The sequence below is a fragment of the Lagopus leucura genome, unplaced genomic scaffold (assembly GCF_019238085.1).
Source record: "Lagopus leucura isolate 7727_CA_CO unplaced genomic scaffold, USGS_WTPT01 Super-Scaffold_100018, whole genome shotgun sequence".
In the NCBI taxonomy this organism is placed as follows: domain Eukaryota; kingdom Metazoa; phylum Chordata; class Aves; order Galliformes; family Phasianidae; genus Lagopus; species Lagopus leucura.
This window is the reverse complement of record NW_024962272.1, coordinates 10,073,674-10,217,852: the sequence shown is the minus strand read 5'-3', so window position 1 is coordinate 10,217,852 and position 144,179 is coordinate 10,073,674. Positions and strand designations below refer to the sequence as shown.

The 144,179-nt window shown below is 38.0% G+C and overlaps 1 protein-coding gene across 2 annotated transcripts; it reads left to right on the top strand.

Annotated features, from left to right (window-relative positions):
* Window positions 1-23,646: 23,646 nt before the first annotated feature.
* On the top strand, window positions 23,647-136,112 carry LOC122183488 (guanine nucleotide-binding protein G(q) subunit alpha). 2 transcript variants are annotated; one of them, XM_042877469.1, is made up of 7 exons: window positions 23,647-24,027; window positions 69,698-69,882; window positions 109,569-109,723; window positions 116,300-116,428; window positions 117,403-117,532; window positions 129,873-130,026; window positions 131,343-136,112. In XM_042877469.1, the coding sequence occupies exons 1-7, from the start codon at window positions 23,892-23,894 to the stop codon at window positions 131,531-131,533; spliced, it is 1,080 nt and encodes a 359-aa protein (XP_042733403.1). In that variant the 5' UTR covers window positions 23,647-23,891; the 3' UTR covers window positions 131,534-136,112. The 2 variants fall into 2 exon arrangements, with proteins under 2 accessions (XP_042733403.1, XP_042733404.1); XM_042877470.1 differs by lacking the exon at window positions 23,647-24,027 and adding an exon at window positions 53,890-53,945.
* The last annotated feature ends 8,067 nt before the right edge of the window (window positions 136,113-144,179 follow it).

Genomic DNA, 144,179 nt, shown 5'->3' with positions numbered 1-144,179 from the left:
TTTTTTTTGTTCACTCCTTTTAGGTTTTTGAGCTGTTTTTTCTTTCAGTCAGAAATCTGATTTTGTGGAGGGTGGTGTCTACAAATCTTAACCCTACAAATCGAAGGTATGAGATGAATTATAACCCTATCTTACCACATATGAGTTGAATTTATAATCGTTTCCCCATTTTCTTTGGGAAATTAATCTAAAGTACTTAATCTATTATTTCAGTTGTAACTTGGAATCCTGTGCATTCTAAGCCATGGAAGATAGAAAGGATCTCTGAAGATTCCAGGGGAGTGCACTTGGTATCTAAAGATATTACCTGCCAGAAACACTTCAGCCTTACATTTTGTTGTCAATTCTGGTGTCAGTTATGCTTCAGTTGTAAAGACTGGAAGTTCAAAACAGAACTTGAATCATAGCATCCCTGTCGTTGCTATATGGATGAAGCAAGAAACGTGTCTGTATGCAACTGTTACACATACAGTGTCATGTGTTTGCATCAAGATTAAACCTGAAAAAATCAAGATGAGGAGTGATCGCACTGTTACCGAGCTCCTGCAATTTTCTATCATGTTCTGTCAAACAATTGCCCTAGATCTTGAAATCTGCAAGTTACTAAGGTCACAATCAAGTTATAATTAAAAGGGAATTTGTTAGTAAATAGACATATTCAGATTGGAAATTCAGAATATTGCAGAGAATCTGATGCAGGTTGCTTCTCACCAGACTTTGTTTCTTTTTTTCAAATCAGAGCTGAGTATCCATTTTGTCAACACTGATTTATTGGTGGTAGGTGGACAGCTGGGCTAGATGATCTCAAAGCTCTTTTCCCACCTCAATGATTCTGTGATTCTGTAATTCACTGGTTTTTCATTCTACTTGCTCCTTTAAAGTGTTTTTTTTTTTTTTTCTTATAATCAATTTTGGTTAATGTAGCACAGATCTGCCCAAGATCTTCCTCAGCTGCCTGGGTGCTGAGGAAGCATCAAAAATGTTCTGTGCATGTTCTGCACTGTGAAGACTTTCAGTGTGGGCTTTATGCCCTAGGCAGCAGCTATAAATATACATAACAATGAATCTGCCATTACTATCTCAGTTCCCATCACAGTTTTGCATCCATGGTGTTTCCACAGCATACAAACTGCAAGTGACTCAAGTAACCGTAAGTAACCGAAGTAATCCTATTTTATGACCACTATGTGCTTTGAAAATAGCATGAAGATTTGGATTTTTGGTAAGTTAGTAAAAGATTTAATAATGTAATGTCATTCAAGAACTGTTCTGGATGTCCAGGAAAATGAACACATGGGCAAGCTTTCACTGCTTCAGCCCTAACCACACAAAGATTTGACCTGAATATGTATTGTATTCTCTCTGGTTTTGCAAATAAAAAAAAAAATCCATATTATATTCCAGCCATTGAAAAGTATTCTGAAGTCTTTTGTTCTCACAGATTTCCAAGTAATTGTGCCAGCCTCCTGTATTTAATCTGGAAAGAACAAATAAAACATGAAAAATAAATGTATCAGAGCACCCAACTTTTCTGCAGAAAAAATTATCCAGGGTGTTAGAAAATAATTTTTGCATGTACTCTTAGTGGTTGACAATATTATTTTTTGTATTTTATTCCTGCATTCCTTGAGTTTGTTCATTGCTCTGTATTGCCCAACTCGGTCAGTATTGAAAAATCTCTGTTTTTATTAACGATACGCTTAATACTATGTTTTTAGATGTATAATAAGTACAAGATGTTTGTAAAAACATATATGCACCTAGGTCTTGGAGATCTAAGCCATTTTGCTGTATTGCTTTCATTCGTGTTCATTCATTGCCAGCTTAGCAATTCTGACAATATTCTGACAATGCTGTGGAAGCTATTTAGATATCTGGTTTCACGAGAGCATTAAAAAAAAATGAGACTTGGAATTTTTACTGTAGTGTTTTGTGTTTCCTCTGGCCAGATTTCTCATTTTTATGTAGAACATCCTGTATTTTCTAATTGTGAATATAACCCTTGCTTTTTCTAGGCAGAGACATTTCTGATTACTTTGGAAAGTTTTAGGTCTTCAGAAGTATGAAAAGGTTTGATGAGATACTGGGTATCTCTGCTATAGAAAACAGCTCCGAAACAGACCCATTCTATATTACCACTTTGGTAAATGATGCCTGCTGTATCAGCCATCATCTTGATGAATTTGTTAAACTAATTGATTTTTCTAACTGTTCTTTTGGTGGTTTATTTATTTTTTTTTTTGGGGGGGGGCGGTTGTTTGGTGTTTTTTTTCCTGTATTTTTCTAGGCTTCTTGTTTTGCTTTGTTTAGTTTTTATCATATACAAATTCTAATTTTTAATCAAATTTAACATTACAAGCAATTGTCAGTTTTACACTGGAGCTGATGTTAGTCTTTTTATTGACAACATGGAGGAAAAAAAATGTACAGTTAATCTTATCAGGTAACCTGTTTGTGTGGCAGATATTGTCATATTTTCTCTTGGCTTTATAAGGATATGTGGACTGAAAGTCAGCCTACTTGATGACTTAACATTTTTGGTTTTTTTGTTGTTTTTTTTTTTTTTTCAGTTTCTTTATCTTGCTCTCCTAAGTCTGCTTGTAAAACAAAATGATTAACAATTTTGCCATATTCTGCAGAAGACTATCTGGCGTTGAATTCTACTTAGCAAAACAACAAAAGCTTTGTTTCCTAAACAACGTGAAAAAGTTTTAAGAGCTGCTACTAGGACAGTTCTTTCGTCCAGAAGTGAGAGGGGAGCTTTGTTGCTAGGTGGCAGTGTTCCTCAAGAAAAGATGTATTGGTGGAACTTAAGAGTTTTGTTTTAAGCAAGCAGAAAATAATTAGAATCACAGAATGGTTTGGGACCTTAAAGTTCACCCAGTTCCAATCCCCTGCCTGGTTGTCTCCCACCAGCTCAGGCTGCCCAGGGCCCCATCCAGCCTGGCACCCTCAGCTTCTCTGGGCAGCTTTTACCAGTGCCTCACACCCTTGATGTAAAGAATTTCTTCCTGGTAGCTAACATGAGTTTCTCCTCTTTCATTTTAAAATCATTCCTCTGTTTTCCTATCACTATCAGGTCTTAAAAAAACTATGCCCTTCCTCCTGATTGTAGTTATTTAATTTGTGTCATCATTAGACAGCTTTATCATGTTATTCTTGGAACTTCATGATTGCATGAAGACAAATGCACAGTATTATTTATTATATGCATTATACCGTAGAAGGACATGGCACTTTAACACACAGGAAATATTTTAAAGAAAGCTCAAAATCTCAGTATTTCTCCCAGGACAGTCCAAAGGCATGCCAGTTAGAAAAAAAATGAACTACTGTTTGTGAATTTTCATAGTAAAGCACACTGAATGATTAAAAGAGTTTTGAAACTCTGTTTGAGTTAATTTACTACTAAGTAGTTGTACAAAAGGCCTAGAAACGTGGGGTAGACATGGCTGAAGCAGTGTTAAGGAAGTAACACTCGGGACAGCCTAAAGGGAAAAGAGAGAGAAAAAGCTGGGCGAGATGGAAATATAAAATATGTATAGACTGAGGAATAAAAAGAAATGCTGACACCTCAAGGGTGAATATTCTTTGTTTCAGAAAACGTTGAGATGGATATAGGTCATTTAAATTCAGTTCTTTTGTCTCTGCAAATAACACCCTATCTTATTTTTATGGATAAGCTTTCATTGTAGTAGAGTATAAGACCTGGCTGAGTGCAAAGGAGTTGTTTAGTAGAAATTTTTTCTTTTGTGTACCACTGGCTTCCTTTTCTGTTGTAAAAAGCTACGTCCTTGCAGTCTACAGTACAATCTTGTAACTTCTTTCCGTCTCACTGTCAGGAATGTACATAAAATCTTTTTTCAGCCATCTGGGAAGAAAATTCTTAGAAAATAGAGGGCTGGAGCACCTCTCCTACGATGACAGGCTGAGGGAGCTGGGCTTGTTCAACCTGAAGAAAAGAAGGCTGCGGGGTGACCTCTTTGCAGCCTTTCAATACCTAAAGGGAGCCTACAAACAGAAGAGGAATCAACTCTTTGAAAGAGTTGATAACTGCAGGACAAGGGGAAATGGTTTTAAGTTAAAGGAGGGAAGATTTAGGTTGGATATCAAGGGGAAGTTCTTTACAGAAGAGTGGTGAGGTGCTGGAACAGGCTGCCCAGAGAGGTTTTGGATGCCCCGTCCCTGGAAGTGTTCAAGGCCAGATTGGATGGGGCCCTGGGCAGCCTGGTCTGGTATTAGATATGGAAGTTGGCAGCACTGCCTGCAGTAGGGAGGTTGGGGCTTGATGGTCCTTGGGGATGCTTCCAACCCAAGCCATTCTGTGATTCTGTGATTGATTCTGAAAGTCGTGTGTATGAGAAGCCACAAGGAAAAATCACCCAAGAAATTAAATGCCCGAGAGTTAGGAAGTGACAAAATAATGAATGAAGAGGATGTAGAAGGACACTATGAACAAAAAAAGCTACATTCTGTATTCTATTTGCATATGTACAAAATACGTTATCCAAAATGTACTATATAGTACTTTATTGTGTATTATCTAAAACTTGCATCTGTGTAGTTACATGTGGCTATATTTATAAGGATATATATGTTAATTTTCTTTTTTTTTTTTCTTTCTGATATAGATAGTTATGTATGTAAAATTCATGGTATAAGGAACGTATAAGACAGTAATATACTTTTAGCTAACTCTTCTTATCCTTACATTTCCTCCTAGCTTAGGAATCATTTTCTAGACCTCATTGCATAGAATTAGTCATGGTTGTTTTGACTCAGTGCAGAGACCTGCCAGGCTGAACTACCACAGCGAGCTGTGGTAGCTGTACCATTAGTATGTCAATTTTGACATATACAGTAACTTTCTGCATTTCAGTACTGAAGGAGGGTGAAAAATAGTCTGTTTGCATTATGATAAGTTTCAGAAATGCTTTTTATCTGTTGGAGGAAGATAAAGATTACAAGACTCAATCACATAGAGTTAAATGCTTGAAAGGACAAATGGTTTCTATTCTCCGTCCAGCTTGGTAATGTTAATGTGTAAGATGATATTGCAGGGGGATCTCCAATGCCTGAGGAACACTGAATTTTCCATATTAAGCATAAGGGGCATAGACAGGAACTAAGCACTGTTATTCAGCACTGCTGCTAGACATCTAACTAGATGTTCCCTCACAATGCCCATGCATCTTAGCCTGAGGAACACCAAGCAGAGTTAGCTGGCAACACAGAGTGCAGCAGGCTGTAATTCTTGTACAGCTTTCATTACCAGAGCTGTACTTAGCTATACATGGTCAAAGAGCTAAATTTATTTTGAAATGAAATTTCAAATGAAATTGGATTAATTCATCAAATATTTATTACATAATTACAATAATACATTTATTTCTTCTGCTCAGCTTTTCATCATTACTAGTTTAATCATGTCTGACATTTTACTCAATGTGTAATGACATCTTAGTTTCTGTTAATAGCATGTCCTTCTGTGACATTGAATGAGGCTCGCTTAGACTCAAAGTTCTTGCATACTTTTGTAGGTCTTCCTGTCTCTTTAAGGAATTTTCTATTAGGGCAACCCAAAGAACATTTTATATTTCTTGATATTTGTATTTCCAGAAAAAGTTCCTTTCAAAAATGGAAAATTAAAGGACAGGCAGATACTTTTGGAACTAAATAAATGTTTGGTTTTTTATGATCTGAATAAAACTTGTTGAAATACAGAACTCTTATACATTTATTTTTGTAATATTTTCCCGCAAGTATGTCTTTTTACTAAAAATTCATGCTGAAGTACAGAAATTCAGAATTTCATTAGAAAATATTGTTTAGACTTCTGAGACTTCATGAAAACAGTTAGAAACATATTAATCATTTTCAAGTAGTAGCCACATATTTCTATAGCTAATTTATAATTTCCCAAGAATGCACTAACGTTTCATTTTCTTTTCTTTTCTTTTTTAGTTTTCTAGGTGTATGTAGTTGTCCATTAGATTTGCTTGTAAATTTTCAGAGGTGTACCTAGAACTTTAGATCAGTATCTTGGAAGAATTAAGCTCTTCAGAAACAAGTGCTGGTGTTACTGCTACTACAGATGCATTCTATGCAATCCAAATTCAAAAAGTAAATAAAAAAGGGAGTGATAGGGAGGTCTCTTCTCTTACCCTGATAAAACCCAATGACTCACTCAAGATTCTGCAGTAGCTCTTGAACTTTCTCACATAGGGAATTGGAAAATTGGGTCTGCAGCAATTTATTGCAGTGTGTACGTGGTTGATGGCATTTAGAAATACTAAGGGTAACACTGTGTTTGCTCAAAAAAGTATTTTTTTAGACTTGCAGTCAAGGATGAAATTATTCTCACAACTGTGATGTATAAAGACAAAGTAACATTTGCTGGGCTCTGTAAAGTAGTTTGGCAGCCATCCAGTCTTAGGTGTATTGTTAGCAAAATGCTAAAAGAACAAAATGCAGCATCACAGTCAGGCGTGTAGAAGTAAGAGTGCAGTGGGGTGGAATGAGGAAGTAGCAGTACAGAACTGTGAGTACAGGAGGAGTATAGACTGTAGAGTATAAAAGTATGTAAGTATGAGCATAGAATATGCTGTTCTAATTCTGACATATTTGTTTGATGATAGTTAAGAATTCAGTGTATGAATATTGTTGATCTACATGTAAATATTTTTTACCTGAATTTCACTGCCAGTAACATCTCAGTCTGAAAGTGGATTGTTCTTTTCTCATGTATTTTTCCAATCTTTTCCAGAGCATCATTTCATGTAACTTACCTCTATTTGCAGCATCAATGCCATGTTTGGATTTTCTCTTTAGAAGTCATAAAATAAATTATTGTGCTGGCAGAGAAAAGAACCTCTCAAGAATGGTACTTCCATGTATTCTCCAAAATACATTAACTGCTGAAATTAAATTTGGCATATGAATATAAATGTACACTTTAATGTATTTTACATTTCTTTATTAGTAGATCACAATGTTTACACTATTGAACACCAGCTAGGTAGTCTGCAGATCCTTGTCCACAAGGAACGCTGTAGATACAAACTATGCTTGCACTGTTTGTTATGCAGTTTGAAAAATGTATAGATGTAGTGATGCAGGAATTTTTAGCCTTTATTTTAATTATTTAATTACAAATAGTGTGTGCTCATTTTATATTATCACCTAAAAAGTCAAACAGGGATATAAGTTTCGCTAAAGCAGTTGGCCTAATGCACTGTGCTATACGTGGTAAGTTGACATCAGATGGCTGAGCAATGCCTGCCCAGCCAGTCTCTCATTCCCTCTCCTTCACGGGACAGGGGCAGAAAAAGTAAGAATGAAGAGCTTAAGGGTTGAGATAAGAATAGAGAAATGATTTACCAATTACCATCAAAGGCAAAATGGATTCAACCTGGGAATAATGAATTTACTGCCAATAAACAATAGAGTAGGGTGGTAAGAAACTAAGAAAAAAAATGACAAGCACTTTCCCCTCCACCCTGCTTTCTTCCCAGGGTCAACTTCAGTCCCTCATCCTCAATTCTTCTACCTCTTACATCTCTAATGTAGGAGTTAGTCCACAGGCCTCTGTAACAGCCTCTGCTTCTTCTTCCCAGTGTGAGGTCTCTCAACGGTGTCTGCGTAGGATACAGTCCTTTGCACCAGATGCAGCTCTTCAAGAACAGCTTTAGTCCTCTCCACAGGTTTGTCTATCAGGAACTAACTTCTCCAGTGTGGATCCCCCTCGGGCTGCAGTTCCTTCTGCCATATCGTCTCTCCACGGGTTGCAGCTTCCTTCAGGAGATACCTGCCACAGGGTAGAGTCCTTCAATGACTGCAGCGTGGACCACTGCTGTGGCACGGTCCTGTGTGGGCCGGCACCGTGGTTCATTGCTGTCCTATCCACAGGCGGCAGCCAAACTGCTGCTCAGTGCCTGGAGCTCATCCTGCCCTCCTGCTGCACTGACCTTGGGGGCTGCAGGGCCATTTCTCTCATGTTTTCTCTCTCCTATCTCCCAGCTGTTATACAGCATTTTTTACCCTTAATAAATGTTTCACAGAGGCACTACCAGTGCTGCTGACAGACTTGCACGTGTCCTGTGGTGAGTCAGTTGTGCAGTCACTGTGTCCAACACAGTCCTACACCTTGTCTCACAGAAGCCACTTGTGCAGGTACTCTTTTCTGCCAAAATTTTGATGTGGACTCCTGGTACACCAGAATGTATTTCCTGTATCAAGAAATTAGGTGGCAAACAGCAGGTAAAATTTATACACGCACTTTTCAGGGTAATGTGAGGCACACATCCTTCTGAGTCCTGAAAGGCTATTAGCATTTCTGAAAACAAATTAAGTGAAAATTCAAGAATATAAGTAACTTTTTTACTAGTCACAAATTCTTCAATATAATCATTATCTGAATAACAGTAGGCAAGTGGACACTTGCAGAAACGGTGTTCCCAAAGACAACATACAATAATTGGTAATAATGTAATTTTCTCTCAAAAGAACAAGCTACTGCCTGTTGTATTTCTAGCAAGGTGAAAATAGCAAAGCAATCCTAGAAATGCAATCAATGAACAAGATTTAAAGTAAGTAGAAGTAACAGTCTGATTTATGTATAAAATGTTCTTGACAACAAGGTACGTACAGCTGGCACCACAGTTGTAAGAGAATGCACTGCTAATGACTCAGTGAGTACTGTACTCAGGAAAGTACAAGATGACCAACTACTAAATAGAAGCTCAAAGTTTTTCTAGCAGTGGTTTCATTTAAAATAAAAGCAGAGCTGTAGAACATGTAGAGACAGCATGCTGTCCTGTGTGGAAAAGAGTAGTAATGGAGAAATGAATCAAATCTCCTAAAGCAATTCCAGCGAAATAGCTCTCTTCCTGACATGTAGCCCAATTGCAAAGAGAAGCCTGGCCTCATCCACTGTCACAGCAAGAATTCCTTTTGGAGACTACCTGTGATATTTGCTGATATCATGAGATGAGGTGCTCAATCCGGGTGTTTCCAAAACAGCTGTGGAAACCCATGAGCAGGCAAACCTATTTGGAGCCATGTTTGTGCAATGCAGTAATAGTCCTGGTTCATACTTCAGTATTTCTTTACCATTAAACTTGCTTTCTCACCTTACATTTTACTAATCAAGTTAATTTAATTAAGAGACTAACATTTAATTCTGTGGAAAATCAACAGCTTGTTTCTGCTTATTTGTACTGGGAGTTATCCTAAGGAAAGGAACTTATTTTCAGATTATTCTTGTCTGTCTGCTCTTTAAGGTATCCAGCGGACGTCTTCTACATGGAGACTTGTGTTTTCACATAATGGCTATCTTTGAGTTATCCTTGAGTGCCCACACCAGATGTCTGAATCTTCCATAATCCTGACATAAGATGAACGGTATTAAGACCATATTAACCGTATTATTAAGAATGCTATTCAAGCTCTTTTACTTCAGTGTTTGGCCTTGCAGCTATACTTAGCAAAACACTTGAGAACTCAATTCACCATTCATTCATGTGTGTAGCTCTATTGGAGCCAACAGCAATCTGCACCTGAGCACTCCGGGATTTCACGTCATATCTGATGCCTCTTACTTATCCATAGATGAGACATAAAACATTTGGAAAAAGATGAACAATAACAGCTTACTACAGTATCATATGCAGTAAAACATTTTGATACTTAATACAGGTACATGTATTAATATGTAAATACATATTAACTTTCAAAAATAAATGTAGATTATTATTCATTATTTATTGATACTTAGGGAGTAAAATGACTTCTAAACAGACATACTGATTAGAGTTTGCTCTTAAGAAGAGAAAAAAACCCACTCTCTTCACGGCCCATGTTAATGTAGATTATCAGTTAGAAGCTTTTTTCTAAGTAGAATCTGTTTTGAACATTCCTGAAACTCTGGAATATTAAACTGTTCATGCTTACCATTAGCTGTTTTCCCGGTCTTCAAAATAATGTTTTAATTGCAAATGTAACCCTTGATTTCAAAAGTTATCTCATGAAATGTAGTGCACACAAGTCTCTGTGAGGCTGCAGCCAGCAGGTATTTGAGCACACTTGAATACTCCTGGTAACTGCTGCATTTTACATCTGAGTATCACGCTGATGTCTCAAAGTTAAAAATTCACTTTGTGGCATGCACACAAAAATCTGTTTGTGACAGAAAGATCTTTCTGATCTTTACTATAATTCTTGAATAACAAATTTAAGTTAAGCATCTAGACTTTTCTTAAAAACTCCACTGCAGAGAACATGAGACAGACTGTGTCCAGCAAATACGTTCCTTCTAAGGAGAGAGCTTTTGGGAAGTTGTGAGGGTGGTAATTGCTAAAAAGAAATCCAAAATTGGACAGACAGAAAGAAAACAGATCCTAAACACTGATCAAGGGCACGATGTCCCAAATCAGACCACCAAACAAGTTGTATTGGCTTAGTAATACAGGAGTTGCTAACTGATGGTGTGATTTCACTAATAGTGATACATTTATTGAATGTATCACTGAATGTTCTTGTAACTGCTCAATGTTCTACTCTGCATCTTTGCAGAAGGGCTGAAGATTTCTCTGAATTCAGTTTGTGCTCACACTGGGTGATATACAGTATACCTGCAGAGAGGGCTTTGCCATGGTGAAAGAAGGAAATGTATCCACTGAGAAAACTAATTTCTCTGAAATACCTACATTATCATACAGAGCTTCTCCTGTGTACTTGTATTACAGCTGATTTCAATTAGGACTGCGATAATGCTCTCTGAACACTAAATTACAGAATTACAGAAAAAAGAAAAGCCACTGTTCAACTGTTGTTTGCTGTCTGCCTGCCTGCATTACAGTTCAGATCTGGAATAACTTACAAAAAGATGCAACAGATGAACAAAGCATCCAAATGAAGCAATGAAGGCAAAAACAGAGTGTTAAGAGAGATTAAGCAAATGGCAATAACTAGTATCTATGACTTACAAAAGAACTCAAATGACAAGCAGTACTTTCAGCTCACAGCTAAAACAGGCAGCTCCCAGCATGGCCAGCTGTGTAAGAACTGTATTAGATGCAATCCTCATATACAAGGACTTGATAAGGCCTGGTAGAGGCTGCAGAGCTGGATTTTTTTCCATTCATAGAAGGAAAAGAGATTGAAATGGTAAACGCATATAAAGAAAAGTATTAACTGGGTACTTGCAGTTTGATCCAGCAGGTGGCACAGGACTGGTCGTGAGAGTCGTGGCATCAGAAGGTTTAGAGTAATTGTGGGGTCTGTCGAAAAGGTCAGATCAATTGCAGGACCCGTTGCAGGGGTTGGATGAACCACAGGTTGGTCTGAGCACGGAGCACCTACTTTGGGAGGACTTTTTTTTCTCATTGCAATACTTGCAACAGCCTGTAGCAGGAGCAACTACAGGGCTCGTCGTGAGGGATGAGTCTTTTGCTTTATTATCAGACCTATAGGTATCTCTGTTCAGTTCAGACCCATAGGGATTCTCTTACCCTTGGGGATGCTGAATAATGTTGGACAGAGCTCAGTAGGCATGGGCCAGGCCCCTGCATGCTGCCATGATTTGTGCTTTCGTAGGATTGCCAAGGCAACAGGAGACCTTTTCCAAATATTCTCCCAGTTTTTAATAATTCTGCAGTAACGAAGAGGTGAAGTTCCAAACCACTCCCAGTTGTCTGGAACTTCAGTCCACTGCTCTACGCACCTGCCCATAGCATACAACACTCCCTGCCACTCAGAACTATCCCACCTCTGGGCAGATCTCTGCAGATCTCTGGATTATTTCCTTAAATAATTGTTTAATTTAAAACATAACTGGAAACACACTTGTGACACAGTAATAGCAGCACACTGGTTTGAACATGGATACTCAAAATTATCAAGCAGTGTTGTATAGTTCTAGAGTTCTAGGGAAAGAAGGAAAATTAGAAGGGAAGTTGAGTGTCTTCCCCTATCTCCTCCATAGCGAGGCTCCCTGAGAAGACAAGGGAAAGAGTTAATTACTAATAGTATCAACAATATGGCTTCCAAAACCCAAAGATGACTGTAATCACTAATATGCACAAAGCATTAGTTTCTTGGCAGCCAATTTTTTTATGATATAAGCCAGGGCCACACAGCATAGCAAAATAAAAACCTTAATCCAACCCCCAGAGATGATAAACAACGCAACAAGGAAAACAAGCAGTGAGTAAAATGCTACACAATATAGTTCCATGAGAAGACTCTCAAAGAGCTCCATACATAGGGAAAATATCAACATCATGAGCAGCAAATATCAAATTACCGCAACACCCTGCGTTAACATGCTCCACTCAGATCAGCTGTTAACTCAAGCCTTTGAGCCCCAGATTGGGTGCTAATGTTGTGGTTTAACCCACACAGTAATTCACTTACTCTTCCCTTCCCAGTGGGGTAATGGAGAGAATAGGAAAAAAAGAACTCATGGGTTGAGATTAAACTATTTGCTAAGACAGAGAAAAGGAAAAAGATAATAGTTATGACTAACAAGTGATGCAGAAGCAATAGCTCACTGCCCCACAACTGATGCCCAGCAGTACTCTTGAGCAGTGGAAGGGAGCCAGGTGCTCTCCCACCCCCTTCAAAATTCCTTCTGCTTGGTATGAAATATCCCTTTGGTGAATGAGGTTAGAAGCAATTCCTTTGTGGATCTTGAGCAGTATCTAATGAAGCCACAAAGTGGTAGCAAAACACAGCCTTTTGGTTTAGCAGTTTTATTTAATCAGTAAGCAGCACAATGGACAGAACATCCAACATCATCATTTTGGAAGAAATACTGGAAGATCATGTGTTGGGAGCCTTGCAGAAGACTGCATTCAGAAGCTGTTGATCTTGAATAGGACATGTCTTTTACACTGGGACCTGTGCTTAGGGCTTGAGAAGCCTGTATGTTATTAATACACTCTGTAACTTACATCTCTGGGGAAGGTAACCAGAGTGAGCAAGGGGTGAATATATTGATCCTGGCCATGTTGGTGACCATGCCCACACTGCAGTTAACCTGGGGCGATGCAGAACCAGCTGTGCTGTGCTGCATGTGCTGGCTGCCTTTGGGCCGCACTGTGCCATGCTGCCCACATTCCAGGCTGCAGGACAAACCCCACCTCTCACGGTACAGGAGCAGCCTTGCATTCTGCTCTCACTTGGCACCAGCAGTGGCCTCACCTGTGTGGCCCTACCTTTACTTAGCAGGGAGGTATGAATGGGTTCTCATGAATCTCCTTTGGGAATACAATTGTGTTCTTGTAAGGAACTTAAATGCTACCTCTTCATGGACAGAACCTACCCTGCAAAACCTGCTGTGGGAAAATCCATCAAGGCTCTATCCAGTGCTGCAGGCAGGTGGGCTGCTGAGCATCTGAAAGGACACAGGATTTAGTCACTGACTAAATTTGTCTTGCTAGTCTTTTAAAAGCAGTTGCTTCAGTAAGCCGTTTGCTGTTGGGCCTTTCTTACTGGGAGCCAGGAAGATCCTGCACTGGCTTGCTCTCACTCTATAACCGCTCCAGTGCAGAACAGATGGGATTTGGGGTTATGAGCCCAAATAAATAGAGGTTTGCTGAACTATTTTAAAGATGTCAGCATGACCAAAACAAACAAACAAACAAAAAAAAAAAAATAGGATGGTGATTTCACTGGGGAGCTCTGAACTGAACAGAGAAACTAAACCATAAGTGCCAATATATATGGGATACTGGAGAAATTTACCTTATTTTTGTGTGTACAACCCTACCACTTCCAGGTCACCTATGAAGAGTCTGTAAGAAACTTTGTGATGTTGGCTGCGATAACAATGCCTGATGCATCCAGCACATTAGTATTTTGGATCTCTCGAAGAAATGAAAATATGGCTCAGCATATATGTAAAGGTAGGCCGACGTGTCTGGCTTTTTTTCTCCTAGAAAAGTTAAGTCTTATTCAACAACAAACATGCTAATAAGCAGATGAAAATGGCTTTTGATTGTGGATGCTGATAGTGATCTTGAAGCCAGAAATTGCGGAATAAGCAAAACTGGCAATTATGGAATTAGAAAGATAAATTCTGTAAAATGTATTTGCAATGTGAACAAACATATGGATTAGGCTTTTAATTGTTACAGTACTTTTCATTTATTACTTATTGTGACAGTAAAGTAAATGACTTCCAAAACTAGATTTGATAATAGTCAATTTATTAAAAGATTACAGTCTGTGAGAGTTTCCCATCACTTGTTAAAAACAAAAAGCAGTAAGTCTTGATTTTTGAAAGCTGTCTGGAAAAGTAAATTCAATTTATTACCTGTGTGAATGCACCAGTATTTACTGATTTGTATGATGCACAAATTTCAGACAAATATTATCTTTTTTTCAGAGATCTGATTGCTGGGACTGATGGAAATTTGTTCTGAGGTAAATTAAAATGATTGAACCAAGTACTAAAAAAAACGCACACAATTAACTAGCAATTAGCATTTGTTGCCTCAGAAAAAGGGGAAAATCTTGCAGTGTTGTAAAAGATCTCCAATGGCATAGAAGGTTTTGTACCTCTGACTCCCTGATTGTTCAATTTAACTGCTACTTCACTGCTGAGTGAGATGTAAGGAACTGGTTATTCTGTAAATCTCTCCTAGCACATCACAAAAGCAGAATCAAACATTTTAAAGGGAAGTCTGTAAGTCATTTCTAGTCTTCCGGTCTTTATCTTTGCACCTTCCTGTACTATAACACAATAATAATGTTGTGTATCTCAGTGAACAATTTAATTATTTCTTCACCTCCAGAGCTGCCAGTAGTACTCAAATTGTCTCAGAAAGTATTTTCATTTCATTTAATGTTGTCTTGTGACAAATTCATATAATTAGAGCTCTGCTTATGAAAGTATCTTCTAGGGAGACAAATATTTCTAGTGTAATTTTTAGCTATATTTGGTCCTAATATTACAACATATTCCTAAAAAGTGTTACTGACAACACGTTTCAGCAGGAAACACAAAGCTGCCAGCTTAGGTCACGGCAATTAACGATTTAAAATATGTCGCTAGCATACTCACATTAAAACATTAAATTCCGCTTTTCTTATTCAATGACTACTGAAACTTATTCAAGCAAATCCAATACAAAAGACATTGTTTGTGCTCATGCATGTACCAGAACAGGTACTCATTTGTCTCTACAGCAGTTTTCAATATCAGCTACCATATATGAAGAGTATCATTCCTCTAAGTCCATGTTTGTTTCATTACAATTTAACTACATTTAGGGTCTGACCATTACATTCATTTACTTAAAGCTGTTCACACATGGAAAACAAAGTGCGATGTTTTTCAGAAAGATTTCCTGAGTCTGACAAAGAGCCTGGTATCAAGCCAAGTATATAGAATAATGGGGACAACTTTTGGCTTTAGCAGGATTTCTGTGAAATACACCAAACCTTTTTCAGAATGACCTCCATCTACTAAGTGTTGTACACTACTTGCTTAACACACTGCACAGCACTTTTTATTTACCAAATGAAAAAGAAACTAAGTGCCTAAATATTCAATTTTTTTTTAATTTGTTTTATTTATTTATTTTGTATTTCAGAAATAATTTCCAATGGCACCAGATGGTGCTTCAGATTTGAAAAGCTGCTCTAAACCTTGGTATTCCACTGCACCTTAGAACTGATGATTTTCTCAGAATTCGGTGTTGCTGGAAGAAAAGGTAAAAATTACATGACATACATGTACTATTTTCATTTAACCTGTGGATGGGCAAAATCTGCAGGAAGAGGTAGTATTTTCTGCTAGAACAACAGATGCACACATAATTGAAAAAAAAGGTAAGTTTTAGGCTTAGATTCTAAGTTTTGGCAGGTTGCAGATCGTACTGTTTTAAAGAAAATATGGGGTATAGCACATACCAGAATTATTTGTGGTTCGTTCAGTAGAGCAAGTACATACTGTTCTCTTCTTTACAAAAGCTTAAAGGTTAAAAAAAGGCTCAACTTCGCTGCTGCTTGCATTACTTCCTGTCTTACTCATAATTACACATTAGGACGTTCAATTAATAAAATGATAAGCAGTTACTAAGTTCATAAATAAAACAGAATTTTAAGTGTTTGTGTTTGAAATGAAGAATGCTATGTAGTGTCCTATATTCTCTCCCTTTTAAAGAACCAAAATTTAAGTTATCTTTGTATATTACTGAGGTAACATGTTACGTTCCTGTTTTCATGTTTCTCTGACCCGTTGTTTGGTTTACTTCTAAAAAAAAGAAAAACAACAACAAAACCCCACCCCAGAACTTAGTCATGACGCACAAAATCTCAAAATCGTAGGTGTGCATGCCAGAACACACTTAGGGTAATTTTTCCCCATGCTGAGGCCCTTTTTCCAAGTGCCAGCTCATTTGAGGTCATTAAAAATAGAATATTTGACTTGAGAACATCAGGAAGCAAGGGGGAGGACAACCACTTATAATTACCTGAAATAGGTTAATAGCGACATTGTCACTTCTGAACAAATAATGAAGTGTGGCATTTCTTACAGACATTGAATTCATTCTTATTGTAGGACCTGTGCTTTTCCAAAGCAAACTGCAAAACACAACACAAATGCTTTGCAATGAACTTTTCAACTAAGCTTTGAATGAGGAACATTAAAAGCCGCTTCTCTGATGTGTTTAGGTTTATGAGGGATATATTTTCCAAGGAAAAGCACTGCTTCTTCACACATTGTGCAAAAAAAAACCAATATGAGGTCTCAAATTCTGTTTTTCAGTATATTCACAGGGCTTCTCTTCTACCAGTTACAGCTTTTTACCTGAATGCCAGGTTAAAAATGAGCTGTAAGTGAGTGCTTGCAAGATTTAACCCTCACCAAACATCCAGGAAAAGAAAGTAAGGGTCTCTATGCAGGAAAACATGCAGATGTGTTCACATAGCATTTTGTACCTCTGGAAAATAAAAAGATGATCAAACAGGACATCCTGTCCTGTTCCCACCTAAAGCTTCTGGAGGATTAAAAAATCTTATCCAGCCCTAAAAACAAACCTTTCTTCTTAGTGGTTGTCTTTTTGCTCCCAACACATTTAGAAACAATAGTGTTACTGGTGTAAGGTTGTCAGCTTCCTTCTGAGATCTGTGCCCTTGTATTTGCTGCCACTTATACCTATCGGTCCTGAATTTTGAATGACTTTCTGCACAAACAGCAGCATGTCACTACACATTCTAGCATATATTACAAAGTGCAGTTTCTTCACAAGCAGAAAAGAGACATGTGGCTCACCAGCATTAAATCACTGCCTGGGTTTTTATTTCAACACTATGCTTGAATATAAGACTGAGTATGCAACTATTCTTATGTGAGATAGACTTCTACCTCTGCCCATGAAATCTTTCCACTGAGTGTTAAGAACTGGTATTCAGCTCTCTGTTTCATTATAAATTGACCAAACATGGAGAAGGAGGGAGAAGACGGACATGAGAGTAAGAGAGCCAGGAAACTTCTGCCATATTTTTAAGAAAGAACTGTAGCTACTAAAATGAAAATTTGAATTATGCCAGAAAATTAACAAGTCCCCAGAAGATGTCCTACCTACAGCCCTGTTTCAGGCTAGCGACAAACAAGGATCCATATAAAAATGTACATATTCATGCTAGTGCCTGTCTCTACTGAAGCACAAGCTACTTCTGAAAATCATATAATCATAATGTCACCAAGGTTGGCAAAGACCTCTAAGATCATCCAGTCCAACTGTCCACCCATCATCAATATCTCCCACTAAGCCACGTAGCTCAGTACATCTGCATGTTTCTTGAACACTTCCAGGGTCGGTGTCTCCACCACCTCCCTGTTCAGCCCACTCCAGTGCCTGACCACTCTCTCAGAGACAAAGTAGCTCCTGACCTCCAACCTCAATATCCCCTGTTGCAACTTGAGTCCAGGAAGAGGTCCCTAGTTAGTTACGCTCAGTGTAACCTGTATTCTCTCACATACCCAATTCAGTAGCAGCTTTTAGGTTTTTTTATCTTTGTGTCTTTTTGGCTCTTATCAGTGATAATTCCACAGAGCAAAAGGAAGTCATAACAAGATGCAACTTTTTCCTTTAACTTCTAGGAGCCTCATCCGAAACAAGTAGGAGTGAGTCCTGTGAGTCCACTAAGATGATCAGAGGGCTGGAGCACCTCTCCTATGAAGAAAGGCGGAGGGAGCTGGGCTTCTTTATTTTAGAGAAGTAGGGTAGCATGGTTAGGTTGTGGTAGGACTTGATGATCTTTAAGATCTTTTCCAACCTGAGCAATTCTATGATTTTATGATTTATCTTTGTGGACTCATCAGGACAATCCTGCTTTTCTGCCTAATTGTATATGATGCAACTGTGGCGAGGGGAGCACTATGCTTTTTCCACGTAAATCTCATAGATTAATGACTTGTTTCTCAGCACAAACAGATACGAACGGCAAAATGTTCCCAGCATAAATATAAGGGCTTTGAATATACAATGCAATCCAAAACATAGTTAGAATTTTCCGTGTATCCAACCTAAAGTTTAACCACAAATTCTGAAAAGGTCTCAAATTTTCATTGAGAAACAGGTGCATTAAACATCTTGGAGTAAAATAAAAAATCCCCTTCTGCAACACCTTTAAACATATCAGCACCAAAATAAAAGCAAGACGAAAAGTCTAAGAGTAACTTACTTGGGATTTCTCAAAAAATGTTAAGTTCATAAGAATAAAAGCATCAGATCAGAAGTTGCATGAAAAATATGATTGAATGAGAACATAATAAAAAAGCATAAGAGGTATCTTGGCAGAAACGGAAGTATTCCCATGTTGCCAAAATATAGGTTTCGTTTTAGGTGGCAGCAGTAGAGGAATTATATCGATTTCTCTCCATCCATTCTCCCACCAGAGAGAAATACGTTGTGAAAGATTTTGCTGAGATCTTAAGGTATGCAGTTAACAAATCCCACATCATACAAATACAGTAGCCTGATGCACAACTATCACCCATTTCTTGATAAAGACAGCTGATGAACGAGAGGACAGAAGCCATCACGTGGGTCACCGACGGTAACACCAAACACTTAACCACTTTTCTTTACTGAATTGCTTTGACAGCATGATATGGAATAATATTCTATCCATCTCACAAAGTTGTATTAAGTGTTATTCTTTCAACGCTGTTCCACCAGCAGTTGGCTGACGCATCCAGTCCAGGAGGTGACTGCCTCCTAAGGTGGTCCTTACCACTCTCAGCTATTTCCCAGCGCCAAAAGCCTCAATTAGCAAGGTAACTTGGAGAGATACGCAGTGTCATGCTGGGTTGAGGAGTTCAATCAGCTGGTGAGGACCGGAGCCTATAGAAGAGAGGACAAGGTGGGGTGGTGCAGGGGAGGGCAGGGCAGGGCAGGGGATCACAGGGTGATGGAGGGCATTGGTCTCACTCTGCTTCTTCTGCCCCACGCGCCCACAGAGTGAGCAGCAGACGCCCTACCCGCAGCAGCCATCTCGCTCCCGGTCCCGCACTGCGGACCCCTCAGCCCGCGGCCTCAGCGCCGAGCAGGGCGCTCTGCGTGGCGGCAGTTGCCATGGTTCCCTCCTGCTCTTCAGCCTCGGCTCGGCCTCTCCCGCCATGGAAGAATAAGCAGTGGAGACTGTAACCTGCCTGGAGCCCAGGCTCGCACAGACATCAAAGAGAAACACCAAGCCGTACGGTGTCATTTTATGGAGGATTTTCTCTCGACCCAAAAAGCGGTCTTCGGAGAGCGCCGGCGTGGCACGCCACGTCCAGGCGCGCTCCGTTTGGTGGCCGGGACAGGCACGGCGCTGTGAGCGCGGCCGACGGCGCGGGGAGCCGTTCCCGAGGCGGCTCCGCGGAGAAACGACCCCGTAGCGCTCGGGGCTGAAAGCGAAAGGCAGCGACGCCGGCAACACCGCGGCCCTCGAGTGAGGGACGGCGGGCAAAGCCCGCCACTTCCGCTGCGGCGCAGGAAGGTGCAGGAAGCGGGAGCGGCGCCCGGCCCCCGCGGACCCCTCGTTTCTCAGCGCCCCGTGCAGGGCGCTGCGCGGGAGGAGCCGGGGTGGCGGGGCGGCGCGCCTTGTTGCCGGCAGAGGGCGCCGCGGCTGCGCCGGACGAACTCCTGCTCCGGGGGTGTCGCCGGGGTAGCGGTGCCGAGGTGGGACGGGGCTGCAGAACGTGGAGACCTCGCCCTGTGAACGCCCGAAAGCAGCCGCGTGTACAGGCGACCTGTAGACGAGAACGATTGTCGGGTACTTTAGATTGCAAAGAGCGCTAAAAACGCTGAGCCCCGTGACCGCGTGCTGTGCGATGCTGCAACACGCGGGGTGCACACAGCAGCGTCCCACGGGCGGTGGTAGGCAAAGACGGCGTTTGGGGAACCATAAAAGGTTGCACAGCTTTTGCACTTCCATGGAACTAAGTCATCAGTAAGAACTTCTTAATGTGCATTTAAGTAAAAGGAAATATACTGCACAAATGTACTTCACGTAAATTAAATGAAGAAATGCTTTCTTAAGCCCTACTCTGGTCACCAGTCTGACCATCAGGACTTCGGCAGACACGTGTTACCTGTCAATGGGTATACACGGGGAAATGCCAGGAAGGTGGGCTGACAAACCAAGGCATACTGGAACGTTTCAGCTGAGTGTAATGGCAGATGCTGGACGTCACATGTAGAGAACCCACAGGTACTGTTTTTTCTTTTTCTTTTTCTTTTTCTTTTTTTTCTCTGTGAGTTTTTTTTTGTTTTTTTTTTTCTAAAAAACAAACAAGCAAGCAAGAAACTCACAGAGGCAACGGATCAGGAAGGTATTCTGGAAGGGCAATTTGACCTGTGCTTACGCTGATGGTCTCTAAATTAATGGCAAGTACTCAGAAACAAGGCTGGAATGTTCTTGTACGTGGCATTTTGAAAACATCCGGATGCTCTATGGCAACAAGAAGCACCTTCGAGGCACTCCATCGCTAAGGACAGGATGCTGCTGCAGATGATTTGCTGCAGGAGCTGTGGGCTCAGGTGCTGCTGGATTCTGTCAGAACATCACAGAGAGTATGTCTCATGCAGAGAGGACAGAGAGTGACAATAAAAATCCTTACACCTATGAAAGGAAGCGATTCAAGTCTGTGATATAGAGATGTAAGGAGAGATGCGGAGATGATGAAGTGGTTAGTGGTTCCCCAGCTTCTGTTGGCTTCCGAGCAAGAGTGCTGAGGGCTCAGTGTGCTTAATGATGTGCTCTACTCCCCCTGTCCGCCTCACTTTTAATTTCCTGTGGCAGCATGTAGCACTAAAATGTCTCACAGACAATGGGTTGCTATGAGCCATGAGCTGGAGATGGCTTGCATAGAGCGCTATGAAATTATTAATGTCATAGGGAAAGCTTATCGGGAAGTATCTCTGCAGGATTAGGTGGCTCTATAGATGGTGTCTATGGATCATAATTACCTGTACAGGTAATAATGGCATCTGTCATTTACTCATAATTCTTATTAAGATAAAATATTTATAAACGGTATTTCATGTTTCAAAACAAACGCTGACCATTATGAAGATGAGGGCTGGAGAGAAACTTCCTCATAGGTTTATTATCATGTAATTGTCCATAATAGGGGTTCTTCTGCTTTCCACTAAGTCAGAGAGCATGGGGCAGAGCAGCTCTCAGTGACTCTCTGCTGGTGCTGGAGCCAGGCAAGAAAGCACCTCCATTAGAAACCTGAAGATACTTATCCAGTAGAGATTAAAATTCAATGATGTCAGTGGGAACTGCACATACAAATTACATTTATGGCCTCCTGGGTGTCTTTTCTCATTAAAAATGCAGAATTAAATGACAGTTTTGTGTTTGAGGTACACAGAGCACTGTGCATAGAAGAGAGTTGGTTAAGAAAGTTGAGTCAGACTTCATCACCCAGGGATTGCCTGATGACTGCAGTGCCCTCAGGCCGATGGATGAACGGTTCACTTGTGGGTCACAAACTTATTGACCCATTCATTCGGATCCTTGGTGCAGCCCTGGTGCAGATGTTGCTAACCCAAACACTGTGTGCCACGTTCTATGCACAGTACTGCTGCACATACAGAAAGTCTCTTGCCACCTATTCTCAGACTGTAGGTCTGGTCTTTAGAGAAGGGCTCTGATACGATTAATATTACAAAGAATTTCTTCCCCTTTGGTCTCTTGTTAACATTATTTTTAAAAAAATGCAAGTTGTATCTAAAATTCAATCTCTAGAAATCTTCACTGCATTTAACATTAAGACATTAACCCAGGGATACTGGGTAGACAGACAAATACATTGCTATACTTATGTACACATAGGTTTTGTAATAGTATCATTTCTGATTAATAACTGAGACATGTTGATTTGCAGGGACAGAGAATCATAAAACCTTTTTGAGTTGCACTGACCATTCTTATACATCGGACATAAAACCCTACCTGAAGCTAGGTAGAAAACGTTCGTTTTCTAACGCAATGACAAACACGTTTTGGGCTCTCCAAATTAACTGACTGCATTATGGGGCTGATGATTGTGCTCTCCGCTACCATCTCCACCGTGTCCCGCACAATGCCTGCACTGCCAGTCCGTGTGCGAAGAGTTCGGAACGCGCCCGCGGACCCACAGCCGGCGGTGGGGGTGCAAAGGGCACGGCGCAGGGAGCGTGGGGGAAGGCCTCGCAGCCGCCCCGCAGCCGGCTCGGAGCGGGCACGGTGCTGCGGCGGACAGCGCGCGGTGCGTCCCGCCGGGAGGGCCGAGGGCCGACGGCGGGATTTTGGTGCGGGCAGTGCGCGGTGCCGCTGGTTTGCGGCTTTTCTATGCCGCAACACGACATCCATCCCCACGCTTGCGTTTCCCTGTGAAGAGGGACAGGCGGCTTCCCCCCTCCCTTTCCCTTCCCGGGAATTTCAGCGTTTCCCCTCTCCCGCGAGCCGCAGCCGAGGAGGACGGTGGAGGATCGCGGTGGAAATGTCCGTCAGCTCCCAGCACGAGGGCGGCGAGGCGCCCGAGAAACCGCGCGTCCCCACAGAACGGGCCGCAGCGGCCGCTGGCCGCCAGCAGTCGCCTTCCGCTCGCCCACTTGTCTTTCCCCTTTCCTCCTCTTCCTCCTCTTCCTCTGCCGCCGCCAACGCCGCGGGGGCGCCCGGGGGCAACGGGGGGCCACCAAGCGGCCCGGCGCTCCCGGCCGCTCGCCCCCCGCGTGCGGCGGCGCGGGGGGGGGGGGGAGTGCGTGGGAGCGGCGCTCCGCCATATTCCTGCCTCACCACGCCCGCGGAGCCGAACCATTGAAAAGCCGGGCGAGCCCGGCCCCTGCTGTCTCCTCTTCCTCTCCGCCGGCTGCTCTCTTCCCACCCCTTCTCCCGTCTTCCCTGTCAGGGCCGAGCCGAGCCGCGGTAGCTCAACGGCAGCGGCCGTCCCCGCCAGAGGGGCGGGCGAGGAAGCTCCCCCGCCGGGCGCGGCCGAGGTCGCTGAGCTCCGGCTCCAGCTCCAGGGCGAGGGCAGCGGCCGGGCGATGCCCGCGCGGAAGCTCGGCGGGCGCTAGCGCTCGGCTGCGGGCGGGGTGGGCGCAGCGAGCGGCGGGGGCGGCGGCCGCCGGGGAGTTCGGGGCTCGGCCGGGGAGTGCCGCTGCCGCCGCGGTGGAGGCGTCCGCGCTGTTCGGTGCACGATTGAGAGGAAAAGAGGTGTTGGGAGCGGTGGGGATCCGAGCCGCCCTGCCTCTTTCTTCGCCCGCGTGCGGCATCGAGGCGGTCTCCGCGTCTGCCCTGCGGTGCGCGGTGCGGGCTCCGGCCGGTGCGGGCGTGCGAGCGAGCGAGTGAGTGCGTGCGATTTTAGGGGGTGGGGGCTGTGGGTGAACCAGTTAGGAAGAATGACTCTGGAGTCCATCATGGCGTGCTGCTTGAGCGAGGAAGCCAAGGAAGCCCGGCGGATCAACGACGAGATCGAGCGGCAGCTGCGCCGCGACAAGCGGGACGCGCGCCGGGAGCTGAAGCTGCTGCTGCTGGGTGAGTGCGGCTTGGCGCCGGCAGGCCTGACCCGGCTCGGCGCGACGCGGGCCGTTCCCGGCTGCCTCCGGGGAGCGCATCGGGGTCCCCGCGGTCGGGCCTGGGGCGGCTCGCCCGGGCTCTCGCCTCCTCGGCCGCGGCCCTGCCAGAGAGCCGCCGGCCCTGCCCCCGTCGCCACGGGGCGTGGGTGCCTGCCGCGGTAGGCTCGGTGCGGGAGGGAAGCGGCCTCCAACATGGAGCTGAGAGCGAGGGACGGGAGGGGCGGGAGTCGGGGTAATGGGGAGCACGGGGGGAGCTGCCCTGTGCGGCGCCGGGAACAGGCGTTCGTTTCGCGGCCGCTGGCTCGCTTGGCGCATTTTTGTTTGTTGTGATTTGTATTTAATGAGGTAAACTGGGATAAGGGGTTGTGCTGGGGTTGTAGAGCAACGTTACAAACGGAAAAGAAACCACGAAGGCTAGCGTGCAGGCAAGGAGATGGGAGCAACCTGAGGCGTGCCGAGGATGACAGGATCCTGTAGTACTTTTGGAGCCCACCCACCCGTCAGGAAAGAAAATCCTTGGCGCTGTATGTCTCTCATTAGAACGGTAGCTGTTGTTTTGGAGCTCCAAGTATGCAGCTGCGATACTTATCTAGTAGGAATTTGGCTTCTGTTAAAATGAGCCTTTTAAATTAAAATGTGTTTATCCACATCCTGTGCTCTGGCTGTGCAGTCGCTGCCCGGGGCTCAAGATGTGCCCTCACCGGTGCCAGGAGTTCTGGGGAGGGCTGCTCTCATGACCTGTACGTGCGGCAGGGAGCGGGAGAGAGTTAGCCGGTGCTTCCCTGTGCAAGTGCCGTTCGCTGCTCTGTGAGATTCACTGTGTCCTCCGACACGGTGGAAGGTTTGGGGCTCCTCAAACTGGTACGGACAGTGGTGGAGGTGGATATGACTGGCACTCACAGTAATGGCGTTCTGTTTTCTTTCTGGCCTGGTTCTGCCTGGTGACTGTTGTGGCTGTTTGGGAATTCACAATAAGAATGAACCAGGCTAGATACCATCCATACAGTTGAACAAATGCAAGCTTAAGTATAATTACTGGGTGATGTACATTCACTACAGCAGAGACAGCTGGCATACCAGGCTTGTTAACTCAGGTCCAAACTTTTTAAGTTTTTCCATGCTTTTGTTGCAGTTTTTCTCCCAAGCTTTCAAAGCTGCAAAATGTACATTGAGTGACACCTATTATCTGCCCAGAGAGCCCACTTACCCAATGCCACAGGCTATTTACTGACACAGGGCAGACAGGGAGCTCCCTGGGCAATAGTGGCTCACTGGGCTGCTTGCAGGAATGCTTTCTGCTGGTGTAGGTATATTGTAGAACCACAGAATGTCTTAGGTTGGAAGGGACCTTAAATCCCATCCAGTTCCAACTCTCTGCTGTGGGCAGGGCTGCCACCCACCAGCTCAGGCTGCCCAGGCTCCATCCAGCCTAGCCTTGAATACCTCCAGGGATGTGGCAGTCACAGCCTCTCTGGGCAGCCACTGTCATTGCCTTGCCATGTCTAATCTAAATCTCCCCTTTTTTTAGTTTAAAGCTGTTCCCTTTTGTCCTGTCATTATCTGCCTGTGCAGAAAGTTGGCCTCCCTCCTGTTTATAAGCTCCCTTCAAGTACCGGAAGGCTGCAGTGATGTCTCTCTGAAGCATTCTCCAGGCTGAACAAGCCCAGCTCCCTCAGCCTTTCTTTGTAGAAGAGGTGGTGTAAGCCAGGTGTTCTGATGTGCCCGGAGAGATGTAAGCAAGAGGTGCCAGAGACCAGGAGGGGTGGGTTCGATGTTCTGCTGAGCAGCATCTCTGGCTGTCTTTGGGTAACAAAACTGGAACAGACATCATTACTGTGTGCACTTTTTTTTTTTTTTTGTGTGTGTGTGTGTGTGTGTGTGTCACGCTGTTGTGTTGGGCTGGAAGTGTGTGTGCCTCTGCAGCTGTGTGGATTAACACTTAATGATCTCATCTTGTGAAATGCAGATAGTGGTGAACCACTGTTGAAGTCGTGGCATTGGGTAGAGGTTCAAGCTTCAATTTGTAAACAAATTTTGGGGAGAAGTTTTCTGAATAGTGGTTTATTTTAGGTGCATGACTGGACTCTTTCTAGTCACTCTCACCGCTTCCCCAGCATCAGCAGTGCCTGGCTGGTGAGAATGTGGTCTCTGTGTGAGTTATTCATAGGAGAGTGAGAGAGATGGACATTTTATAAGTAGAAAATATTTATTAAAAGCTATGAGACCGGCAGCATGACAGATGTCTGAAATTAAAGTTCTGTAATGAGACAGTAGAGCTCTTGCTAATTTAAAAATAAAAGGTGTCTTTCCCCCTCAAAACCAAAAGGACTAGCATGCTAATACTGCTTAGTTTTGTTATATTTAAACATAAGCAAACTCTTATTTTTTCCAAAAGTTCCGACGTCTGGGTCCCTCTGTGTGGTGTGGGACTGAGAAGCCTAAGTGGGTTAAAGGCTTTTGAAAATGAGACTAAGGTGTATCCCCTGGCTCGAAGGAGAGAGCTAGCCCAGCTTACACTGAGCTGTGCTAATTGGCCACGCATGTTCTTCTTCACTTGCAACGAGCCTGTGCTAAAGCTATTAACCTAAAAGGCTTTAAGGCACAGATAAGCAAATCTGTGCTGGATTTTTACTTCCACGCTTGAAAGTCAGATGTATGCACAATGTGAGGGGGAAAAAAAGATAGCATTTTTGGATCAGAAGAGAAGTTCTGGGTTTTCTGGTGTTCTTCACACATTCTGCCCACTCACCCCTTCACCCCACTCCAGCTGTTGGCATTGCAGTGCTTCCCTGCAAAGTGAGTTAGTTTTTTCCTTTCTCTCCTGGTTGTGCAAGTTACCATTTCTGAGTGACATGCACATACTGTGCCAGGTGCGCCCTGTGTATGTATTAATACTGATATCTTTTTTTCTTTTTGTGGGGTCAGAGTTCAGTACGCTAAGTAATTTCTGGAACACTTTTACTGCATGCTAAGATTATTTTTAAGTGTTAGTTTAAAAATAAACCTCCTCTGCAATCAAACATTAAAATACGACATCTAGGTGCTTTACTGTACATCTTTGCTTCATTTCTGGGACAGGTGGGAACAGGAAAAAGTGTTGAGTTTCTTGTTAGTTTTTTACTGTTGTAATTCTAAAGAGACAGAACTTGAAACGTGCACTGAAGAATGTTACAACAGCATTATAGTAGTTCTGCTAACAGAACTTGGCTGTAATATTTAAGGCACTTTGGAACAAAATCAGTCTTCCACTGAATTTGGTTTTAATCCCATGTATTTTTCAGATTCTTCTGGATTTCATTACTGCTGAATGCTTTGTACAACTGTATGATTGTTCTCCAGAGCTTTAAGTTGTTAATATCCATCTATTGTTTGCTGCTAGCTGTAAAAACACTTACATTAGGTTTATAGGTGGGAAGAAATGGGGTGTTTTAATGTGTTACATTGGTATATGCCAGACAAGATGCAGAGCATTCTTCATGTTTGTGTTTTAAGTGTGCATTTACATACTTGAGCATACCTAAGCTCCATGTTTTCTTTGTATTGTTTTGACTGTCATCCATGGAAATTTTGCTGGGTCTCAGAAAGCAGCACCTGAGGCTAAATGATTGTAGCCTTAAGCCTTCAGTTCTGGACATCCCTGACTGTGTGCTGCATTTATTTACACTACATGCTGTTTTCTCAGAGCATTTTCTAAAATGTTTTTAAATGTCTAAAAAAGGTAATTCAGCACTACCATATTAGCTGGCTATCCAGAAACCTCGGCCAGGTAAAGTGTTGGAAGGGCTGACAGCATATCTACTGTTTAATGTCCTATTTGCTGGCAGTGTTATGTGCAAAACACATTTTTAAGAAGTGATTGTCCCTTCTGTCCGAGATAACAGAGGTGCAGTGCTGAGAGCTGACTGATATTCGTTGTCTGTGTGTTGGAAAGGAAGCAGGTAGAAGATAAGCCATGTGCCTTAGCATGGATAGCAGCTGGTCTGATTGGAAAGGAGCTTCTGGGCACCTGGTGAATATCCAGTAAGCATGCAGGATATATATGTATTTGCTTTCCTAGACCACTTTCAGCCGAATTAAAGAATCATGTGCGACTCAGTGAATTAGCAAGGGCTTCAACTTTCTTTAGATAACTCCAGGAGGAAGTGAGCCCATTAAGTCAACAATGAAGCACGCTGGTCTTATATAATCTTTTCCTCAGCTGGAGAAACAAGCAAGCTTCCTTATTTTTACTGTAGCTGAGCTGCTCTGTGTGGTTTAGTTAAGCAGGACAGGGTGGCAGTTTCTTAACAGATGTTGCAGTAAATCTCTGCTTGTGCGTATATACTCAGATGTGTGTTTAGAAGTATGTGAAAATGAGAATTCTGTGAAGCCACACATAAATGAATTTCCTGTTTACATTATGTACATCGACTAAATCTCAGAGGTCTGGTCACAGTGTTTGACATGTTCTTTTTCCCTTTTTTCCTGAACATTTGTTGCAGATACTAAGCTGCTCAGAAACAGATTTCTGCTATGTGAAAATATGACTAGCCAACTAGAGCAAGCAACATAATAGAAATGTGAATATTTAACAGACATACTTTGTATGGCTGTTGATGTAAACCTTCTTACCATTGAGCTTGAGGACATAAATCTCAGACAGTAGTTTTCCAATCACATTCATTCAAAATTCTTCGAAGAAAAAGGTGAGAGAATACACACAAGTGTAGTTTGAGGTGTTATTTTTATAAACCTCTGAAGTAATCAAAAACTTTTTGTTGTATCTGTTTCAGTGCTTTGCTCTTTAAAAGAGCATTGTACAGTAGAGAGGCTCAAGTACACCTTGAGTATGTCAAATTATGTCCTCCTGTGGTGAAGATATTAACTGTGTTTGAGAAAATGACACAAATGTACTCATTCTCTGTGTTTTTGGTAGGCTGTTTTGCAGCTGCTTATCTCAGTATCTTCAACAGCAAAACTGGAAAGACAGTGAACTGTGAGGTAGGTTCGCACATTTGCTATTAACCTAGAATGCTGAATGTTATTAAGAATCAGTCAGGCAATGAGCTGAGATCAGTTTCAGGAGTGCACTTGTGACCAAGCATTCTGGAGAACTTTGGAGTCTCTTTTACAGTCCTGTCTTGTGTTTGGCTTCATCTTCTTTCCCTTCTACGGTCTGGAATCCTTGTGCAGGTAGGCAGTATACCCTTCTTACAGATGGGAGTCAAGTGATAACACACATTTCATTTGTATTCTCAAAGGAAACAAGCACTGATATTGGGTAGTACATTCTGATTGACTACTTTCCATGCTCTGTTAAAGTATTAAAAAACAAAAAAAAAGCTAGAACTGTAACCTAATTTGGCTACCTTGTATGTACTGGTCCATCCTCCCACTTGCACTGCGCACTTTGAAATTAGTTTGGTTAGGTACCACAGTACACATTTACAATAGTAAGGTGAGCAAGTACTGTATGTACACATCCTGACATGTTGTAACTGAGTTGATAAGTATCTCTATTCAGTGTATCTTCTAATGTTATCCTGGATGCAAAACACCTTGATGTATTTTATGATATATAGTTGTGTATGCCTGTACATAAATATCATGTTTTATGTACAGATATACGTATAAATATATAAAAGACATAATCTATTTTTTATTTGTATCTATTGTAGAGAGATTTTGTTTGCAGTGCTTTAAAAAGGTTTTTTGTTGCTGCTTTGGCTTTATTTTAGAAGTGATCTACACCCACTGAAACACATAAGAACTAACGTAGGGTTTTGATCATCAGTGAATTTTATTCATAAGTCAGAGAGCCAAGAGACTCCAAATTTTTCTCTCACATTAAAGAACTATATGGAATTAGTGCAGGAGTGAAAAGCATGTGCTGAGAAGAGAATCTCTGAAGAAAGTACATTTGGGTGTATGCTGCAATGTTAAAAAGTTATAATTCTGCTTTTTAGCTTCTTAGCATTATTTTGCTGGTGTATAATGCCAATGCAGATTTTATAAGGGAAAATATTTCTTTTGAAATACTATGACAATCTGCAAAATTAATCCCAGGAAGGTGTAAAATAACTTGGTACAGTGGATGTGATTAATGATTATTAGCTTTGTTGCAGTAACAGAGAACTGTAAACACTGAACATTTTATTATCATTATTATTTTTTTTGTGTGTGCTGAATGGTGTAACACTCAGGAAAGATCTGTTTTTGCTATGTATGAACAGCTCTTACGGGTACAATTATGGAAGTATTTTAGCATTCGCTGCTTATTTGGTCTAATTACAAAATGTCTGACTGGCACGAACCACGAGCAGGAAAGCAGTATAAAACAGGGGGATCCTGAACATAGGAAACACTAGCAGGCCCTGTATGCAGTGTTTCTGGCATCAGAGTTGGAAGCATGAAGCAGGCTGTAAATATGGCTAAGCCCTTCTGAAGAAACTAGATGCATTAATGCCAGAATACACAAATCTAAGAGATACCACTGTTTTAGTAGTTTGAAAGTTACATAGGGAGTTCCAGGAAGATCCAAAATGTTTTTTGATCAAAATTGAAGATTAAATCTTGAGTGTTCTGCTTGCAAATTGTACCCCCAATAAGTAGTGTTAATATAGGGACTGAACTGAAGAGTTATTTTCTGAAGATGTTGTCTTTTGTGGGCTTGTGGAGGACAGATTGCATGGAATACTTAAACTGTTTAATTTGCGTGCTATGCTTAGTGTTCAGAGCTGGGTCTGGACTGCAGAGTTTTATCACAGAGCCCTTGTGTAGATGCAGTTGCCAGCAGAGAAGTGCTGTTATGCTGTTACTTTCTGCGTTTGAGAGGGTGGTGTGTGGCTGTGCCAGAGGAAGAAATGAAACACGTCAAACAAAGGTTCTGCCTTTCAGACAATCCGCAGTGGTGGTTTGCCTCATCCTTCCCTGAAGGGGACATGATGTGTAGTATGTATATAGCTTGAGTAAAGCAGCAGGACACCAGGAAGCTTCTGAAAAACTCACCCTCCTTGTGAGGAAGGTGAAAAAGATAGCAAAGCTTTTGTGCAGCTGATCTGTGGCCATGGTGTTTGTAAGATAGGTTGACCTGTCCTGCACTTGGGAGAAGTGGTTAGGAGTGGGTCTGAACAGTTTTGTATAGTGCCTGGGACTGGGCCTGATTTCATCTTAGAATAAACAGATGGGGTAAATGTTCACCCAAAGAACCATCCTCATTGATTATGTATGCCTGTTGTTTTATATTTTTGAAAATGAGGTGGTGGTTCTTGTCAAAATACTTCAGGATTCAATTCTAGCTATCAAAAACACATTGACAGGGGATTTATTTGTCTTTGAAGAAAATAGTGAAAAGAACAGTTAGCATTTGAAATATATTTTATTTACCTTTTTAATTCTGAAATCTTCTACAAGAAGCCAATTCAGTTAGATCCTTAACTTTTCTAAAGCTAACTGAAAGTAGAGCTCTGATGTTGGTAATTGTCATCAAATGTTCATCAGAAGGTGTTTTTTTCCTGAATGTGCTTACCTGTCTTCAGGTTAAGTATTCTGTAGGCATTTGGTATGGTTGGACATGATAGATACCCGACCAGTTTCAGATTATTTCAGTGAACAAGAGTCAAGAGCTTAGAATTTACTATTTTAGTTATGATACAGCCATGAAATCAAGAAAATCATAAAATCACAGGGTTGGAAAGGACCTACAAGATCATCCAGTCCAACTGTCCTCCCATCACCATTGCTACTACAAGCACTAAACCATATCTCGCAACTCCTCATCCAGACGCCTCTTGAACACTGCCAGGGACAGCGACTCCACCACCTCCCTGGGCAGCCATTCCAGTGCCTGACCTCTCCCTGGGAGAAAAAGTTTTTCTTTATTTCTAACCTAAACCTCCTCCGGTACAACTTGCAGCCCTCAGGTCCTGTTTGTTACCTGGGAGAAGAGGCCAAATCCCTCTTCACCACAGCCTCCCTTCAGGAAGTTGTAGAGTGCAATGCGGTCCCCCTGAGCCTCCTCTTCTCCAGACTGAACAATCCCAGCTCCCTCAGCCGCTCCTCATAGGACCTGTGCTCCAGACCCCTCACCAGTTTCGTTGCCCTTCTCTGCATACGTTCCAGGGCCTCAGTGTCTTGTAGTGAGGGGCATAAAGTCACTTTCTTACTTACAGATTAATGAACTGGTCTACCGTGTAATAAAAATGTCTTAGATATGTTTTGCCATTCTCCATTAGAATAAATATTTTGGACTTGATAGTACTTAAATTTATGGCACAGAAAACTCATTACTGCATTGTCTTATTCATATATTGTCTGTCCCACTACCCGATCTGGTTGCTCAGTGGCTGCTGGTATACTTCCTCATGGTTCTTCTCTAGTTCTATGCTTTACCAGCTCCAGATTCAAAACTAACAAGATAATCTTTGGTAAAAATCCTTATACCAGATGAGCACATTGATATAAGTTAAGGTAACTTGCTTTTCTTTCTTTGTTCTGTAAACCTGTCACTGGAGATTTTTTTAACTCTTAGTTTTTCTGTTAATGATAATGTTAATTATCTTGCTTAGCTCAGAGGATCTTCCAAAAGAAGGCCTAGGACTATTCTAGCCCATGCCTCTGGTTAAATGACAGTCATCTGGAAAGTCAAACAGTCTTTCTGTAGCAGCAATGGTTAACTTAGATGGAAGAAAAACTAAAATGTATATAAATAGGAAATGATGCCATAATTTCTGGTGATTTTAAGGAATTGATGGGCTTGAGAAACTTAGGATAAAATACGAATTTTTTTTATTATTGTGATATTGGATTTACTGAAATGAAGTGTACTACTTGTGTCTTAGCGAGACCATCCGTGTATGTGGCCAATTTGATTTTTCCTGTTTTGGTAAATGTCATTTAGATGGCACTGAAATCAGCATGTGGTTGATAGTGAAGACCTTTTGAAGGTGTTTAAAAAAAACAGGTTTCAGAAAAAAATTATTTTTTCAAAACCACTTTTGATGCAGGTGCAACTGGACTCTGTCTTTTAGGAGAGAAAAATAATGTGGATTTATACAGTACTTTTTACTTCTGCCTTTCTTGTTTTGTGTGTAAAAAAGGAAATAATAGTATCCTGGAAACTGAGATACTCTGTAGTTGTGCTGTTGAAAAAGACCCATAAGCAAAACAAATGGAGTCTTTAAATAGCTTTGCTTAAACTTTCTTTTTCTCCTTTTTTTTTTTTTTTTTTTTCATGCTTGTTTGTTAACAGATCGAGACACTTCAGAGAATTTTCAGACAGGCTGACAGTATTCTTGCTGTTTTGGGTCTCTTCTGTCCTGAGGCTGCTTTTTCTTTTTTTTTTTTTTTTTTTTTTTTTTGCACCTGGCCGTCATTAAGGAAGAAGAGATCTTCTAATGCAGGCCACCAGATAGCTATCAGACTGACTTCTTGAGCTTTGCAGACCTGGCCCATTGTTGAGAGAGATCAAAGTGTCTTTATCTCACTGCCTTTCTGTGTAACCTCCAAGTGGGACACTTACGTGAACTCTCGTGAAGTTTCCATATGGGAAAAACATTGGACATAATACCAAAAGAATTTCATGCAAATTTCCTATGACAGGCACTTTTGATATGTAAAATATGTGTTTTTTTTATTTTATAATCCTTCAGGATGGGGAAACATCTATGGCAGCCCCTAAAAACTCAGGTTGTATTTTAGGATGTTTTAGTAATAATGAATATCCTGAAATTGAACATTTTATACTACTTTAGCACCTGACTTCTGGATAGAATAGTAATTTTTTTCCCCTCTGAAACTGCACCTAAACATACTATTTTTCTTAGTGAGAATGTAGAAAAGAAACTGAGATTTTTGATTTTTGTGCTTTTTCCTTTTGCTTTATTTATCTCAACGTTGAAATGATAAACTGAGGGAGATAATAAACATTTATTCTAATCTTTGAAAAGATGCATTTCACTTAAATGACTGTTTCTCTTCACTTAGCTGATTTCATTAAAAGGCAGAGTGAGCAATGGAAGTAAATTTGTTTTTATCAAAATTTATGATAGAGTATTGCCAGAAAATTGGACTGAGATTCATTGGAATTACTGAATTTGTGTATTGACCTATAGTTAGGCATGTTTGATCTAGTTTTGATGTTAATATCAGTAACATTTTACTCTGAAAAATGTTTTGGCTTGTGATTGTCTTGATCTTGGCTGGTAATACAATCTCTGCTCATTGGAATCTAGAAACATGCTATGTCCAGAGTAATTTTTGTTCTCTTTGGGTTTATTTGCTTAACTCCATTTATTCTTGCTTCTTATCTATGAGACAAGATAATAATGAATTCTGAGTTTTGTTCTATACTGAGTTGTACTACAGGGTAACTCTATTATTAATTATTAAATTTAGCTAAGGTTAAGAACTAAACTTAGGACTATCTCTGAGGATTCTAGCCTTTGAACTGAAGCCACATAAACACTGTGTACAGAATTTGCTAATAGCTTAATTGCGGCTGTTCTCCCCATGACAAATGCAAACCTCTGACATTTAACAGGAGATTTAATACGTATGCCATAAAGTTGTTTCTCTTAAAGAAACTTCTGACACAAGCATTCCCTGGATGATGATGTACTTGGGCTTGTGGTTTGCTTAAAATACACTACTATGTTAGTTTTGCTAGTGCAATTTTCAGCTGGATATTCTTGCAAAAATAGGTGTGCTGAATCTTTTGATTTGTAGACTTCTTTGTGTACAGTTTCATGTAATAATGTCAGGAGTATAGTGATAAACTTTTATATGCAGTATTTTTTTTTTTTGTCTGGAGGGGGTTTCCATTCGTGTAAAGCCAGAAAAACAGAAGGAGACATGAGACATGAACTCTTTGTTGTTTAAAGAGGGAAAATATGGTGTTTTTTTTTCCCCCTCCACATGTACACAAATACAATATATGTGAGTTATCAAGCTGGTAGTCTGTATTCTTATGTTTGAATAGCCTAAGGAAGAGGGTGGGAACATCGTGGCTATATTTTTGTAATGCGTTTGTTTCCTACTTTGGTTGTTTCTATCTCCAAGGAATGATGATATTTTCTGGAATAATCCATAGCTGGAGAAATGGGTCATCACCTTTCATGCTTGTGTGTTTTATTTGTCTTGTTTGCATGATACCAAGCTACATGGAATGCACTAATACCTTCCTGTTCCTTTACAGGGTTTTTTGTATGTGCAAAGAGAGCCAGAACTCTGGGGAGTGGCTAGAAATACAGCTATAAGCAAGATGTTTGTTTTCATTAACTTAGTATAACTGGTTTCTGTTTTCTTAAACAGTGTTTTAACCTACCAATCTAGACTGTAGTTTACATAAAGTGTTGTATTTTATGTAGCTTTTGGGTTTGCCTATGTGCTTCTTTTTTCCTTTGAATGATTGGTTGACTTTGGGGATGTAGTGGTATTTTTTGTTTTACTTTTCGATCCAGAGTATAAATCTGTTCCACAAAACATTAGCAACAGTTAACCTATTTATTTATCATGGAATGTATTGTCCGACTGTAGGTAAAACATTAAAAAACAAAAAAAGCCACTAAACAAGTCATGGTATAAATTCTTAATTTTCATGGACCTTACACTTACTAACAACCTTAAGAACAAAAGGAAGATGTTTATTAAAAAAAACAAAAAAAAAAAAAAAAAAAAAAACCTGAAAAGATAAGCACACAAAAAAGCCTTGTTCTTAGCTTGGCCTGTATGGCTGCAGCTCTGGGATATTAACGCTTAATCTGAACTGTAATTGTAGATTGGGTTTCCTAGTTCTTTGGTCATTAAGATCTCTTTTGACTCCTCCTTAGCTCTTCACCATCAAGAATTGAACACTTGTGTGTGGTTGGTTGCTTTTTTACCTTTTTTTTTTTTCTTCTTCTTGTTAGTACAAATACAGAAATAATTTTTTTTTTTCTGCTAGTTGAGATACTGCTGCTGAGATGTGTCTGGAGAATTCAACGGCCTTCCTACCCATCGCATTAAAATAGTTGTTTTGGGGTGATAGTCTACCATAATAGAAAAATTGTTCAAAATAATTACTTTTCAGGGTTGATTCAGTTGACAACCTTGCATGTAACAGTATTCAATGTATTCAGTATTCAACAGTATTCAGTATTCTATGTCTTTGCCCCATTTACTGGTTAATTACATGTCTGCATCATAACCTTTCCTTAATTTACCAATCCCCTGCTGCTATGTCACATAGTTTTTGTTGATTTTATTCTATTTCACAGTTTAAAAATCTTTCTTATACTGATGTAGTATTGCTGAGATCTTCCTTGTAAGAGAACTATGAAAGAACTTTTGTGTGTGTAATTTAATACTTACTGTTTAAACAACTCTAATTCATTTAATGCATGCTGTGTTCGGTTGTTGTATGACACCAAGTTACTGAGCAGATACTTAGTTCCTCTACTTTGTACTCCAAACTATTGAAGCTCAGTATGCAGTCTCTCCTGACCCTCCTCTTCATTTATAATTTCTTTTTCTTTAGTGATATTTCAAAAATTACAAGGCAGGATGACTTCCTAGATACTTATGAGATATCTGAGGTATCTAGATCTGCTGAGTAACAATGTTCTAACATTACTGAGTCCTCTGCCTTATTTGTCTTCTGTGGGTACAGTGGAGATACTTTCACTGACATTGTAATGTTTCCCACAAGTGATTTTTCCCTAAAGCAGAAGCAAATATTTGCTAATGATGCATGGATTTTCCTCTGGTCATACTAAGTGTTGTATTATAATTTAGTGAGGAATCAGTGCTGTTTTAAGTGCTTTATGATATAGAAATATGGGGTCTCATGTGGAACATTAGAGTTCTTGATTTACTATTTCTCCTGGAAGTTTTTGAAATTTTCTAAGTTCTTGGCTTACTTATTCCAATTTTCTATTTTTACCTCCTCTCCTATCAAGACTGCTTTCATTATTTTTTTCTTGTTCTGTGGAATTTGGGTTGTCTGGCTATTCAATAAAATGTTCTGAGATGACTTTCAGTTGCATTTTATGTCTAAATCCAGCTTTCACTTGTAATTCAGTTGGTTTTCACTGAAGCAGCTCTTGTGAAAAAACATGCATGTCACGTACCAACACTACTGGTTTTGGATTTCTTTTGTTTACATAACATAATGGAATTGAGTAGTGATCATGAGCTCTAAGTGCTACTCTTAATTGTTGCTGATGCCACAGCTTCTGTTTTTTGACAAGTATTTCTGTGTGGTGCTTTTCTTTTCTAGGAAAGTGTAACTTCTAAATTAAATACCAAGGTTATTCTTTTTTAGTATGAAATGGAAAATGTTTAAGTTTGGTATCAGGGTATTAAATGTGGGTTTTTAGATGTTTACAGTTTGCAGGATACACATCAATTTGTTTCATGGCAAATGGGAAGTGTCATCAGTAGCTACTCAGTGGTGACTCAGCAGATGTTCAACTTCGGTGTCATCATCTGTGTTACATACAGCAGAGCATGTCCCTTGTACTATTCACACCCAAATAGTTATTTGTTGCAGATACCTTTGCCTACACATTGGGGTACCTGCAGGCTTCTCCTTTGTACTTTTGGCTTTGGCTCATACACCTCAATCACATTATAGGATTGAATGCCAGCTCCTTTGTGTAAGGGGCACCACTTGGTGAATGCTTGGCAACAGCTGCTTGGCATTATTGTAAAATTTGTGTACAGCTTCAGATTGCACCTTGAGACAGATTGACTGCAGAGCTCTGTTATAAAGATTCTGCATCTCCTGTAAAGGGATGGTGCCTCCTTCAGAACTGCATGATTGTTGTTATCCTTATGGCAGTATATGAATGTGCCAGGACTTAGCTGAAGTTGGAAAGCTGGTATGTGTATGGGATACCTTCTTTCACTTATCACCTTCAGCCTTTAATGGAGAAAACAATCTCACTGAGAAGAGAATTTGAGGCTGATGGGGCTAGTACTTGTGAGAGTAAGTTCTCTTGTGTGCCTGTGGAGGCCATCAGGTTTTGCAAAATTTTCAAACATAGGCTAACACAGCTGGAGCATGTTGGAGCTTGGCTCTTCTTCTCCAGTGCTGACTCATATGTAGCCTGAGTTCCTCTACCCCTGGAAAAAATGTTTTCTTCATCTAGTGAAAATCTTAGGCCTCTGCTCATTCTGCCAGGTGAATAGTGAGTTTAAGATTAGGCTTTCTGTTACAAGAGAAGCATGGGCATCTTGGTGAGAGTCCAGTAATGTTATGTAGATGATGAAAGGATTGGAATGTCTGTGCTTTGAGGAGGGGCTGAGAGAGCTGGGCTGCTCAGCCTGAAGAAGAGGAGGCTCAGAGGAGATTTCGTCAAGCCTGTAAATACCTGAAGGGAGGATGCAAATAAGACAGAGCCATTCTCTTTTCAGTAGTGCCCAGTGACAGGAAAAAGGCTATGAGCACAAACTGGAATGGAGGATTCTATCTGAACACCAGACAGCACTTCTTTACTGCCTGTGTGTTATGGAGCACTGGCACAAGTTACCTGGAGGCTGTATGGTTGGTCTCTTCCTTGGAGATTTTCAAATGCTGCCTGGGCACCTTGCTCTGGGTGGCCTTGCTACAGCAGTGATTGGGCAGAATGAGCTCTACAGACACTTGCCATCCTCAACCATTCTCTGATTCTGTGAAGTACAGTGAGTGTGCTGCAGATATATATCACCAGTTCATCTAGACCTTTAGTGTGGGGGGAATTCTGTAATATTCTCATCTCTTTGTGCTGCCTTTCACTTAACAGTTGCTCCTATGCTTATGAGCGTACAGGAATTATTTTGTAGATGCTTCTGAGCTGTTGTAACTGGCTACATGGAGGAAAAGTAGTGAAAACATTAGTTGTGCAACTTGAAGGTCTTCCAGTAACATGACAGTGTTTCTTGGGGAGTAGCAGGCCATGTTGCTTAAGCTTGTCTTCTAGGGTGGGCAACAGGGTAGTTTGTTACCCTGCAATCTGGACCTGTTTTTCAACAGGTCACTGAACATCTGCAGGACAGAGGCAGGTTGTAGCTTCAAGGAGTTGACTGTAAGCGAAGGGTGTACAGGCCTGATCCAGTGTCAGCATTGTTATGCAAGGTAGGACATTACAGTATAATGAATTATGAATCGTTGTAGTCACAGCAGGGTTGAATGTGCCTGCAATTCAGGCACATGCATTAGGCAGTGCCCTAACGTGACATGAGAGATTCTCATAAGGTGGTAGCTGGGCAAGTACAAAAACACCTTGATAAATAAACTTGAGTGTAGTCATAAGCTCAGTTGTTCTGCCCTGTGCACAGTTTCCCTGGTGGCAGGAAACTCCCATCTTATCCTCTTTCAGCACTCATCACTAACAGAAGTATGCTCAAGGTGAGATCAGGAGATGATTTTCAAAGACGAGGCTCAATTGTCTACACAAAATAGGTATGTGAGGGAAAGATGCAAAATGCATCTGTCTACTGAGACATCGTGTTTCAAACAGAAGCTGATTTTAAAATACATACAAATGCTTGTTAAATTGCTAGTTTGTCCAGGGGTTATCCTGAGGTTATGTGAGAGGGATGGGAAGTGAGGAGAAATTGATATGCCAGACTGCATTGGAATAGGAATCTCGGCCCATCTGCAAGCCTCTTTTAATGTAAAACTGCTACTCAGTGTTCTTGTGGTAAGTGAGTAGTGAAACTCTTGGCAAGAGGAGAGGATTAGATCTCAGCAGAGGGTAAACCTCCTTTATCTGTCGGGTAGTAATCTCAGTCAGCTATGTGCCATTTTTTTGTAAATGTGCAGGCTGTCTGTTCGCTTTTTTCTTAATAACCTGGTGTGTTTGTGGATTTTTATTTTTGTTTTATTTTTGTCTTCTGAGCCCCCAGCATCTAGGATTTTTTTGCATCTTGCCCTGAAAAAGCAAATGATGTTTCCCAAGTTTTCCTTAGCTGATTCAAATAATGGTAGTTATTAATGGAATCACTAATTTGAGGCTTTACTATTTTCCTGAATTTCTTAGTGAAGATTAATAAATGAAAAGAGGGACAAATCCATTTAAATGATGGGCTGTCTTTGCCCTTTCCCAGTAGTCTGCTTCAAATGTATTGTGTCTTAGAGCTTTTGCTATGTGCTCTTCCAGCAGGCAAGTATGATGATTTTGTTAGTTTTCTGGTATATGTTGCTCTGCGATGAGGTACACAAGAATATCCAGATTTCCTCCACAGAGAAGACCATAGTGAGGAATTCTAGAAAGGAATGTTTAAATTTAGTTTTGAAGCTGTAAATGAAAATTCTCCCCTTTTTCCCATTTTTCCCTTCCCACTTAAGACTTTAACCGTTCTGTTTGTGGACGGCATAGATCAGAGCCATTCTCTCTCTTTTCCAGTTCGGACAGTTAAAGAGACTAAGCCTATAGGAAGGCTACTCAAAACCAGAAAGGAAATGCTTAATTGTTATCTCTACCATTTCCTCTCAGGAATAGAAGGGGAAAATTATCTTCCCTTCAAGTCTTCTTGAAACAGAACACATCCTTGACCAATTAGTAGTGCAAATTCAGAAGTTTAATTCATTCACTATAATTTTGTTTTGGACTTCAGACAGCCTTTTAAGTTTGTCAGGAAGCAAGGCTGTTTGTTTTTGTAATTTCAATTCTGTATTTGACATAAATATTACTTTAGAATATTTCCTCTTAAGCTAACAGTCGCTCTGTGGTGGTAAGTGTCATAGGCTTTATTTTCTTCCCAGTAATCTCATTGTAATTATAGTTCTAAGAGTTATGTTTCAGCAAAGTGCTGGAAATGACACCAAGCTTTGTTCCTGGATCAGTTAATAATTCATACTCACCATCATTTCTCAAACAAAATGATGATTTGGGCTGATCTAGACTTTGACTTCTGGTTTTTGTTTGTTTCACCTGCTATGTAGTGCTTCAGATGCTGTAAATTATCAGGGAATGACTGCATCTCACCAACTGTGCTTTTGCAATCCACTTAATTATTACAGCTTGGATCCTGTGGGATGATTAGTTACAGTGAAGCTGGTGAGGCACTGGAACAGATTGCTCAGAGGGGTGGTGGATGCCCCACTGGAGACACTGAAGCTCAGGCTGGATGGGGCTCTGAGCACCCTGTTCTAGCTGTAGGTGTCCATGTTGATGGCAGGGATGGATGGCCTTTAAAGGTACCTTCCAACTCAATTCTATTACTCAATTTCTATGCACAAAGGAGATTGCCTTCAGTTGAAGACTTTGTGGGTCATTGTCTTCATACAAGATCTTTTCTGTTTGAAAGAGTGTCATACTGAATCTCAGTTTTCAAGTTGCAGTGGAAAGAGGCATGATACGTTACTCTGATAGATTATGCTGTTCCCCTTCTAACCCATCATCCAGTCTATTGGCTGAGAGAGCAAAGAGGCTGAGGTACCAAAGCTACCCAAGACACAGATTTTAGTAGTTGCTACACTGGAAATACTTGCCTAGGCACCGTAGGATTTTCAAATCTTACTCAAGAATCTGTTAAATGTCTGACTTAAATGTGAAGTTCAGTTATCTTGGGAACATCTTCTCATAATTCTGTAAAAAATCATTATTTATAGAAGTTCCTTTCCATTCTTTTCTACTGAGTACAGTGATGTACAAATATTTTTTTGGTGGCACCAGTAGTTGATTTGTTCTGAAAAACCTTAATGTGAGTTGTCTACAAAGGTGCTGTTACATTCTGTCTGGATTATGGCAGTGGTTCTGTTTATTCAGAAGTAATTTTGATTTGTATTTTTGAATGTGTATATGGGAAGTCCAGTCACTCCTTTCTCTAAATGTCTATTTAAAAGCAATGAAATCCAGTAATTTATTTTTGGTACGCTTGGCTTCTTTAACTATTGGCTCCTCATACCACAGTGATCAGCAAGCTTGCACACCTGACTACATCTGTTTACTCTCCTCATGCCACATCATGTAGATGAAGAATCTATTTCAAGTGATTGCAGGATTCCTGGAGAGAATTGCAAACACTTTGCCAGCAAACACTTCAGTGCCTAGCTTGTTTCCCCAGTGACCTGGTTTAGGGGCCCAGGCAGAATAAGATTAATAAGTATGCATGTGGATACTCAGAGCTATGAGACCATGGCAGAATTGACCTTGACTTTTTGATTGAGAGTGATAACATGATTTTTGTTCCTACTTATCTAATGGTGCTGTCTGGTTGCCCACATGTGGATAGTAGGTACACCACAGTGCATACTGATAGCTACTTTCTTGAAATGCTGAAGATGAAATTTTGACCTGAAGTGGTCAAAAAAGAGAAATTAAATCCTTTCTTCATCCTACAAGACTTTGCTGAAAAATGTGGTGTTTTTAAGGATTTCTTCTCTGTCTGCATTTTGAAGCACAGAATGTCTTCACACTTCATGCCTGACTTGCTCTGGCTGGCAAACTTGCCACAAGAACACCTCTCTGAAGAGATGTACTCTTTACACATGCTGATGACACTTCAGAATGAGAGACTAAGCCCTTTGTTTTTGCCAGCTGCTGAAGCTTTTCAGTAAGTGAGAAGCAAAATCCTAAGCAGCTGTGGAACCTAAATGTCAAAAAGTGAGCAAGTGTAGATTTTTCTCATTAGCATCTAGAGAAAGCAGCAAAACACAGATGTAAAATTCTCACAGTTGTGGAGTTTGGCCTAGATCCCAATTCATTCTTTATTTTCATGTTGATGCGAGTTGAAATCCAGAGAGTATCTTACAGCTACTGAACTGCAAAAGACAATCATTAAAATTCTCACAAACAGCAGTCAAGTTCTTGTCCGTGGCCCTAGTTAAAAGCTCTAATTTCCAAGTAGCAAGCGTGTTTGAGTCTCATACCTAATAGGTGAAGTTTTCTAGTAGCATGTGCATCTTTTGCCTTGGTTTCAGAGGCCTACAAATTTGGTTTTCAAATTCACAGTGGATCATTCCTGTACTGCCAAGTCTGTAAGGAACTCTTAGTAAAGAACTCTGGAAACTTGCATATATAGTCCTAAATAAATATTTTAAAGATATATAATAATCAAAGTGTCTGTCTCAGAAGAGAACATCCATAAATTCCATGCACTGTCAGCACTGAAACTAAGCAAAAGTGTGGGACGGAAACAAGCATACCAGCTGGTACTTCTGCTTGTGCTGTGTGTAGTAATTACATGGAGAATGATCCAGTTAATAATTTCGTGGTCTTTCTGGATTCTGGTTGATGAACACTAAGTGGCTTTTTTTTTTTTTTCAGATTTATAAAAGCTTTTACTATCTAAAAGAACAGCATCCTAAATAAAATGAATAAATATACTCTGAGTGAGCGTGTCAGATGACTGTCAATCTGTATGAAGTAAACCTGCTGCAATCAGTTGCTTGATCAAGTGGAGCAATGTTTAGCTGCATAGAAATGGAGACTTCCAAATTCTTGTTTCTATACTACTCTACTAGATACAAGAGCATTTGTAATAAGAGGAAGAGTTACACAGCACTTCCTATTTTCAAAGTGCTGTACACCCACTATCTGATCAATCTCACTGTCACCTCTGTGAGGGAGGAAGCAGTTAATTATTATTATCCTTGTGATTGTAGGTAGGAGAATGGAGACAGGCTGCATCTGTGTTAGCAAATCGTGTGAACTAAAGAGTGTGTCTGTAGGGCATATCACTAGGTGCTGAGAACCTGATGTCCATGTTTAAATTTCATTTTGTTTTGAACCAGATAAGATCTTATCCTAGGGGCTAAGTGTTTGGCTGCGGCTTGACGCAATAGGTGTGGTCCTGTAGTACTTCCATATCCTAGTTTGCTTTCATTGGTTTCATTCTAAAGAAAGATAGCTCCTTGCTGGGAGATGTTTTGATGATAGTGCAGGTGAGCACAGGGAACTTGAAAGATGAGGAGAACTCCTTCTGAAGTGTGCTCCTGTACCTAGTTTAAAGGCTAATGTGTGGGTACCCAAAGGGACAATCTGTCAGAGGCTTCAGGTGGGAGATTTGCCATTGCTATAGTGTAAGGAAGCCAAGTCTTCATTTTCAGCATTGCTAAGGCTGGAAGAAAGGCTGTTTGCAGACATCTCTAGGAAGTGTTTTATGTGGATGGAATAAAAACTTTGCCCTAGTGGTTGACTGCTGTGCTGCACGAAGTTGTGAAATTGACATTTCACCTTGAGGATTTTTCCCTCCCTGTTAGTGCTGAAGCTAATAAAATATTCATACTTCACATAAATTGGTTCAGGATTAGAAACATATTTTAAATCTAATTCTCATGAAGATTATTATCTATGTATTCTTCTGTGTGTCAGTGCCATCATCGACTTGTTGAATGAAAAAACTTTGAATATCTTTGCTTTTTTCTGTTTTTAATGTTGTATATTTTAAATAGCCTGAACTTTAACAGTACCTCATTTATCTTTTGCATTACTTTCGGTGTTGGACTGTTCAGGAAGCTTGAATGGTGACATCATTGATTAAGAAATGATCGCTATTTGATTAAGCAGTGTCAAAACTCTTCAGTTATTATTTGTAAGCATCTAAATTGCTTGTCTTTTTTTTTTTTATTTGATTTGACTTTTTCTTTCAGTTATTAGTTACAGGTACTGTCTTTTCACTGAGTTCTGCAGTGGAAGCTTCATCAAAGCAGGAGTTGATCACAGTAGAAGTTTCTGATCTTAAGAAGTCAAACTGGGAAAAATGCAAACAACCTTTTAGACTGTCTTTTTGTCAGGAACAAAGAAAGACAACTTCCATTCTGCACCTTTTTGCATGTGCAAGGATATTTATATGGCCTTTAAAGTAACTTAGACCAATGGAATATATGTAGCTGCACAACATTACTGTAAGAATGAGAGGTCTGAAGTCAGCTTTTTTCACACGTCAGTTCTAAGTCTTCCAATATTTTCTGTGCATTGGCTGAGCCAGATGGTCAGAACTTGATATAGAAGATCTTCTACACATCTTTTGGAAGGGACTTACGAAGGTTACTGGCCACAAATAAGAGTAGCTTTTAGAGGGCTAGTTGCTAAAAGTATACTTCATATTTGAGAGGTATGTCTCAGAAATACTCTGTGCTAATTCAGAGGAAAAAAATCTGTCAGCTGAGTTTGTAAGGGAGCAAACTATTGCACTGTAATGTTGGAGGAGTCGGATGCTGCTCAGATAGTGATCTTGTGTGTTGATGAAAAAGCTCCTGTCCTTACTTATGCTATAACTCACCACAGTAGATCTTGTACAAGTAGCAGGGAGAAAAATATTGACTACATAAGAGGAAGAAGACAAAGCAAAACTTCTAAAAACTCTGAAACGATTGGATTTGAAACTATAGAATTTGCTAACCGAATTCATAGGATATGGAAATACAAAACGTTCACTTCCTTGTCCAACTTAATGGGCAAAGGAAATCATGATTTCTTGTCACCTGGCCTTGAAGAAAATTAAAATATCTGAAATTTGATTAGAAATATATCATTTCAAATAAGCAAATCCTGGTGTGATGCATTACTTTCTAACTAAGGTTGCTGGCATGTAAGTAAATGAAATACAAAAAGATAAATCTGTTGATACAGCATTATTAGCAAACTTTCCTAGTGAAAGCCAATACAGCACTTTTGTTTGATAAACTTTTTTTTTTTTTTTTTTTTTTTTTTTTTTTTTTTTTTTTTTTTTTTTGTGACTGTACAGTCTAAAGTCAAGTCATTGGTGTGCCTGGTTGATGTTGCTCTTAGAATGTAAAGAAGCCTGCAGCAGGCATGAAGGACTTGTCTCTTTGGTATAGAAAGTCATTTTGGTGGTTCAGTATCTGTCAGTAACAGGACACTCTTTCTGAATGAAAATACCTGATGCTGTGGTGCTTAAGACAGTGTTCTGCTGGGTTGGTTAAGCCATTTACTCTTCTACAGAGTGTTTATTTATTTATTCATAGATTTCAAAGCACTTCACAAGATTATTTATTGTGCTATTCTAAAGGTAGAGAAACAGAAAGAAGGACTGGTTTGCCAAAAGCTACTTGCCAAGTAAAAACGGTGCCAGACATAGAACAGTCCAGTTCTTTTTCCAGTGAGCCATTGTGGTTCACAGTCAAAGAAAATAATTAATAGCTAGTTAACATACATAACTCCTTTGCTTGTGGACTAAGTAATGTACCTCTCACAGTAAAAAATGCCATGTAGATCCAAGTGTGAAGGGAAGGAGAAGCCCTGGAGCTTTGTTGCAGTCAAGCATTGTGTAACTTGGAGTGAGGACAGAGCATCAAGCCAGCAATCTGCTAACTAGCTATTACTTATTTTCTTTGATTGTGAATCACAATGGCTCACTGGAAAAAGAACTGGACTGTTCTATGTCTGGCACCTTTTTTACTTGGCAAGTAGCTTTTGGCAAACCAGTCCTTCTTTCTGTTTCTCTACCTTTAGAATAGCACAATAACGTACATATGTCCCTTTTACTTGCTTTAAAGTTAGTGGTTGATATTTTTACTTGTTTTGTGACATTTACCTGACATATGTGTGAGTTCCGGCCGTGGTGTGTTTTGGTCTCTGTTTGTCTGGAAAAGGCCTTTAGTGAAGGCCAGTGCCTCAAAGGAAGCTTGTAGCTCAAAATAAGCATGATGTAGGATTATTCAATGTATGCTGAGTATAATTTTGTCCTTTCTGAAGTGCAGAACTTCAATCCATTGGGATGTTTTAACATGGACTCCTGCATATGCAGGCCTGGAATAATCAGTGAGTCAGTTAATTGTCCTGAAAGTGATTTTTGCACATGAATGTTGTTACAGGACCCACTCATTAGTTCAGCGTGTTCAGAGTAAAAGTAGTACACGTTCTCTATTGACTATACACATGCTAAGTAAAGACAGTGTGTTCTGGGAGTGCCAGGTTTACTGCGTGCATGCCAAAAGCATGTTTGCATTGTGGTTGTGGAACAAGCACAATGACTTTATAAATGTATCAGTCATGTGGGCTGTATACAGCTCTGGTAAATAGCCTCTGGAAACTTCTCATTTGCTGCTTATTTGCTGCAGGTCCTTCCCTACCCTAGGGAATGGTCATGGCAGGCAACCATATACCACCCAGGTAGTAGATGGCCTTCTAACATCAAGTTTGTCTTCTGTTCCTGTGCGGGAGTAGGGATGGTTGCATTACAGTGCTGCCAATCTGGAGAACATCAGAAGAGTATCTCAGACTCTTATCTCAGGCTTTAGACCACTGTATTTACAGCTGTAAAAAGGCAGATCTTTTTTCAAATTCCATATACATTCCAGACTTAATCACATATTAGATTGCCTACAGTCATCTGTTTGAGACACGAAAGTGTGTAATTGGAAGCTGGTATACTGTACAGAGTCACTTTGTTGGAGGCTGTTGTCAGAGCATCTGTGTTTAATGGAAGATAGCTAACACACCTTCTGATGGAGGGGGTATGTCAAAAGGGAATTTGTACAGTTATGGAACTCCAACAAACAAAGCTTTAAAGAAATCCAGATGATTGTTGTGGTTTAATCTAGCAGGCAGCTCAGCATCACACAGTTGTTTGCTCATTCTCTCCTCTCCAATAGAGATGAGAGAGAGAATTGAGCGTAAAAAAGTTGAGGTAGAGAGTATTTACTAAGACTTAAAAGGAAGGGAGAAATAATGGCAATGGTCATTACATATTTGCACACATTTACAATACAAGTAAGTAATATCCCTTTGACCAGTTTGGGTCAGCTTTCCTGGTCCTCCCAGCCTCTCATGCATCCTGATCCCCTGTACTGACAGGACAGTCAGACAAGCTGAAACGCTCTTGGCTTGCTGCAGCAACTGCTCAGCAACAACTAAAACATCGATGTGTTGTCAGCATTGTTTTTCAATTAAATTCAAAACCAGACACTATGAAGAAAAGCAAGTCTGTCCCAGCTGAAACCAGAACAATGCATTGTGCAGAGAAGTTATTTGAATATGGAATAGCTTGTCTGCCCAGAGACTGCTCTCGGTATCTGTCTTCTGTTTTTAAAAATTTATGAAAGAACTCAGGAACAGTATAGGCAACATTTTATTAACTGTGATTTGAAACCCATAGCTCAGGAAACAGATGTGTGGAATTAAGGAAAAAAAAAAAATCAGTAAAATCTAGCATACAGACAGGATTGATAGAGGAATAAAAAGACTGACAACAAAAAAGCTGTCTTTAAATTGCTTCTAATTGGTGCTTATTAATAAAGTACAGCTACCTTGAAAAGTAACACAGGAAAATGTCACTGGTATTTGATGTTCTCCTTGCTTAGAAGTAAACACCTTCTGTAATGACAAATAACAAAAATAATATAAATGCTTCTATGAGCAGTATGAGAAGTGTTAAGTTGCATACAAGGAGTGTGGCAACACTGGCCTCGAATATGTTACTGTTTAGTTACATTTTACTTCTGTGTTGAGAAGGAGTGGGATCATGACCTGCGCATCTAGTTTTGTGCTGTAACAAGGTACCCTGCAAAGAATTGTTTCTCAAATAAAATGAAAAAAAAAGGCATTAGAACAGTTAATAATAAACTTGTAGCAGTACAACTGCATTAGACTGAATGTAGGGAAGTGGTGGGAAATAATGCATTCTGCTTCTGTCACTTCATCGTTTAATTTAATAAGACAGCAGTTACTAGAAAAGTATAGAAGCAACTTTTAAACTTGCCTTTATTTCTTAGCATGCTATAGCACAGCTAAGGTCACTTTTCAGGTCAGATTTTTGGAATGTTTAATATTCTTGTTAACCACTCCAGATTTACTAGAATAAAAGGGGACTAATAAATTAATTTGATTTTAAGAAATGACACACTATTGAGGTTGGCCATGCACAAAAACATTGGAGTAGCTGTTGTGTGATATCAACTCACACCATGGTAAGTTTGTTCTTCAGTTTCCCTCTCTCAGTGCCTAGTTAGCTTGATCACATATAGAAAATTTCTAAACGCACTTAATGCTTTTTATTCCCCATTTTTAAAAGTCATATTGGAATGTACTCTTTTTATTTCTACTCTCAATTTTCTATCCTCATGCATATTAATAAGGCTATGGTGTGCAGTAATCTATTGGGAGTATGTAAAGAGTGAGGATGGCAAAATAAAATACTTAAAGGGCTTATTTTTAACCTTTCCTGAGATCATTATCTCTTTTCCTGATTTCTTTTTTTCAAGCTGTTCAGTAATTTAATTTTTTTGAACTTACTGTTTTTTACTTTTTTCTTTACTATTGAAATCAGTGAAACTCACGTAAGAGCATGTCACAGTTAACAACAAAAAAAAAGTTTGGTTTTTTATTGCTTTTTTTTCTCTTGAAAATAGTCTAAACATACTGATTTGCTGCAGTACAGTGTACAATTTATTGTAGCTCTAATAATGTAATTCTATTTTTCTCTAAGCTGCGCAGTGTAATAATGCATGTTTTTATACAAACAGCGTTCTTTTTATGTAACTTGAATTATAGAAATAACCATACTTAACTCAGAAACCTATCTTTTCTAGAGTTTCCATATTTTGGAAGTTTTTAAAATCTAAGAAACATTTTTCACTCATTTTCTGACTTGACAAGTTGTTTTTTTTGGAAATGTAAGTACTTGGCAGGTTGAAGTCAAGCTATATGATACCCAGCATAAGTGCTAGTGTCTGCAACACTGCTGAGTTTTACAGAAGTCTTTAAAATTTATTTTTTGTTAGGAGGCAGGTGGAACTATGCAGTACAGGAAGCTATGAAGGTGATGCAATGAATCTTGATTGTCAGATACTAAGACTGATCTCTGATGGCTTGATACTTATCTAGGTAGAAACATTTCTTTTAGTTATTCAGGGAATAACAGGGCATCTGGGATTCATTTGTCTCTTTTAACATTTCCCCAGTTATACTTATTTACAGTTTTTATTGTTTGCTATAGTGAGAAATGAACTTAGAGCAACTTTGTTTTTTGTTTGTTTGTTTTTACTGGACTTGACTAGACTAGACATACCTCTTGCCCTTTATACTTAATAGATTTCTCAACAGCTACAAATTGAAGGCCATTCCTAAAAACACTTTATCTTTCATGGAATTTTTCCTGCAAGACAGGGATTAGAGGACCAGCCTCTGTCCTCTGACAGTAAATGTGGATAATCTTGCAATTTTTGTAGATCATGTTAAAAAGGTAGCATTAACTGCAGCTTCTTGACAAATGTTTTTTGAGGACGTAAGTGCTAATTAGCAAGAGGTGTTGCTTGCACTGAATGTGCATACATGAATCAGCAGCTGCTGTGTACTTATCTGGGAGGGTGCAGTGGTTAATTTTTTACTAATGGGCAAAGCTTTCGAGCGGTGTTTGAGTCTGTAGTGCTATAGCATGGGAGCAGCTGGGATTTTTCTTGCTTTTCTTCTGTGGCAGATGAAACAGCTGCATTCAGTTAAAAGTGTCCTTAAAGTTGGCAGCCACACAGAAGAATGAGCTCTTAGTTCTGTCTAGGTATTGTATTGGCTTGTGCTGCCATCCTTCTCGAAAGTGGCAGCGTTAGGAAACATTACGTGATGCTGGCCTCAGGTGCTTGTAAGTGTAACATCTTGAATCCGTTTTTCAGACGCTTTCTGCTCACCAGCCATAGCTTCACATTGATAGTGTTTGACTGTTTGAGAAGGAGCTTGAAGTTAGAAATAAATTCAGCTGTGAGCCTCATAGGGAGCTTCCTGGCTGCTGCTGCTTTGCCACGATAGGAGAATGGCCTCCTGCTATGTTTAACCCTTCCAGGTTTTATCCTGTGCATGTGCTTTGCAGAGTGTGCTGCTAAGGCCTTGGGCAGGCAGTTTGGGCTACTGTGCTCCATACAGCTTTCTTCTGCTGACTGACATGGTGAAAGGATGTGCAGTGGGCAGACTGGGCAGTTACTGGGGAGCAAGTAAGAGGGAATTGCATCTGAAGACTGGCTGTGGATGCAACACCTCCTTTGGTGATGGGGATCTCGAAGTTACTGATTCTGCAAAATATCACTGGCTGTATGGGACACCTGTTGACCAGAAATTGTGAATGCAGTGGAGGAAGTAGTGCTTACAATAATATTCTTCCTGCTCTTGAAAAATTCCAACATTTGGACTGTCTGTAAAATGAACTTCTACTATATGAAGACTGAAGACTTTTAGGGTATAGTTGTTTTGGGGTATTTTTTTTTTTTTTTTTTTAAATATATATATATATATATTTTAAATACATCTAAAGCGACTAAGCTGTTAAGCTATCATCTGTATATTCATAGTTCATTCCTTCTTTCCTTCCCTCTAGAGCAGGCTTGAGAATGATGAAAACATTCTAGCAGTTTCTGTTGTATTTCCTGAAGCTTTTCACGAAGTACTGTCAGACATTCCACTCCTTATAAATTGCTGTCCCTAAACACTCTTTACTGATGTCTGATGCAGAGGCTGCACTTCAATGAATAAAATTCTAAATTTTCAGTCTGAAAGAATTTCAGGCCAATTGTTTCTTCCACATACTCATGGATATTGGCTTCCTTGTTTCTCCTGTGGGAAGGACTTAGACGCCTAATGCAACTCCAAATAAGCCATCCTTCTCTTTTGTTACTGTGTTCTTTCATATGAAAGAGCAGTGAAAAGTAGAAGTAAATGTGGAAGTGTCAGATATAATCACTTTGTAGACTTTCACAATTGCTGAAAGTAAATCCTTGTTTAACTTTTGACAATTCATGGTTTGTATTGACAGCTGGATGCGTACTTGGTTATTTGACTGTTTTTTTTTTTTTTTTTTTTTTTTTTGTCTTAGCTGAACTGAAACTGTAATACATAATTATGTGAAGAATGTTGACTCGTGTGAATAACACTTTAATAGCCTAAAATATAAACTAAAAATTTGGACTGGAACACTTTTCATTTGACTATTGTGCAAAGGAATGACGTGTAAAATAAATGTTTACTTCCTGGAAGTAAAAGTTTCCTCTGGAAAGAAAAAAATGACAAACAGTAACCGGGACTCCTTCCCCCCACCCGCTCACCCCTGTGTGAGCTGTAGTTATATGAGGGCTCTCTACTTTGACAGTAACATCAGTTTGCATTTTGGTGTACAGCATCAGAATAGGGACTGACCGTCTACTTCAGCACGTCCTTAATTCTTGCTGCATAAGCAAGCAAGAAAAATGACTGGAAGTATATTTGAATCATCTCTGTGAAACATGGATAAAATGTAACTAGTAACAACAGAATTATGTGAATGTCTGTAGAACCGAAACTGAGCTCTGGAGAACTTAATTAGCCCCAGGCTTCAGTGAATTTAGAACTTTCTCTCAGATGCAGAGGTAATACAGGCTTGATAACGCCAGTAGCTTTGCTGCCAGTGGACAGCATGTAGGTTTTTGTTAGACAGGAAGCCACATGTCACTTTGAGAGGTTGCAACTATGTAGAGTTTGGGATAGAATGGAGGTGGCGTTTTATGAAGCATGTAGTCTCATCTATGCTGTACGTGTTAGTGGATAAAGTTGATGCTGTACGTGTGGAACAGTAGTTGTAACTCAGTGTGTGTGGTTTGTGGGTTTCCCAAAGAAGGCAGTTACTTACTAATTTAGCCCTTCTTGGTCAATATTATGTGTGTGTATACAAGTTGCAAATAATACAGATATTGCAAAAAAAATTCTAAAAGCTTTCTGAGGAGTTTCCAGTCTGGTACATAAGTGTTTATATATATATATATATATATATATATATAAAAATAAAAAAATAAAAAAAAATATAAATAAAAAAAAATAATAAATAAAATATATAATAAATAATAATAAAATAAAATAAAAAAAAAAATATGTATATATTTTGAGATGCAGCCAGAAATGGATCTCCTTCAGATGGCTGAGTTGAGCTCTGTGGAGGAACTCAGCTCCAGCCTGGCAGCCCAACCAGCATATCAAGTGCACACTGCCTGTGTGCTGCTCATGGCCTTGCTCCTTCTCTGCTACTGAGGTAGTGACATGTGGAAACATCAGTCTGCTTGGCCATGGGAAGCGGCCGGGCATGCCAATACTCCAGGCTGTTAATGAAAATGAAAAGTGACTGGATGCTTTGACCAATAAAATCTGCCCCTTTGTCCCTGGCATCTTCTAGTATCATATTCTTAATGAATCTTTTGGCCTTTCTTTCTCCAGAATCCTATTTTTTTTTCCAGTTTTTCAGTTATTTCTGTGAGCAGGTATTTAATCTGAGAAGAATTTTATGTTCCCATAATCATGTAGTAGTAGGCATGAAAATGCCCAGTGGTTGTAGAGGATATGGCTGGCAAGGATGTCCTCTCTGAACCTTGCTATTCAATTTACTTTCTATTTTTTTTCATAATAAAATGCAGGGATTTTTTTTTTTTTTTCATTTTGTGGAGAATCTAATTATAATTTTTTTAATTATAAACTTGTTCTTCGGTTCTGTTACCCTTGACCTGATTTCTTAAACTCAGAGAGTGCCAGTGATAAATTTGTGTCTGCAGAGCCTTCATTATTCTGTGTGTGCAAGCACACAAAGTGTGCACATCAGTGTATTAAAATATGCTAGGAGCCTAGTTAAAATATGGATTTGTGCTGCGGAGGGGCTGCCTCCTGTCACCAGAGATGCCTTGGGAGTTCTCTGCACATTATTCCATTGAGATGATGTCAAAATGCAAGGGACAGTGAAAAACAGTAATGCTGTCCAAGGGAAACTGCTGTTTATGAAAGTCCCCCAGCTTAATGACAGTCTGCCATAAGCAGCAGGAAGTGTGCTACAATATCTGGAACTATGCTTCCCACTGGGTGGATGTATAACGCTGCTGGCCTAGGAGCTGACATAGACTGCTGTCTGGCTGCATGTTTGGATGTACACATGTGCTGGTGCAGCTAGAAGCACATAGCTGTAAGTGACACGGGCCACTTGGGGAGAAGGAGAACCTAGATTTGGAGTATCTTGTCTATTGTGCATCAGAAAGTAAGTAGAGATATTTTTGTTGTATTACTGCAGTGTCAGAGCTCTTCACTCAGCTGTCAGCTATGGTGGGCTCTGCACATTTGCTGGGGGAGGAGTGAGGGAATACTATTAGTTTTAAGGGACAAGTCTTTCAAGGATAGGGCCATTTCTTGATATCCAATGAGGGACAGTTCAGTTGTGTGCACAGCCCAGGAAGTGATGGCTGCCATCCAAGAAGTTGTTCAGGAGGAGCCTTGCCACTTCCCTTAGAGGAAGGGACCTCCCAGTGACTTTTTGAGGCTGCCAGTTGGAAATTAAACCTGTTGTGAATCCCACCTGCCTCAGGTAACCTCTTCTCTGTTCTTCCTGCAGAGGTGTTGATGTTCTCTAGGTCAAGGTCTCAAGACCTGTGTGGCTCCCAAATGGAGTTTCCTGCCCTTACTTGTCTTGTAGTGCAGTGTTTCCTGTTCTATCCCTATGAAATGCCTAATTCCCACACAGTTCAATCATGTACTAATTGTAATGACATTGAGGTCTGAGAGAGCAGCCAGAATGCTTGTACAGGAAAGTGAGATGAATGCTCTTTGTAGAAGTGTATATGAGTGGACTTGGAACCAGGCAGATGTCTGTGTAGTTACCACTTGTGCAGCCTCCTGAAAGAATAAGGAGTGTCAGGGAGTTACCTTTGTGCTGGTATGAGGAAAAATGGTTAAATATGAGACAAGCATACTTTAGATTTCATGTTCAACATACACCGTGAAGACAGTATTGCATTTATGGTACACTCAACATAAGTTTTCTCTGGAAGCTAGGAAGTGTGCAATGTGTAAAATGTAAAATTATTTTTAAAAATCATGTGTTAACCAAAGAGATTCCTCACTGAATTCACTGCTTACAAGATCCTGGACTTTATTTGGACTCATTTGTGATTTGATTGATGTAAAAATTATTTTACCATTTTAGTACTGGTTGTGTATTTGAGGCTTGAAAGTATTCCTTTCTATCATGACTTACTGAGTGAATGGATATTATGAATCAGGAAGAAGAGTAAGAGTAAGAGATAACTGCATACTGACATTTGATATATTGTGTTGTTTTGTGTTTCTAAAATAACATTGGACAATAATACCAATAAGTTGACTCTTGTCAAATTATGCAATCAGAAACAGCTGTCACATTAGTGTTCAGTAGTGCAGTCAACAAAAAAGTACTAGCAGACGAGGCAGCAGAGAATAGCTTCAGTATCTTTCCCATGGGTACATAACAAAATACCGTGAGATTTCAAATAGCTTCACAGGAAAAAATGCTCTTAACTTCATCATCTGTTAGAAGAAGCATCATGATCTGCATCTGTCTGCATTTATTTTTCTTGTGTCTGAACTTCTGTCTAAATCTTTACGAAAAATTATTTCTGTCTGTGGCCCTCTTAGAGAGAATGCTCCATGGTATTTGGGGAAAAAAGCTTAGAATGCAAGTGAGTATCTTTTCTGAAACAATGATCAAACTTTTTTTGTTATTTTTAAGGAAAAAAAGAGCCAATAAAATGCTATGAAATACTCTTCATTCTCTGTCTTTATCTCTACTGTAGGACAGTCATACTCAGTGATACCAGAAGTGTTGCCTGCACTGCATGTTGCATTGGATGTTGCACTATAGTGGAAGTGTGACTATTCTTGTGACTTACGTTTTCAGTGAAGACACGCTTATACAGGTTTTGTTAGAGTGACACACTTAATTTGAAAAGAGTTTTCGCATTCTGAGAAACCATATGCTTTGCTGCCTCCTTTCAGCTTGTGTGGAGGTCTTCCGTTTGTGTGTAAGATCAAGTGTTTATGTTGGAGTCTGAAAACAGACCTCAGAAAGGTATAATAGGCTAAGTATTATTGTTAAGCAACAACAACAGTGAAAGAACCAACACCCTTCTTTCAAAAGTGATTGCATGCTCTTGCACCTTGATAGTTAACAGATTATTATGAAATCTGTTAATTTTTAACAATGTTTTTCTGATATATGCAGATAAGCATCAGTGTAAGTATAATCACCAGGTATTGCAGTGCATCTTTAAAACACAGCTTAGACCACAAGAAATGCTGCCTACACCTCATGAAAGTAGGGCATACAAAGTATAAGACTGTGTGAGTGGCATGTAGGACTTCGGTTTTGTAGATGTATTCGTGTATGTGATAGTTAGGTTTGGTAATTGAATATACTAAAGAGATTCAGATTCTACATTTCCAGTCATAATGGCTGAAATTTCAGTTGGAGAGAAGAGCATAAGCCCACAGAGGGAAAACTGAAAAACACTGTTGCTGTATCTTGGGCAACCACATCTTTTTATAAGAGGTTTTTTTGTTTTGTTTTGTTTTTTGTAAGGAGTAAAAAGATTTATTGGCTAATATGCTAAAAATAAAGATAAAATATTGGATGATATTGGATATTAACAGTATTTGTCCTTGTTTTTGTTTAAGTGAAGTGGTTTATGCTCTCAGCAATAGCATATCTCAGAAGTTGGTAGGAATAGAAATTCTGTCCATAATCCCCTTGAATAACAGAAGATGCAAGAGACTTGAAAGGAACTTAAACAATGAACTTTCCCATAAGAATGCAGACTTCTGAAACATAAACTTGAAAAGTAGATGCTATTATTTCATTTTACAAGTCCAATCTGTACTTGCATATTTTAACACATTTATAATGTCTAAATTATGTATTAACACGTCATCTTGATACTTTTGATAGTGTTTTAGTGTAATGATCTTGGCGATTTTTTCCCTCCCCTGATTTAAAAACAAAACAAACAAACAAAAAAAAAAAAAAAGCAAGAAAATAGAAACAACTAAAAACAAAAAATGGATATTTGCAATACTTGGTTTATATTGACCAACTTATAAACTTTTTAAAAAATGTGATTCTGCTTTTTTCCCAACTTCATTCTAAATCCTTGTACTAGATATAAATATCCTTCATTAGTGCCTTTTTCCTGTACTTCTGTCTTCCTTAATGGTTTAACAAAGTTTTGAGCTGTCTCAAGCTGTTAATACCTGCTGTGTGGGAAACTGACTAAAGTGACTAAAGTCTCCATGAAATTCAGCTCCTAGAGGTCTATAGGAAGTAATGTTTGTGTTTTCAACAACAGATTCAGAGAGTGGCTGAGGCTAGCAGGGTTCTCTGGGTCCACCTGGTCTGACTCCTGCTCTAGCAAGGCCCCAAAGTGAGGTGCCCAGGCCCATGTCCAGGTGGCTTCTTGCAGTCTTAAAGGGGAAGACTCAGCCGCCTCTGGGCAGCCTGTGCCAGTGCTCTGTCATCCGCACAGCACTGAAATGCCTCCTGACGTTTAGGTGGAACCTCCATGTTTTATTTTTTTTGTCTGTTGCCTTTTGTCCTGATGCTGGAAACAGCCAGGCTTTTTATTCTTTACACCCTTTCTTCAGGTATTTTGTGAATCATTCTTATTAATATGTGCAGGTAAATGACCAAAAGTGAATTCTGAAAGGTATTTAGGATGTTTAACCTCCTTCTAGTCATCATTCAAATAGTAGATAAATCAGTTTGCTGAGAAAATCAACACCAGAAATGTTTTGGTATTTTAGTAATGATAATAATTGGGTTACAAAAAACATAGTTGGATGCATACGATCTCCTCCCAAGTATATGGCAATCTAAAAAACTAGTAAGGAAAAATAAAAGGTTGTGTGAAGAAAGTGTCAGCTCACCTACCTGGATTTGTATTCTGGGTTTCCTCCTCCTGTGAAAACACAGTGGTTTTCTGTTGATCAGCTCTGATACTTTTGTGTCTTAAAGGATGCTTAAGGGACTCTGCTGTCCAAGGCTGTGTTCTAACCCCAGTTGTGGATGTCAAAACACACTAGAAAGTGATTAGACGTGAATTTGTAGAGGCAGGTTTTGCTCTTCATTTGGCAAGGTTAATAAAAACATGTATCATACCTGTTCTTCCACTGGTGCTTGTCTTTGCTTCTGGTTTTGTTTGTACTTTTTCCGAGGAATAGCAGCATTAAACAGACTGGTTTTCAGCCCTGCTGTCAGGTAGTGCAGTGAGAAAGATAAGGAAAATATTTTGTTTCTGGCACTTTTCTTTGTGAAGGAAAGGTGTGGGCAAATTTTGTTGAAGCTTCCTATGGTTATCTGTTTTCTTCAGAATGCATAAGCATAGTGTAGAGAGTTGTTTCACTTCAGGTTTTTCAGAAGGATCCTTTCAAAAGCCAGGGAGAAGAAAGTCATGCAGGGTGGAGTTCTGTCCTTATTTGAACCCTTTTACAAAGCTGTGTAAAATCTTCAGGAGTTGCTTTTCCTCTGAGAAGGCAGCCAATTCTTTTCTCACTTCGTTGCGTATAAATTGTATGAAAGCCACAAGAAGATAGCTCTAGAATTTATAGCTTGAAAAGATAAGAGGTTCTGAGGAGTTCTTTTGGATGACTTTTTCTTTTCTTTTCTTTTTTTTTTTTAAATGTGTGTTCTTTTTTTTTTTTCTTTTTTTCTTTTTTTTTTTTTTCCCCTTTTTCAGAATCAAAAGTAGAGGGAGGAAGACACAGACTTACTGTAATGGGTTGTGCCTGGTTGCATGATGTGGTTTTGATTATCTGGCACAAAGCTAAATTTGATCAACTAGATTTCTTCTTAAGGGAGTTTGAGAGGTTCTGTTTCAGTAAAAACCTTGAGTTAGTATTCATTTAAGAAGCTAAAGAACATAAGCTGAATTTTAAATTTTAATTCTATCTTCACAGTTGTTGGAAGTTCACTGTCTTGTTCAGCCTTTATTGTAGTAGTTACTTGGACTGTTGAATGGTGTCACTGGTACAATAAGGATGGGTATTAGTTCTATTTCTTTGTGTTTGGTGGCTATACTTGAATGATAAGCAAAGTTTATTATCTGCTCAAGCATAGCCAGATTAAATTTTTTAAGAGGATTTCTCTGCTATAGAGAAATGCTTTAGCATTGGGGCTGTCTACATAGTGGAAAGTTTTTTTTTAACCTTTCTTAAGGAAGAGAATTAAGCTCTTGCTTTGCTCTATAGAAATTCATTAGTACAGTATATCTGTCATAGAATCATAGAATGGGCCTGGGTTGAAAAGGACCACAGTGACCATGTAGTTTCAACCCTCCTGCTGTGTGCAGGATTGCCAACCAGTAGATGAGCTGCCAGAGCCACATCCAGCCTGGCCTTGAATGCCTCCAGGGATGGGGCATCCAGAATCTCCTTGGGCAACCTGTTCCAGTGTGTCACCACCCCCTGTGTGAAAAAACTTCCTCCTAATATCTAACCTAAACCTCCCCTGTTTCAGTTTAAAACCATTCCCCCTTGTCCTATCACTATCAACCCAAGTAAATGGTCATTTACCCTCCTGTTTGTATGTTCCTTTCAACTACTGAAAGACCAAAATGTGGTCTCCACAGAGCCTTTTCCAAGCTAAAAAAGCCCTATTCCCTCAACCTTTCTTCATAGGAGAGGTGCTTCAGCTCTCTGATCATCTTAGTGGCCCTCCTCTGGACTTGTTCCAAGAACTCTGCATCTTTCTTCTTGGGCTGGGCCCCCAAGCCTGGACACAGTACTCCAGATGGGGCCTCACAAGAGCTGAGTAGAGTAGGGAGAGCCTCCCTCTCCCTGCCGGGCAACCCTTTTTCAATGCAGTACAGAATACTGCTAGTCTTCCAGGCTGCAAGCGCACACTGCTGGCTCATGTCCACCTTCTCGTCCACCAGGACCCTCAGGTCCTTCTCTGCTGGGCTGCTCTCAAGGAGATCTTACCCCAGTTTGTATAAATACCTGGGATTGCCCCGACCCAAGTGCAGCACTCTGCTCATTAGGTTTTTGTCTGTCATTTACCAGTGAGGTAATTATGTATAAGATAGCTGATACATATACAATTTTTATAATGTGTGGTAATTTTACTGATCTTCTGTAATGGGTAACATTTGTGTATTTTTTTTTTTTTTGTTTTGTAAGCATTTAAGATATTCAGGACTATTTTTGAACCAATTCACTGTGGATTGATGTTGATGTTTGACATGGTTATTCAGTATGATTCTTCACATTCTAAGCTGTGTTCTTAAAATTCTGTCAGTTGTTTCTTTGGAAAGAGTCTTTACTTATCTTGCCAGCCTTTTTTGTTGTTGGTACATGAGTCATTCATAAAATAATATTTTGTTTTCTTTCAGAGAACATGGGTAGTCATCTTTACTGTGTGTTTCTAAATTACTAAGATGATACAAAGTGGGTAATTTAGTGAGCAGCCAAATGATGATGTGCTTTCTTTTTTGAAACCAGATGGAGTATGCAAATGGTGGATTGTGATCAAACTAATAGAAGGATGAGTACATACCAGGTTTTTGTCAGTATCAGTAGAGCAATATGACAGCTCTCCCAGCTTTTTTATTAATGGGTTTTAGTTTAAACTTGTAGTGTATCAAATTACAAAATTCACTCAAGTTTCTCTTCTGGCTTAGCCCTTTGTAGTCAATTGTACTCTTTTTATCATAAAAACCCTTGTTCTACTGTTGCAGGAAGATACATCAGGAGAACTTAGCTTGTCTTTGGTTTTGTATTCTTGCCTTGAAACTACTTTCTTGCCTTAGCCTGTTTCTTTTTTGTATCTGAAACATAACTGAAATTGCTTCCTAAGATCAAGTGTCTCTAGTGAGATGTAATCCATTGAATCAGTCAATGAGTTTGGTAGCCACAGAAGAAAGATACTGTGGTCCTACTGTTCATTTTGTAGAAAATAGAAATATTTTTTATATTCAGGAATCTTAATATTTTTCTCATAGCAATTTTATTTTTTTCTCTGGACAGCTTTTCATTTTAATTATTTCAGGTTTTATATCCGTTTTGTAACTAGGATGGAAATGGTCAGTTCTCAAAATTAATTTATAAATATATAAAATTGTTGAAGGCATAGAGTGATGCTTTATTATCTTTTAAGAGTACTGGTATGAAGGAGATGCAGTGTGTTGTAGAGTGATTTTTTTTTTTCTAGCAATGGACAAAAGGGCCAAACTCAGCTGGACAGGAGTGCTAGAAGACAGCTGCATTGTCTTCAGTCACAGTCTCATTTGACATTGGAGTCTGTGCAGTCACAGAAGTATGCATCTGTTAGTAGAGCTTCAGCACAAGGAACCTGTGACACTTCACAGTCAGCTGGGCACAGCCTTCTGTTTGCTCAGCACCCTCTTCCTTCAGCAGCTGAGAAGAGTGGCTGTGGCTCAGTTCCAGGGCTTGCAGGCTAGGAGGGTGCTTCACAGAGCTCAGCTGCAACCCGACAGCCTGGTCCTGGCAATGGGATGGGTTCAGCTGCCCTGCGGAGCTCCAGGGGTGACCTCTTGCAGTCTGTCTTAAGTTTTGTGATATTTTGGCACCTAGAGAGCCAGGCCCACTCAGAGCCTGGATTCTGCATGGTTTTTGTGTTTTCATGTAGGACGTTACTTGGTTTCAGCAGAAATGTGATCCTTTTGCATTCCACCACTGGAACAGAAACAAAAGAAGTAATATTTGTTTTTTTTCTCTTCGGCTGAATTAGTAGTAGCAGAGAGGACATAAAGCTCCCTTCCAAGTGAAATACAACTTTACAGTTGAAGTCAAACATTTTTCTTCTTGAATTTCACACATCTCTGTTATTGTTTTAGTTCTTACTCCACAAAGGAGTTAAAGAAATGAATTTACTTAAGCAGTAAGTATGCTAATTTACTAGTTAATATCTGATGAGTTTGATTTTTATACTTCTCTTTGTATTTGGAAGACAGCTTGCTACAGTTTGTTTTCTTCTGAGTAAATATGATGAGACTGTGTAGTTATAGTAGTACCTCAAGTTGAAAACTAGTCAGCAGATAGAAGTGCCATGGTGGGTCCAGACTGCTTGGGATGGTGGTTCCATTCCCACCTGAGAATCTGCACTTCCCAAGTTCCTCTGGGCTCATTTTTGTCATGGAGTCCTAAGGTAAAAGACAGTCTTCTGTGAGTGTTTGTGTTGTGAATTCAGTGACACTTTAGTAGTACAAGTTAGTAAACGTTTCATGGTGACTAGTAAGGTGGCAGGTTTCAATGACTTTTTACTTTATTACATATTAAGAATCTCTTTTCTCCCCTCTAGACCTATCTAATTTTTATATAACATTTCAACCAATAAAATGTTGGTTTTTTTTTTCCCTACTAAAGCTCAAATTTAGGAATAAACTGGATCAGTTTTTGGTTAGCAGCATTTGTTCACTTAATAGGTGCCAGGATACCAGGGTGGATTTTGCTTTGAGAATGGCATCGTTGTGGTTTTAGTTTAATAACAGGCTTGTATATGATCCCACAAAATATTGTACTTCAGATTTATGTAACTTACAATGCAGAGAAATGGGAAAACAAGTATACATGTATATTTTGTGTACCCATATGTAAGAAAAGTTTGCCTGCCTACCCTTGTAGTTTGAGTTATTTTTAAATTATTCTCCTGATTCCTCCTTGGCAGCCACCACGTAAATTTTAAAGCCATTCTGCTGGGAGATGCATTGCCGCTTATTAAAAATTGAATGTGCTGTATGTTTTTTCAGGAAGTCTAGCAGGGTAAAGAACACTGTTTTTCAACATTTTGTCGTTTAGTGTGCATTAGGAAAAACAGCAGTCATGTAGTAACTTGTGCACAGTGTGTGTGTAAGGGGTTACTGCTGCATTTAAGTGACTTGACTTCCTTCCTGGTTTTGCTTTTGGATAAAATACTGCTGAGAGTCTGGTAGATCTCTGGTTTTAAGAATCCGTGATGATTCAGTAGTACTTGTTGCTATTATTGTTCAAAGAAAAAAGCTTCTGGGAGGTGTTTAGAGATTTGCCAGGCTGTAACATGCTAAACTTTCACAGTTCCTAAGTTTTGATAATCCTCTCTGCTGTGTTTGAGTGGGTATTGATAACTGTTTAAGATACTTACTCTGTTTTGGTTGTTTTGTTTTTTTTTTTTTTTCCATAGATTTCTCTGCAAAGTGCCACATAGGAGTTATATTAAGTCATGTTTTGGGAGGAGAGTTATCCTTTTTAAGGGATGCAGGTTTTTTTTTTTTTTTTTTTTTTTTTTTTTCTTTAAGATTTCTTACTTACTCATTTTGAAGTTTCATATATGTTGTGTGGCTTTCAGCTGTTTTTAAGACTAGCTTCAGAGAATTGATCCAAGCCTTGATTAGTTTAAATGTGCAATAGCATCAGCAGGAAATTGACCTCAGTGTAGTTTTTCCACTTTGTGCTATTCTGGTGTTCTTCTTTGTTGCCATTTATCTTTTGTCTCCTTATTTCATCTAGAACTGTATCAGCTCAGGTGACGGTAGACAGCAGAAGCAGTAAAGCACATTATCTAGGCATATGTGTCTTTTTTGAAACCACTTTTAAGTTTTCTGTTTTTCACCAAGCAAAACAGACCAACTAAAGAGACTTTGTTTTATGGTACAGAGCTGCAGTGTATCATGGAGATGATTAGCCTATTATCTGTGTTGTTTTGTATAGCAAAAAGTAAGATTTTAGGCATGTGCTCTCAATTTTCTCTGTAGTAGATGAAGCTGTAGAAAACACAGTTCATGTGTAATCAGACACTTCTTTGATCTTCTCGTTGTATAGATAATGAGATTTTAAAAGACTAAAAATATATTAAAAAATTAAAATCTAGATTTGACTATAGTGCTGTAACAGTGATACCCTCTCTTCACAAGGAATAATGCTGTAGTGATTGCAGTTTTTGCTTAACTAACTCTGGTAATTCATTAATCCCGATTTTTCTCTGTTTCCCTGGTGGTTGTCTTGCTTGTTTTTTTCCCCAGTTATTTTGGCTTGAGTGAAATGTCTGAGCAAATCTCTGTAGACATAAAAGTAAATGATGTTTTATCACTATTAAGCAGTTTTCTTATATATAGGACTGCTTTACAGAGAGACTTGACTCAATTCTTTTTTAAAAGAAAGCTGTGCCTGACATTTCTTTGTGTGCTTTTCTTGTCAACGACAATCTTAAAAGAATAAAAGACAACTTTCTTTTCCTTGATTGTGACCATGTGAAAGAAACTATCAAGTTTTGTCAGTTCGTGTGTATTGAAAATGAATGTCTTCACTTTTGAGAAATTCCTGAAATTTTTATTGTTTTCTATCATTTATGCTTTAATCCTATTTCAATGTATTCTCGGCAAGAAATTTTCCATGATTTCCTATTTCAGCAGGGCTCCTTTCCACCTGTTGCCCCTGCGTATGCAACATGCTGTGCAGTTGAGCACTAGAAATGTTCTCATTGTTACTTAATCAAAAGATTAGTTTGTTGGAGGTCACAGGACAATTTGAGCACTGACCTGAAGAAGGACAAAGTTGAAGGTATTTTTTTCAACTATCCTCAAAAAAACAGATTTTTATTTTCATATGGATAGTGGTTTGCCTATTTATTTATTGAAAAAGAATTCACACTTGTGAATGTGTTTATATATTGATATAGGTAGAAGATATAAACCAGAGCAAGTCTGTTTTGTGGCTGTGTGTGTTTATACACTACACATAATAAATATTTTTCTCATACATATACATGTATAAAATATATAAAATATATACACACCGATGAATCTTTAGGTCTCCAAGGGTAGTGTATTTCTGGTGTTCAGCTGACAAACCTAGTACAATACCACACAACTGAACAACCACGTAAAAGGATAGGTTGCATCTGACCTAGGTTTTTTGGTAGATGTTTTAAGTTGTGCATAATCTGAAATACTGTCTTCCACAATGTGCTGCGGATGGCTTTACCAACATTTTTTCTTCCTGTTTGCATGTGATACTGCACTCCTGATAAATAATTATAAGAATAAGATACTTTGTCTCTTAAGGCAGTAGTAATGGAAGCATTTTCTTCCTATCTCAATGCTGAATTTGCATTTGAGGATTTGAAAGGAATCTGGGTGCTCCTACAGGGAAGTGTCTGGACCAAAAATGACAGCTGCCTTTGTATTCTGTTGATTCAGAAATGCTTGATGCAAGTAGTTTTCTTATCCATTAGGGCAGAATTTGTGTAAGAGTTCATTATGGTGGAAGGGCATATCACTCACAGTTCTGTGCTTTATAGGTTTAAGTCAAACAGACTTTTATATTAAAAGTATGACGTTTCTCAGAAAAGCTAGAAGGTTGTACCAAAATATTTTAAAATGTGTGATATGGCATTTTATGTCACTTATGAAACAGAGTCATGTTCCTATGTATATGTGTCAGAAGAATAGAAAAAGTAATGTCTTCAGAGTGTAGCCTGTGCATTCTGTTGGATGAGAAGGTTGATGTAAGCTGGCAGCGTCCACTTGCAATCTGGAAAGTGAAGGTGTATCCTGGGCTGCACCGACACAGAAGTGGCCAGCAAAACAAGGGACTGGAATGTCCTGCTGTCCTGCTCTGCTATGCTTCTGTGACGTCTCATCTGAAATACTACTATGTCCAGGCCAGGGTCTCCCAGCACAAGAAAGATGTGGAGCTGTTGGAGCAGGATCACAGTGAGGCCACAGATGTGATCACAGGGTTGGAGCACCTCTTCTACGAAGAAAGGTTGAGGGAATTGGGCTTGTTGGACTAGGTGATCTTGTAGGTTCTTTCCAACCTTGTGATTCTATGATTGATTCAGCCTGGAAAAGAGAATGCTTTAGGGAGACATTATTGCAGCTTCCCAGTACTTAAATGGAGTTTATATTCAGGAGGGAGACCAACTTAGGAGAATGATAAGATTGCTTCTCCCAGGATTAACAGGTCCAGCTCTCTCAGCTTCTCTTCATAAGAGGGGTTCTCTGGTCTCTTTGTCTTCCTGGTTGCCCTAGGTTAGACCCCTTCCAGTATGTCACATGTCTCTGACTGGGGAGCCCAGAGCCGAATGTAGTACTCCAGTTGTGGCCTCACATGCTGAAAAGAGGAAAAGGATCACATCCTCCAACCTGCTGCTGTTATCCTGAGTAATACAGTCAAGAATACTCATAGCTTCTTTATGGACAAGGGTACAGTGTTTGCTTGTTTTCAAACTGGCTCCCCATAGTCTTTTCTACAAAGCTGCTTTCCAGCTGGGTGGCTTCAGCATGTTTGTGTGTCTGGGCTTGCTCCTGTCTGCATGCTTCATGACTTCACATGCTTTTCCTCATTGAACTTTGTGGAGCTCCTGTCAGCCCATTTCTCTGGCTTTTTGAGGTCCCTTAGGATGACCCTCTGACTTCTCATTCCTCTCAGTTTTCAGTCATCTATAATTTACCAGCTTGCATGGGGAGAGTTCTGCCAGGGCTATGCGGTCCCCTGAAGATGGTCAAAGCCTTTGTTGCTGGACTCTTAGAATTACTAAGGTTGGATAAGACCTCTGAGATCCTGAGGTCTGACTTTGCTACTATGCCTGCTAAACCATGTGCCTGTGTGCCACATCTACAAATTTTTTTTAGACACCTCCAAGGATTAAATCACCTCCAAGGTGATTTAATCACCTCCCTGTGCAGTCTGGTTCAGTACCTCACCACTCTTTCTGAAATTTTTCCTAATACCCAGTCTGAACCTCCCTTCATGCAACTTGAGGCTATTCCCTCACGTCCTATCTCTAGTTACTTCAGAGAAGAGACTGAACCACCCGTCCCCCCCACCTCACCACAGCTTCCTTTCAGGTATTTGTAGAGAGCAATCAGGTATCTCCTGAGCCTCCTTCATACTACACAATCCAAGTTTCCTCAGCTGCTCCTCGTAAGATTTGTTCTCCAGACCCTCGCTGGCTTTTTTTGCCCTTCTTTGGATGTACTCTGGGCCCTCAGTGTCTTCTTGTAGTGAGGGGCCAAAAACTGAACACAGAACTTGAGGTGCGGCCTCACCAGTGCAAGTGATGATACAGAGGGACAGTCAGTCACGTCCTTAGTCCTGCTAACTGCACTATTTCTTACACAAGCCAGAATGCCATTGGCCTTTTGGTGACTCACATTCAGCTGGCAGTTGACTAATATCCCCAGATCTTTTTCCTTACTGCAGCTTTTCAGCTGCTCTGCCCTAGGCTTGTAGTATTGCTTGGGTTTGTGACCAAAGTACAGTACTCAGCACTTGGTCTTGTTGAACTTCATCCCACTGGCCTCAGCCCAGCTATCCAGCCTGTCAGATCCCTCAGGCAGATCAACAGTTTCTACTGACTTGGTGTCATCTGCAAACTTACTGAGGGTGCACTCAATGCCCTCATCCAGGTCATCAGTGAAGTATTGAAGAGGACAGTAATGATCCCTGGGGAACACCACTCATGACTGATCACGAACTGCATTTAATTCCATTCACCACCACTCACTGCCTGGCCATGCAGCCAGTTTTTTCACTGTAAAGCAAAATGTACCAGCAAAATGTGTACTTTTCCAAGGAATGGACTGCCAGCTCCTCCAGGAGAATACTGGAGTAGAGAGTGTCAGAGGCTTTGCTGAAGTCTAGGTAAACTACATCCCCAGCCTTTCCCTCATCCTCAGGTGGATCATCTGGTCATAGAAGGAGATGAGGTTGGTCAAGCAGTAGCTGCCTTGCATGAGCCCATGCTGGTTAGGCCTCATCCCGTTATCCTGTACGTGCCATGTGATCTTCCTCTGGATGATCTGCTCCATAACTTTGCTCAATACCGAAGTCAGGCTGACAGATCTCCAGATCTTCTTTCCAACCCTTCTTGTAAACGATTGTCACATTAGCAAATCTTCAGTTGTCTGGAACTTCCCCAGTTCACCAGGACTGCTGATAAATGGTGGAAAATAGCTTAACAATCACCCCCACCAGCTTGCTCAATACCTTTGGGTGGATTCCATCCAGCCTCATGGACTTCTGGCAGTCCAGGAAAAACAACAGGTTGCTGTTTCCTTCTGAATTATGGAGGGTTTATTCTGCTTCCCATGCTGGTCTTCCAGCTCGGGGGGTAGAGTATCCTGAAGAAAACTTATGTGACTATTAAAGACAGATGTAAAAAAGGCATTGAGTATGTCCATCTCACCTTCAGAGGCAAGGTTCCCTACCACATCCAATGAAGAATGGAGATTATCCTTGGTCCTTCTCTTACTCTGTATGTGTTTGTAAAAACAGTTTTGATGTCTTTTATAAGATAAAGTTACACAAAGTCTGGTGATGATATGAACTTCTTGCTGGGCAACCTTTCTAATTTTCTCTCTGCTTATCCTAGCAACATCCTTATACATTCCAGTGTTATAAGCTCTCTTATTTTTTCTTGGAGTCTGAGCAAAAGCTCCCCCCTCAGCCAGGCCATTCTTCCCAACTGACTTTTCTTACTGCATATGGAGATGGCCTGTTTCCATGCCTTTAAAATTTCCTCTTGAGCAGTATCTAACCCTGCTGGACTCCTTGCCCTTCAAGACTGTCTCCCAAGGACTCTCCCAGTTGTCCTAAACTGTATTGACCACAGTGTTATCTGAGTGCTAGTAAAGGCTGTGTGTATTAGCAGGCTTGATCTCACTTTTCAATTTCGGAGCGTGTGCTTTTTCTTTACAGTGACAGTCACTTGTCTCCGCGGTGGGTGTAAAATAGGTCAGGATATAGCACTCTGCTTGCAGCTTGGGAATGTGTGTATAAGGAACACTTGGGGTGGAGGTTTGTTCTGTGGTTAAGAGTAGTGGTGCTGAAGGTTTCACAATAATGCATGTGTTTAGAGCTTTGAAGTCATGCAGTGTGCATGCATGCTTAAGGGTTGCCAGTGCAGCATCATGTTTAGTTGTGCGTTACACTGCCGTGAAACACAGTTCTCTGGTAAGACACTTAAAATATCATGTAATGTATCAGATTGCCTTTGTCATGGGATGCGAATATTGTAGTATGAGACACAAAACCTTTAGAGAAATGATTAAAATGAAACCCAAGCTGGAAGGCTGAAAAGCAATGCAGCCTGGTGAATGTGTTGGGTTTCTGAGTATCTGGGCTGGCTATCTCAGTGAATGTAAGGTTCACATGGCTGTGCAACTGTTAATTTTAAATTTCAACTCCTCCTTTTAAGCAAACATAATTTAGATAAGCTCTTCTAATCACGGAGGATGAGCTCATTGAAAGGGGAAAAAAAGAGTGCGATATCCTGCATGAAATTTCCAACAAAGAGATCTTAACTTCAAATAGACAAATACTAAGGAATGTTCACTTGTGCTTTGTCTGAAATTAAACAAACAAACAAAAAAAAAAACAACAACAAAAAAACAAAAAAACAGAAAGAAATCTGAGAAATTTATGAATTTCTCTGTATGAATATGAGCCAAATTTTAATTAAGGTCGATTTCATATATTTCTGAGTTTGAAGTTTGCAGGACAGTGCTTACTGTAGTACATTATTGTTATTATTATTATTTTAAAATTAACTTATCTGTTGCTTTTACACTGCTGTTTATCGTAGTGTCCTGCAAGTTGGCTAAACACGATAATTTTTTTTGTAACTTTGTGAATTTTTGTGATAACAAATCTCATAGTAATTCTCTGAAGTTAGTTATTTTTTAAACTATTTCTTGAAAAGCTGAAACTCATATGTTTTTAAATAATAGATCAGTATATTTATATGAAGTTTTGTTTTAGTTACCAGTTTAGTTGTTAAGTCACCCTATTTTATCATATCTTCCAAATTCAAGTTTTAGTATAGTTTCCTCGTTTCTGATACTGCTGTTTGGTATTCAGCTGGTCTTTGTAGATACTGTAGAAGCAGCGCTTCACCCTGTTCACCCTGTGCTGAATAAGGTGTCAGCTTTGTGCTGAAAAGTCATGTTAGAGTCCTGTAACTAAAGTATATCCTTCTTACTTCTCTTACAGGTACAGGAGAGAGTGGCAAAAGCACGTTTATCAAGCAGATGAGAATCATTCATGGATCAGGTTATTCTGATGAAGACAAAAGAGGCTTTACAAAACTGGTGTACCAGAATATATTTACAGCAATGCAGGCCATGATCAGAGCCATGGATACTCTCAAAATTCCATACAAGTATGAACATAATAAGGTGAGATTTTTGTTTATTTCCATAGCTCAAGTTTTTCCTCTTTTTATTTCTGTGAATATAGTGAAAGTCTTCAAAAACTGCGTGTCACATACAAATTATACTCAAAGCTATGAAAAAGGGGTCATCCTTCAGTCTTATCTTTAGTTGTCCATTCTGTGTGCTGTTCTGACAACACAGAGTTGCTGCTGGCTCCATGAGAGCCACTCTTAAAAAGATGTTTTGGGGGGTTCACTACAGGAAGAGTTTCAGTGGTGTTTCTTTAGAGTTTATCACTTCTTTTCTTTCCAGTGCATGCTGTGGCCAGAGCACAGTTAATTTCTCTGGTCCGCACCAGCACTGCCTAATTAATATGACTAATATGACTAATTAACTGCCATTAATATGACACGTGGAAAAATAGATGGAGATAACTGGCTTTGGGCATGTTTTCAAAAAATTTTTACACGAGATCTTAAAACAGATTCTTCTGATACTGATGATACTATTGAAATTTAAAAGGACAAACTGCATTTGAAATGTTGTAAGGTTTATCTTTGACTAGCCTGACTTCTTTTTAATCTTTTTTTTTTTTTTAAATTTAATATTTGCATTTTAAAAGAAAGATACATAAAATATCTAAAGCATTCCATGAAGGAGAGTTAAATGTTTAATATTTACTTGAATACATGGATTACACTGCTTCATATCCAGCTGCTGTTGAACAGGGAATACATGATGAAATATAAATATATTTGTGTTAATACAAAAATCTTTTGTCTATGTATATGAAGTTTAATTATTATAATTTAACTGCTCTATACGTATCAAGGCAGCAAGTTTAGAAATAGAACACTTAAAACTCATTATCAGGTAAAAAAAAAAAAAGCTTAGTTTCTCCATTTGCATCTGCCAGTCGTGTCTGGTTATCCTTTTTATTGGTGACAGAATGTTGAATTAACCCCAGAATGTTGAAGGGGTGTGGAGTTATGCAGTGGAAAACTAGAAGAATCCAGTTTGCCAAAATCCATATTGTTAACTGTCTTTAATAGGAGTTAGTGTTTTGAGCACATTGTAGAAAATTGTCCAAAATAGTGAAACAGACTGTTGAACTTCCTAGTTTGACTGTGTGCTGCAGCTGTCTGGCTTTCCCTCATCTTTCAGAAACCAAAATCAATTGAGTAACTAGTATTAAAAAGAAAACTGCATTTTAGTGCGAATTATAACTTGAGTGCATGCTTTTGCTGTATGCAGTATGCCTACTTTCCTAGTATTCTGACTTGAAAAGTTTGTTCATTGTGAACACAGGTATTTTTTTTCTTTAAAAAACTGATATTGGTTGTCACTTTGCTGTGTGTCTGGTAGTCCTAATCATAGGTTAGTAGAAAATAAGGAAAAACAAAAGACTTCGGAGTACGTGTTCTATACTTAATGTTCCAATTTAGAGTGTTCAGTTTATATAGAGTGTTCTGTATGGTTGGAGTGAGTATTTCCGTAGCTGTACGTGTTCTACATGTGTCCAAATCTGTCTAATTAAAATTGTTCACTTTCTGCATATAAATGACTTCCCCTTAAGTGAAAATCCATCTTTGTGCTTAGCTCCTTCACAAGCATTTCTATCAGTTTTGAATAGGTCTAGATGTAAAGTAAAAGTCACCAAATGACATGGTCTTGAGGAGTTTCTTTAAAAATTCCTTCTGGAAATACAAGAGAAATGAAACTTGCTACTATGTGACGCTAGGCTAGAGAAGATGATGCACATATACTTTGTACACTGTGTTACTATAAAGTAGTGACCACCAATCAGTTAGGTAATCTGTTCCTTTTTTTCTTTTTTTTTTTCCTTTTTTTTTTTTTTAAAGTCCACTGAAAACAAACCCGTTAGTCTAGCAGTCTAGAAAACACAGGAAGAGTACTTCCTATTAATTTGAATATCATATCAGGAAATCCTATCTCTGGAGAGAATATCTCAAAGCTTGAGTAACAGCATATTTTTAGCACTTTAGTTCTTGTTTAGTATAGGAAACTACAGCTTGTTGATACTGATGCAGCTGGTCCTAAAGAAATGAAGGTAAAGTGCCTCTTATATCCAATTTCTCACATTCTGGGAAGCTACTGTAGATTGGGGCTACAGTAGAAATGCTCTCCTCTTAGTGTAAGAATTCTGTTTCCTCTAACTAAGAATTGCTGAAGTTGAGTTGTTTTGAATGTCTGCTTGTGGAATTTTGAAGTCTTTAAATCTATCTTAATACTAAAAAAAGGACAGCTAAGTAAGCACTTGGGATTATTTTAATTTAGTGTAGAAAGAAACAAGTTTTAAGTCTAGCAGTTTAATTCTTAGAAAGTGCTGTTGGCTTTATCATGTCAGATACAGCTAGAGAGACTGAAATGTGTTGTCCCTCACTGTAGTAATCTGGACTCTTTGAATGATTTGTTAGCAGAAAAGGTGAAGGCAGTTGTAAAATGTAACTAATGGTATTAGAAGTGAAGTGTCCTGTCACAGAACAGATGTTAGTCTGCAATATATGGGATCTGCGGAGTTTAAAGATCATAGGTGATGGTGATCTCTCCTGTTAGGAGTTTGTTAGGAAATGGTGTCTTATAGATTGTTTTCTGTTTAGGTAAATGTTACTGTGTTTCTGTTGTTTCTTATTTTAACTACAAGTTGTGAAGTTATCTTCTGCCTCTTCAATTTCAGAGTAGTTTACGAAAAATAGAAAAGCATTAGTTTTTAATGAAAGTATTCATAAGCAAATTTCAAAATTGCCTGTCTTTGCAGAACTGAGTGTACTGTATTAAGTCATGTGCAGTTACAAACATTTAAGTACACATTTCTTGACATTAAAATGTACACTGATTTTTTTAATAATGTTTTGACAGTAAACTGAAGCGTATATCTATGCTTCTATCATATGTCTCAAATAATGAAGTAAGAAAATTAGCAATTTTAATCTTTTAAATTCTCAGATTTCTTAACAGTGTCTCAGAAGACTTTGTTTCAGATAGCATAGTCTCAATTTCTTCATTTCTAGCTTAAAATAAGCAATACAACAAAACATGTCTGATATTCCTAAAGGTGGAAGGGCGTATGTGGATGGCTTTCAATTTTTTCTTTGCTGTTGTTACAGAAGTTGCACAAAATAAATACTGCAGGAAAAAAAAAAAAAAACAAAAAAACAAAAAAACCCACAACCAAACAAACAAAAGACCAGCACAAACTGCCTACTGTATTGAAAACTTAATACCACTGCTACACCTTTCAATGTACCTACCAAAAGATTAGTTGCTTTTTTGTTCAGCAGACTTTTTCAGGAAAATGTCACTCGGTAGTGATTAACAGGCAGGAAATCTGGCTTGAATCCCATGTCCATAAGTTCCCGTGAAACTTCTTAAATAGTCATAACAACATAAGTGGTATGAGGAACAGTAACAAAACACACTACAAAAAAGGTTGTTCAACAGACTGAAAATATAACAGTAATTTTTATTATAGATCTGGACAATTGCTGTTATGTTTCCTACAAGTGAGTCTGCTGCTGGAGTTGTTTCAGTATTTATGGCTTTTGGATTTGGAGAATGCTTTACAGTGAAAATATGCAGGTATAGGAAATGTGTTTCAAGTGACATCATCACAGACATCATCTTCAAGCCGTGTTTATCTTGCTAACTTCTTTCTTCTGGGACAGACAGATCTACTGGAGCAAACATACAAAAGTGGGGACAAGAATAGATTTGGAGTCAGATTTCATACATTCTAATATTGCGTAAACACATGGGGATGTTAAATGCACTAGACCTCTTCAGTGAAAATGATATTTTATCAAAAAATAGGTTACAGAAAGTGGCCTCCCTCATGTGCTCTGCCTGATATATGAATAATGTGAAAGATTCAATCCTAAGCAGAATGAGAAGTTTGAGGTATATTGGCCCTCAGATGAGGCATGTGTGCTTTTTGTGATTTCTGGCCTTTGGCCAGTGGTTTGGAATTGTTTAAGAAAAGCAGAAATTATGTTTTTGCTATATTGAAATGAAGTGCTTATTGTATTGGAACACAAGTAACAAGGTGGTTCTTCAGGCAGGAGGAGACACCAGGAATGTACTATTGGCACAAACTGTTATTTTACATCTCCAACCTAAAACAGAGGCCTTCAAGCAGGTTACCAGAAAAAAAAGAATCATAGAATCGTAGAATGGTTTGATTTGGAGAAGACTTCTAAGATTGTCTAGTTCCAACCCCCGTTGCTATAGACAGGGACACCTCCCACTAGACCAGCTTGCTTAGAGCCCTATGCAGCCTGGCTTTGAACATCTCCAGGGTGGGGGCATTTACATTCTCTCTGTTGCAGTCTGTTCCAGTGTCTCACAACGCCCACAGTAAAGAGTTTCTTCCTATTATCTAGTCTAAATCTGTCCTCTTGCTGACGGCATACTTGATCCCACTGTCCATGTCACCTACAAAGATGTTAAATAACACGGGTCCCAGCACCAATCTCTGAGAAGCAACCATCATCACTGATCTCCACTTGGACATTGAGCAGTTGACTACATCTCTGGGTGTGACCATTCAACCAGTTTCTTGTCCAGTGAATGGTCCATCCATCAATTCCATTTTTCTCCAATTTGGTGACCAAGATGTTGTGCAGTACGCTGTTCTTTGCATAAGTCCTGACACTGTAACTTCTTCATGAAAGGCCACCAAGTTAGTTAGTCATGACTTGCCCTTGGTGAAACCATGTTGATTTCAATCAGTCACCTCATCTTTGTTTTCCATGTGCCTTAGTATGGCCTTCAGGAGAATCTGCTCTATGAGCTTGCCAGGCACAGAGGCGACACTGACTGGCCTGTAGTTCTCTGGATCTTCTCTTCTTTTCACAAAAGCATGGTGTGGTGTGTGATGTCCATGTCTTATCCTTCCAGGTTCACCTTTTTGCTCTTTCTGCTACTGTGGAGAACAAGCGTTAGTAATGCTTACAGATTCCTCTCTAACTTTTTGAAAATGTATCCTTCCTCTAATCAACTTTTCTGGAGAACTGTGACTCATTCAGTTGTTTTCTGTTTATATTATGTAGAAATAATAAAAATCCTTGAAATTTATTGCCTTCATTGTTCATTTCAAGGTTGCTTGAAATAGGATTTACAATAATGAACTGAGGAATCTTCAGAAAAATGCCTCCCCCCCTCCTTTTTTTTTTTTTTTTTTTTTTTTTTTTTTTTGTAGATTTTGGCAGTCTTTCAATTTTTTATGTATTACAAATGATGATGTCCAAGATAAAAGAAAGTTTTATCTTATAGTAAAATTCAGCTTTGGCTGAGGGTTGAGCTAGTGTTAACAAGAGATTTAAGAAAACACTTTTTTAAAAATTTCATTTATTTTGAATTTTGAGATTTTGTGTTTGTATTCCTTTTTCTGGAAGTTCATCTGCACTTTTTTCTCCCTGATTGAAATAGGTATGAAGTCTGCACACTTTGTTACCTCAGTTGCGTGTCTACCTGTTCTCAACACACGGTCCCACACTGTTTGGCTCCTAGACTTTGTATTCACTGCAGGTGATTACATAAATGTGAGTCATGAGGCAGGAGTCCGTTGACTTTTTTTCTTCTGGAAAACGAGGCTGCCAAAAGAAAACCGAAGCATGGCGTTATCTGTATCTTCTTTTATTTTGATTTTTTTTCAGTTTTCAGAAACAAAACTCAGAGCTACTGTTTAATAATTTCAGCTTCTGTAAAAATGTGTACAGATCATGACTGTAGGTTGCTTAACAGTATGGTGGACTTAAGATTTTCGATAAGTAGGAAAATCATTTTGTGTGAGCAAGCCACTTTTGTGAACAGCTTTTAATCCTTGTTGAGCTTTTATGTGGCTTTCAGTTTCTTTAGTCTCTATCATGCAGGAGAGCGATGGAGTGTGTGCCCTGGCTGTAACAAGCGATACTATGGAAAAAACTGTTTTCACAGAGGGTTTTTATGCTAATTAAGGTTGTTTCAGAATGTTTCATTTTAATTTGTGTGACTTATGGGCAGAGTTAGCATTTGGCTTGTTGTTTAATTAACCTTTCTAAACCATTTTCAAGATACAGTAATAATTGTATGTATATATTTTGCTGATTTGAAGCATTATTTTATACTTTTCAAATTGTAGGTTCTTTCCTGAGTAGTCTGTTTGAAGATGCCCTCTTCTATTTTTTTTTATCTAGCTGTAGCTGCTAGTTTGAGAGCTTATGCTCTATTGCTGGCCATACGAGAACATAAATGAGTGTGCTTGATAAATGAAGACATTCTTTGCATCTCGTTTTCAGACTTTGTCCCGCTATTAACCCTAAACCGAATGTTGCCAGTTTTACAGGCTGGATGAAAAAAAGTTTGTCACTTTAGCATGAAAAAGGTTTTGGCTTCCTTTCTGGACTCCCTACAGCCATATGCTGGGTGGAGGAGCAGTAGGGATGATGCACTGCAGAGTAAAAAGTGTTGACATAATGCTTGTGTAAGCCTCATAAATCCTATTGTGGCATTTGGGGTTAGTAGTTCTACTTCTTGGCTATATATATATATATATATATATTTTATTTTTTTTTCAATTTACCCAAAAATGATAAAAAACACTGGGTTGGCATTTAACATTTAGTCAAGTTTTTCTCATCTAATCTGTATCTGTTGAGATTATACTAGATATGTTGTAGAAGAAAAGTATCAGCTTGACCTTGGAAAATCTGAATGCAGACTTGTTCTTCAAACTGTACCATTTTTAAGGACATACTGTGTCACTGTATTTGAGAATTGCTTTAGAATGAGGTAAAAATTAGATTTTTATGTTCACCTTTTTATTACTGCTTGTTTTTTCAATTATGACTATTTTTGAAGTAGCCCAATAGTTTATTTTTTACTGCTTGTTCTAGGTACTTGAAATTGGAGAAACATGGTACCACCAGTTACTCAGGGCTCTTTCAAGGATCATTTAAGGCAGAAATCTGCTGAGTACTGAAGAGGTAATCAGTAGCATTTATACCTGCAGTATAAACTGAGTAATCTCTCAGACAATTCTGGCAATTTGAGCAGAAGCAGTATTTGTGCCTTATGTAAGAATTTTTAGGGGTGTTCTCATACTGCAGTATTGCTTCTAAACTGAGTATCAATGCAAGGGTAGTACCAGCTAGCAGTCCACTTTCTCAGGTACAGAAAAAAAAAAGAGTTTGTATGGGAGAGTTGTTTTTTTTATTTTAGTGCTTTATTGAATGTGTGAATTAAAATGAAAAATTGCATTCCTGTGACTTGAACCATAGCAGCATATATTGAAATACCATTTGAGAATAAAACTCATGCCAAAATAATTCATTATACCAATGTCTGAAAGCTATGTTTATTCCTTAGAGCGCATGTTCCAATCAAATAGGAAGTATATTGTGCAATTCTAAGTTCTTGGAGTGTTGCCTGTTGCCTTTTCTTCCTTTTCTTGAACAAGTTAAAGCTGCTTTCACTCAAAATTTATTTCCACTCTATTAAAGATGAAGTGGTTTGCTCTGAAGCTTTAATTACTTAATTCCCATAAAATTAAACTTTCTGGATTTCCTTTAGTTATTTCCTCCTTTCCTTTCTTTTACTTTCTTAGTCATTCTGGGGCTTTTCAGTACTGCCTTGACCTTTTAACAATTAGAGACATAAAAATAAAGGATTGAAACTAAAGCCACTTGAAACAGTGCAAAAACATACTAGGTATTATACATTTTCTTTCCGTCAGTCACCTGCAAATAAAAAGAAGAGCATAGAATAGTAGGAGGCGTGGTGACTTTAAAAAAATATTTCGTGGGTTTTTAAAATTTAGATATTTGCTAACAATCTGAGTGAGAAAATAACTTCAATATTTATTCTCTTTTGTGAAAAAGCAGGAGTTTTTTCAACCGCTTGTTACTGTATAATCCTATGGAAAAAAGATTCCTCTGAATAAAAGAAGTTAAGTGATGCTTTGATGCTAACAGTGGTGCTGTCAGTGTTAGACTGAGATATCACTAAAAGACATGTAGAGTGTTTGACCAGCACATGTGTATACTGTGACATGCAGAATTATAAAATGGATGTTATAAAGAAAATTGTAGTTGCTTACCCGACTCAAGCCTGGTCAAGGGGGATGTGGGATATTTAGGAGAAGGCTGAGGAAATTGTGAATGGACAGATGTTCTCAGAGGTTGCAAAGGAGACTACACAGTGACAGCAGTGAGGGGATTTCCCTGGAGGAGAACACTGACTATGCAGGTAGTTTCTCAGTTGCCGACAAGAAGTTTCTTGGGGCTGTCTGTGATTCAGAGGGAGCAGGTCTATATGTGTAGGCCCATTAGTTCACAGAACGCTGTTCTTTCAGAATCTGTGTAATCGTACCTGTTTGCTTATAGTTCTTTTGCTGCTTGTGACCCAAGTCAGCTCTTGGAAAGGAATCTAAGCATCTGTTGGCATTTTTCTTAACTGAGACTTGGGATTTTTTGGATTTAATCAATAGTAGTGCCACTGACCAGGAAAAACTGTGCAACTTTGTTATAAGGTTCATTCTGAACAGCCTCATTTCAAGCAAGAAGTTCTTCAGCAGGACAATACTTATAAATAAAATTGTCCTAATCAGAGAGGGGCATGGCAGTGCAGCCTTGTAGCTCATGTCATTCTTGTATGATAAACAATGACTTGCACTGGCTGCCCTTGCTGTGGCAGGGTAGTCACTCACTGCATCGCAAAATATTTTATACAGCAACTCTCTCCTGTGAAAAATTTAATAATTTTTTCACTATTTTGGGAAATATGTTGTAAATTTATGTTTTGGGGTTCTAATTTTAATCAGAGAAGCTGTAGCTCAAAAGCTGTCTTTCTCTGTTGTTTCCTGATTCCAGTGCATACTTACTTCTTACAGTTATGCTTCTGACTATCTGTCCCTTTTCGATGCCTGTCATCTTTTGTGGTCTTCCTGTAGAGCTTCCTGTGTACTGCTGTCTGATGAGACCATATGAATCAGCAGTGTGGGTGGTGTTTTTACCCTTCTGGCAAATGAGAAAAATGCAACAATATTTTTAATTTTTCATCTTTTAAATTAGTCTTATTCAAATAATTACTTTTTAATACACATGAGGATGTATCTCAGTAGGTTTCATTGTATTTTTTTAATTTGTCATCTACTAACCATGGTATGTAGTAGAAAAGAACCTTTTATGAATGCATCCCAGCTCGATGATATAAACCTCTGTGTGCATCAAAACAGACACTGTCTACAGAATCTTTGTCAACATAAAATGCAGTCAAATTGTGTCTATTCAACACATGTTTTAATGCAGATTGTTTTTCTGTGCTGCTTTAGTGGTTGAAACTACATGAGAACGAGATTGTATAATTTCTTTTATCTTGGGAAAGAAATGACAATTAGATTTCTCATATGGAACTGTCACAATGAGAAGAAATTTAAATAAATATGTCTTGGAGAGGGCTTGTTAGAACCACATACGTTGTTATGATGGGAGAAATACAGTTGAGATATAGGCTGAATTGACAAGAACCTACTTATAATGGTTAATTCCTGAATATAGATTTGCTTAGTAACTTCAGTGTTCAGTTAGTGTCATTAAATCTTTATTCTTTGAACATGATATAGTTATTTCTCGGCAAGGTACCAAATAAGCTCTTTTTTCCCCCTCAATATATTTTTTTTTTTTGCAATTTGGTAGACCACTTTCATCATGTCAAGGCTTTTTTTTTATTATTTTTTTCACCTTTGGTATTCTACTTATCAGATATTGAGCAACTGTATTTTGCTGAAGAGTGTAAGAGAAGGATAATATGTAAGAACTGCAATGCTTCTTTTACCTGGTTGCCATATTTCCTTTAAACTTTCAGTCTTTCATAAACTTGAGATGTTTCTCAGGATAGTCTTAATTTTCTTCAGCAGTGCAAATTGTGGAGGTAATCAAGTGGGGTCATTATTTGGCGTAAGTTCATTTTATCCAGTTTTGTGAAGCTGAGATGGCATTTGAATACAGACTTCCTGATTTGGTGGCATTTCCAAACATCCTGACTTTGTGGAGTCAGGGTTATCGCAGCTGCAGAGTTCTGGAGGTGTTAATAGAAGGCTTGCTGAAAATAAATATTGAAAATGGCTGTGGAAGCAAGCAATGCCATATTACCAGATCTGCAGTTGATGGTGTTGACCAAAGTACAAAATATCTCATTTTTTAAATAACTGTAAGGAAGGGGCAGTAACTATCCCTTTATGATGAGCAAAAATGTAATGCATGCTTTTACTGTGGAGTAATTTTGTCTTAGAGACTGGAGTTCACTGACACTCTGAAAGCTGGTTAAAAATGTGCGTAAGCAGAAACCTATTGCACCCAAAATACAGAAATATCCGTTCATCTCCCATCTCCTCATCATGCGTGAGCAGCTGAATGTAATGAGAGAAACGAGGGTAAATCTTGACTGTTATGATATCTTATGGGTTCCAGCATAGTTACAGTTTATAAATAAAATCAGTAACTCAGAGAAGCGTTTTCCTCTGCACTTCATAGTTTTTTTTTTTTTTCTCTTCACAGCTAATAACAGAATAAGGGAGAGGCTCAGACCCTTTAAAAAGTTCTTTTTTTTTCTGTTTTGATGCAAGATTGTTTGCTGTTTTGTGTGTGTCTGTTATTTCATTTTCTTTATGCAACATCTTGCTAAGCAGATGCCGGTGCTGAAGACCAGTAAGTAGAAAAGGTGAAGTTATTTCTCTCTTCTTTCCAGCATTCTGTACTGCGGCTCCGTTGTGGAGCCCAATCCACTGCATCTCTTGCACCACTTGCAGCAGAACTCTCACAATAAGCTGTTTCAGAATAACCCCATATGTGAATTATAGTGCAGAGTCATGAATGGAAAGTGATAATATTATGCCTAGTGCATGCCACCCTGGATGATTATGAACTGTAAAATCTTCCCCTGCCTCTGTATGTCAGCTGTCTGTAGGGATCCTGGCTTTGATCCCTGTCTCTTTCACTTGTGTGGCTACAAGAATATCAATCCTATCAGAAGTGAATATCGGAAATATGCTTGTTAAATTTGGATCATTTCATCTAAATGTTCTATAGCAGTGCATTAATTCATTTTATTTGCTTACTGAATTTAGTTTCAGTAACATAGCTGCCAATAAGTGAAATTGAGCTGCATACCTACACAGGCATCTTGAACTGGATTCCTCTGCAGTTAAATTAATATTAATGTTATTTGTCAATATATTAAAAAAAAAAAAACCTATCTAAAATCGAGTGAATGAATTTGAATAAGGCTATTGTCTCTTTTCTCTTTTTTTCTCTGTATAAGAGAAAACCATTTCTTCTCTTTGTAACATCATTGTATCAAAGTGTTAATCATACTGGTATTAGCTTTCTTCAGAACATATATGGCCGCGGAAGTCAATACTGAACTAATGTATTTGTGACACAGAGACCCACTGCCACCACACAAGCAAGCAGAGGTACCTGCTCTGCAAATACAAGAACTGGTTTAGATAATGAGTTCCAATTTTTGGCTATATGTAGCCTACTGCCAACCTGTGGATCTCAGCAGTTACCTCCAGTCTCATGCATTATTCACATTAACATGCATGGAGATGTGAGCTTTGATGAAGAAGAAAAAGTGGAGTAGTATCTACCAGACCCATTAGCAGCTGGTAAGTTTGGCCAGCCCTGAGGATGTTCTGTCTTAACTTGGAGAAGTGCCTGAAGCTAAAAGCTTTAACAGTCAGAAGGGCATAAAGATGATATATTTCTACCTTATGCTCAACTCTCTTTTTTTCTTTTTTTCTTTTTTTTCCCCTTCCTTTTTCTGTCTTGCTTTTGGTATGTTGTTGAATATAGATCACTTCTCTGGATTTCTTGCTTGGCCTCATACCTCATATGCAACAATAATATATTCTAGAAAATGTCAGTTAATCAATATCTTCCCATTATCTGGGGTTATTTTTAATGTACATTATTCAGTAGTTTCTCAGATATTACAGGTAGTTAAATATGCTTTCCACTTGTTAAAAGAACAAACTATTTCTCTGGGCTAAATCAGAAAGCTAAAGTAACAACTCAGTTTTTGCTGCCAGGTCTCATTTCTTTCATAACTGATTTAAGACTTCCTTTTTTTCCTTCTGTTTTATAGAGGTCAACACTATTAATTTATCTCCAAAACCAGAATAGAAAAATAATTGTTTTTTTCCTGGTAAAAGATGACATACACTTATATCCTCATTTTGAAAGGATTGAAAGTATAAATTTTTGCCTGTCCAGTAATTTATAATGTTCTCTATACTCTGAATTGGAATTTCACACACTGTCAAGGGTTTTAATTTTTTTCTTTTTTTATTTTGGCAAAGAGATTTTGGTTTAATCACTTTAATGAAATTTCAAATTTTGGTTATGAAACAGCAGTGATTTAACTACAGTTCAACTTGTAAGGAAGGGAATTTCTAAAGAACTTTGCATATAAAATACTTCTAATATTGACTATGTAAATGCCAGTTTTTAAGAGATGTATGGCTTCTCTGAAGAATCAAGTCAACTGCCGTAACGTTTCTTTAATCTGATGAAATAAATGTTGCCTCTTCTGGTATCAGTTCTTTTAAATATTTAGAAGGAAAATTTCAATTCTCTGACAAAGCAGGTCTAATGGCATTTTAAAGCTTTTTTTTTTTTTTTTTTTTTTTTAATGGATTGCTAATTGTACTGTTTCTGGGCTCAGGGACAGTCCTTTGATGTCTTTATTTTTAATTCCTAAGTCTATATTCAGGAAGAGGACACCTAACTGAACTGCTAATTCCACTTTCAGTAACTTCTTTAGAGTCCTAATTTTGGAAATTGTAAGGTTGTGAATAGTTGTAAGTAAGTACTAATGCTTTTGCTCATCATATTCCTATTTTTTTCTTCCTTACCTTCTCTTTCTAATGCACTTGGTTTTTAACCTCCTACTGTCACTATTTCAATTCTCTAAAAAAATAAGAATTCATTTTCGCAATGGAATAGATGTCAGTCAGTCTTTATTATACAAGCAGCACTTCTTTCCCTTGTTTCTGACTTTTCTAATTGCGGGCTGCTAATCTGAAGTATATTTGTGCATAGTTGATGGGCAGTAAAAGTGTAGTGACTCTTGAAACAATGCATCTTAATTGCATGACCTACCTTGCTTAAGTGGAAAGGGACTGACTCAGTTGAGCAGTATTTTCCTCCATCTCCTCTGTCTTGACAGCGTCAGTATGTGATGTGTATTGTTAAGGAATATGACTTCTGTATGGTTAGTGCAATCACAGAAGCATCATTACAACTCCATAATGCAGTTAATTTGGATGTACTGACAGGGTGAGGTGTACAGGGCAGTTGCTTCTGGTAGGAAGAAAGCCTGGCTAGAGAAACACCCATTTTTTATGTCTCAAATCTGCAGTACTTACTCATTGTTTGTGGGTATTTTTAAGCAACAGCAGCCCAGACCAGTGATTTGGTTAACTGCATAGTGAAGTGGAATGAATAGTTCACCCCAGAGTTCTTTTTCCTGCGTAATATCTCTGATTATCGTTGGTAGTAGTTACTTTTTGAAGTTAAGTAAGTGAATCATCCAGGAGCCTACCCATTTACCTCAAGAAAAGAATAAAAATGAAAGATGTGGTTGAAAATGTAACCAAAAAATGAGTGCTCTTTTTGTTTCTTCATTTTGCAAGCATACTCTTGACATTTTGCATCCATCGAAGCATGCCTCATGAGTCTAGTGGTACAGGAAAGCTTTTTCATAAAACTACGTCAAATGAATATTGGAAGAAATCTTTAAATTTTGTAATATAAAGTGAACCATATTTGGCACATCATTGTTTTTATTTCTTCCTCATAGGTACTTATGACTCAGCATTAATTATGCTGAGTCCAGTGGTTGTCCTTTTAATCATGTTGAGGAGCTCTTATACAAACTAATACTAGATTAATCAAATAAGAATTCATGAACATGAATACATAATCAGGCACAGTTTATTTGAAATGCCTGAAAGATATCTTATTGATCATCGTCCTCTTTCAAATTGTGGAACTCACTAGAGGCCCCCATAGACGTGTATTTTGTTTTTTTAAGCTTGTGTTGAGGCTAAGTCTCAACATGCTGAGTGCTGTCACTAACAAAATCTTATTTGAAGAGCTCTGTTCAATTCAAGAAACTCTTCTGTAGTATATGCTCATTATATACAACAATCAGTAAAATTTGAGCTTCTGTGCTTTAGACAGACCTCAGATAAACTGTATAAACAAAAGTCTTGAAAAGTATGAGGAAAAAATATCTAGAGAAAGATTGCCAGTAGCAAGTAATTGGAATTCATTGTGTTTCACTTAATATGTTCAATACCTTTTTACTTTAATCATTCAAATCCATGTTAGAGTCCTTAAATTTGTGCTGTCTTATTCCCTATTTTCCCTCGTTGTTGCTATGTTTTAGGGCACCAAAAACAGCATCCCGAACTGTGATACCATGATTAATTTTAGTCTTCTTTCAAGGACATAACAGCTGAAATACTGTTTCCTTTTCCATTAAAATACAAAAGTATTTTGTATTTGACAGGGTATGTATTTGACAGGGTTTTTGTTTGATTGGTTTGTTTGTTTGTTTTTGTTTTTAAGTAAAAGGTGTTTTTAGTCTGCACAAACATAATCTTTTTGTAGACATCCTTCCCCAGAAATAACAATAATTTGTTTCAATGTTACTTAATGCATAGTTATGTTGATCCTGTCTAGTTGATGGAGTTCTTTTCATCAGTTCCTTTCATTACTCTTGCATCTTCTAACTGTGAGATGAAAGTTTATTGTATACCTTGATGGAATGAAATCAACTAATGTTGATGAGTAAACTGCATAATTTCAGCACTTTGACATCTTTTGTTTTTTAGTTTCTCTTATTGTTCCTAAGGCTTAAATCTATGTAGCTAGCAGATGAAGTTTGAGGGATTTTCTGGTTATCTGGCAGTCATGCACTTCATCTTCGTTGAGTTAATTTCCATGTCAGTCGTTGACACTGCAATCAATTCTGACTCATTTTTGTTAGTTCTTCATATGTATTCCACCTAGCAGGAAGGCTGAAACTGACATAAAAGAATCAAACAAGATAATCTAAAAACACACCAACCTGCAAAGGGCAATGCTTGATAAAATCTCTGCAGCACCCACTGAAGAGCTGGGAGATGGAAGGATGTCTTTCTTTTACTTGTTTGTGATACAACCTAATGGTGTTAGACTGGAATTTCTGGAAGTCAACTTTATATTAACCTCTGACTATAAGGTGATGTTCAGAAGACCTGTTCGGTATTGCTTACTGTAAGAGGAGAAGGAACCTTTGTAGTTGTAAGCCCATATGTGTCCCTTGATGACTCGTTTAGGTTTTCCTTCTCCTCAAGAATGCTACTTTAGAAAAACAGCAGCTCTGCATTCCATAACTTCCCTTAACATTAGCAACATAATACAATTAACATAGTTTTTCAATTGGGTAGCTACTACTGGAAAAAAAAAAAAAAAAACAAAAACGAAAAAACAAACAAACAAAAAACAGTGGTAAGGCTAGTTGTAAATTTGTTGATTCCTTCTTTGGTGCTTGTCAGAGCTTCATACAGTAGCACAAGCATTAACTCAGGAAGAGAACTCTGTTTTAATGTGTGAGTGATGATTGTTATCTTTGTAAATACAAAAGGAGGAGGCAAGCAAAGTAATAGTACTTCATTTAGAGCTCAAGTTATTCATGAAATAGCCTTGAAAACTGAACCAGCACGAACACTTTAAGGGACTTACAGAAGTAGTTGGTGCTTGTTACAAGCCAGCTGGGTTTTTGCCATGATAAATGGACACAATTATCTAAATTGTGAGATAATATCAAGCAGGAACTTTACTTCTTGAGGGTAAAGGGCCTTTCCAAAGTTCTCTGTTCAATTCCTTTTATAGCAGAGCAAATCAGTGCTTTGTTGTCTGTGTAATGTAGTGCTACTGTCAGTGTCATCTTCTCTTCCTGACTGCTTTCCACTCACTGTAAATGCAACAGACAGAGGATGCTTTGTCAGAAAGACTTAGCTCCTTAATTCACAAACTCTGCCTTTGCGTGAACTCTGCTTGCACCTTGCATTAGATTCAGATGAGCCCGTTAGCTCCAGGCTCTCAAGATTCCAATTTCAAGTGGAGAATGAAAGTCAAAGCGTTGTTTTGCCTCTGGTCCCTGAAACATAAAGGGCAGAAATATGAAGAACAAAGCAGACTACGTGAACATTGTGTGATACCACATTGATGGGATTCATCGCAGTGATTTGTAATTTTTCATTTCTTAGCAAGACAACAACAAAGCAGTAAGTTACTGCAAACAGGTGGAGGTCAGAAAGCCCTCCGTACAGCTGACTAAGCCATCACTAGGCTATTATGACATAGCTGTTTTTTGTGGGTGAGGTGGATTAAAATGTTAAAATGGGTATATCTCAGTCTGCCATTCATACTGCTCCTTGATAATCCTGTTTTGCCAACACTGGAAAAGAGACTTGGAAAAACACTTTTGTATTTTTTGTCTTGGTTAGCATTACTAATCATGTGCATTTTTAAAGAAGAGTATTATCATACTGTGTTTGCATTTCTTTCTTTAAAAGTTAAAACCTCTTTTGAAAATCTTTATCAGTTACAGCATATCTACTGACAAACGATTTTCTAAGAATCATTGTTCTTTCCCATGCTGTTTAAAATATTTTGTGGTTAAAGTAATTGTTAACTTGTTTCTAAATGTGTCACTACTGCAGTAGATGAATTAACATCTCAGATGATACCAGAAAAAAAAAAAAAAAAAACACTGAGAAAGCTAGTATGCCATATGAGGAAAACAACAATGAAAATAAAACCAGGATCCAATTCAGGTAAAATAAAATAAAATGATACTGGTCTGCACAGTACCTTTGCATAAAAAAATCTTCATAATGCAGTCAGGCACTAAACCTACTCATCCTGCTCAGAACTTTGCAAAAACAAGCACAGAATAAACATTGTATTTTTCAAAGTGCTAGCTAAAAGGATGAAAAAGGAGGTGAAGAATGTAGTTTGAAGCCACATGGGAGATTGTGGGATTATACTGTACAGTAGTGAAGCTTACATAGCTGAATCACTAGAAGTCCTTCCTGCAGTGGAGCAGGAGGACCCACGATAATAAGTTCTTTACATCCTTTTGCTGATTGTCACATTGTTGTTCAGTGTGAGCATGCATTAAACTTATCCTCATGTTGATTTGCAGTCAAATAGGAAAGTTTTTCTGCTTACAAATAGAAGCTTATTTGACTCTTTTTAAAGCTAGAAATAAAAGTTAACTTCTTCAGAGGTTAGAAAGCACAGAGTAAAATTTTTACAAACAGCCACCAGTTTTTATTCAAGTTGTATGTTACAAACTGATCCAAACTAAGTTTGCAGATCAAAGAAAAGTTACAGCTTGACAAGACTTTATCTAATGTTTCCATTTAACTTCATGTTGGTCTTACAGTGTTTTATCATACAGAGGCACTCTTTACATAGTTTGTGTGCAGGAAGTAGCCAGCGGGGGATGATCTTTGAAAAAGTTGCAGCAGGTGTTTTCTTTGTTCTGTTTCGCTAAATCTTAAAAAAATGAACTGAAAAATGAAATCCATCAGCTGCTCTGTCCTACTCAGGAGTGTCCCCTTGGGAACCAGGATCTCTGCTGGCATCTCCTCTGCCAAGATTCTGGGCTCCTTTGGATGGGTTAAAGGTCTGCTGCTCTAAATGGAAAGGAAGTGTGTTATTTCCTATACCTTGATCTTACAGTGGTACAAAACATGCATACGTATGCAGCAAATTTAAAATGTAGACATCTTGAACTATGTTTCATTATTTTCCACTCCATTGAGAATTACCCTCTGTCAACTTTAGATTTAGTAACTGTAAAAAGGTAGATATCCATTAAAACTCAAATTTAAAGTCTGCATGCCTAAACAGGATCTTACTGAATGTATAAACTGTCTTAATAAACTATCTTGAAACAAAATGGCATAGACCCAAATATATAGGTATTTTCTGTTGTTGATTCTCAATGTTCTACCTAAAATTGGAATATGGTTGATTTAGTAGATATATCTAGTAAGCATCTGTTTTCGTATCTTTCAGAGGCAATGTAGAAGCATAGAACTTTTTTACAATATTATTAACTTGTATTGGACACAGCACTGGAAGTCTCTTATTTGTGAGGTTCAAGTATGTGAGCAGTTGGAAAATGTACTGTAGACAACAATCATCAACACAGATGTAGATAATTTCCTTTTGCTTCTCAATTGTTTCCTTCAAGTTGAGAGATGGATCAAAGGTAGGTTTTTGTAGTAAGTAAACTGTTATAATAGTGTACCACGGCAGGCTCATGTCAGTTACAGGTGCCTTAACTGTTCTGACTGTCTCCCTGGGAAACTTGATGTGACCTAACCTAGGTGTTCCTACTCTGGCAGGGGGATTGAACTAGATGATCTTTCAAGGTTCCATCCAATCCCTGACATTCTGTGATTCTTTTTACATGTGGTGTGTCAACTCTGCTGACCTTTTCTTTGCTTACATCTAAAACTTTGAGTTCAGCTGATTCATAATCACTGCAGCCAAGACTGCAACAGTATTTGTGCCAGTGAATCCTGTCACATTTCGATTACTTCTGTTCTTGTGTCTGTTCTACTTTATTTAACTTCGTTTTAAGTACCTAAAGGAAAAGTTGTAGGGAGACATGTTGTGTTTTATCGTTACATTCTTACTAAGGAAAACTATTTTCCAATATTTTACATAGTGGACTTCCTTTTTTCCTTTAATTTATGGAAGTCTACATCACTAGGACACTTTCATCTGTAGCCTGCTTTTCCTGCAAGTAAGCTAATTCCATAGGAGCCCCTGTAGCACTACTGAAACAATTGAGGCATTATTAATTCTACATCTGTATTCTTAAGATTTGCATTGGATAGGTATGGATTCCAGTGTTTGCACTGAATGAACAATACCTTTACTTGTACAACTTTGTAGGACTGAGGAAAGGAGCCTGTCAGCTTTTTTGACAACTGTTCTGTGGAAACATATTCTTCCTTTCCTGGTTGAGTGGTCTACTTGGAGTAATATACTGTAAGATAAGATTACTTTGATGTAACATTACTGTGTTATAGACCATTAACTAACATAATTTTGCTCATATCATTTGTCTAATTTCAGAGTCCTGATGGAGGAAAAAAAAAAAGCTTTGTGTTTGCTGCCTTTACTTGGAGTAGTCTTACTATTGTATCGTGTTTCATTGTCACTGATTATTTCTGAATCATATTTTTATGCCTCTTTTAGACTAATGTGTTCTTAATAAGTAAAAGAATATATTTGAATTCCAAAGTTTGGTAGTATACAGGGAGAAAAGCACTTGTATTCTAAAGATAATTTGCAGATATTGGAAAAAAATCAGAATTTTACAAAGCTTTACAGGAATCTGTTATTCTCTTTATTTTTTTGATCATAACACCAGTTGTGAACTCTCATCTGGTAATTACAGAACAACCTCACTCACCTTCCTGTCCCTTTCAATGTCATCTTCATTCTCTTTCCTCCTGAAAGTGTTTCACATTCCTTGGTTACGCTTTGCTTTGCTTTGTATTTTTCAATCTATTTTAGTTTTTATAATTTTCACGTGGTTGCAATTTGTCCATTAGAGTCTTCCCACTGAGAAGGTTCTCTGTGAGTCTGGTCAGTCAGTATAATTTCAGCAGTAGGACCCATACACAGCTGAGAAAGAGCTGTATGAGAATCATCACTTACATTGAAATGCTTTCTTTGGAAAAATGCACGTTGCCTTTCCAATCTTATCTAATGTTTTGAGTTGTATGCCTGAAATTTCATGGGGTTTCCATTCCTGAAGGTGCTCTAACTTTTAGACAAGGAAAAGTTGATAGTGTTGAAATGGTTTTGCTGTTCTTAATGGGCAGAAACAAGAATGTGACCCATGGGAAAAATTTGCTTATTTCTTTTCCTGTTTTTCACAAGTTTTATGTTCTGGTTGTATGATTCAATTACTGATGAGCAAGAATGAAAGAGATTACATTTCAGTTTTATTAACTGCTCACTGAATGTTTGCAAGCAAGATTTTGATAAAGTGAGATTATGTCTTCTGAAAGTTTAGGAATCTCCTTGAGAATCATTGGTCAGATTACAATTTAAAAAATAAAAAAATAAAAATAAAAAGAAGATTTTGTGCAACTTTTCATGTGTTCTGATAGAGGCAAAGTTTTGTTTCAGACTTGATTAAAACTTTGTATCTTTCTGGCATTCCTTGACTAGGCTAGCAAATTTATTTTGTGTTATTTGCAAATAAGTGGGAGGGTGGATGCAGGGGACAGTTAAAATGGAAATACACCTAATGTGTACATATTGCAGTAACAGAAATTGGCACCTTTTTGCACTTTGTACCCCCTCTATTCTGTCTTTCTTTCTTCCTTTGCTTTTGCTTTCCTTCTGATTAACCTTCTTTTGAACCTGTTGTGCCCTCATTTTTAAAATGTTATTTACGTAAAGGCCAGGCTTGGCATGCGTGCATGAACATCCACAGTCAGGAGCCTGAATGCGACCTGTTCTCTGAAAACTGTTCTTCTCTTCTAATAGTCTATCTGATTTACCAGGTTAGGAAGCAGAAGAGCAGAGCACTTTTTGTACTGAGAAAAAATGCAGACCTTCTTCATATTGCTTTCTAGGATAGCAAAAGCTACTTTGATTTGTTTACATTTCTCATTTTAGTTGCACCTCCTCTGTAAGAGAAGCACAAAACTATTAGTGGAATAAACTGAGAAATATGTAAAGAGTTATATAAGGAAATCCAAATTGATATTATTTCCTTAACTTCCCTCTGAGAATATTTATGCTTACTTACCACATATGAGGGAGTTGTGGTAGTATAGAAACATGGCTATGTATAATTTTCTTTATGCATTTGCAGTTCTGTCATCTGAAGTACTGAAGTGCCTTCAGATTTTTTTTTTTTTCAGTCCATTTAATTTATCCAAATGCACTGGGTAAGCAATATTATAATGCCTTACTATTCTACTAGTAGTATCATAATTCCAAGTTGCTTCAATAGAAAATTTTCTCTTGTTTCAACAGAAAATTACTGATAGCTCAGGTAATTGTTAGGTTTTGGTCATCTGCCTTTATAGAGGGGAAAAATATGTAATTGAAAAAGACCAGAATGAAGAAAACTCCCCACACATGCTGTTTACTATTGTTCTCATAGTGAAATAATTTAAAATACATAGAAAAAAAGAATGGATGACTTAATTCAATGTTTAAATTAAAATTCAGTAGTTAATGATATTGAAAACTGAAGTTGGATATGATTTTCTTAGAGCACTGTGTATGTCCTCTGCTGATGATTTTAAATTCCATATGATTTTCAGAGTTATAACATTTCTTTAAAAATGCAGTCTGGAAAATTTTGAACTTTGAACTTTGTCTGTGATTCTGTGATATTTATTCGTTTGCTGTTTGTAAGCTCACTGACTACAAGAATTCATTCTTTTTGTGTTTTTCATTGTTTCCTTTTCTTGGTGTACTAGCAAGAACAATACTAAACATTTGCTTTCCTGTTTAACTTTGTATCTTACCCTGAATTAATTACTTTATAAAGTTGTCCAGAATCCACTCTTCTTAGTAGGAATTAATTTCCTGTATATTTCATTATATATCTTTTGATCATCTAACATAAGATCAGACTTAAAATGAAATATTAACCAGGTTGAAGACCGATTGGTATATTTTTCAATGTGGGATTTAGATCAATAGCAGTCTAGATGGCTTCAAAAAGAAACAATTTATATATAATCACTTTTCTTTATCTTTTTGTTTCAAATGTCCAGATTTTCATTTTAAAGTGCTAATTAGCATTTCCATTTCCTTTTCTGAATATATTTCACACGCAGAGTGTTTCCAGCTAACTGCTACTGTAGTACATATAAAATAGTATAGCACTTCCTTTTCCTGCCAAATTAAACAGCAGTGACTGAACTGTCTCATGGACTTGGTAATGCAAGGAAACATATCACAATCTCCAGCAGAGTCTGGTTTTCTATCACTATAGTTCCAAGACCATTTTCAGTTCTGTTTTGCAGTTTTATTATCTGGCTAGTTGTTAAGTAATAAATGCTATTAAATAAATGCTAAATAAATAAATAAATAATGCATAAATAATGCCGTAAAGTCAAACTTAGAAATGTGGCAACTCTACCCATAGCAGGAGAATTTGAACTTGTTGATGGTTAAGGTTCCTTTCAACCTAAACCGTTCTATGATTATGTGATTTAGTCAGGGCTTACGAAATAGGCTGATTTGTGAGGTTAGTGTAGAGAATGCTCAACTCATCCAGCTGTGCCTTTGTTATGGAGATGTTTTTCAGCTGTATTTTATTAGATTTGACAGATCTGAATACTACCAAACGATTGCCACATGTCACTTGATGTGCTTCTTTTGTTGTTGTATGACATTCCATGAAAAATGTTGGTAGCATATATAGGGGAAGGATCTGTTTCAGTTGCAGGATTTCCTGAGAGATCCTAGTAAATACTAAGAGCACTTTGACTTCATTTCCTTTGATAAAGAAGAGTAGGAAAATGGACGTAGAGTTCTTAGGACATGCACTGAATAGCAGATTTAAATTATGCTGTAATCTTTTAATGCAACAAACATAATAAATCTCTATTTAAATTTTTAAGTTTCCAGATCTAAATACTTACATTTTTGAAGTTTAAAAAGTACATAACTTCTGTTCATTTGGAGAGGAAGTAGCAGTAATGACATAACAATAAGTCTTATTAAAAAGCTGCAAGCACGGTAACTGAAAGATTGATTTATGGAGTAAGTCTTTGGCATACATCAACTTTAGAGAGAGAGTTTTCATTATGATTACAAAAAAGGAAGTGTAGTCAGTCTCAATTCAAAAATTATTTTTGTTTAGATATTAGAAATTGGTAAACCTATGAAATTCAGATAAGGATTGCACATTTTAAATACAATTTCAGATTCTATGATTCTTTCAACTCAGCAGGTATGTCCCGAGAAAGACAAAACTCAGTGGGAGGTGTAGACACCACAGAAATTTGTTGGAGTTTGACTCATTGATGTTCCACACAGTTATTTTTGCATCTTTCTTTTTTTCTTGTCACTGGATTGGCAAGAGCTGTTGCAGAGGACGTGGCAGCATGGGCGTACAGTACACCAAACATTCCTAGTTGCCCACTCTTTCCATTATTTTCCACAACAAAACAAGTTTAAGATGCCTGGAGCTATTGGCCAGGTCTACTGGCATACAGTCTACCTCCAGCCTCCCCTCTGGATGATTACCTTTGCAGTGAAATTAACTCAAGAGTATGTGTAGTCCAGTGTGTGTTAACTTAATGACCTAATTTAGTTACAAACTCGGGAACGTTTATTCTAATGTGCTTCAGAAGTAAATCTCTTACCTTGAAAATTGCAGTAGTTCACCCTGTTCCCTAGAGGACATAAATTGCCCAAATGGCTTTTCCAGTCTTTTATTCCTGGAACATGGAATTGTAAAATATGGTAACTAACAATCTCATTAAACACTTGTCATCTGTTAAAATCTCAAATGCTTCACTGTCAGGGCTCAAACTAGGGCAGAGCTGGAAAATTAACACTGGAATGGGGTAGGGAGATACAAGCTGAGTCTAGATTTGAATACATTTTGTTTGTCTTTGTTTATTTACTTAACCTGTCAGAGAAAACATAGTTTCCAAAATGAATTTGGATGATCTGGGTGAAAGACTGTTTACTGAATGAGCATGCCTACACTTACGTTAATTGTAAGCTCTCTGTTTTACGAGTTTACATATGAAGAAGCCATTGGTTTTGATAGTGAATGGCATCTAAAATGTGGTGTAATTTAGATTATTTAATAGTTCAAGAAAAATACAGGAGCCACTTCATTTATTCTTAAGGTAAAACTATACTCTGGTAATATACTTCTCATTGTTGATAAAAAATGTGTACAAGTACAAAAGATGATGCCAAAATAATAGTGATTAAAATCCATGAACAGTATTGTAAAGCTATATCATTTGTGTTGGGTACCAAGATACTTATAGCATCTTTCAGAGGGATACAGGTGTGTAGTTCAGGAATGCCTTTGTTTGTTACAGACACTACTATGAGCTGTTAGAGACACTGAAACCCTCAGGGTTTCGAAATTATTCTGTGAGTATAATTGCAGCAAATGTAGCAATTAACTGATTTTTTAGTTCTTATATAAAACACTGTGGACAGTATGCCACAGGGAAGCTCAGAGCACTTATTCCTAGCCCTGTTCCTCAAGAAATATACGATAAATACATGCAGGTTTAAAATCCAACAAAGCCAGTGAGTCAGTAAAATCTCTTGTATTGCCAAAGAATGATCTCAGTTTGGATCTTTGTTTTTTATGCCCAGAAAAGAAAGTAGTTGCGCCAAATAAGCTTTGTTGTTTTTTTTCTTTCGTCGTCCTTTTTTTTTTTTTTTTTAATGTGATAAACAGAATAATATGATAAACAGAAAATCTAGCTGCTAGATGTCTTCCAGGCTTTCTAAAAGAACTCAGAGCAGTTTAGTGTCTGAAAGGGAAATCAAGACTTACATGTCTGACTCTTGGACTGTGTTTCAATAGAAGGTGAAATAGGTTGGTCTTGCAGTGCAGCAACAAGCGAAGTCTTTGTGAAGGGAGTTGTCAAATTTATCAACTCATGCACAAGGCCTCCAGCAAATAAGAAAGTTAAAAATATCTGGATAAGTATAAAGTGCTTAATGTGAGATAACAATAAAGAAAGCAGTGGTGGCTAACATAAGGTTGTCATGAGCACAAAAATAATGGAGCGTGATATGTGTGAAAAATACAAATGATACTGATAGTAAAGATTCAGTGTTGAAATATACATGAATGGATTCATGGATTGTTTTTTGTTCTTTGTTGTTTTGGGGTTTTTTTTTGTATGTGTTTTTTTGGGTGTGTTTTGTTTTTGTTTTTGTATGAATTTTATTGTTTGTTCTCTCTGCAGCTTTTGAGTTTGGTTTTGTCTATTTAACAATTCTACGAACCTCCACAAATTTTTGTCTGGCTCCAAAGTAGCTGAAAGATTGTCATTCTCCATTAGCCTATCATTACATTAACACAATCCCATGTGTTTTCTTGATAATTTTTTGTGGCTAGCTCTTTTTTTTTTTTTTTTTTTTTTTTTTTTTTTTTTTTGCTGAGTAGTAGTAATGATAGCTTAAATACTAATCTCAGTGTTAACTGTGATATAGACAAGGTGATCTGTTCTAACAGCATTAGTTCAGATGTTTAAAGGGAAGACTTTTTTTATGTTAATCAGAATTGTGAAATTGTAGATTCTACTTCTAAGTAGAATGTCGGTCGTTTCACCAGTATTGCATGATACCAAGGAAAACATTTTTTGTCAGGAAGGTTTTTGCTTGGCTCTTTTTCCTCTTTCATTTTTTTCCTAATCTTACTTTTCAGACTAAAAGTGTGCGTGTTTCTTGTGATTCAGGAAGTACAATTTATTTTAAGACCTACTTAAAGTCACTGGAGCTTATTTTGTTGTGGCCTTTTGAAAGTTGTGTAGTGCACATTCTGATACATGACATAGTCCATTGTGTTCAGTATTTGCTGTTTTCTAATATAGTTCCAAGTTTGTACTTGTACTGGGAGTTTTGAAGTATTTCCAATTACACCATTTAAAGCAGTGAAGCATATGTGCTCTACTTGGCATTTATTCTATGAACTCATGCTTTTTTCCTTCTGTTTATGTCCATTCTCTTCCTCTATTTTTACAACTTCCTGAACTCATGTTTTCTCTTCCAGTGTCACTGCTATCATATTGACCTTGGTGATGATAAAGATTGCACCAAAAAAAGTCTCCTTCAGATAAATATGGTCTGGGAAATATGGTTTCGTGATGTGTAACTCCTGAAAATTAAGATTTGTATGAACCCAAAATGACCCATTTGCTTTAAGTATGCAGAACAATCTGTAATATATAGTAGTAAAATAAATATAGTTGTAAAATACTGTAGTTGGAACACAAAGGGTGAGTTTTGATTCACTGTAGCATATCTGACATGTGGAGAATGGTTAGAATGTATGTAATCTGAATTACCTTTTAGTAAAGCACATTCCTATAATGTATTTTAAAACTTTTCTGAAATACTTTCAAGACATATTGTGTTGTTTCCCTCTCGTTTAGTCATATTTTGGGGTATGACTTTAGCGTGTGACTATGTAACCAAATTGATAGTGTTTATGTCTTGAGGATCAGCCAAATGAAATGTTCATAAACTTTTTTTGGCAAGCAGCTTTGTATTTTTTATTTAAGTAAACCCTAAGTACAAAAAGTTAAGATTTAAGAGGTACAGTTAGGGTTTAAGATGGAAACTGTAACAGTGATGTTTTTGTATCAGTGTTAGTCTCAGCCTTTCTTTCCCCAGTTTAAAGGAAAACTGCTTAGAACATCAGTCTAATGAGCAAGACAATGCAAGACAATGAATGCAAGAATGAGAAAAAGAGATTTTCTCTCATTCATAAGTCAGCTTTTTATACGTCAGACTGCTTTCTGGTTTCTTTTCCAGTTCTAAACTTACCAGGTTCTTCAGATGCAGCTTTTCATTTGAGGCCTGACTCGCATGACATACTTCAGTGATTGCCAAAGGTAGTCTACAGTCAACATGCCCTTTAAGCATCTCTTACATTGTTAAACAGCTTATGATGGGCAGATGTCTTCTACATTGTTTGATGCCATTCTAGTACCGCTCACAAGTTCGTGGCAAGCTGCAACTGTGACACTTGGATGAGTAATATGCTTTCTCCCAGACTGTTTTTTTCTGCCTGTTGCTTTTCTAACATCTTTATTCACTCATGTTGGAAGGAAGAATCAGCATTTATGCAGGCAAAGCTGCTAGATAAAGAGAGAAGGGCAACTTAAAACATCTTTCTTCAGTTCTTCGCAGAAATAGGAACCCTTATCAGCCGTAAGGCTCAGTGCTTCAGTTTCTGTGTTGATGATGGTGCTATTGGTACATCTTTTGAACGTGTAGTCCTAGAAGTGGACTTAACTGTAAAGTGCTGTGTTTTTCAGTTATTTTTATTATTCTTTATTTCACCCTTTGAGTCTATGGATAATAGTAAGTTGACTAGGATAGCCACATCAGCTCTAATGTACTTCTAAAGTACTGGCTTAGGAATATTTTTGATAATTCCTTTGCTTCAAGGGAACAGCCTGCCCAGGGCAGTGGGCTCGACCCCATGCTGTTGAAGTTCAAGGAGCATTTGGACAGTACTCCCATACGTAGGGCTTGATTTTTTTGTTCTGTGTCATGCCAGGGATTGGATTTGGTGATCCTTTGTGCATCTCTTCCAACTCCGGATATTCTCTAATTCTGTGATTCATGGTCTGAATGTTTGATTCAGAGGATGTTTAAGGACAGCAGCAGTAGCATACCTAAATAGAGGGACTGTCAGGTGCTGAGCAACAGGACATCCAGTCCTTACAGCAGCCATCATTTATTAGAGTTGCTGTGTTTTTTGCAGAAACTATAGAGATCAACTTAAAAAAAAAAAAAAAATTATTTTGGTTGGCAGCATTTTAATTCCTTCCTTCCAGCTCTTCTCTGTTTAGCTTGAAAATCATGTCCTAGCCTACCTACAAACATGTATCAGAAACACTGAAACAGTGTTTTTTTTTTTTTAATGAGTTCAATTTCATGAAAGCAAAGTAGTATAATGATTGAATGAGGATAAATATTATTCACTGTTAGAAGAATTTGTGATTAATTTTAGGCCTGAATTAAATCATGTAGTTACTTTGTCCAAAAAAAGGCACTACAGACTTTTTTTGTATTTAGAGGGAGATTCATGCTCACTGAGGGAAATAGAAATTATGATAATAAGATTGGCTGGTATTGGATCAGAGCACTAGTGCTGTGCTGACTTTTTCAACATCATCCTTTCTTGTTTTTTAAGGGAAATTAATGCTATCTTCAGTTTTACAGACTAATTGCAGACCAGTTCTGTTAACTGTCAGGTTCAGTATTACTATAGTAATTTGCATTAATAGTGTAATTCCAGTTCAAAAGTAATTGCGTGGGGCAACGGTGTCCTAATTTCTTAAGTAGTTGTCTATGTCTGATAGGACATGTGAATACAGTAGATAACGCCTTTGAATGCTTTTTTTTTTTTTCTTCCCTGGGTAGCAAGATGTAGCACAGTCTATCTGCTAATACCAATAGCTTTGCTAATTAGCTCAATAAATTTGTCTTGAAGATTTCCTGGGAATCTGCTTTCTGAAAGAATTACAAAGGTGCTACATCTGAAGTATTTATGGCTACATAGAACTTTTTGTCTCCAGGGGGTTTGATGTGTTATGTCAGTATGTGACTTTTGACTTTGTTGCCTCTTAGCTGCCCTTCTTACTCAGTTACCAAAGCCTCTTTCAGGTACAATTTCATCAAATTGTAGAAAAAAACCCTAGGTTTTGCTTTCCTTTACATATGTTTAACTCTAACAGAAAACATGGGCTTCCATAAGCCATTTAGGTTACTAAAAACCAAACCAACGATAGACCAAAAAAACCTGTTTTTCTCAAATTTAACGATTATTTGTACAGTTATAAGGACCGTGTTCTGTTTTTGGCCAACCTCTTGGGAGGAGAATCCATTTATGCTTTGGCAGATATAAGCTGTCCCAAATGACTGCTGAAAGAACTTTGTGACCTTGTTCTGTAAATATTGATTATATAGTAAACAGAATTAATCATTTTGAAATACATATTAATTATGTTAATTCAGAGTGTCAATTTTATACACACCAGATAATAATAATTAAAAAAAGCTTTTCAAGCTCTTATTTGTTCAAAATTCATTTCTGTGATTTCTCTGATGGAGTGTTGTGTTTTTATAGGCTTTTTGTCATCCTTCCTAATGGTTGAAGTTGGCACTATGTTTCAGGAGATTGATATTTTGCCTTGAAAGAGGAGTCAGGAGTGCTTTGCTGTCCTTCCTTAAATAAACTCTTCTTGGCATCTGATTAGAGCCAGTAGAAATATGGTGTGTTTCTAGGAACAAAAAGATCATACCTACTTTATAAAGAAGCTGTCACTTTTTTAGGTCACACATGGCACAAAACCTCTTTTTTTTTTTTTTTTTTTTTTTTTTTTTTTTTTCTTTCTTCCCATTTTATTCTCCCTGACGGCATGTTTCAAATAGTTACTCATCACAAGGTTATATGTCTGTGGTTCCTCTTGAGAAAATGATGTTGGGTTGCTATCTTTTACAGCTTGGGGCAAAATTCATTCTTGTGTGACCCTATTCAAAAGAACAGCTTTTCATCTGAGATTAAATGTTGCCCCTTTCTGCAGTTTTGCCAGTTCATTACTCTAGGTATCAAGAGGTTAATGAAAGCCTCCAAAAGAAGTAAGTGATACTGCATAATGTAGCTTTGTGCCCAGAATAAGACTGAAACTCATTTCTAAAAATTTTGTGTCCAAGAAATTAGATAGTTGTTTAGAAAGACAGTCTTCCTAGCTGAAGAACACACAGTTGCAACCACTTAAGTTTGTTGCAATTTTTTGCAGAGGAAAATTTCTGCTGAAGTTCTTCATTATTTTAAAAGGGACCTCCAAGTCTTCTGATACTTCTAGAAATGCTTTTGAAATTATAGTGTTCTTTGTTTTGTATTAGTCAGCAGAGGGCACTCTTTTCCTTTAAGAATAAAAGATAGTATGACCTGTTTTTCTTTTCAGTGTCACTTTATAAAAAATTAGAGATTGTATGTGTGAAACTGAAAACTGATACAGTGTAATTCTGTAAAAGATGACTTTTAATGCAAATACTTTAATATGTTACTCTTCTGAGTTGAAACGCAAGGATGAGGACTTGATTTAAAAAAATAAAAATAAAAATCTACCTTTCCCCTAAATATCAGACGGTGGAACTTTATGCAGTTCCTTCATGTAAACAATTGAATGAGATCAAAGAATTTCTAAACTGTCTGAAAAAAGTAACTGTTACCTCTATTACTTTTTTTAGTTCTAGCTACCCAAATCTGTGAAGTCAAGCAAAGTTGTTATTCTTCTGATCCTTAAGTCTCTGTGTTGTACAAGGTTCATTTAGGCTTTGCACAGGAATGAGGCTCAAGCAATAGTTCTGTGCATGTGTATATTCTTAAGTAAAGTTCACTTAGATTAGCATTGTCATTTTTTTATGTTCTTAATCTTGCATTGCAGTGTTTGACAGAAGTAGTGAATTGTTACAGAGTTGTGAAATACAGCCAGTTATTTTCCTTGAAAATTAAATGAAAATTTTAACACATTCATCTTTGTAAAACTTATTCTATCATAGGTACTGCTACATCGTATGGAAAAATATTACTGAAGAAAAGTTTGATATTTCTTGTGGTATTATTATCGACCACCACTCTTCAAAAACATGTAGAAGGTCATGAAGACTTCTATCAAGCTCTCGTAGGGAAAGCATTAGTTAAAAATTGCAGTTATTTATCCTAGATTCTTGTGAAGTCATTTCAGAGAGACTGGCAGTTGAATTCACTAACCTGTCGTGCATGATTTTTGTATCCATTAATATTTTTATCTTTGGGCAAAGTATGTAGGAGATGCTCCTCAGGAAGGGCTGTGAGTAAGCAGTTTTGGTTTGTTTATTACCATGTGGTCCAATTCTTCAAACTATTGTTTCGTGATTAATATCATGTCAGATGCGTGTTGTTGAACTGTGTGTGTTAACAAGCTTTGGTGGACCAGAAAATACATCCCTGATTCTGGGATTGGCGCTGATCTCTGTTCAGTGTTGCTGAAAGCTATTTTATGCCTGTCCCAGTTTGTACCAGCTAAATATAACGGAACACATTACTTGAGTTTTTTAGCTTCAAGTGTAACTGCCTTCTGCCTCTGTCACCTTATTTACTCATGTAGGCTTTATGCAGTAGTTTTACTAACATTTACCTGGAATGTTAGCTGCTGTAACACTGAAAAGCAATCCATTAGTTCCCATTTATGTTGTACATATAGGAACTGGTGTAGCTAGTTCAAGAAAAGATTGTATATTTGCTAACATGTTTTTATCATAAATATTTGTGAAGTTAATGCATGATATGGATGTACAGAACTCAAAAATATTCTTCAGAAAGGTAAAGCCTATACATGGAATTTTTTTCTGAAAACATGACTGTATGAGCATTGTTAGGTGTTTGTGAAAACAGCTGTTGGTAGTGCTATCTTTACATATAACAGAAATCTGGTTAATTTGTGTAAGCTAAAACTGTGGTTGAGGGGAAAGATCTTGTTGCAAGTTCTTGCTTAGATTGATTTAGATCTGAAATGTTTTTAATTTAATTTCTGTCACTGCAGATCTGAGTTAATTAGAAAATAGGTGTTACTAGTAGAAAAAAAATATACACACTTGGATGCACCAATTGTTAATTATGAGGGCTTCAGTAGGATGCAAATAGCTGCTGGTAGCTGCATCCAGGAAAAGAAGTCTGGATTTAGTTTTATGTTCAGATGAACAATGTCAAAACTGATATGGCTGCAATTCAGTTTTTTTCTAAACTTCAGTAAGGGATTCTTGACCAATATTTCCATTATTTCCTTGGGAAACTTATTGCTTATTTGAATTGGGAGATTAAAGAGATTGTCAGTACAAGCTGGGGTAAAAAAGAATTGCATAGCCCTGCAAAGAAGAATTTGGAGATGTGGATGGAAAGCTGGACATGTGCCAGCAGTGTGCCCTTGCAGCCCAAAATGCCAACTGTATCCTGGGCTGCATCCTGCCCCTCTGCTCTGATTAGACCTCGCCTGGAGTATTGTGTCCAGATGTGGAATCCTCAGTGCAGGAGAGTCACAGATCTGCTGGAGCACATCCACTGATAATGCAAGGGGTGGAACGCCACCTGTATGAGTACAGGCTGAAAGAGCTGGGGCTGTTCAGCCTGGAGAAGAGAAGGCATTGGGAACACCTGATAGCCACCCTTCAGTATGTAAATAGGGGCTATAAGAAAGTAGGGGATACTCTTTCACTGATATGGCATGTGTTTTACTTGCTACTCTTTTTTTTTTTTTTTTTTTTTTCAAAGTAAAAATCCTAAACTTGCTGAATTAATGTAATAACATGGCAGTTGACTCGATAGAGGTTTCTGAAAGTATTTGTAAGTCACTAGGGGTTTTATTCAGGGTGTAAAGCAGTTTGTTTTTCTGGAGTCCCCACACAAGAAGATGAAATCTTCAATTCATATATTAGAAAAACAGTGGTTAGCTGTGCAATTTCAGGTCAAATGTATAATAATTTAAGCTGGTGTGGTAGGTGATTATAAAGCCTAGTTTACAGGTTATCCCACTTAGGCAGAGAGATTCCTGGATTGCTAGAATGTGTTAGGTCAATCATACTGTGTGTTCTAGTACAGTGACACTAAATTGTTACATGTTGTTATGGACTAGAATTCTGCTTCTGTGCCAGTCTTTTGGTTATTTGTGGTGAAATAGCTTTCTGTAAATTAATCTCAGGTCCTAATGAGTTTCATTTCACCAATTTCAGACTTCACTTATACTTTGAAAGAAGAATACGCTTTTGTTATCGATACATTTATGTTGGTTTTATTCACTAGAAAAAGCTTAACAGTGAAAGCCAGGTAACCACATGTTTATGCGTGGAATATGAGAGCTGGACAGTAAGTGGAAAAATGATTATGCCCTTTTGTTGTCCCATAACGTCGTTTGTGTTAGCAGTAGTCTCTGAGTTCTCTGGATCTTTAGACGTCGTTGCTTTTACACAGTGCAGTGTGCTTCTGTAAGTTGTATCCTCCTGTGCCTTTCCTTCCCCTAAAGAATACATTCTGCCTTATTGGAGAGCATCTCATTTTTCATAAAGGAAAACAACATAGAAGGAAATAGCCTTAGGTTGTGCGACGGGTGGTTCAGGTTGGATGTTAGGAAAAATTTCACCAAAAGAGTGGCCAGGCTCTGAAATGGGCTGCCCAGAGAGGTGATAGGAGTCACTGGCACAGGAGGCGTTCAAGAAATGTTTAGCTGTTGTTCTGAGGAACATCATGTAGTGGGAAATGCTGTTAGTAAGGGGGCAGTTGGACTGGATGACATTGGAGGTCTTTTCCAACGTTGGTGATTCTTTGAGTCTGTTTACTTGATTTTCTAACTCGTATTTCTGATAGAGTTATTCACACAGGATAAGCTAGTTTTCAGGGAGTAACACAGCATTTTACTCTTCGGCATAATGACATCAGAAAAAAAAATGGTTTTGTTGCTTATGAAGGCTTTTGTTTATAGAGAGAGGATCCGAAGTTTTAGGAGAGACTAGTAGGATAGTATCTCTCTCAGACACTTCCAGGAGAACCTTCTAGAAGGACACAAAGCTCTGTGAAACATTTCTTTCAAGGTTTGTAACAATAATATGACTTTCAAAATAAAGTTTCCAAAGGCTTAGCAATACTGTGTATGTAGAAATTCTGATACAAATCTAGATAAAATCTCACTCAAATTTTCTGTTTGAAGCCCTATAGCAGTGGCATGTTTGTCTTCCAACTCTGATGCAGCTTATCTAAAGTAAGTTAAAAAAATCAAGAAAAATCAGGGCCCTGATGGCAGTGTACAAATGAAGTTCTAATTTATTATGCTTCTTCCAAAGGCCTCTCTAAGTCTTAGCAAAAACAAATAAATATCCTCATGTCTGTGCATATGACTTTCTTTCATTATTGCAGTCTTTTAATATTTAAAATTATTACAGCTAGAGTTTAATGATGCATTTTGAATGGATTTATTTTGCAACTTAAGTCGTAAGATATTTTATTTAAATTCTATTTTTTGTAGTGAGTCAGGATACATTATCTTAAGCTTTTTACAGAAAATGACCAGTGACAGAAAAATTTTCCTGGGCCAAACTGAATTTTTCAGATTCTGTTTAGTGTCCAGGGAATTCTTTTTCAACATGCTAATGCTATTTTTAATTTTCTAAGATCAGAATGTGAAACATGAAAAGATACAACTTCTTACTTAAGTAGTTTGATACCCTATTAATCTGTTTCAATACTTGAAGGATAGTTAAGGATGTACTAAGCCTTCTAGAGCACTTCATAGCACACTGTACTAATTTATATACAATTCTTTAGTATTAGCACATCATGAAACTTCTTCTCTGTTTAGCCTAGTTCTGTGCTCCAGAGTTGCTCAAAGGAAGCAGTGTTCTCTTTACAGTCCTCTTCCAAATTGTTTTTGTTAACGCTATGTAAACACGCTTTCCTACCCGGAAATGATTATTATTCCTGTTTTCTGGCATGGTAAGGAACATATCCCACAGGCATTTAGTTTTCAAGAGAGTGAAATAGAATAGTAGTATTATGCTTATTGAATGTTATATCTCTTTGAAATATCTAAAGGTTTACAGGATACTCTCCAGTACGGCATGCCTTGCTATACAGTCCTGTAAGAGAAGAGAGGGTATTTGTGTTAGCCACACTTGTAGATGACAAGTCATCAGATTCATAAGTCATAACTTACAATTCCTGTTAAACTAGTATAAGTGATCATTTCTGCTTTTAAGCTGCATTATCAATAGTTGTTTTGTTTGGCAAATATGTGATCATGGTTGCAGCTTTGTAACAAGTTTGATTCAGCTTCTAGACTTCTTGGATCTGGTCACAAGCCATTGCACTCAATGTAAACTTTAGCATTCAAATCTAACTTCTCTATGACTCATCCCTTAGTTATTGACCACCAAACACTTACAGCCACAGACTTTTTCTAATGGGCTTATGAAATCCTTCTACAAAACAGAAAAATATGTTAAGATGATCTTTGCTATGTGAGATAATTCTTTAAATGAGCATCTTAGTTTCAATTAGTTCTCAGAACTATCAATTAGTTCTCAGAAACTGTCAATAAAAGACAACCTTGCCTGCTGCATCTCAAGTATACTTCTTTCTCTTGTGGATGTAGAATTCCAGAGTAATTTCTTTTGAAATGGACTGCATTTCTGCTGATCCTTTGTTACATAAATTACTCATAGAGTAGAGAGCTACTCTGAAAAAATTACAGGAATTGTATCAAAAGGAATAAAAAGACTGAACCTTTTTCCAAGCTTACTAAAACACTGGTTGCAGTCACTGTTGAGAATACTGTGACAGTGTCAAAAGCTTTGATGAAATCTAGGTAGACTACATCCGCATCCTTTCCCTCATCCATTAGGTGAATCATCTGGTCACAGAAGGAGATGAGGTTGATCAAGTAGTACTTGCCTTACATGAACCCATGCTGGTTGGGCCTAATCTTGTTGTCCTCTACAAGCCATATGATCTTCCTCAAGATCTGCTCCATAACTTTCCTCAACACCAAGGTCAGGCTGACAGGCCTTTAGCTCTCCAGATCCTCCTTACAATCCTTCTTGTAGGTGGGAGTCAGGTTGACAAGCCTCCAGTCTCCTGGGACCTTCTCTGACTGGCCAAGAATGCTGATAGATGGTGGAAAGCAGCTTGGCAGTCACCTTTTCCAGCTCCCTCAGGTGGATCCCATCTGGCCCCATGGACTTGTGGCAGTCCAGGTGGAGTAGAAGTTCATTGTTTCCAACTGAATTTATACATTTATTCTTCTCCTTATCTGAGACTCCCAGATCAGGAGGATAACTGGTCTGACTTTTGTAGGCAGACATAAAGAAGGCATTGAGAACCTCGGCCTTCTCTTTATCCTCCATGGTGGCATTCCCCACCATTTCATAGTAAAGGCTGAAGATTCTCCTTAGCACTTCTCTCACTGTTAATATGTTTGTGAAAAAGATTTTGTTCGCTTTTACCCCAGCAGCCAAGTTAAGTTCAAGCTGGGCTTTTGCCTTTCTAATTTTCTCCTTCCACATCCTGACAACTTTTTTGTACTGTCCCCAAGTTGCCCATCCCTTCGTTTGTTAAATCCTAGGGCTTCTGTTAGCACCTCCATCACTGCCAGCCTGAACTATCAATAAGGGATAATAATCAGAGGTATAAATTAGACTAGGAAGTTTAGGAAGTTCCTAGAATTATCCCTGCCCTCCCTGCCCCAGGGAGACAGTGCACTCCACTATGAGTAGAGTCAGGCCAGCATATAGAGACCTCCGTTTCTCTCAGAAGGAAGATGCCTATGGCAGTCACCTTCTTTTCCCTCTTTATGGAAGCAATCTCAAGACGAGGAGTTAACTGCCTCACTCTAGACCCCCTCGCAGGTGGACTTCCTACTATATCCTCACATACCTCTCCCTAAAGTTCCCTCAAATCTATTATGTGGGGACAAGGACACCTGAGGAACTGAGATGGATTGAGATGGGGTTGCCTGTGGTGTTGATTAGTCCTTAGATACATTTTCTTGCAAGTAATTTGAGTGCTAAAATCAAAAATAATATTTGCAATTGGCTGCTGATGTTAGTGGAAGGAAACTAAAGCCAGTAAGTAATGATATTAACACCCCACATTCATGGTTGATTCTTCTTCTGCATTAAATTCATACTTCTCTACCTCACAAGGGTTCAGAAAGCCAAGCAACAAGGTCCTGTACTTGGGCCAAGACAATTACAGCCACAAATACAAGTTGGGTGGAGAATGGCTTGTCAGCAGACCTAAGCAGGATCTGGGGATCTTTCTTGTTGAAAGACTCAACATGAGCTAGCAGTGTGTGCTTGCAGCCCAACAGAAGGCCAGCAGTATCCTGGATAGCATCAAAGGTAATGTGACCAGTGGGTCAAAGCAGGTGGTTCTATCCTATTCTGCTCTCATGAGACCCGGTCTGAAGTACTGAGTCCAGTTCTTGGGCTCCCAACAAAAATAGGACATCAAACTGTTGGAGTGGGTCCAAAGGAGGGCCACAAAGGTGATCAGAGGACTGGGGAACCTCCACTAGGATGACAGGCTGAGAGAGTTGTGGCTATTCAGCCTGGACACGAGAAGGTTCCTTGGGGCAACTTATGGCAGCCTTTCTGTACCTGAAGAAAGGCATACAAGAAAGCTGGGGAGGGACTTTTTATTAGGGCTTGTAGTGAAAGGACAGGAGGAAATGGCTTTAAACTCAAATAAGGTAGCTTTAGACTAGATATTAAGAAGTAATTCTTTACACACAGAAACCGAAAGAACATCAGACACAAATTTGTCAGGACCTGCAGAATCAAGAGAAGGCTGAAGGTGTTCTTGGATTGCATCATTACTGGTGATTATGTTACCACTGTGAGCTGGAGTCAAAGTGACTATCCATGTTGTGACAACATATGAATTCCTTACCAAAGAATAAGTTCAAGACACAGCTCTCAGTTTGTAAAGAGATGTGCACCATGGGGTAGGAAAGAGGCAGTCGCTGATGCTTCTGGATTTCCTGGAGCCCAAATTGTCTGCTCTGAGTGCTGCGTCATGACTCTGACTACACTGAAGGCTTGAGCTTCCAGATGTAGGCCAGAGAAGAAGACAGCCTTGTAACATGATAATGCCAGGCCCCATTCCAGTTTGAAGACCATGAAGCACATTGCCAGTGTTGGCTGGACTGCCCTACCAGACTGCATAGTCTGTGTTTGGTATGTTCTGACTTGCATCTTGTCGGGCCAATGAAGGATGAACTCAATGGGCACATTCCTAGACATAGTGCTGTCACAGCAGGTGTGAAACACATCACCTCTGTGGCGCGCTTTCTTATGAGGATGGTATGCAGGCTTTTGCTTACTGTAAGAGTGATCTGTATAGAAGCTAGGAAAAGATACTGAATGACAAAGATTCTCAGTGTGAAAAACATTATCCACAGGAGAACGTAGCACTTATGGGAACAAGAAGACACAGCTGAGGCTTAGTAAAGACTTGAAATTGGTATGAAGGGACATTACCTGTCTGGACAATGCTCTCAGACTTATGGTCTGATTTTTAGGTGGTTCTCTTTGGAGCCAGGAGCTGGACTGAGTGATCTCTGGATCCCTTCCAACTCAGGATATTCTGTGATTCTACTATTTAAAAAGAAATAGCACTGTTGTGAAGAGCTGTAGAACAGTAGAGTACAAGCTCTCATGAGTCTACTCAAAGGAAACAGAAGCAGTGTTCACTCTGGGAGTATTTATCATTTTAAAAGCTGAATTCATTTTCTGATGGATATTACTTACTGGCATATAGCATAGTTTATTCCATAAGATTTAACTGTGGTCCCAAGTCATATTAGTTGAATGGCAGAACACACAGAACTGATAAATGAAACAATGCAATGCCTTGGACAACTGCAGTGTAAGTCTAGGTTGGCAACTGAATACAGTAATTATTTATCATTTTCTCTGCTACCGATGTTGAGTACTTGAGTACCTTTTTGGGGAAATACGTCAGTTTTGAGAAATTTTCAAGCTAAAGAGCAGTAGTTGAATAGTTAGTCTTTCAACTCTGTTAGCATTTTGATAGCACTTGGCTATAATTTCAGAGCTCAAGTATATAGAAAAAGAATCAATATCAGAATATACTGTTCTATCAATTTGTCAGTCAGTGAGTAAATATTTGGGACATCATTCTTCTGGAAGCATCCAAAGGCCAAAGAGTACAGAAGAGGCACTAACCAAGCTTGATAAGATAGAAGAAAGTTAAATAAATAAATAAATCCAGCTTCACAAAAATTATGTGCTTAATTCTTCCTGTACAATTTAGAAATTGCTCTTCTTTGTCTCCATAGTGCTTAAGTAAAATTTAACAGTATTTAGGAGTGCGATGTTTTTATTACAGGTTATTTCCTACTGGCTACTTACTTTTCAAAAATCTCTGTGATATAGTACGACCATTGTTTATAATACAAATTGAAACTTGAGAGCTTTTCTAAGAATCATGCTTTGCTTTACTTAATAGTAAGTTTTGTTATGCTTGTGGTAGCATGAAGAACTTTTTACAGTGAATTTCCATGAAAGACAAGTTTCTTCCTTCCCCTCTGACCTCTTGGGCTCTTTCAGAGTCTGAATCAGACAAGTTGGCTAACTGGTTATCATTTTAAAAACAGGCATTTTATATGCCCCAAATCTGTACCTGAAAAATCAACATTGAAAATTTTATTTATAATTAGCTTAATTAAGTAATTTTTTGTTTCAAACGACTCATATATTTCATCTAAGTAGTAGTAGCTTGGAGTAAACATATTCTGAAATAAAAACACACATTTGTTAATTCATCTTCTGTCCCAGTTTTATACCTACTGCTGTTTGTCTTGGTTCAAATGTACTTTGTCATTACTCATGTATGATTCATCATTCTTATTTGTGATCCTTCCTGCAGCATCACTAAGTTCATTCACATGAATACAGATTTTGGAAAAATATTCCTCTTTGAATATTTCGCATTTTCACCCTTTTTTTCCTTCATGTTACCCAATAATCCTATATTCAGCTGCTAATGAGTTATTGAACTAGTACAGTAGGTGGTAGGTACTCTGTTTGACAGAGTCTAGTAACATAAAAAGAACAAAATGTCAAGATCTACAAACTTTCCAATTAAACAAACAAAATAGATAATGGTTCCTCTGTTCTTTATTTTAGAACTCCTTCTACCAGTGGTCACCTTTCCGCATCTTCACAACCTTCCTCATAGTACTTTACTTCTCAAATTATGTATACGCATTGGTGAGATGGCCATTATGTCAACTTTATTTCTTTGTTTGTTTCATTTAGGCTCATGCACAGTTAGTGCGGGAAGTTGATGTAGAGAAGGTGTCAACTTTTGAGAACCCGTATGTAGATGCAATAAGAAGCTTATGGAATGACCCTGGAATTCAGGAATGTTATGACCGACGACGAGAGTATCAGTTATCAGATTCAACTAAATAGTAAGTACATGATGGCTACAGCTATATCTCACTCTGTCTCTTGCAAAGTAATTTTCACTTTTTAGCTTTTTAGCTACTTGTACACATATGCAGCACAAAAGTACACTTACCGAATATAATTTAAGAGCTGCTTTTAAGTAGTGGATTGCTTCTACTTTATTGGTAAATGTGTATTTCCCAGAATAAAATTCAGGTACCATTCAAACTCCAAAGTAAAATTCTAAGTGACAGTTTCTAAGTAGAAAGCCCTTGTTCTCCTATGTTCCTATGAGATACATTTGAAAGTGCAAACCAGGCAAAAGTACTTTTGTGTACTTTAATGCAGGAAGCGCTATCAATTTCCGTATGATTCATGAAAAACAGAGTCTTCTAGGATTTCTCTCTACCCTTTTTCTTTCATTATTTTTTTTCTCACAGGCTGCTTTTGCAGTCGTGGTGGTGAGGCAGGCAGTATGTTTTATTGAGCTGCTTTTCTTTTGTGGAAAAAAGGCCAAAATGTAAAAGAACGTATCTGTCAGAAAAGCATAGAAATAAAAAGTAGGGTAAGAATATTTTAAAATTTACCTGTTGTAGATCAACAACAATAAAAATGCTTGTGTGAGAAGAATTGGTATCAAATGTTGAACTCTTGTTTTTGGATGAAAAATGGATCTATTTAGTACTATTAAAATTAACAAAATTAACTAAGTACCTATAGAAGCAAATTGGTAGTATCAATGATTTGCCAAAAGTAAACATACAAATCAGTGGGTTATTTTTAAAGCTCAAGAGATACAGCAATTTATTGTGAGGTTTGCGAGTTTGCTGGTTGTAGGTAGAAGATGGTGTAGCAAAATGTTAGAATTATGAATTATTGTATGAGACCTTACAAGATCCTTTAATATATTTATGCTTGCAAGAAAAATGTCTTCAAATAGTGAAGTCCAGTAAAATAAATTGACAGAAACAACAAATACAGCAAATGTGTTTAGCAATAGAATACCTAAATAGAATCTGCTATTTTAGTCCCTGTATCACAAACCAGCTGAACAAGATGCTTAAAATTAACAATTGGGATTCACAAGACAGTAAAACAGAAGTAAGCATCCAGTGCTGATTGACTTTGTGAGACAGTAGTTCCTTCTGACATGTTTGAAGCAGAAGCAATGATTTTTTGTCCTGTTGTATATGATCTAAGCATATGCACTGATATGTCTTATATTATTCATTCATCCCTTGCATGATTCTCTCCTCATATATTTTCTGTTTTTGCAGTAATTGTATTTTCAATCTGTTCTCTTTGTATTTTTTCCCCAGAGTTATTATATGTAGGCTTTCTCAATCTCTTCCTCTATGTTTTGTATTTGTGTTACTGTTTCTCAGTAATGTTCTAATGTATCTTGTACTTTTCTGTACTTTCTGTTGTCCTTTGACCCGTTTTGTCATTTTTATTGGTTTTATACCCACTGCTAGTACCATGGAAGAATGCATCATGTGCATTACCAGAAGAGAGAAGGATAAGATGTAAGAGAAAGTTTTCTGATCCTTGGCAGTTGATTTGAAATTCTTGATAGCTCAGCAAATAGATTCTTTATATTTTTTTTTTAACCATTGAATACTCCAAAAGTTGGATGTTCCTGTAGGTTTTAAAAGTAATTCTAGACTTACTTGCGGTAAAGTCAAGAGCACATTAGATAAATAGATTATTAACTTCTCATACATTACTTTGTGACTTACTTATTTACCACTGAACCACTTCCCCTTATGGCTTCAGAGGTAGTGTTCACACTGTGTAAACCAGCATCACAGTGAAGGTAACCTTAAGCAATAGTTTTGTGAGCTGAGATCTTTCTCTGTGTGCTGTCTTGGCAATATCTTAACCAAGGTTAAGAAAGCAGGCTTTTCTAGTTTGCTGTATAAGGATATCAGAGAATGACTGTTTAGCAATTCTTTCCTAGCTGTGTTTTATAACATTCCAGAGAAATAAATATAACTCCTCCTAAATTCCTCAGTGTGTTGTCTGCACCAGTATTTAATACCCTCATTTGGTTATCTGTGCCAGATATGTAATGTTCTACTTTATTATTCATTCATATAGAGAATCCTTGAAGCTTTTTCTGTGTTTGTTGCCTTGAGCAATATAGTTTCACCTTATGGATTTATTTTTGAGAAGATGCTTCACCATCATGTTGTACTTGCAAAAAAATCTCAGGCTGGAGAATGACTGGAGTAAGGTGCTTGTTTGAAGTGTTTGTTTGCCCTGTATTTCTTCATGTTGAAGATGTTTCAGGACTCCATTCATTGAAAATAAATTAAGTAGATTTTAATGGTCAGTTTTCATTACGTGGTGCAACTCTCCGAAGTGGTAGATGTTGAACAGGGGTATGGTGAAAGAGACCTGTACTTAAGTTCTTGGAAAAGATTAGGTACATCAGAGAAGTTTTAACCAATAATAAAGTTAGAAGTCACACCTCTTTGCCTATTTTCTGTATGAGAAGGGCATGTAGTAAATACAGAGCAAGTCAGTCTACTTCTGTTATCCTGTTCTTTCTGTTTGCTTTGTAATACACACAAAAGGTACATTTGAAACACTTATCATTAAGTCTTATCATCAGCACCTTCATGGCCTGGCTTTCTCGGAAACTGGCTGTGGATTTGGACCTTGTCATAGGCTATGTAAAGTGCATTAAAAATAATTACTTCTCTCTCAATGCTGACTAGGAAACAAAAGGTTTCCTTTGTTTCAGGTCAGTGTGCAGATCACCAGTGTGCTACGAGGCTGTAGCAGTTTTTCTTGACGTCAAGAGAGAGCTACTGTCAGCTACTCATTACACACAGATTACCTTGGTAATGCACCTTGTGCCTGTTGCTATAGCAACCTCCTGGAAAATTACCTCAGCAGACACTAAAATTCATTTTTATAAAACCAATTACAGGTATAATTAACTTTTAAAACTAGGTCTTCACTATAGATGTAGTCAGATCTATGTGATTTGACATCTTATTTTCAAAGTAATTTTATGCAGGTTTTGTTTGTTTCAGTAATGCTTGCCAGAAAAAGTGCTGTTTGGGTGAAGAGGCCGTATAACTACAAAATGTCTCATCAAAGTAGGACATTTCTTAGCAGGTGGCAAAAATCAGTTTGGAGTGCCATGCAGTTCAGACTTCTGTGCAGTTGCTGCTCACCACAGAAGTGAGTTTTCAGTTCATAACACCAGTTACTTGCTTTTGAACTAGGTCACAAAGCATTTGCCCAGCTATTTCCAGCATCCATCTCATTATCAGTTTTTAAAATTTGAATTTAATAAACTAAGGAAACATCCCCCTTTGGCAAGTGCTGTCTGCACTTTTTTTGGTGGAAGTTCTTAATTATGACAAGTTTCATGATTCAAGAGCGCTCGTGCGTTAATTTCTAGCACATGCTGAAGTGTCATTTGTATCAGAAAGGCTGATCACAGAGTTTGTGTATATGTGCATGCAGTAAAACTTTTAAGGGCTTTTTAAAAATTACTTCTTACATTTTTTAAAAATACCTTGTGCACTTTTTTTATGTAGGTTTGTTGTTTTTTTTTTTTTGTAAGTGTGCAGGATTTTTTTGCCCATGGGTGTTTGTCATTATTTTTCTTAGGACAGCAAAAATTAGGTAAGCGCTTCAAAGCCACATTGAATCAGGCTTGTAATAAGCAGATGAGGAAATGTAGAATAAAATCCTTCTTTTTCTTTATTCATCACCTATCTGAATTCAGACACTCCTAAGATATTTCTCATAACTCTGGCTTAACAAGTTATGTCTTGTCTGTAGATAAGCCGCTGGAGGAAGTAACTCCACCCTGGCTTCCTGCTGGAGGTTATGGACTTTCTACATCCCTGTAAAATAAACTAGCTTAATTTGTACAGTTTTAATAGTATTTTTTCACTGTTAAATAATTTTGAGAGAAATGTATTACAAAGATATTGTGTAAGTGAAAAATCTGGCAACTGGGTAAGGGCGCTGTCTTCAGGGCACAGATGCAGCTGGAGTGGAGCCTGAGCCTGCACAGCTGTAGATAGAAAAGAATTTGCATTCACCAACATGTGATGTTCTTTGATGTTCTTATTTAAAATTGCTGGCTGGTGTTTTCTTTAATTGTTTAATAAGCTTGAAGATGTTTAAAGCATAGACATACAGTTATGCCATTCCCATGTTAATCAAAGAGTTTCTTTAAGCCACAGCTTTAAATTTCCACCCCTCTTGCTATGAATAAGACTCAAAAACATAGGTCTTTATTGTGTCAAGGAACTAGACCATAATAAACTAAATAATTGCAATGAAAAAATTTCAATTTTACAGGAATAGCTGTTCCCACTATTCATGTAATGATATATGAAAATTCTGTGTGCTGGTAGTATATTTTTTTAATAACAACGGTATTTCAGTTATCTTTTTTTTTTTTTTTTTTAAGAGTGCACTTTACATACCACCTGTGTTTTGTCTCACCATTTTGAAACAGTGAAATCAATTAATGCTTGTGAAACTTAATGACAATAGTGTTAGGAAAAAAATAAATAAATAAAAATGGTCATGTGTCGCTTGAATAGCTTCAAGGAGCTCAAATGTTTATTTAATATTATCCCTTTAAATTATTGCCAGTCTAGAATCAACCTGATGTATGTGACAGTATATCTTAGCAATATCCCTGCTGCAGTCATGGTTCTGACTTACAGTTACCAGGCTGAGGCTGGAGACCACCAATGAGGCTTTCCAAAGTGGTGCAACAAGGTAACTGTATAAATGAGCCAGCTACCAGTTTCTGCTGTCAGAAATATAACTATAGCATGTAGTGACTCACAGTGCTTCCCAGGAGCCTTCAAAAAACTTCAAAACTGATATTGTGGATGTGGAAGGTTAAAAGAAGACAGGCAGTGTTTCAAGACCACCATCAGTTTCCTATTCCGGTGGTTACGGATTTCTTGTATGTTTTTCCCCCCCAACAAGTAGATGGTGTGTTTTTTGGTTAAAGCCTCTAAGGGCAGATGAAATCCTCAAGTTCTCAAACCTTTTTAATTGGCAGAAACTAATTAGTATTCTGAGAAAATATTTTTGGAGTAACAGCTTATGAATATGATAAATAATATGAGATGCATGGTTCAATACATCTTTCTAAATACAAGTAACGTTCTCACATTCAATTTTTTTTTTTCAGATTAATCTTTCATGAATAAAATCATGGTGAGGAAAATTTGTTAATGTTTTTGTCTCTCTCCCTGACCTAACTGATCAGTTCTTCAGTACTTTTGCTGTAAGTCAGAACTCAAACTGCTTTGTTTCTGTCTTTCAGAAACAAAGTTTCTGTTCAGGATGACTTGTTTCCTCTATTTAATAACAGATCATTCAGAGCATCTATGAATAGTATGGGTTTTTTTGTTTTGTTTTGTTTTTGAAGAGCTCCCTCCGTAGTAACCATGAGGAAAAGAACACTAGGAGTTTTGTGATACCTCATCAAGGAGTCCATTGCTGCCCTTCACTACAGGATACAGAATCAGGGCATTCTTAGGTTAATTTATTGTATCAGTGGTTAGCTCTAGATCATTATTGTGAGTAACCAGACGCCGAGAACTTCATTTGCTGCAGTAGTCTTTCTCCCAGATGCCCGTAATGGGAGAATCCCTGCTGTCTGGTGCACTCAATTCATGAAATAGCCAGCTCCTGTAACCGAACAGGCCATCACCATCACACATTAGTACTTTTTTTTTGAAGCTTCTCTCTTAGGAGAGCTCCCGTACCTCCAGTATATTGCTGCTTTGTGATTGAAAGCCACCATTAAGCAGAAGAGTTTCGTGTTGTAATTAATGAACTGCTTTACAAGCAGTTTTATTGCAGTTTTGGATTACTTGCTGACTATCTGGGAAGTGTTCCATGTACATTACTTAGACTTATTAACTTGATTAGAGGCTTCAGTGTGATTGCAGAAATTTCAGACGCTAGAGGTCCCACCGTGGGATTACTGCTGCCTTCCAGTAACAAGACAACTCTGGAGAGTTCTTTAATTTGTCAGTGGATTTTTTTCTTTTTGGTGTAATCATTATTTTTTTTTTACTTAATCTTCAAATATTGCTGTTTATCTTTCATTCATTTTGTATCTAGTAAACATACATATACACTTACTGAACTGATACACTATATCAGATTCATACTATCTGTATGTCTATGTATCTCTATGTGGATTCTGAAGTCTGAAAAGGAAGGAATAGGTTATCTTGTCAGTTAAAACCCTGCAAGTTTATATTTCTTATGTATTTTATATTATTTTTATCTATAAATTACACAGAACTGAGTAACAAAATCTGAATCTTTGGTGATTTTGCATGTGAAAGCCAAGCAGATTTTAAAAGGACAGAATGTTTTTGTCAAATTTACTTGAAGCTATGGAGGTGTACAGGAAGGACAAGTGTAGCACATTATACTTTGTCCCCTTTTTTATGCCAACAATTCTCCTTTTTTGTTGCACTTCTTCCTATCCAGCAGCTGACTTCTACTCCCAAATCTTCCCTTCTCTTTTCCTCAGTCAAATTATGGTGTCACTGTCTTGCATTCCTTTTGTTTCTCCCTGTTTATAGCTATCTTAATGACTTGGATCGCATAGCAGATTCCACCTATCTGCCAACTCAGCAAGACGTGCTTAGAGTTCGAGTTCCAACAACAGGAATCATTGAATATCCCTTTGACTTACAAAGTGTCATTTTCAGGTAGGAAAAAAGTTCAGCGGTCATTTATTTATTTATTTATTTATTGCCTTAATTATGCCACAGATAGGATATTGATTAAAAGTGTATTACAGAAATGATTCTGTGCTTTTAAAAGTAAAGCTTGTTATTTTATTTTTATGGTTAATTATTAAGCTGCTGATTTTAAACATATCAAAAACGTAAAAGACAATTTGGTTAGTCTTTTTTTTTGAAGGCACTACTGATAGAAAATCTACAGTTAATCTTTTAAAAAAAAATTAACAAAGTTTTGTTCTGAGTAATAATCTAAGAATATAATCACGTATCTAATTAATGTTAATTATGGGATGCAAAATTACCTCCTGTGTAGCTGATGATTAGCAAGAAATCACTCTTCTAAAGAGAAAGTAAACCTATTTGAGTGCAAGTACTGTTGCTTAGAAATAATTATGCATTTGCAATTGCAAGTTAGACATCCTAAGGGTTGAGCTACACTATGACATGGAATGAAATGGGAATACACTGCCAGCAAATTTGATTTTTCCTGTTGGCTATTAACAGCTTCAGTAAATACATGTTGTATTCTATGTGTACTCTTAAGTAGATAATCTTTGAGAAGTTTTAAATTTTGACACTCGTAATTTTTGAAGGGAAGAGGCAGATCACCTATTCTGTGCACATGTGTTTCTGCTAAATATACAAGGTATACATTCCAGAATCATGGCTCAGTATCATGAGACTTTTGCATCTCAGAAATCTAAAGATTTTGAGACCCACAATGACTTAAATATAGAAATCACATCAAAGTAAAAATCAAATATGGTTACTTGCTACTTATAATGCATTCCATTAAACTTTAATCTCAGTGGAGAGATTATTAAAAGGAACAAACCAAGTTCTGTTTTTTTTCAACTGAATTCCTTTTTGTTTTGTATGTGGCTGTGTGTTTATCTCTTATGGTATTCATGGAGTTGATGTGGTTGTTAATTTTGCAGAATGGTGGATGTAGGAGGCCAACGATCAGAAAGAAGAAAATGGATACACTGCTTTGAAAATGTCACATCTATCATGTTCCTAGTAGCTCTTAGTGAATACGATCAAGTGCTTGTGGAATCAGACAATGAGGTAAGCTATAAGCACAGAGCACCAGTTTTGAAGAAAAAATACTTCAGCCTGTCACAGATGTTTTCCAAATCAATCTATAAGCAGTCATATACAACTACATGTAATGGAATGAGAATTACTACGGAGATCAAAAGGCTGAGCCATGCTGGGGAGGATTCAACAAAAAGGAATATTGTTGAATAAAGAAAAATATTCTTAGCTATTTGAGCTGTTAGTGTTTAGTATCAGAGACATGAAAATTGGCAGTGAAAGTGAAGACAAAATGTATAGATTCCTTTCTAGAACAGACCCAACACTAATAAATTTCACTCAGTTGACTTAAGGCACAGACTACATTGGCATGTTTCCTAATTGTATTTCATTTCAAAAAATAGAAGAAACAAGGAAGTATTAGTTGGTGACCTGTGAGCTGAAAGCACAAAGCATATTAGTATCCAGTATTTTTGATGCAATGATGTAGAGGAGAGAGATGATTTAATGTTTGTTTGTTTGTTTTAATTTTCTGTGGACAATTTTTGGTTACGCATCAAACTTCTATGAGTTACCTGCTGTTCATGCAAGTCTGTTATCATACACTTAAGAAATGTAGGTGAAAAAAAGAAAATATTTTTGTATACATACTGATTTCACTGTTGAAGGGAATGGCTGATATAGCAAGGTAAGTGTTCCTGGACACATTTGTATGCTCAACTTTCTTCAGGATGAATTTTTTAATAAGTTCTGGGAGCAAGCACTGAAAGCTTTTATGCTTACAGACTTCTTCTGAGAGAAATATATGATTACATTAGTTTTACTATCAACTCTATCATTCAAAGCTGAATTTTCAATAGAAGTTGGTCTTTAAATGAGCAGCTGTCATTTTGTCATAATAATGTAATTAGCACTAACTTGGTCTCTTGTAATTTTGGAAGCTAAACATGAATGTAAAAAGATAATTCAGTCAGAGTCAAGCCAAGAAGTGTCTGATTCTGTCTTTTCTCTGGTTTGTGTTATTGCTTAATAGCTGACACAGGTAACACTGAAATATTCAGCATTTCAATCATACAAGTCAAAACAAAGTATATTGAAAACGATTTAAAGAATAATTTGCTACAGTAATTTTCAAATTCTATTCTAACTTTCCAAAATAACTGAAGGAAAGGTTTAATTCTGATTTTACATTAGATGTGTCCTGTTCTAGTTAGGTGGTTTGCTGAAACTCTTGTTCTTCTGTTTGATCAGATAATATAAGCTTGTGGATCATGACTTAGAGCATCCATACTTTTAAAGGTGGAGCAATACCTTCTTGGGTTGAATCATTTGAAGTTTACAATTTTGCTTTATTCTTATAATCTTGAGCACAGTCACGTGGCATATGTGGGACAAACAAAGGTATTAGGCCTAGCCAGCATGGTTTCGTGAAGGGCAGGCAGGTCCTGCTTTACCAGCCTGATTTCCTTCTGTAACCAGGTGACCCACCTAGTGGATGAGGGAAGGGCTGCGGGTGTAGTCTACGTAGACTTGAGTAAAGCCTTTGTCACTGTGTTCCCCAGCTGTTTGTTTTTTTTGTTGTTTTTTTGTTGGTTTTTTTTTTTTTTTTTTTGGAGAAGCTGGCAGTTCATGGCTTGCTCAGATGTAGTCTCGGTAAAAGCTGACTGGATGGCCAGGCCCAGGGAGTGGTGGTGAATGGAATTAAATTCAGCTGGTGACCAGTCCTGAGTTGGTGTTTTGGTGGGTCCTGCACTTTGTTTGCACAATCCCATACAGGCAGAGTGTCTGGAAAGCTGCACAGAGGAAAAAGATAATAAAATCATACAGTCACAGAATTCTTAGAGAATTGAAGGGACCTTTATAGGACACCTAGTCCAATTCCTGCACTGAACAAGGACATCCACAGCTTGATCAGGTTGCTTTGAGCCCCATCCAGTCTGGCCTTGAAAGTTTCTGGGAACAGGGCATCCACCTCATCTCTGAGCAACCTGTTCCAGTGCCCCACCACTCTCACTGTGAAAGACTTCTTCCTTATATTCAACTTAAATCTACCCTCTTTAAGCTTGAAACCATTTCTCTTTGTCTTATCACCACTGACCCAAAGAGTCTGTCCCCTTCTTTCCTGTAGCTCCCCTTTAGGAAAGACCACTGTCAGGTCTCAGGTCTCTGTGGAGCCTTTTTTTTCTCTCAGTTAAACAGCCCCAGCTCTTTCAGCCTGTCTACATAGGGAAGACATTCCATCCTTTGGGTCATTTTTGTGGCCTTGCAGTGGATGCACTCCAACAGGTCTATGTCTCTTCTACACTGAAGATTCCACATCTGGACACAGTACTCCAGGTGAGGTCTTACCAGCACAGAGCAGAGAGGCAGGTTCACTTCCCTTGACCTGCTGGCTACGCTTCTTTTGGTGCAGCTTGGGATACGGTTGACTTTCTGGGCTGTGAGGGCACATTGCTGACTCATGTCTAGTTTCCCATCCACCAGTACCCCAGAGTCCTTTTTGACTATATGACAAGCAGTTATCAGAGAAGATGGAGGCAAAAAAATTGTTGAGTATCTCAGCCTTCTTGTCTGTTGATACCGGCTTGTCTGTGTCACTCACTAGAGGGGTACACCCTGTTGGACTTTCCTTTTCTAATTGTCTCTGGGAGCCTTTCTTTCTCTTATCACCCCTTGCTGGGTCTTGGCTTTCCTGACCCCATCCCTAGACAGCCTAGCAGCTTCCTTATACTCTTCAGTGGTACCTGTTCCATTATGTGTGCATTTTTCACTTGCTCTCATTTTGACAAGCAGGTCGCAGTTCAGCTATGCTGGTGTCTTGTCTTCCTTTTCTACTTTCTGCACCTTGGAATGGAGAGCTCTTGTGCCCTGAGGAAAGCTTTCTTGAGATCTGCTAGCTCTGCTAGCTCTGCTCTGCACTTTGGCCCATGAAGACAGTTTCCCAGAGCTGGACATTAGCTTTCCTAAAATTTAGTGCCCTAATTTTCCTCTTTGACTGTCTCATATCACTCAGGAGCATGAGCTCCACCATAGCACAGTCATTGCAGTCCAGGTAGCTTCCAATTTTGATGTCACCAATCAGTTCATTTGCGTTGGTGAACAGCAGGTCCAGTAGTGATGGCCACTGGTGAGGCCATCTGTTACCTGACTGAAGAAGTTACCTCACTGCATTCCAAGAGCCTCCTGGATTGCCTACAGCTCTTTTCCAGGAGATGCGTGAGTGGTTGAAGTCCCCCAACAAGATGAGTGTTTACAGTCGTGATGCGTCTTGTACCAGTATCTGAGACTGCTAGCCAACAGTCAGCTGAATGTGAGCCAGCAATGTGACGAGGTGGCCGAGAAAGTTAATGGCATCCTGGCCTTAAGTTAGTTGAGGGGAGGTATAGGTTGGATATTATGAAAAATTTCTTCTTTGGAAGAGTAGTAAAGGGTTTGAAGAGGCTGCCCCGGGAAGTGGTGGAGTCACCGTCCTTGGAGGTGTTCAAGAGAAGAGTAGATGAGACAATTAGGGATTGATGGTATGATAGGTTAACCTAGATTCAGGGTCTTTTCTAGCCTTACTGATTATGTGATTCTAGACTAACAGGGTTTGTCTACTGAATTGGATGGAATACACTAAAGATCACAATCATGCTTGGGCTCTCTGATGACTGAAGTGATACCTCAAGTTATGGTAGTTTGTCTGTAATTACTTTATTGCTGTTAAAAAAAAAAAAAAAAGATTATTTTACTTGTAAAGTAAGATTTTTCAAGTTTTTCTTTTACCTCGAGGAGGTAAAAAGCTGTAAAACTCTTCATTTTGAAAATGGTTCTTGCATCTCACTTCTAATTGAGAAACAGTGTTAAAATTTCTGTACCAAATTCTGTGTAAGTGCCCTTCTTTCTTAGTATGTATAGCATTAGTCTGATGCTATGACAGAATCTAATCCTGCTTAGATCTTTAAAGTAAGAGGCACACAGATCAATCTCAACAAGTTGCAGTGATCTGCTCTTCCATTTACATTTCTTGTATGGCCTGATTATACTTTTGTAAAGCAGCCTACTTTCTTTTTCTAATTAGTCCACTGTACATTATTGCCTGGAGTCTCTTGGATGTCTTTCCAAAGAAAAGTATACTTTTAAATCATCTGTTGGTTTCTTTTTAGCTAATAAGTTGTTTCTTTAATCTCATTTTGGTCTATAAACATAAATCTTAAGAATTATTATTTGTTATTCAGTGCATGTGTATTTGTACAGCCCTTCACCATTCTGAAATGGGTTTAGAGCCCTTAAGATTCAGACCTGTATTTTAAAATGTAGTAGTGCATGTGAACTTTCAGCTGTAAGTCTGTTTCTTCCATTTTTTAACCTACACAAAAGAAATACATTTGGATTATAAATCAGATGAGTGTATATTGAATTGAGAGACTTTTCTAATGTCTCTCCAGGGTTTTTTTTTCACTGGAGTTGGGCACAGTATCTGCCTTCATACCCTTGGTGGTCTTAAGTCTTCAGAGTTCTGAAGAAGAAGATGTGAATACTCTGCAAGTGAACATCATACATAGAAAAAGAGACAGTGTTCAGACTGCCCAATTGTGAGAGCCTTATGTAGGATGGTTAATAAATACCGAAATGAGTTTCAGCTTTGTAGTAGACCCAGTAAGCATTTGCAATTATGGGAGAACTAGAGACAGCACTTTATAGTTTCAAAATCTGGATTCATACAGATGTGATTTTCATAATCTTGGGGGTTCTGGTAGACAAGAAGCTTGTCTTGAGACAGCAGTGTATGTGTGCGATCCAGAAGGCCAACTGTACCTGGGCTGCATCAAAAGAGGGGCATCCAGCACAGCGAGACACGGGATTGTCCTCTTCTGCCCTTGTGAAGTACTGAGACAACACAAGAAAGACATGGAGCTGGTAGAGTAGGTTCTGAAGAGACAATGAAGATTATCAGAGGGCTGGAGCACCTCTCCCAAAAAGAGACTGAGGGGGTGGGACTTGTTCAGCATGGGAAAGGCTTTAGGGAGACCTTAGTGTGACCTTTCAGTACTTGAAATGAGCTTATTAAAAAGATGGGAGAGCAACTCCATCAGTGATAGGACAAGGGGGAATGGTTTAAAAGAGTGAAGATTTTGATTAGACATAAGAGAGGATGGCAGTGAGACATTAGTACAGGTTGCCCAGAGAAGCTGTGGATGCCCCATCCCTGGAGGAGTTCAAGAACAGGTTGGAGGGCAGGGGAAAAAAAAAAGTTTCTTGGTGCTTGGACATATTTTTCTCCCACATTAACCTGCTAAAAGTCTGAGGAATATATAAATTTGTATAGCTTGAGCAGATCTTCAGTGATAAAGAAAGTTTGAACTTTTTATTGGTAGAGGAAAACAGAAAAGATGCTCAGTACAACTAAATTAATGTACAGAATGTTCCTAAGCTCGTAATAAGCTAAATTTCAAAAATGTATGATTTTTTGAAAAGCAAAGGCTGTATGTTAGAGGTGCCGTTATATATTGAGAATTTACAAAGGTATTGAGTATCATGAGGTATTCACTAAAGAAAAAATAAAAGTTTGAACCATCCATTGCCCAGTAAGAACTGGGGAAGAAATATCAGTTTAGATTGTTCTGGGCAAAGCTGATATAAATTGGTATGAGGAAAAAAAACACATAGAAGTGCAGTTTTAAAATGTGAATTTTCAAAGGATTAAAGAAGAAACTGTTGCTGAAGTTTAAAATGAATGCTCTGGTCACTTCTACTTTTGAGTAAGGAGTTTCACTAATACCCAGGTTTATATATACATAATGCTAATTCTGTCTGTACCAAAAGTAATACCTCTTATTTTAAATGTTGACCCATGACAGCAGAGGCAGGTGTTGGCAGGATGGTAGTAGAGAATGAACTTTCCCACCAGCATTCCATTAAATGTTGTTGCTGTGTGACAGATTGCAGCAGAGGGGCAGGATGACAGAATGGCATCTGACATTAAAGTGCCATTAAATATGAAGGTGTAGAATTGAATTCATTCAAGTGGAAAAAATGGGACCCTTGTTCTTTGACAGTTGCTGAATTTTTATGGTTACCAGACAGTGAATGTGAGCACAGTGAGGCTATGGGTGGTGTGTTTCAGCAGTAGTAACAATGACAGTGAGTCAGCTCTAGTGCTGATTGTTATGAGCATAGTATGCAGGCTCTTGTTTATCACTGGTGAAAATGTACAGTTAATGATAGTGACTGTGCTGAAGAACAGCATTCTGTAATTGATACTTTGCTTTATCAAACAGTTTTGTTGTGCTTTTTATGTCTTTTTTAATTTCCATGGAAATGAATAGGAGGCATTACTTTCGGAGCTACCTAGACAGGTGTACACAAAATGTCCATTTCTTAGCAAAACAGTGATTTCTCTCTTTTTTTTTTTTTTTTTTTTTTTGGTCTTTTTAAGGAATTTATTTTCATTGATAAATGAAACCACATACAAATGAATTGAAATACTATTGTTTTTGTTAAAGCATTAACATTGATATTACTTTCAAAATTTGTATTTTGTAGGAGGTTTATTTACAGGGTTTTCACTAACCTTGAGTAACGAAGCAAATAGAACAAACCATCTTTACTTTTGACATCTAATTCCTTTATGTTTGCTATCCAGATTCTTAATTTATAACTTGAGAAGGATTATGTACATCATGTTACTTTCAATTAAAAAAGAAGTTTCTTTTCAAGTAGACAACTTCACTTTTTAAAGCTATTTTTTTTTCTTCCTAAACTTACACCATTTCTTAATTTTGTTGTGCATCAATAGAAAATTGTGACTGGAACATTGTACCAATTCATCATTTGTTAACAGATCACACTGATTAACACTATAGAAGTTCCATCTAGTCTTTGGGTACTCATCCATGTACAATCTAGAAACATACTGAAGAGAGCAGAATATGTCAATCTTAGTTGTTTAGTGTAGTTGCAGCTAAAATTATTACCTTTAAAATAGTAACGTGTGACTTAATCTCTCTTAAACTAGTGTTTCCTTCCAGTGCCTTTAATTATCAAATAGGTGTCAACAAGTTTTCAATTAAATTTAATAGAAAGTACCACCTCCTTGTAATAGATGCATTCACAGTTTTGATCCAACATTTCAGTTCTTCACTGTACTTAATTTACATTGGAGAACTGTTTTGTGAGTCTATTGGAAGTAATACTTCTTTGAAGGCAGAACAGGATGTTCAGAAGATTAGGGCTTCTGTGCCTCTGCCATAAGTACAAATTAAAACTAAAGGAACAGAGGCTTTAAGTGACGTTTCTGTACTGAACCAAGTCACTGTACAAGGATGTCAGTTGTTCTGGTTGATGGAAAACCTTATTGTTCCTTGTCCGAAGTAGTCAATGTTTCTTGGTTTGTTAAAAAAAATATTTCAGTTAATGTCTAGTGTATTAAAAGTCTGAAACCCAGGACAGATATTTTTTGTGTGAATTCATCTGCGCAGATTCAGTCTGTAAAAGTAAGGAGTATCCATACTCTCTCTGTAATGTTCATCAGTGTGGTCTGTTAATGGGTGACAAATGAGAACAGTGTTCCAGTCAGACTTACTTTTAATGTAAGCCAAAAGTAAGAATGACACGAGGACACGGAGTTTAGAATACTTCCACTCTTCACAGAGGTAATTATCTGAAGAACGTGTTGCATTCTTACATCAGAACAATCTTTGAGTTCACATCTGGGCACGTTTCCACTTTTCTTTGAGCACTTTGTGTTCCTTACTCACAGGCTGGTCCTGCATGGCTTAGCACGAAGACTGAAAGAAAACAATGTTGAGATCAGAGCACTTTTTCTACATTACAAATAAACAATTCTTCAGTTGCCTCTTTTTCCAACATTCAGCAATTCAGAACAATTGAGCGTAGGACAGAGGGATAATGCAAACTCCCAGATAGAATTAAAATCCTCAAATGGTCTTCATAATTGCCTAACAATATTAACAGTAAATAAAATCTCCAGAACTCATTGTTTATTTGGAAACTAGAGAAAATAACACATTAATCTTCTGTGCCAAAACTATCTAATGTGTGTACTGTATTTGTTCATACATGCTCACATACATTCATATTCTCTTTTTGGTTTATGGATAAAGAACCCTTTAAACATGAAGTGTAAAGTATTGAGCATTTGTGTATGGAAGAGCTGGGGCCTTTTGCTTTTTGTCAGAGTAGGTGGATAATAATGGAACTGAGAGGTTGAATGTTCATGAACTCATTTGCAAAGCTGACAGAAGTGCTGCTGGTAAATGTTGCTGTTGGCAGCAGTCACTGGCAAAGAAATTGCCATTTCTTTTGTTCAATAACCAATGTAAAAACTGAGTAGAGAACAGCATCTTTCAACAACAGTTTTATTTTAGATACATTTTCTCTGTTTTTATCTTCTATCAGAAGGATGTGGATATTGATGACGATTTTATTAATACAGCATTCATATCATTTCATTCCAATCAATAGAATATTCTTTTTTTCATATATAGTGGTAGCAATGTTTATATCACTATTCAGACTATTTCTGTTTTGTCAGTATTTTTGTGAATTGCTGGTTTCTGAATATGTCGATTTTTATGGATTTCAGTCATTATATCATTTATTTCTACCTTTGCTACGTGCATAAAATCGCAATGTATTTTCAGCATCAGTGCTGCAACTCCACATTGTTGAAGTGGTTAGATGTCTTCTTCCAGGTGATTTGGAAATACAAGTCTCAGCAATGGATTTGACTTCCAGTCTTCTGTCAGTAGCATTTTTTTGTTGTTGTTTTTTGTTTGTTTTGTGAGGTTTATTTGCAGAAAGATTCAAGACAAGGCAAACCAAATAGAGGAATTATTTCTGAGCGCTGTGTTTGAAGTAGTCTCTTTTTGAATTATTCATAAACATGTTTTTGTGGCCCTTAAGTCCTTTCTCACAGTGGCCAGTTACAGCAGTATGACTTCAAGATTATATTGCATACTGATGGTAAAAATCAGAAGCACAGTTTTGATGCTGTATTTACTCTTTTTCATAGCAGAGGAATCTCCCCTTACTTCCCACCTCTCATTTCCTTTGTTATTTCCCAACTTTTCATTTAGCAGCCCTATTAGCCAAGGAATACACTCCAGGGTCTTCTCTGCAGCCAGGCGGTTCTGTTTGAATAATTGCTGGAAGTCCGTTTTGTATATTGGAGACATTCCTAATTAATGCAGACTTTCCGACAAAAACCATTCACACCATGTCATGTAAAATAATATAGTGTATTACTTGATGCTAAGCAACTTCAGGAATATTGCGATCTGTAAGGGCTTTTTTTATGAAGCTCTCATGCCAGTACCTCCTGTTCTGCAGTTATCATCTCTGAATGTCCTCTCACTTGGATAAACATTTGTTACCAGCATAAACAATTACCTATACTATGGAAGCTGTTAATTTAAGAACGCTTGTCTGCTTCAGCACATTTTCTCCCAACACTTCAGTGACATTCATTCCCTAAAAATTTGTGAATTCCTAATTTTGTTAACAGATGCTACTTAGGTTATTAAGAGTTTATAAGAAGAATGTTGATAGCAGAATTTTTTCAATATGTAACTTACATTCTGCCCACTAGATGACACTCTAGACAATTATATTTTTGAGTGAATCTCCATCACTTCTGTTTTGTTTCAGATCTGGGTTCAGATGTTGAACCCAGAATTTTCTGGTCTATCAAAGCCCTGTTTGTTTTATTCAGCTGGGAATTTCTGTTTTTGCTAGGTGTCAGCAGATAGGTCTTTTAGATATTATTTTATTATTGTTACGTTCTTTGTATCTATTGTCACACTTTCAGAGTGACCTGTGTATTTTGCTGAATCTAGGTTATTAACTTGTTAACAAGATAAGAAATAATGGTCATAATTTTCATGTTTGGGGTATTTTTCAGCTAGTTCCACGGATACCAGTTCCACTTCCTCTTCATTTTAACTACGCTATGTTGTTTAGTGACACATTTAACAAAAAAAAAAAAAAAAAAAAAAAAAAAACCCTTAAATTCAAAATGCAAATGGCAATGTTTTCCTAGAAAGTCCATCACTTTCCATCCAGTAAAATAGCACTGATTGTAGCAGTTATTTAGTAATATACACAATGTGGTGTGTATCATGCAGTGAACTGAACTGAAATTTTCTTAATTTATACTTGAATGAGACTTTACAAGACTCTTATTAACTGTGTAAGTGATGTGAAATCTGCATCGAATCCCTAGAATTGTCTAATCTGATCTCATGACATTCTAGCAGTACTATCTTATCACATACATATTTTTTGAGGACGTATATGTCTATGGAACATTACAGCGTGATGCATATTTAGAAAATATTTCTGCACTCCTCTTGATATCTTAGTTGCTACTGTTTGCTTCACTCTGTACATGAAGATGCTGTAAGTGCTGTTCTGTAGCGATGTACCCACAGTGAAATAGTTACCATTGCCCAGAGATACCAGTTAGTATGCAGGGCTTCATTTCACCTTTGCAATATCCTCAGCTCTTACTACTGTACAGGGCAAGGTCCTTGTATCATTAGAGTTAATTCTGTATCAGTGAGCTCTGTCAACAAATTCCTTTTGATTTTATTTAGAATTGGGTAACTTCATTTAAAATTAGCGGGAACATCAGTCCACTGTTGCCTCTTTAAAGCTTACTTTCCAAGATTCAGGAATAGACTCATATTTAGCATTGCGCATCCTGGAAATGTAGTTGAAGATGAACTTTGGAAGTGAGTGACTTCTTTAGAAACAGAACTTGTGGTTTTATTAGTGAATACAGTGAAGTGAGGGAGTCTGCAATAATCTAGTAGTATTTTATTGACTTGCAGCTCAGTCCTTCTTTCAGTTATCTAGACTGAAATTATTGATTGACCATGTCTACAAATTGTTTCTCAAAGCTCAATTTCCTTTGATAGGACTTTTTCCTAAAGCAGCTCCTTTACACTGCTTTTTTATTAGGAAGTCTGCTTTATGGGGATTTTAGATTGCCTTTGAATTAATGGAAGTCTCTGAAATCATAGAGACCTGCTTGGTCTCCGATTTGTTTGTTTGTTACCTCTCTAAAAGCCCTTTAGTAGACAAGAAATCTTTACAGAACATAGAGAAGTCTGATTATCAGTTTATCCAATGACTTAGGTTTTATGCTTAACTCTGTTGATTTTTCAGTTTTTCTTGTTTCTAAATGAAATCCTGACAACATTGAAATCAGTGTGAGTCATATGAATTGAACTGGATAAGAAGTCAATAAGAATTGACTAGAAGACAAAAAAGATTTTACTCTGTGCATTAGCTTCTCAACCTATAATTTGGCTTTCTATTTTCATCCACACTTCAACATGCTGTCAAGTTTTATGAATCACTTGAAATTGTGTTCTGCAAAGGATGACCATCAAATCATAAGTTTCTACAAAATGATTTTTTTTTTCTTAGTTCATCCTGTTGGTCTCTTTAAAATGCAAATCAATGCAAGTAAAGATACACTTACTGCATAACTGTCTGAGTCTTCTACCATTGATTTACTAAACAACAGCAACATCTGCAGGATTCAATTCCTTCCTGTTGGTGGTGAAACTGTTCTTTTGAGGAGGCAGTTCCTTTAATCATAATAAAAGAGAGGAATATAATTTCTGGGTTTGAACTCAATTTGTTCCAGCACTCTGTTAACCACATGCCAATCTAACAGTTCTTCAGAATTTTGTCAAATCATAATGCAATTTCACTATGTCAAAAACGATAAATAGCAATATAGGCTTTGCTTTTCAGCTGTAATGAAAAGAGCAGTTAAGGAGCATTTAAGCAATAATTTAAAGGCTATCCTACTGATCTCAGGAACAAATTTAACAATTTGCATTCTTAAAAGTTTTTGTTATAAGTCTTTGACACTGAGGAAGCATTCTCAGGTACCAAATTTATTTGCTACCATTTTAAAGCTGATCTTTCTATGAATTATATAATTCTGTATTTAGAATTCAAGAAAGGCCTGTAAAATAACTAACATTCTTCAACCTTGAATTGTTCCTTAGGTATTTTCCTGTTACAGTTGTCCCTTCCATTAATCAAATGCATCTCAGTAGCCACAACTTTGGTGGCTGGTCATAACTCTGTATAGTCTGACTTTACATTTGTATCACTTCTAGCATTCATTTTCATGACCTGTATTTTAAAGAATACTTGTGTTTTAAGTTTGCAAAAGGAAAATAGCTGCATATTTACCTAACTGCTTACGTATTAGTTGTAGTTGAATTGAAGTTGCAAAACATAAAATGGTCCTGTTTGCCAACTAAAGTAAGATTGCTTAAATTGATTGTATGTATTTCTTTAAATATTTAACTACTTAAATTTCTCTTTTCTTTTTTTATTCCAGAATCGAATGGAAGAGAGCAAAGCACTCTTTAGAACAATTATCACATATCCATGGTTCCAGAACTCTTCAGTCATTCTGTTCTTAAATAAAAAGGATCTCTTAGAAGAGAAAATTATGTACTCCCATCTAGTTGATTATTTTCCGGAGTATGATGGTAAGTATACTTACATTAGAGCTTGTTCTCTGTTTACACTGTAGTACCGACAAAATGTAGTAATAATTAAAAAAAAAAAAAAAAAAAAAAAAAAAAAATTAAAAAAAAAAAACAGGAAAAAACCTTTGCAATTTATAATCATCTCATCTTTTAAAAATGAGATTGAAATCTTTGTACAATTTCTAGATTGCTATGATTTCATTTTCTGCTGTCTGTAGGGGGACAGTACACTTCATAACTTCATGGGAAATAGTTAATTTTTAGATGACTATTATTTTGTTGGCAGTGACTGGATTCTGTTTATTTTCATAAGTTGGAGTGAGTGTTGGAACTGAAGTGTAAAAGCTAAAAATAAATGAAAATACATTCCTTGTTTTACACGTTGTCTTACATACTCTTTACTTGAGGTTCAGTTTTATTTAAGGCTGTGTGTCTGAGAGTTGTTACAAGCAGTGAACAGGCTGCAGGATTAGATTGTATTAATAATAAGTGAATTTAGTTTGATAGGGTGGGAGAAAACTGGCAGTTGAATAGAGAAGAATCTTGTTCTTTCTAGTTTATTTCCTATGACAGATTCCTTAGATGACATCCTAAAGGTGAGAAGACTCTACAAGACAATGTGTTATCAACACTGAAATTGAGATAACACCTGTGTTAATGCTTGTCTAGAAAAATACAGGCAATATTCAATCACTCAGTTCAGGGAAACCCTATTTCTCTTGCCATCTGCCATGGTGAGGGAAAAAAAAAAAGATTCAGGAGTGTTAAAGCTGTTGGAGTACAGACATGGAAGTCCCTGTCTCTTGATTCTACAGTTCTTCCTGGACTTAACTCTGCAGACAAGATTATGTTTTAATTATGGTTTGATTTGATTTCTTCTGGTAGGAAGGTGGAGTTTCAGTCTGCGGCTTGCACAGGTCATGATGTGATGTCCTTCACTGTTCCAGTTTACTAGCAATGTGAGAGGTGTGCAGATTTGGGAAAGTGGATCACTTCTCCTTTCTGTTTTCCTATTTCACAGCTCAGTGGAGAAGGTAGCATGAGGATGAGAACTGCAAGCCAGGGTGACAAATTGGGGTGCTTTAAATTACTCTAAGCAGCTCTGTTGCAAAATATTAAAAACCATGGGAAGAAGGACTGAGGTATGCTCAAAGAACAGTGTATCACATGGAGGCATTCTTCCATGGTTAGTACTAGAAGACTTGACACACACTGGAATGAAGAGCTGGGAGAGGGGACAAAGGCATTTCACTGTTTAAGAAGTTCAAATATTGAATTGTCTGTAAGAAAACAGATTTTATCTTCTTAATTGCCAGGACCACAGCGGGATGCACAAGCGGCCCGAGAGTTCATCCTGAAGATGTTTGTGGACCTGAATCCAGACAGTGACAAAATTATCTACTCCCACTTCACGTGCGCTACAGACACAGAGAATATCCGCTTCGTCTTTGCTGCTGTCAAGGACACAATCTTACAGTTAAACCTGAAGGAGTACAACCTGGTCTAACTGTGCCAAGGAGGCCCTCCAGAGCCACCTTTGTGTGATTGAAGATATACAGGAGGGACTGTATTATCTGTGAAAACAATTTGCATAATACTAATTTATTGCCGGCCTAGGCTCTGTGAAACTCCACAGAGTTTGTAGTTAATATTATGATTTTATTTAAACTACATGGAGGAAAACCAAAAGATGCTGAAGTACATTCACAGCAAATTTCCTCATTTTTTAGGCAAAACCTTGTGACTCAATGTATTTGAAATTCTCAGTCATACACTTATAAAGGATAGCAGATTTCTGCTATCAGAGCAAAATCAAGCTTGTTTCCCTAACCCTTTCCCTTTCCCACCTTTCTCTTCTCCTTTATCTTTTTAAAGGTACAATGGCCTTTTTTTCCCAGTTACATTCCTGAGTAAAAACATTTTCTGTTGACCAATTTGGTCAGGAAAATACTGTCATCACAATTCATCAGACAATTATAACTTCACAGTATGTAATTCTCTGGTGGATCAGAAGTCTGGATACTGTGATTTTTAAATTCTTGACATGAGTGTTTTCATTCTGTCTTTGCGACTAGAATATTGAGATCACAAAGTAGAATTACAGTTTTGTATGAATACTAAACTATTTTGTTTGGAAAGGTGCGTTGAAGACAGTAATGAAATAATTAAAACACAACTTAGGATGTACACTGAATATGATAGAATCTCTTTTAAATTGCCATGTGCCGTTTTTTTCTTTCTTCTTTTATTCACAAATGCCAAACAGAAATGTCATAGACACTACATTTTCCCCAGTGGCTACAGCCTGAAACAGTGTTCTTTTTTCCTTCTTTGGTTGTGTTTTTTTTTTGTTTGTTTTTCCTTAGCTCTTTTTAAGCATCGTTTTCTTTTTTTGTTTTGTTTTCTTGTTAGTGTTTGGTTTTTTTTCACATTAGAAAAACTATTTTTGTTGTATCAAAATAATGTTGCCAAATCTGGCTTTTATAAAATGAATAGTCTTGAAACATAAGATACTAATTGAAATGCCAAACTGATGAGTTGGGAACTGACCTGATTGAGTCAACTGCCAAAAGATATACAAACAATATCGGCTCCTATGTTCCCTTTATCAGAAAGTGTTCAGTTCAAATACCAAAAACAACAGTGTGCGTGAGTCTGCTACAAGGTTACAAGGTGCACCACGCACATGCATATGGTCTGCTAATTTACAGACAGTTCAAGTCTCTCCTTATGTCAGATATGGCATGAGATTGTTTTCTGTGATAGTATCAAGGCACATTTAGTTGTACAACAAAAAAAAAATATTGATGGGGGATCACATACAGGAACCTTTCTTGATAAGGTTGCTTGTTAACTCATTCACAGACATTTGATAGGCTTTCATGCAAAATAGCCTCTCTTGATGTTCTTTAGAAAAGATGTAATAGTGTAAATGATACAGTGAAAAAAATCATTCTTGAAATTTTAACGTGCAATTTTTTTAAAAACAAAAACGCAGCACACATTGATGAGCCTTTATTCTGCAGCTTAGGTTAAAAGGTGTTTTTTGATCAGGTGCATGATTGCTAGCAAGCTACAGAAGACTCAGAGATCAGGCATGTAATTAGATTGATTATCTGCATTGCCAAGTAGCACTAGAATGCACTTAACACAGAAATTTCTGCCTCGTAGCAGCAAGTGGGAGGTGGAAAAAAAAATGGCTTGATTTTGATTACCAAAGTTAACAATAAATACTAATGAGACGTTTTTCATCCTTAACCCTCCCAAGTCCAAAACAACAGTAATAAGAACAATTACTATTTTTTGGTCCCTCATGATACACCTTGTAATTTAAAACTGGTTGTAGGTATAGTGCAATTATGAATGCTATAATCATTGTACATACATCTATATATATATATATGGCAGCATCCATATTGGCTTTGTAATCATTAATTTTTGGCAAATTGAATGTGCTGTATTGATATGTATCTATGTAATTGTATTGTATGTCTTATAGCTAATTCACATTTTAAATAATGTTATTTTATTTACTTTTTTTTAAGAGAGAAGAATGTAAATTTTGTCAGTTTATTTCTGACTAGGGATTTGTTGTTGTTTTTTATTTACAAAACAAAAAAATTACTATAGTACAGAGCGGTACTAGCATCGTGCTGTATAAAATCATTTGCACATTCCTGAGTAGAAGTAAATTGGAGACACCCAGACAGAGGCCATTCACATCTGAATCTGCTTAAAGCTTGTCAGGGCTTTGTACAGATGTGGAAACCAGTTTTGTGAGGAGAATGTAAGCTGTTAGATCTGGGATTGGAACATAAGCTCTTTATATTTGACAGATTTGCATTAGGTTACTTTTACTTTCTGAGAACCTTTTATTAGAAAAGTGAGTTTAAAGATGATTCAAGCTACTGCACATAAATACTTGTGGGTATATGCTGTTTCCCTAAAAAAACAAAAAACAAACAAACAAAAATAACCCAGAACATCAAATGAATTAAACAATAGTGTAGAAATTCCAGAAACTTTAGATAACAACAACCAAAACATCACTTCACTATTGTTAACAACTGTAAGATGTTATAGCTTTTTGTTTAATAAAGATAAAACAGATGAATGTAGGTTATAAAAAGTGACACTGGCATTCTAAATAGGTGATCAGAGCAGCTAGTGTAATATACAGCATTACAGAATTGGTCCTGATATTGCTATAAATGCAACAGAGCTTCTTGTTTTACAGTTCCACAGCTGATAATATCCCTTCTTTTAACCTGGGAATGCATTGGGTGTGCTGGACATAGGGATATAAATCTGTGGCCAGAGAGAGAGGGGGAAAAAAAGCCAGTGGTGTCTAACTGAGGTTTGATTTGGTGGTTTTTTGTTTTATTTTGATTTTTGTTGTGGAATATTAGGTCTGGGAGAAGCACATGTTGTTTCAAGTTTTGTATAAAAGCAAAACAAAAGTTTACTCATGCTTTGTAGTTATATTGTGATTGCAAAAGTTTTAAAGAGTGTGTGCCACTGGTCTTCTTCTGGTGTATTTTAAGTAAGTTGAACCTGTGGCAGTGTTTAGATCATTTGAGCATGTTGTGGAAAAAAAAAAAAAAAAAGTAGTCAGCATGCCAAGGCAAGCTTTACACAAATCACCTAACACAGCATTGCAGTGTGACAGTTTACAAAAACATTTCCTTTTTAAATGACACAGCTGTTCCCACTTGCAATATACTGTTGTTGTTGTTGTTGTTGTGTAGTTGTCGTTGCTGTTGTTTTAACTGGTGATTTCTACTATGCCTTATAGTACTTGAGTCCAGGAGTTTGTGCCTCTAACATGAAGCTGAAGGCAAAAATAAGACAGAAACCCTTTTAACTTTGCCAAAATTATGTGATTTCTTTGAATGTCATGAATGGGTGAGGAGGGAAGGAAAACGTCTTGGTAACCTGTGTATTCTAGATGTTCGCTAGCACAAGAAAGCTGTTATATGTGTTTTACAGAAACCTTAAACTTGCCTTTTTCACTAATTATCTGGCACTGTCCTTGCATATGTAGGATGATGCAGCTATAAGGGCAGTTTACTTTTTATATTTATGACTCTTTTGATTGTCAAGGTGTATGAACTGTAACTTTTAATCATACTGCCACATGATTGTGAATCAGTTTTTTAAGTTTGAAAATGGAGGAGACTTTTTATGCTGGATATCAGTCAGAATTGACTGCATGAGTTGCAAAAACTTAAATGGGGGGAAAAGGGCTGCATATAAAGACGTTGCTAGGCTCCCAGCCTTTGGTTGTAAGGGTCAGAAGATTTTCAGATTACTCATAAGGACCCTCTCCTTGTTATACATTCTTCACAAAAGAATGACATATTAGGAGAAAACGAGACATGTTAACCCACATGAAAAAATAAAATTTACCCAAATTATTTATTATATGTGCTGCTGTTCTTGAAGCTCTGTGCATGGTTATCCTGCATACTGTAAACTAATGAAGTGTGCACAGCACATTAACAAGGCCTACAAATGACCTACCTCTAGCTAAGAGACCAGTAAAATAAATACGTTTTGAAGAGACCATCAGAAGATAGGAAATTAAAATGGACATGATTTATGTAGTCAACTACTGTAATTTAGAAATTCATGCTTTTGTAAATACAGTCCCTCTTTTGACATAAACCATACATTCTAAAATTTAGTATGCATTAAACAACTAAAGCCATCTGTCCTTGTCTAATTTGTTAGTTTAGTAGAGGTCTTGCAAAACTGTATGTTTTGTGTGAGGAGTTACTGATATTTCCTCTTTTTTGTCTTATATTTACCCATAACACTTTGAGTTGTATCAGTCAAAACAGAAACGTTTCCATGTAATCAGTAATCCAGTCATTATCTAGTTAAGGGGATATTGCTGTAAGTTTCACTCAAGCTTTTTCACAGTAGCCATGCTGCAGGGAAAAAAAGAAAAAAAGAAAAAAAAAAAAAAAAAAGAGGAATGAAGGGGAATTTTGAAGACAGTGTAAAAATACAAGATAAATCAGATCAATCTTACTGTAAAGCTGTGGGTTTGTTGTTTGTTTTTTTTTTTTTTTTTTTTTTTTTTTAATAAAATTTAAGATGAAAGCTGTTGCTGGTTTCCTCATTTACCATGCTGTAGGAAATCCTTATTTGACCAATTTTTTTAATTATTATAATGGGGGTGGGGGTGGGGATATCAGATACATTTTTAAACTTGCAGTATTTAAAAATAAAGATCATATTTGCTGTTCTTAACGTGTCGTTTAAATGCATGTATTGCCTGTTGTTTCAGGGACAGAAATTCTTGGGTTGTTGGGGTTTTTTTGTTGTCTTTTTTTTTTTGGTGGGTTACACAATTACTGCCCCTCAGAAATGTTCCTGGTTAAAAAGTATTTTTGGCCATAACTTTGTACTACAGCATCCTAATTCCTGGAAATCTAGCTTTTCTTTTATATTGTTTGGAATTATTGTTCTCCCAAAATGTTTCTTATTATGATAAGTGTTGGATGGATGTATTGTGGTGTGATTACTTTTTAATTACATATACTTTGTCTTCAGTATCCAAGTCTTGAAATTTCCAGAATATTACAGCCAGAAAGCTTGAAACACTTCAGATTTGATGAACTGTAGATAGTTATTACTAGAAGTGCCACAGACGGCTTTTTTGGCTTGTGTAGAATGGAAACATTAACAGAAAACTTTAAGAATTTTCAAGTTTTTTGAGCATTTGGCTGACGCTGATTCCACTGCAAGAGTAGAGTTTCTTTGATCGTTTTGTTTGCCTAAGTAATTATAGGAATAGTGGAAAGATGCCTACATGTTGCATTTCAGGTCTCTGGCTTGTGTCTGTTCAGCAGTCAGAGGATCTCAGCCTTTGGTCGCTGAAGAAGTATAATTCCAGGCCACTTGCAAAAATGAGCTTATTCTCTACTATGTGATGACAGCAGTTTGAATAACGTTCTTGGAATTCGATTAACTTTTATAAGTAAGGACTTCAGTGAATTGCTATTGATTTCTCTTTCCTGTTGCAAAATATAAGGGAGAAGGAGCTGTAAGGAAGAATTTATTTTACCTCAGTGAAGGTAACATCTCTTACATGATGTTACATTATGTAACATCAGTGCCTGCATCTCAGCTGCGTGATCCTTTACGTCTCCTTTGTATCAGCCTGGTCGAAAAACTAAAAACCACTTTTTTTGCTCATCACTCTTGCCTGTTTTAGCAGCCTTGTTTCCAGGGTTTTGAGCTAATTAACAGTGCAGACAAATTCTAACCCAGGAAAGTGGAAGAGGTAGAATTGTATCCCCAGAAGCTGGGGAAAAATGGGGAAAGACTTCCCTCCTTTTAAAACCTAACCATGAAATTTACATGAGCAGTGAGTAGCATACTTATTTTATGCACTCCAGGGGTGACTGGCTGCTCTGGTTGGGAAAGATCTCAGTTAGAAAGCTCTTCATTGCATTTTCATCCAGGAAAAAGAACTTTAAAGAGATGGTAGGAAAAGGAAAACCTCTTTGTAATTTGCTCTCATTTAAGATGCTTCTGTACATGCATTCAAAATCCAACTGTAAGTCAGACTGAAGCCAGCAAGTCATACTTGCTCTTAGGCAAGTGTAAGAAGTGGGCTTTCAACGGTTCCCAATAGACTACAAACTAATTAATTAAATTCCTTCTTAAGATATTCTGAATGCCACCTTGCAGTTTGTGGCATTCAGAGCCTTGTCTAAGATGCTCCTTCTCCGCTCCCATTCCCACTTCTCCATCACACTCACTGCTTCCTGACTTCCAAAGAAAATATTTCCATGGTGCTGCTTTTTGTATGTACTTTCCAGAATACTTTCCGATCCTTCTGAATTAGGTGTGAATTGCTCTGCTTATAGTGAATAATTGAAGAAGTGTGGATAACACAGCAGAAGGCCTGCACTTCTTGCTTACTACGCATTCCTCCTGCCATTTTGTTCTGATTATTCTTTTGTATCTTACTTTTATCCTCTTTGTCATAAAGGGGTTGGATGAAGTATCAGATTGAATTTTGGCAATGATCACAGAATTGAGTGTACTGTCTAAATTGAAGGTGAACTGCTAATAAGAATAACTTCAGAAAGTTCCCATGGTCAGTGGAAGAGCCAATTAACCTTCTGGACGTAGATTGTAAAAAGCAAAACTATACTTACAATACAGCTGAAGGACTTAGTAGGTTAACGTGGGCCAAAGTGGGAGAAGATTACCCATTTTAATATGAAATTTCACATTGTCAGTGGAGAATTGTATTTCTCTCTGAAAATTCATTTTTTTTCCTACAGTCCTCTGTGAGGTGGTTGATGCAATGACCAGACTGGCACTGAAGTGAAGAGATGCATTAACTTTGACAATAAGTTCAAATGTATTCCTGCAGAAATAAGCTATTACATGTGATTACTTTATATGATGCTAACAGAAAAGGATGACTTGCATGCAGTAAATAACAGTAAATAATATTGCCCTTTTATACGTTTATGATAAAGAGAAATCACTCTCCCTAAAAATAAAATTCCATTTATCTCAAGATGAAGTATTTGAAGTCTCTTAACAACTGTCAGTTAAATGTGCACACAGTTTTGATTATTGTGTGCAAGAGGGTAATATGTCAGCACATGCTGTAGAATGTTTGCTTTATTCTCAGTGCTGCTTTTGGAATGCCAGAACAATGTTGTACATCAAAATCCTAATTTCTCCTTTTCTCAGGAGAATATGGAAGGCACAGACATTGATGTCTTCACAGTTATTGATAGGACTTGATTTATTCTGTGTTAAGAAACTGCAGTGTTAAAGTCTGTAATTAAGATTTTTCTTCAAGTCCTTTGTAATTTCTTTTTTTTAGTAGACCTTAACTACGATTAGCAACCTGAGTATAGTGGTAAGGCAATTGTTAACTTCATCAAATTTGATAACTTCCCTTGCCTAGTGATCTTTTGACACTCTAAGAGATTTCTGTAACATCATCTAATTTATCACCAAAAATAAAAAATAAAAAAAAATCCCAAAGTAGGCATGTTAGCAGCTTTTTAATTCATTGCTTTCCTGTTTAAGAGTTCAGTAAGAGATACAATAGCTGAATGCTCAAAAAAAACAGTGCCTTGAGAGAACAACAGAGGAATAATTTAATGCTGCAAGGCATGGAAGGCAAATCGTGCATCGCTGGTCAAGTAAGCGAAACTGATTTCACTAGCAGACCTTCAAAATATGTATAAATCATTTACTTTGTCTAAACATTAGAAAATGGCTGCTGTAGTGTAGTAGATGATCTTCTTAATTCTCAATTATGAAAGTGGTTCTTGTATGCTAGGCTATAAAAATGTAAGGCAAATAAATGACTTTCTACATCTCTCCAGCACATAATGTCTGGATATGCTGTTACAGAAGCCACAAGTATATTCTCTACTTATTCTTTTATTGCAGAGCAGGTGAAAACAGGTCTCATTCACTAGAAATGTAATACAATGGCATACAAGCTTCACTGCTGCAGACTTCATTTTCTGCAATGTATTCATATTCATTCAGCTTTTCCTTTAAATAATCCTGTGCTCAATCCATTGCTAAACCCACAGAATGAAAATAGATTCATTTCTTGTTCTGGTGAACTTCACAGAGGCAATGAAAAACAAACCTCCTTAGAGGAGGCTTTTTTAGTGCTGATCACCTGGAATTTCTCAGAAATTTCTTCATTACTTGCTAGTTCACATGCTATAAATCACAGAGGTTGAAGAATTTGTATGAGGAAAGCAGAGAAATCACAGACATGGAACTCTTATCTTGAGTAGACTGGCTCAAGCCCATGTAGCACGATCTACAATGCTAGCAACTACTTGGAAATTCCTACGTTACATACTGCTGTCACTGTGACTTTCTGTGCTAGCTGTGAACCCAAGTTCCCCAAGGGTAAAAGTTTATCAGGAATTATTTGCATGTGATGCAGAGCAAGAGTAGTTCTGCTCTCATAGTGGAGCAGAATTTCTTCACAACAGATAGCTTCTTCATTTTCTTCCATTCTCATTTTCACTAATAAAAACAAAACCAACCAACCAAACAAACAAACAAAAAAAAAACAAAAAAAACTTCAGAAAGAACTAAGAAGGCTAACAACTTAGTACACACACAATACAGGCAATAGAATCCTAGAATCATAGAATGGTTTGGGTTGGAAGGGACCTTTAAGATCATCTAGTTCCCTACTATAGGCAGGAAACTTCCACTACACCAGGTTGCTCAAAGCCACACCCAGGCTGGCCTTGAATGCTTCCAGGGAGAGAACATCCACATCTTATCTGGGCAACCTGTTCCAACGTCTCACCACCCTCACAGTAAAGAATTTCTTCCTAATATCAAGTCTAAATCTGCCCTCTTCAGGTTTAAAAACGTTTCTCCTTGTCCTGTCACTACCTACTCTTCTAAAACTTCCTTCCCAGTTTTCCTGCAGACTCATTGGGCTGCCAGGGCACACTGCTGGCTCATGTTCATCAGCCAGAGATCCCAAACTCTTTCCATGGAGCTGCACTCCAGCCTCTTTCCCCATGCCATACATAGATTCAGAACTGTCCTTGTCCATTCTCAGCTGCAGAATCTTGCCCTTGTTAAACTTCGTCAAATTTGCCCTGTTAAACTTTGCATTCTCCTAAATTTATTCTGATTTACATATAGAATCATAGAATCATTGAGTTTGGGAAAGGCCTACAAGATCATCCAGTGCAACTGTCCACCTATCACCAATAGTTCCCACTAAACCACGTACTAAGTAAAACACCTAAACATTTCTTGAAAACCTCCAGGAACAGTGACTCCACCACCTCCTTGGGCAGCCCATTCCAGTGCCTGATCACCCTCTCAGAGAAGCATTTCCTAACATCCAACCTGAATCTCCTCTGACACAACTTGAGGCCATTCCCTCTAGTCCTGTTTCTGGCTACATGGAAGAAGAGGCTGACCCTCATCTCACCACAGCCTCCTTTCGGGTAGTTGTAGAAAGGGATAAGGTCTCCCCTGAGTCTCCTCCAGACTAAACAATCCCTGTCCCCTCAGCTGGTCCTCATAAGGCCTGTGCTCTAAACACCCCAACAGCTTCATTGCCCTTCTCTGAACACACTTCAGGGTCTCAATGTCTTTCTTGAAGTGAGGAACTCAAAACTTAACGCAGTAATCATGGTGCAGCCTCACCAAGGCTGAGTAGAGAAGGATGATCACTAATCTGCTCCTGCTGGCAACACTATTTCTGGTACAAGCCAGGATGCCATTGACCTTCTTGGCCACCTGAGCACACTGCATGTTCAACCAAGTACTGACCAATATCCCTAAGTCAGTTTTGTCTACACAGTCTTCCAGCCACTCTTCCCCAAGCCTCTAGTATTGCCTGGGATTGTTGTGGACGAAGTGTGGGACCTGGCTCTTGGACGTGTTGAACCTGATCACATTGGCTTCAGCCCATCCATCCAGCCTGTCCAGATCTGTCATTAGGACCTTACTACCCCCAGGCAGATCAACACCTCTTCCCAACTTGGTGTAATCTGCAAACTTACCGAGGGTTGTATCTTTTAAATTTTATTTCCAGCAATATATATGCATATCCTCCAGTGCAGGAAGGTTGTGGAGCTGTTGAAGCAGGTCCAGAGGAAGGCCACTAAGATGATCAGAGGGCTAGAGCACCCCTCCCATAAGGAAAGGGTGGGAGAACTGGGCTTGTTTAGCTTGGAGAAGAAAAGGGTCCGGGGAGACCTCACTGTGGCCTTCCAGTACTTGCAGGGAGCTTACAAACAGGAGCGGGACTGGCTTTTTACGTGGTCTGATAGGACAAGGGGGAATGCCTTAAATTAAAAGGGGGGAGATTTAGGTTAGATCTTAGGAAGAAATTCTTTACTCAGATGGCAATGAGGCAAAGGCAGAGACTGCCCAGAGAAGCTGTGAGTGCCCCATCCCTGGAAGTGTTCAAGGCCAGGTTGGCTGGGGGCCCTGGGCAGTCTGAGCTGCCCCAGCCCATGGCAAGGGTTTGTAACTGGATAATCTTTAAGGTCTTTCCACCCTAAGCCGTTCTATATTTCTGTGATTCTATGAATTTATGATTCTATGTTTCTGATCTATATCTCACTATCAAAATATATGTCTGCTTTTAGTCTGAGACTCCTGAAGGAGTACTGTGATATCTGTCAGAGTAGTATCAGAGCTTCCTTGAGTCTCTTCCCAGATAGGATCACAATTTGTAACATGACTTTTGGACTGTCAGAGTAAATTAAAAGAAAAGTCAAGGAAGAAACACTGTGCTTATTATTCTATTATCTTATGAAACGTGATGGCCATAATCAGATCTTGTTTTAATCAGATTTACATTTGGGAAAAAAAATCATCTTAAATAAGGCTAACATTTATTTTACATGTTACTTACACTACTAATCCTATTCACTATGGTATTTAGCTATTTCAAAATGGTATGTGCAGAACTTAGCATCACTTGGCATTGTTATTTTGTCAATCATCACTCTTTCTAGTACTTTCCTCCCGCTTTGACTGCCACTTTTGATAATCCAGTTCCATAACAGATTAATACCTATCTATTTATTTAGTTACTTCTTTTTTTTTTTCCTTTTTTTTTTTTTAGCCAAATGAGCCTTTTTTCACCTTGAAATACATAATCGACAGAACTTGTCATTCATGCTGAGACACTGCATCAGCAGCTCTACTATTTCCCACTGTACAAGATAATTAACTATGTATTTTAATCACTGTTGCTTATGTATTATAATCTTGAGTGAAATTGTCATTCACATGTCATATCTGAATCTTTTTGAATATTTTCTTCAATTACTTTCAGAAACTGTTACAAATTTCTGATATTTTTTCTGTTCTTCGCTTTTTTCATCTCTATTAATTTAAAAGCCTTGCTTCATTAGCGTTTCTTAGTCTTGTGGGAATTAAAAAGGGTAGATAATCATCTATTCTATTGTCACTGCTTGGTTTGCAGACTTTCACATATTGAATCATGAAATGCTTAACCTTACATGCACCAACAGTATTGTCTTTTAGAGACCAGGCTGTAAATTGATAAAAGGCAGCATTCATTTTTGACAAATCTTGATGGCTGTTGAACAGCGCTGTGAAGTTCTGCATCTTTTTCTTTCATCTTTATACTTTTAATTACATTAAATCATCCTCACCCCTTTCCAAAAACAGGATTTTTTTTCTCCATTATTTTATGTTGTTCTCATTCAGTGGGCATACAAAAATTTAGTTCTGTTGTGTTTCTAACCTGCTCCTTCTAAGTCTTTGAAAATGCTATTAAGTATCTTCAAATTCCAGTAGTTAGTATTATAGAATTTAAATCCCACTACTGCATAAAATTTCAGTTTTTCACAGAATCATAGAATGACCTGAGTTGAAAAGGACCACAGTGATCATGTACTTTCAACCCCGCTGCTGTGCGCAGGGTCACCAACCAGCAGACCAGCTGCCAGAGCCACATCCAGCCTGGCCTTGAATGCCTCCAGGGATGGGGCATCCACAGCCTCCTTGGGCAACCTGTTCCAATGTGTCACCACCGTCTGTGTGAAAAACTTCCTCCTAATATCTAACCTAAACCTGTCTTAGTTTAAAACCATTCTTCCTTGTCCTGTCACCATCAGACCATGTAAACTGTCATACCCCCTCTTGTTTATACGCTTCCTTCAAGTACTGCAAGGCCACAGTCCTCATCTGAGAATGAGGCTTCCCCAGAGCCTTCTCTTTTCCAAGTTAAACAAGTCCAGTTTCCTCAACCTTTCTTCATAAGAGAAGTGCTCCAGCCCTCTGATCGTCTTAGTGGCCCTCCCCTGGACCCATTCCAAGTGCTCCATGCTTTTCTTGACGGGGGGCCCAGGCCTGGACACAGTACTCCTGATGGGGTTTACAGCAGCTGAGTAGAGGGGGACAATCACCTGCTTCTCCCTGCTGGCCACACATTTTAATCTGAATCTGATTACAGCTTAGATTGTGCTCAAAATTAAATCACTCAAAAATTCAGACTTTATTTCTGCTATCCCTAAAAGACTCATTTAAGTGTTCTCCATTAACCTTATCCATAAACTCAATACTAAGTTTTAACACTAGCTCTCAAAGCTCTTCATTAATGTGGCTTGCAACATACCTACAGT

What these genes read in the sequence shown, in the direction of transcription:
- LOC122183488 (XM_042877469.1), top strand. Translation starts at nt 23,892, where the DNA reads ATGACTCTGGAGTCCATCATGGCGTGCTGCTTGAGCGAGGAAGCCAAG. An exon ending in ACAAGTATGAACATAATAAG is followed by an intron (nt 69,883 to 109,568) that starts GTGAGATTTTTG and finishes TGTTTCATTTAG; the next exon opens with GCTCATGCACAGTTAGTGCG. An exon ending in TTACAAAGTGTCATTTTCAG is followed by an intron (nt 116,429 to 117,402) that starts GTAGGAAAAAAG and finishes TTAATTTTGCAG; the next exon opens with AATGGTGGATGTAGGAGGCC.